Raw genomic sequence first — 137,677 nt, 5'->3', positions numbered from 1 at the left:
TCATATACTTATCTAAATACTAATTTTTTATTCTGAGCTATTTGCCTTTGGTCACATTCTGCAGCAAAGAGTCCCACAGGTTAGGTATATGCCACATAAAATGTATTTCCTTTAATCCCTTTGTGATGAGATGTATACCCCTATGCCGGTTCTGAATGCAATTGGTTGCTCCTGACAGGTGAGCCAGGGACAATTAAAATTGAAGCCCAGGTGTGGAGGAGCTGGGTAGAGCTATAAAGGCAGGAAATTGGAGTAGATAGGGTTGGGGTAGGAATTGTCTAGTTACTTGTTTAGCCCTAAGGCATGGAGAGACCCGTGGGAAATAGGAAGGCTCTTGCAGGCTAGGAGGGAGCGCGTGGAAGGGAATGTACTGTGAAGACACAGGATTTAAGCAAACTTCTGTTGCTGATCCTGACACAAGGGTAGAAACCAGACCTCTGGGCAGAAGCCCTGGGAGGTGTGGCTCATTACAAAGAGTCCCGGGGGGAAAGGCCTGAGGAAAGGCTAATAGTAAGGAGCCCAGAAAGGAGTGCCTATGTGTCTGACTGAGCAGACCTTGGCTGCTCACCATAAGGTCCCTGGATGGGAACCTGGTGTAGAGGGTGGACCTTGAGTTCCTTTACCAACCAACGGGGAAAGTGGTTTGAAGCCCCCCTGACATGAGGAGATAAGAGTGATTTTAAAGACCTGAGAAAAGGATGTAAGGATCCCTGGCCCCAGAGTCAGAGACTGGAAATCTGATACAAAGCCTTGAAATTATTTACTGGACTTTCTGGCACCCTGGAAAGGGTGGGATTAAAAAGTGACCTGGTTGGAGGGCTGAGTGATGAGAAGAGGGAGACTCCTAGAGCAACCGTTGGCAGGGAGCACTAGACAGGAAGGAGCTGCTACAGCAAGCCCAGCCACCTGCAGTGAGTCAACCCTTCTACACAGTTTTAAATGTTTCCTTGTTATTAACCAAGTGCCTTCTAGTTCCTGCATTATAGTTATAACAGATGGTGCAGGACTTGGCCCCATGGCAGCATTGATGAGCAGCAGTGCTAGCTGCCCCATAGCATGCTCAGGTTTTGCCCCATGTCCCTTCTGTCATGATAGGACCAAAACTGAGTGAGCAGGGTTGCAATCTGTTGCTTGGGGGTTGCAGTGCAGCTGAGGTTTGGCCCTGTGGGGCCTCCTAGTCATGACAAGGGCTGTGGGGCCAAATGTGACACCACCCATGTGCCACTCACTCAGTTTTGGCCCTGTGCCCCTCCGGTCATGATGGGAGGGCCACAGAGCCAAACTCAAATGGGCAGTGATCTGGCCAGCACTACTGCTCCTCGCTGCTGCCATTAGGAGGGCCCAGTGCTGATGACTTGGTACCTCCCTGCCAATGGTATGCACAGTGCATAACAGGCACACAACTGTGTGTACAACTGCTTTCAACATGCCTAAAATTGCATTGTTCCACATAGAATTTCATCTGCTATGATGTTCCCCGAACACCTAGCTCTGCGCTCTGTCCTGCTCCAGTTGCAGACCATGCTAAAATACCCATTGACTTCAGTAGGAGCAGGAGCAAAAGCCTTTATTAGGGCCTTTGGAAATTCTTCACGACCCTCCCTCATCTTGAGTAACTTAAATGTTCTGCCATAATCAAATCAGGCCCCCTCACTAATCACTCTTCTTCTGGATCATTCATAGAAAGCCAAATCTTGGTCCCACTGAAGTCCTAGAGAACTATGCCACTGAATTCAAAGGGGCTGTATTTGACTTATCTTGGCCATCATCAGTCTTGGTGGTGATTCATGGGGGTATCACACAATTAACCTCTTCCTACTGTTGGGAATGGATCATTTATTCCTACTCTTTCCCTCCTCTCTCTTCCCCCAGCAAGATGGCTGTTGCACTAGTGCAATATACCACATTCTTATATCTGGCCCATCACTGTAGTACCTGAAGGCAAGACCAGGAGTTTCCTTGAGTGAGGACTAAGTGGAAGGAGCTTTGGATCTGGCCCATGTTAACTTGTGGTTATTAATTATTATTATTTATTTTATTAGAGGTTTAACCACACAGACTGAGGATGCTGTGCAGGGAGGGTTCCTTTGCTCTGGTCATTGTTACTGAGCATGATGGGGGAAATTTCCTCCCATTTCTCTTTGGCTCTGTTAGCCTCATTCATGCTTGATTGCTGGTTGGGGGTCGCGGGGGGGCGGGGTTGGTGGTTTGGCCTGAATGCACTCTTGGGCTTGCCCCTTAGCCATATTAATTTATCCTGACTTCTGTTCTTTCCTCGGCCTCTTCTACTGCAACACCCTCAAGAAGTGAGTCTTCTGAGGCACTCTATTCCAAGAGACATTTATTTATTTATATCTATGTAATCTTGCAAATAAAAAACCACCTTCTTCCATGCTGTGCCCCGCCCTTCGGTCAACTGTGTCAACTTAGCGTTGGGATCCCCTCCCATCTCTACCCCACTATTGTGTTGCTTCTCCTGGGTCATGTGAAATTATATTGTAAGTGCTTTGGGGCAGGGACCATGTCAGGTCACAGTACACTTTAGGTGTGGCAAAACAATAAACACAGTAAGTGAGAAGGTTTCTGCAGCAGCCTCTTGTTGACTTTGAGTTTAATTCCCTGCAGGATATTCTAAAAAACATGGTTACCTACCTTTACATAACTGTTGTCCTTCAAGATGTGTTGTTTACATCCACTACAATTAGGTGTGCACGCACCGCGTGCATGGAGGTCAGAAACTTTTTCCCTTAGCAGCTCCCATCGGGACGAAAGGGGAGCCCCCTAGAGTGGCGCTCTCATAGCGGTATATATATTACCATGCTGGCCCAACCCCCCCTCGGTTCCTTCTTGACGTTGATTCAGACAGAGGGGAAGGGGGGTGGGTATTGTAATGGACGTGAACAACACATCTCGAAGAACAACAGTAACAAAAAGGTAGGTAACCGTCTTTTCTTTTTCAAGTGATTGTTCACGTCCATTCCAATTAGGTGACTTCCAAGCTTACCATAGGAGGCAGGTAGGCATCATGGAACGATTGATTGGAGAACAGCTCTGCCGACTGCCGCATCATCTCTGGCCTGTTGGTTAATAGCATAGTGGGCTGTAAACGTGTGTACTGAAGACCACGTGGCAGCTTTGCAAATCTCGTGGATAGGGACCTGAGCCAGAAAGGCTGTTGAAAATGCCTGTGCTCTGGTTGAATGGGCCGTGATTGCTGGGGCTGGAACCTTGGCCAACTCATAGCATGTGCGAATGCAGTCTGCAATCCAGGACAATATGCGTTGCACAGAAACCGGAAGACTCTTCATTCTGTCGGCTATGGCAACAAACAATTGGGTCAACTTGCAGAAAGGTTTTGTTCACGCTACGTAGAATGCCAGGGCTCTCCAGACATCCAGGGTGTGCAGGCTGCGGTGTCTCAGGCTCATGTGGGGTTTAGGAAAGAACATCGGTAAACAAATGTCCTGACCTATGTGGAATTGGGAGACCACCTTGGGGAGAAATTTAGGGTGCAGTCTAAGCTGCACCTTGTCCTTATGAAACACTGTGTAAGGTGGTTCAGAGGTGAGGGCCCTCACCTCGGACACCCTCCTTGCTGATGTAATGGCCACCAGGAACGCCACCTTCCAAGAAAGGTAGAGGAGGGAGCAAGGGGCCAGGGGCTCAAATGGTGGGCTTATGAGTTTGGAGAGGACCAAGTTCAATTCCAGGTTGGGACAGGTGGGCGAGAATATGGGAACACCCTTTCCAGACCTTTGAGGAATCGCCCCACTATGGGATTAGAAAACACCGAGCACCCAGAGTACCCTGGATGGAAAGCTGAAATGGCTGCCAGGTGTACTCTGATGGAGGAAAGGGCTAGACCTTGATCTTAAGGTATAGGAGGTATTCTAGAATAACTGGGATGGTAGCCTGGAGCAGTTGAAGACGCTTGGGTTCACACCAACAGGAAAACCTTTTCCATTTCGCCAGGTAGGCCGCCCTAGTGGAAGGTTTCCTACTGCCGAGGAGAATCTGCCTCACCGACTGAGAGCACTGTCTTTCCGTGGAACTTAGCCGTGGAGTTTCCACACCATGAGGTGCAGGGATTGCAGGTTCGGGTGAAGGAGGCGCCCGTGGTCCTGCATGATCAGGTCTCAGTGGAGGGACAGTGCAATAGGGGCATCCACAGACAACTCTATAAGGGTTGTAAACCAATGCTGATGGGGCCAAGACGAGGCGATCATGATTACCGTCACCCTGTCTCTGCGAATTTTGAGGAGGACCTGGTGGACAAGCAGAATAGGAGGGAAGGCATATTTCAGACCCCCGCCCCATGATATTAAGAACGCATTGGCGACTGAAATCGGACGGTGGTTTTGGAAAGAGCAGAACTGAGGGCACTGACAGTTGCTCTTGGTGGCGAAGAGGTCTAGTTGGGGATAACCCCACTTCTGAAAGACTGACTGTATGATGTCCAACCTGATTGACCACTCGTGCGTGTGATAAGACCTACTGAGGCGATCTGCAAGCTTGTTCCGCACTCCTTGGAAGTAGGATGCTTCAAGCTGAATGGAGCGGGCTACACAGAAATCCCAGAGAAGGAGAGACTCGCGGCAGAGAGTTGAGGAGTGGGATCCGCCTTGTTTCTTTATATAGAACATGGCGGTGGTATTGTCTGTCAGGACTGTCATGCTGTGACCTTGTAATATGGCATGAAAGGTTTGGCAGGCCAGACGAACCGCTCTGAGCCCCTTCAGGTTGATATGGAGAGGTATCTCGTCCCTCGACCACAAGCCTTGCGTCCTCAGGTCCCCTAAGTGTGTACCCCAGAACTGATGTGTCCGTTACTAGCATCAGAGAAGGTTGGGGCTTGGCGAAGGGGACCTCTGCACAGACCACCGGTCGGTCCAGCCACCAGCGCAGGGTTTCTAGCACCTGAACGGGGATTGTCACCACAAGGTCCCGGGGGTCTCTGTACTGATGGTAAGACAGTGCGAGCCACGCTTGTAAGGGTCTGAGTTAGGCATGCTTGACCACGTACGTGCATGATGCCATATGTCCTATTAGCTGTAGGCAACATCTGACTGTAGTAGTGGGATACCGCAGCATTGAATTTACGATCTGCTCTATGGCCTGGAATCTGGGCTCTGGAAGGCTCGCTCTTGCCTGTATTGGGTCCAGGGTCCCTATAAACTCTAACCTTTGGGTGGGTATGAGAGATGATTTGGGCACATTGAGGAGGAGCCCCAGCCTGTGAAACGTCTCTATGGCCATCGTCACGTGGGACTGAACTTCTTCCATGGAACGACCTGTGAGAAGCCAGTCATCGACGTACGGGTACACTTGAATGTGCCTTTTCCGCAGGAAGGCTGCCACCACCGACATGCATTTTGTGAACACTCGGGAGGCTGAGGAGAGGCTGAACGGGAGAACCATGAAGTGGTAGTGATGCTGGTTCATGACGAATTGGAGGAAGCGTCGGTGCGCCGGATGAATAGTGATATGAAAGTATGCGTCCTTCATGTCGAGGGCAGTGTACCAATCCCCCGGATCCAAAGACGGAATAATAGTGCTCAGGGAGACCATGCGGAACTGGAGCTTGGACCAAAAATGTGTTGAGTCCACGAAGGTCTAAAATGGGTCAAAGACCCCCCCTTTGCCTTGGGGATTAGAAAGTAACGGGAATAAAACTCCTTTCCCCTTAGCTCCTGTGGAACCTCCTCCACCACACCTATCGCGAGGAGCGAACGAACCTCCTGCATAAGGAGTTGCTCATGAGAGCGGTCCCTGAAGAGGGACAGGGAAGGTGGGTGGGAGGGTGGGGAAGAGGAAAACTGGAGAGCGTATCCCACCTGTACCATGCATAGGACCCATCAGTCCGATGTTATATGGGACCATGCACAGTGAAAGTGGGATAATTGGTTTGAAAACCTTGGGAATGGATCTGGGAACTGGGTTAGTAGGCTGTCCTCGGGTGCACCTTCAAAACCCTTACTTGTTACCGGGTTGAGGCTTATTCTGGCCCTGGTTAGGAGCGTTGTTCTGTCTGCGCCTGTTATTTCTGCCCCGCCTGTGATACGGTTCCTGCCTAGGTCAGGGATGGTACTGCCTCTGCTGCGGCAGCTGAGGCTTAAAGGGTTTTCTCTGGGTTGCCGCCGTATGCCTTCCTAGCGATTTCAGCGTCACCCTGGAGTCCTTGAGGCCATGTAGCCTGGTGTCTGTTTGCTCCAAGAAGAGGCCCGAACCTTCAAAGGGGAGGTTTTGGAGGGTATTCTGGACCTCTGGAGGAAGGCCCGACACCTGCAGCCACACTGAGCATCACATGACTACTCCTGAAGCGATGGTTCTGGCCGCAGCATCCGCCGAGTCAAGGGAGGCTTGCAAGGAAGTCTTAGCTACCATCTTCCCTTCCTCAACTAAAGCTGCAAACTCAGGGTGTGCGTCCTGGGGCAGGCAATCCTTAAACTTGGACACTGCTGTCCAAGAATTAAAGTTGTGTCTATTGAGGATCGCCTGTTGATTGGCTATGCATAGCTGGAGGCCCCCAGAGGAGTAGACCTTTCTACCAAGAAGGTCCAAGCGCTTAGCTTCCTTGGCCTTGTCGTTCCCTTTCGCTGACCACTGAAACGACTAGGGAACAAGGAGTCGGGTGGCAGAACAGGAATTCGTAGTCTTTGGAGGGGGCGAAGTATTTCCTCTCTATCCCCCTAGCTGTCAGGGTGATGGAGGCCGGGGTCTGCCAAATAGTGTTGTAATTTGACTGTATAGTCTTTATGAGGGGGAGTGTGATTCTGGAGGGACCCTCGGAGGTCAGAATGTCCACCATCGGATCCTCGTGCTCGACTGTTTCCTCTGCTTGAAGGCCCATGTTGAGGCCATATTATTCTTTTACGTAGAGACTGTCCAGTTTGACCAATGTACGTGGCAGAGGGGCATTGCGCTACGTAAAAGAATAAATGGACACAAATCAGATGTCAAGAATTATAACATTCATAAACCAGTCGGAGAACACTTCAATCTCTCTGGTCACGCGATTACAGACATGAAAGTTGCTATATTACAACAAAAAAACTTCAAAACCAGACTCCAGCGAGAAACTGTTGAATTGGAGTTCATTTGCAAATTGGATACAATTAACTTAGGCTTGAATAGAGACTGGCAGTGGCTAAGTCATTATGCAAGGTAACCTATTTCCCCTTGTTTTTTCCTACCCCCTCCCCCCGCCCCAGACGTTCTTGTTAAACCCTGGATTTGTGCTGGAAATGGCCCACCTTGATTATCAAACACATTGTAAGGAGAGTGGTCACTTTAGATAAGCTATTACCAGCAGGAGAGTGGGGTGGGAGGAGGTATTTTTTCATGCTTTGTGTGTATAAAAAGATCTTCTATACTTTCCACAGTATGCATCCGATGAAGTGAGCTGTAGCTCACGAAAGCTTATGCTCAAATAAATTGGTTAGTCTCTAGGTGCCACAAGTCCTCCTTTTCTTTTTGCAAATACAGACTAACACGGCTGTTACTCTGAGCCCAGATTTGTGTTGCCACCCCCAAGCACTGCAGGATCCATACCCTAAGGCACTAACACAGCCTCTTGAGCTCAACAGGATCCATACCCCGAGGGCAATAGTTCCAGGACTTTCACAACCAGACTCTGAGTATGATATCCCAACCATTACCACCCCTGGGTAGCAGTGACCTAAATAAACAGTCTTGGATCTGAATGTTGTTTTTGTTTTCTTTATGTTGCTGAGTCTCTGAAACCAGCACATGTAACAACAAATCATCTGGTTCTATGAGGCTGTTGTGTAACTCCTCCTCCCCCTTCCACAATCCCACTGTCTACCATTCATGTAATGGTCTCAGTTTCATTGCAAAGTGCCCTAAGGACCCTCTTAGCTTCCTAATTAGCAACAGAAGGGGCTAATCCTTGCTGGAGGTAGCAGTGAAACATTTGTGAGCTCTCCTGAGAATGAAAGAGGCAGAGAAGGGACCATCTCCAGCTGGGAAAACACAAATGTTTATTCCCATACTTACTATAGTAGACCATGGGAAGGAGATCTGTATGGGCAGTGATGGGGAGGGTGCTGTGCAGAAGGGGTCTGGAGATCTGAAGACGGGATGTTGGGACAGTAGGTATGGAGAGAGGAAGATCCTTTGTGACTCCTCCAGGCTGCTAGCAACTACCTGAACCTAAGTTTTATGTAAGATGTTTTGAGGCATCAGCCATCGTGGAGACCTCGTGGACAGACTTCCCATGGGAGGAGGGAGGGGATGCCTTGAGCCGCTCTCAGATGTAATAATTTATTTGCTGTTAATAAGATTCAGGAATTAATGGCTCAGAAGCGCTTAGGAGTTCAGCATTTCTTACTGAGATATAATAATCAAGGCTGAGTACAGAGGCCGCCATTCATGAATGGGGCAGATTTCGGCGCAAAACAAATCTCCTCTAGACCAGCTGAATCCCTTGAGGCCACTGTTTCCTTTGAGAAGGGGTCATCTTTTCCTGCCCATTGTTTGTGGGTATTGGTGGATAGAGCCACAACAGAGTGGATAGAGCTCTTCCTTGGGCCCCACAACCCAGCCAGAGGCCACAGGCTCTCTGCTCAGCCACATGTTCCGTGCAAGAGGGATGAGAGTTCTTGGTTTGATTTAAGCAATAACAAATGAGTTGTGGGGCATTTTCTTGGGATTTGTATCCCCCTGGAAAGAAATGATGACCCAAGACAGAGCCACCAGGTCCCTAGGAAATGCACTGTGCAGAGGCCCTTAGTACTATTAAAAGGTGAACATGTGATATGTGGATTTTTCCTGTGTGAAGCCGTTTCTGGGCAGTGGTTATACAGGGCATATCTAGAAGATGAACTTCCTGTCAGACCCTCATCCATTCCCTTTATAATTATCTCTAGGCTTGGACGGATTTGGTCCTTCAAATCAACTGGGAGATGACCAGCAGATTCAGCCCTAGAGGGTGAGGAAATGCTTCTCAGCCCTCTCTGGTAATCAGCTCTGGATAGTTCACAGGACTTTTGAAGTTAGTGGAGATTGGGGGTGGGGAGATGTTATGGTTCTTATGATAAAGTGCATATAGAAGCCCAGAAAAGGAAGCTCCCAGGAAGCTCCCAGAACATGCAGGACAGCGCCCAACGCAGCACAAGTATATTCTAGCCAGCAACTATGAGGTGGCCACATGAAGAGGTGACAGCCTGGTCGCCCAAGCATGTCAATGAGTAAGGAGGGCTCCTTGCAATATTGTTACACACTGAGATATTTGTTCCCTTAGTGAGATTCTCTGAGATGCTGAAGCTGACTTAGTTCCTCTGAAAAAGGGACTATTAACCAAGGCCGGTGTGACCAGGGATGCACTTCCTCTACAAACATAAGAACATCTAGCCCAGTATCCCGTCTTCCAACAGTGGCCAATGCCAGGTGCTTCAGAGAGAATGAATAGAACAGGTAATCATCAAGTGATCCATCCCATCGCCCATTCCCAGCTTCTGGCAAACAGAGGCTAGGGACACTATCCCTGCCCATCCTGGCTAATAGCCATTGATGGACCTATCCTCCATGAATTTTTCTGGTTCTTTTTTGAACCCTGTTATAGTCTTGGCCTAAGGAGAAGGGCCAAGCATTACAGTCACCTCCACAAACTCAAGTCAGAGGCTCACAGTGACTCTGAAGATCACAATGGTTGTTTTAGATTTTACAAGTTACCATCTTACCCCAAGATACAAAAGCACAAGACTGAGAGTCAGGACTCTTGGGCTCTAGCCTCAGCTCTGTCACTGACTCACTGGGTAACCATGAATAAGTCACCAGTTTCCCTCTCACTCTCTCAGTTTTCTTTCCTCTGTAAAACAGGGATAAGGCATAAAGATACTAACTTGTGAGGCTTAAGTCATTGACATGTGTAAAGGCCTTTGAGATCCTTTGATGAATGTGCTAGAACAGGGGAAAGCACTGTTATCAGTGACGCCATGAACTCCTTATGTCCACCAGAGGGAACCCAATCCACACAAAATTATTGCAGTTTCTCTAGCTACCTTTTGGCCCATAGCATAGGAGTTAGTTTTATAGAGAGATCCAGTGCTTAATTTGTGCCAGGGCTGAGCCCCGGCATCTCTGGGCTTGTCAGTTCATAGCCCTGGCACCTCTGGGTTTGCTGCATCAGTTATGAATGTAAAAAATTGCTTGAGCCCCGGCACCTCTTTCATTACAAATTGAGCACTAGAGAGATCCTTTCAAACTCAAGGTATGTCCAGGTGCCTTTTCAAGCAGCAGTGCTCAGACGCTGATTTGTGGAGCCCTTACTGATAGTGTGTAGTGAGCTGGCTGGTTACGCTGTGACGGCTTCTCCTGCTTGTTTTCAGGTGCTAAACTGGAGCTAAAATACACTCAAATGCTTACTATTACTTTGCCATGAGAGCATTTGCTATAGTCATTATAGGGGTGATATGCAAGGATCGGTAGGAGCAAAGTGCAATGGCAAAGGGGAGGGGAGATGTCTAAGAAACTCTTTCTCTATTAAAATGTGGTTCATGTCCTTAAAAGGTTTGTGATCCCTTATAATAGATGCTGGCTGTGCAGCGGCCTTGGAGTCATATCTGCTAGACTGAAGTGCATTAAGGCAAATTTCTTTGCCACCCTTTTTTTCTGAACGATATAAAAGCAGCTGGGCGAGGAGAAGCTCAGAAAAGTCACAGAGCCATAGGTCCTGCTCTTCACTTTGCTGCACGCCGGATAGGCACAATTAACAGACATCTTAAAAAAGAAAGCACTGTTAGTGGAAGCCTACTTGCTATGAAGATAATGAATCCCATAGCTAAAGTAGTCAGAGCTGCTTGGGGAATGTCAGCAGGGTGAGTGGGGAATTCTTATTCTTGTTAATGAGCACTGGGTGAGTTAATTCCCTGTCCACCGCCCTACATATTCCATCCGATCAGATATGGCTTTAATAACACTTTTGTGGTTTTGATCTCCTTAGAGACCAGACTGGGAAGGGATTAGGAGCTCCAGGGCTTCTCTTGAGTTCCTCTTGCAGCTCCTGGGTGGAATATTATCCTGAGAATGTACGTCCCTGTGTGTATGCCCGAGGTAGAATGGAGACTGAATTCCCTTCTCTTTGCTCCAGGACAAATACTGTGCCTTGGAATCAAACTTAAGGGCAACAGAATGGGACAAATTCTACACCTCTCATTAATGAAAAGCAGCGACATTAACGGGAAACTGCAAAGCCATGCTGTTAATAGCCACCCATCCTGTCCTTCCTTATGTCACTAATGACTGCTGAAAGGACTGAAGTAATCGTAAAGATAAACATGACTTTTCCCTATTGATCCTGCTTGTTTGCATTCTGCCTTTCACTCAGTTTGGGCAATGAAACTGGAGAGGCGTCAGTTTTGCTTTAGAGTCTTGTCAATTTCCTGTTCATTCCTGGTTCTCAGGCCCTGCTGCAACCATGGCCAGGGAAGGTTTCCCATTTGTAAGCAGGGGAAGAAAATAATCCTTTATCCCTTTTCTTGGCATGTTCTTAGGATGGATGAGTTAATGTTCGCAAAGTGTATTTAAGATGACAAGTGTGATGCTGCTTAATTTAATTCTGTTCTTAATTGAGGCAAATTGTCTTGTTAAATGTTCATCATTCAAACTCTGGGGTGCTTTCCCTCTTACAATTAGAGTATTCTACAGTAACCTAAGCAAGCACTACACCTGACAGTGTTTGAACCCACAACTGTTCAGAGCAGTAGCATTGTCAATTTTAGAAGGGCAGGTCAGCAGTAAAGCTCTAGGGTAAAAGTGCAGAGAGAGCTGCCAGCAGCTGAATTAATTTGCAGCATGTCAGGAGAAAGTCAGTATATTCCATGTGGTCAACCTCTGCTCATTTCAGATGTATCGAGAAAAAGGGGAATAAAGTAGATAGTAAAGAGTTTTGTAGTTCAAACCAGATATCTCCCTGAGAAAATGCGTGGACTTAGGATGCACATTAAAATTATATGAAAGTCTTGTTGAATTCAGCTATAGCTACTCCTGCCAAATGTTCTGCATTTTGGCCACTAGAGGTAGCAGTTTAACAGAAAATTATTCTTGTTTACTGGGTAGATACTGCTGCAGTCCAAGAGTAGACGATTTCCCAGGATTCGCTTGCACTCTTTTTCCCTCCAGGGCTTCCTCAGTTCCGCACAGACAAAACTTCAGTGCTTTAGAGCCCTATTGAAAATGCAGTTTTAGTCTCAACCATACCAGGATCCAGAGTGTTAGCCATGTTAGTCTGTATCAGCAAAAACAATGAGGAGTCCCCTATCTCCCCTTGCCTCCTTTTTATTAATAGCCCAAGACTGTCTCCCCTTATATCTTAGCTAAAATCCATCTGATTCCCCTTAGCCCTTTAACAGCAGTAACTCATTCAGCCCTTATCTTTCTCTTTGGAGCCTTAACTATCTACGTTGGTTCCTTTCCCGCAATCCTCATACTGAGGATTTTACCTTGAGATCTTTGAGCCACTTCTTCATCTAACTGCACAGGCCACTTCACTTGTATTTACTGCTAAGAAATAAATAATAAGGATTTCCCAGTATAAGGTGTCTCTTGGACTCTCCTTCATTGCAAAGAAATCACAGTCTGTTGCACTTTAATTAGCATTCTTACAGGATTTCCCAGCTGCCTTCCACACGGTTGGGTTCTAATTCTTCGTTCTGTGCTCCTCATTCACTTGATTTCTTAATACAGTCTCTGCTTATGAATCCAAATGCCAGGCTCCGAAAGACCCAGGGAACCCACTTTCCTCCCGCTGCCAGAGGTGCAGGCTGCCCTGAAAATGCAAAGAGACTCTCAGCAAATGGGTCTTCAGCACCAAGGATCTCAAAGATTGTTGTTTTTCTAAAAAAAAACATGCTCTAGTTCAAACAGGAATTATTTCAGGGAAGGTCTTTGGCCTGTTACACAGCAGGTCAGACTAGATGATCACAATGGTTTCTTCTGGCCTTGAAATCTATAAATTATTCCATTTCACCTGGAACACCGCATAGACAGAGGAAGTTTCTTCCCCCATCACTGGAATACCAGCATCTCATGGGTGAAATACAGCAGCCATTCTGCACTAATGGTACTACAAGGCAGTTTAGGACAGGAAGTGAAGGAGAATCCTTTATCCAAATGAGACTGCAATGGAATGTTAGGGAGGCAAAATATGATTCTCTAGGCTAGAATGCAGCTAGAACACCCTGATGCTTAGGACAGGGCCTCACTTTTTTGTCTCATCCAAAACTATAGGTGAATTGGAGAGGTGCCCAGGTGATTGGGCCATTTGCAATTCCACATGAAGGCAGCAGGTGGCACTAGCCAACTATATATAGGTAGTTTGCATCCTCACTGAGAAAGCAGAGAAGGCGGTAGCTGCGGTTGGGGCGTGAGACTTTCTAAGTCCAGCACTAGAGTTGGGCAGAGCTGAACTGCAAGTCACAGGCACTTGTACAGACATGTGGCAGCAAATCCTTCAGAGTGTCCGGTGAGTGCAGCAGGAGCAGGAGAGCCCTTTGGGGGCGAGTGCTATGGGGTTGTGCTGTTTGTCATCCAGAATCATGGCAGAGGGGTGAAGTCCAACAGGGCCCTTGGTCCAAGCTCCAGCACTAATCTAATGCTGGGAACAGAACACTACCTAGGTAGCCATTCCATTCGGAAGCGTCACCTAGGAGTGGCTGCCTATGCACCCCCTGGACTGAGAACGCTTTGCTAGTGAACACTGCCTTGGGGCAGTCAAGGGGCTGCTGATCTGAGCCACTTGATGCGGATTAGCAGGGTTAAAGCTGCTCAGCCCTAAATTGGTGCCATAACCTGCCATGATACTCTGTGTTTCAGGCCTCCAGGCAGTTAAACCTCTGGGATTTAAGTGCACGGGGATTCGATTACCTGTTGCGTAAACTGCTCAGCGCCCGGAAAGCACCATGAAGGGGGCAGCTTAGGCTTTTTGTTCTCAGGAGCCCTGCTCCCTCTTGGCAGGCAGAACTGGCAGGAGCCTCCTGCTCAGCAGCTTGACTGGGGCTGTTTCAGAGAATGCTGCCCCGTTTCAGTCGCGGGGTCTCCAGTAACTAAGGGTGCCATCCATCTTGGTTTTCCCAGGATCATCCCTTTTTTGAGGTAGCTGTCTGGGGAAATCTGTCAGGGTGCTCAGGACACACTGCCAGCTGGCCAGTTTTATTGGCTCAGGATCAGCAAGATCTCCCATTTTTTTTGCACCTCACAGGTGGCAACCCAAGCCCTGCAGGAGCTGCTTCTGTTCCAGATCATGTGGGTGGAGTGGGAGCAAATGCTGCTGTCTCCCCCTTTTTCACTGCCCTGGCTAGACACAGGGCAGCCCCTCACACTCTTTGTGTCCCCACAAATCTCCTTTCCTGAGCCTCCTAACTTCCTCCATGCCAGGTCTAGACAGAGTCACTATTTCCACAACTGGCAGAAGAGCTGGAGCAAGGCTTGGAGACTACATAGCTGAGGGATGATTGAATGGCTTTAAATGATACCTCATATTTGCTAGTGCCTGCCCTGATTACGTGACACTTTCCTAGATAGCCTGAGTTTACAGCACCATCTTGCAACATGATATAGGGCCAGTGTCATGGTGAGTATGGGCCCTAGAGAGTGACAGCCCTGGGAAGGAATGGGGGCACCAGACAGAGATGGCCCTTGTCACGCTGTCTGGAGTGGCCAACCTCAGGGCAGACTGTCAAAACCAGGTAGACACCCCAAACTGGTGGTATGTTCTGTAATTAGATTTCACCAACCGAGTAACCAATGTGAACTCCTAGATCACTATACCAGTCTTACTATGGAGTCATAGACAATGCCCTTGGGCTCGCCAGTCTATCTTGCCACCCAGGCAAGCTAGACTTAGTGATAAATGGTCGGTTACATCAAAAATCACAAAATATTAAGGTTGTTTCCAGAGCCCAAAGACCAGTCACTTACCCCAGATCGATCTGTACCTTAGAACTCTCACCAAAGACAACTCCTGTAGCAAATCCTGTAATAAACTAACTAAAGGTTTATTCACTGGGAAAAAGAAATGAGTTATTTACAGGCTAAAGCAAGCAAGCATATATACACCGATGAATTTCAATCTGTGATTCAAAAGGTGACAGATATAATCTATCAGCATTGAATCTCTTTTTAGGGGTTAACCCAGGTTGACCCTGGGAATCTCTGCTTTTTGTTTCTTAGCTCCAGCCCTGTGAGAATCCAAATAGCAAAGAGATGAAAATTCTTCATGTTAGCTAATTTTATTTCCCTCTTCCAGCATCTAAACCGATAGGACGAGGCCTTCTGTACATACTTGCCCATGGGTGGATGGGGTAATCAACAAAGCTTTTGTCTTACAATAGCTCACTTAATTTTGATAGTCCTCCTGGATGGGCAGTGGGAGCCACTTTACTGTCTAGTTCACAAGTTCAGAGCAGGCATTTTTGCAATTATAAAACAAACTTATATTTTACCTTATAGTATGGCATACAGACATTACAAGTGAGATTAATGCATGCAGCAACTTACAAGCATTTAATAGAGTCCAAATACTAAATGCCTTCTTATAAGACTAATACATATTCTGAACAAAACTAACATAAAGGTGAACTGGTTTGGTTTCCAGCTATGAGTTTGTCAGTTCTTAGCTAATGCCTACAACCTTGGCAAGAGCTGCCACTTGGTCTACCAGCGTCAACAGCCCTGCAGATCTTTGCTTCTATGGAGAAACCAAGGCCTCAGGTCCAGTGGTGACCTAGAGGATGTTCAAACCTGTGATGAAACCATGTGGAAGGCCCTGCAGAGTGGAGTTGGGGGAAATTATCTCAATGCTCCTGTGCTGACGGTTCCTTCCAGAGGTTGACGGCCATTGTCTTCCCTTGCCCCAGAGTCCACTCTTGCTGTGCATTGGGAAGCTCCACCCCCCTCCCCCATCACTATTCGGCGCTGGTGAGGCCACACCTGGAGTACTGTGTTCAGTTTTGGTCCCCACACTACGGAAGGGATGTGGACAAATTGGAGAGAGTCCAGCGGAGGGCAACGAAAATGATTAGGGGGCTGGGGCACCTGACTTATGAGGAGAGGCTGTGGGAACTGAGGTTATTTAGTCTGGAGAAGAGTGAGGGGGGATTTGATAGCAGCATTCAACTACCTGAAGGGGGGTTCCGAAGAGGATGGAGCTCGGCTGTTCTCAGTGGTGGCGGATGACAGAACAAGGAGCAATGGTCTCAAGTTGCAGTGGGGGAGGTCTAGTTTGGATATTAGGAAACACTATTTCACTAGGAGGGTGGTGAAGCTCTGGAATGGGTTACCTAGGGAGGTGGTGGAATCTCCATCCTTAGAGGTTTTTAAGACCTGGCTTGACAAAGCCTTGGCTGAGATGATTTAGTTGGTGTTGGTCCTGCTTTGAGCAGGAGATTGGACTAGATGACCTCCTGAGGTCTCTTCCAACCCTAATCTTCTATGATTCTATGATCACACTCCCATGCATGACAGTGACACAAATCTAGCACTTTATTGGATGAGCTGACTCGGCTACCTTGAGATATACATGTGTGTTCCCCTCCCCCACTGCAGTGCTAAAGTATATCTGAACATTAGGCCTCCCAGTGTCCCCCGTGGCCAGTTCCCCAATCTGTGCATATATTTTTTCTGCTGTTAAGAATATGGGATTGCTGTTCACCACAAGGAGAGGGCCTGGGTAGCTTTGTGACCAGTGTCCAGGCAGGTGGTGATCCAGGTTCCTCAACCCATGTTTCATTAGTTGCAGGTGTGGTATCTTGATGGCCTGTTGGAAAGCTGGTGGGGGAGCTCTGTGGAAGCCTAGAACCTTCTCTCCAGCTGGTGCAGTTCTGTTCAGCTCTTGTTGAAATTGTTGTTCTGTTTCTAACCTGCTTCCAGGCACTTAGGCCGACATCTTCAGAGCTGGTCACTCATTCTGGGTGTCCCCAACTTGGGAGGGCCTGATCTCCTGAGGTGAGGGAACTCATAGCTCCTGTTGACTTCATAGGAGTTGTGGGTGCTTATCCTCTCCCAAACTCACCATGTATGTATACGGGTCTTGGTGCAGTCTCAGTGTCTTGAAGCTTTTGTTCCTGAATGCGAGCATCTTGTGTCTTCCTAGGTCCTTTAAATATCCCTGGAGGAGTGTAATTCTGGCCCCTGCTGCTCTGGGAGCTGGAGGGCTCCTCGTTTATTGGCTCCTGTCTAGACGGAAGATCAAGACTCTAGAAATGGGAGATGGATGGTGGGGCTCAGGCAAGAGGCCACCAAGAGAGAAAGAAGATGAGAGAATACGATCCTTCCAAATTGAAACCTCTGACAGGGAAATTCAGGTATCACTGACTGAGAATAGGGAACTGGGAGAAGTATCCAGGGAGGGGAAGCTGGTGGGGAATAGAAAGCAGAGTGAGAGGTAGAGTTAGCCAGTCAGATCCATCTAACTGCTTCAAGGTGATGTCCTAGTGACCTTAGCGTTGTACTTGAATACACCAGCACAGCTGTCTGGCACTGTGGGACAATGTACTGGCTATCCATCCCTCCACACGTGAGTTCTAGTCCAAATTAGATCACAAAATAACCGAGTTTTCTGAGCCCCAGTCTAAGGGAAGTTTATCAAAATCTCCACAGAGGTCAAGACAGTTTCTGCTGAGAGGCCTACGTCTGGAACAGCAGAAGCTGCTGGTGGAGACTGAGATGCACTGAATGGTAGAGCTGTCTGTATTGGTTTAGGAATAGCAAGGGGCTGCAGGTCAGGATTGAGGGCATCAGTTGAGCTGTGTGTGGGGAATCCAGGGCTGGAATAGCAGGAGGGCTGCAGGTCAGGGGTGAAGGGCGCTGGCAGAGCAGTGTGTGGGGAGCCCAGGGCTGGAAATAGCAGGGAGGCTGCAGGTCAGAGTGCGGGGCACTGGCAGAACTATTATGGGAAAGTGCAGACTATGCCTACCACTAAGATTCTAATTTACTAGCAGTGGGCAGGGCAGGTAACTAGGATTGAGCAATAGAGACTTTCACCTTTAGGTCACCAGTTCCATTCCAGTCCCTGTCAGTAGTGACTGAAAGCTGCTGTTATTTGATTTGATTGAGGAGCTGCTCATGTTGGGTGGCCAGATCACAAAACCACCCTGCCTCTGGCACCAGTTATCTCTGTTGTTTGGTGTCTCTGCTCAGGCTTCAAGGCCTGAATAGCACTGTCTCTCCAGGGCAGGGGTGAGGCACACTTGCTGGGGCAGTATGGGGTTCCATGCCAGATCCATATTACGAATAAAAAGATGCCTTCAGCTCCCAGGGCTCATAATCCAGCACCATGGTAAAAAGATAGGGTTAAACCCAGGTGTTGGCAAAACAGCTCCTTTCACCAAGCAGGATGCTTTAGGCTCTCTAGGAGAATGCTGATAGACTAGAACCTGGCACTTCCATGCAGCAGGCCCTTCTACCCACCTTTCCTCCAAGGAGCTCAAAGCCCTTTGCAGTCATTAACAGCCTCCCAGTCCCTAATCTGCATTATGTCAGTAGGATTACCTCACTGTATAGACAGGGAAACTGAGACAGAGAAGGGAAGTGATTTCACCAAGGTCACATAGCAAGTCAGAGGCAGAGCCAGGAGTAGAACCAAGGAGTTCTGTCCCTAGTTCCTGGTTCTAACCAATAACATACAAAACATATTTTCACCATGTACCTGATCCAGGAGGCCCGGTGTGGCATGTGGCTGCCTGAACGGTGCCCTTTGGGTCCCAGATAATGATATAGAAAGCAGAGCTGCCTCCTTAAGGCCCTGGGCAGGTAGGAGACTTTATCCTTGGCTCCCCTGTTAGAACAATTCCTCCAGCGGGTAATGGGCACTGAGAGCAGCCCCTGTGAGCCTGGCCTGGGATGGAGCAGTGTGGGAACTCTCCCTCTGCAGGAACTGCACCAGCGCCTGGACCAGGCTCGCTACACACCGCCACTGGAGGGAGTTGCCTTCCAGTATGGTTTCAACTCCACCTACCTGCAGAGAGTTGTTGCTTATTGGAGGAACCAGTTCAACTGGCAGAAGCAGCTGGAAATTGTGAACCAATATCCACATTTTAAAACAACCATTGAAGGTGAGTCTCAGCTGCCCCTGAATGCTCCCTTTGCCTCCTCCAGAGGTCCTGGTGCCTCTTCCTCCATGGAGCACCCACCTATTGCTCCCCTAGCGGCCCTGGTGCTCCTAACAAGTTCCCTCTATTTTCTTTGTCTAGCTGCCCCATTGTCCTGTCCCCTCACTCATGAATCACCCCTCCATTTCTTTCCCATCCCTAGCACTCCATCCTTGGAGCTCCCACAATTCTCTGAGATCCCCCACTTCACTTAGAATCATAGAATATCAAGGTTGGAAGGGACCTCAGGAGGTCATCTAGTCCAACCCCTGCTCAAAGCAGGACCAATCCCCAATTTTTGCCCCAGATCCCTAAATGGCCCCCTCAAGGATTGAACTCACAACCCTGGGTTTAGCAGGCCAATGCTCAAACCACTGAGCTATCCCTCCCCCCATCTTCCTCTCATCTGCCCTCCTATGCAGGTTTCTCTGGAACTCGAGACTAGGCTGCTTGTTCCATGCAGAGCTCAGCATTGCAGTGAGATATAGTAAAGCAGGCAGAGGTATCCAAGGCATCCATTGTCTGCTAGGGTCACCACCTCACAGGAATCAGCTTCAGGAGGACAAATTTAGGACTCCTTTCCCAAGAGACGTAGTTGCTGGGGTCTGGGCCTCTCTCACTGTGGCGTTATTCCTCATCCACAAAGGAGCAAACATAGATCCAAAGGGGTAGAGGGCACCCAGCTCCAGCTGAGCACCTTCCTCTCTCTGCTGTGGTTTTCTGTGTGGCCCTGCCGTGAACACTGGCTAGGAATTTCCGTCTCTCCTTTAGGGTCTAGGCCAGGCGCTGAGAAGCAATTGGAGCCTTAACTTTTTTCTCTTGGGTTTGTGGCAGGGATTGAAGTCCATTTTGTCCATGTGAAGCCCCCTGGCATCCCCAAGGGTCAGGCAGCCAGGCCTTTGTTGATGGTGCATGGCTGGCCTGGCTCCTTCTATGAGTTCTATAAGATCATCCCACTGCTCACTGACCCAGCTGGGCACGGCCTGAATGAAGATGTGGTGTTTGAGGTCATCTGCCCATCCATCCCAGGCTATGGCTTCTCCGAGGCACCTCACCAACGAGGTGAGTGATGGGCAGGAGGGAGTTAATTAGAATCCCAGTGCTTTCTGGAATAGCATCTGGGAGACATCCCTGGAACCATGGATTAATTTCTGAACACTGGGAGTTGGGTTCTCCACCTGCTCTTTTAATAAAGCAAATCTGGTGGTGGATTGATGGCCCTAGAGCAGGGGTGGGCAAACTTTTTGGCCCAAGGGCCACATCGCCGTTATGAAACTCTATGGAGGGCTGGGTAGGGAAGGCTGTGCCTCTCCAAATGGCCTAGCCCCCGCCCCCTCCCACTTCCCACCTCCTGACTGCCCCCCTTGGAACCCCTGACCCATCCAACCCCCCCTGTTCCTTGTCCCCTGACTCCCCCCTCCCAAGACCCCCCGACCCTAACCGCCCCCCTGGGACCCCACCCCCTATCCAGCCCTCACTGCTGCCTGTCCCCTGACTGCCCCAACCCCTATCCACACCCCTGACAGGCCCCCGGGGATTCCCACACCTATCCAACCTCCCCTGTTCCCCATCCTCTGACTGGCCCCCGGAACCCCTTGCCCCTTATCCAAACCCCCCTCCTGCCCGCTCCCTCACCATGCTGCTCAGAGCGGAAGGAGTTCGCAGCCCCACCGCCTGGCCAGAACCAGCCACGCCGCCTGCACTGCCCGGCTGGAGCGGCAGGCCAGAGCGTTGGCAGCGCACTGAGGCTGCAGGGGAGGGGGAACAGCACGGGAGGGGCCGGGGGCTAGCCTCCCCAGCTGGGAGCTCAGGGGCCGGATGTGGCCTGTGGGCCGCAGTTTGCCCACCTCTGCCCTAGATACTGGTATCCACAGAACAGGTACAGCAGGGGCAAGGCCAGGGCAGACTTCTCTCAGCCTGCCTCACCTGACCTCTAGGGATCACACCTAAATAAGAAAGGGCAATTCATGCTCCAGAAACCGGTCAGTCCTTGGTGTCTCTGCTGGGCTGGAGGGGAGGGGCATTTACGATGATGTTTGTGTTGTTGACGTGTCCAATGGGAACTGGACTCAGACTTACGTCTCAAGTCACACAATCCACTAAATGTCCTGAAAGTTAAAGTCTTTGTGTCCTATTCCTGTGAGTCAGGTAATTATTGCCTTGGTAAAAGGCTCCATATCTCATTTTCTACACACATACCCCAAGACAGCCAGTCTCCCCAGTCTTGGGCTGAAGTGGAACCAGTGCCCCATAGACAATAGGATCCATAGTCCATTTACCACTTCCCTGAGACCCCCACACACACACCAATCCCCCCAGCCTGGAACCAGAGAGGAACCAGGGTCCTAGAGGTGAAAGACTCTGTATCCTAGTCTGTGACCCCCCCCGAGCCAGCAAGTCTTCTCCTGTGCCAGCTCTTTCTGATGTATGACGCACAATAGGTGAACACCATGCTGTACAATGGGGTGATGTATACCTAACAGATCCCTTTCCCAAAGGAATAGGGGTGCAATAGAACATGGGGCAATATGAGGTGGGTGGTCATTAGAGCCAGGTCACTTCATGGACTGGGGCGGGTGTTTTCCAGTGGTTGTTGGAGAAGATAAGGGAGGGCGCTGGGAACCTTAACTGGGAGGCTGTTACAGGCCCATAGTGTGTCCTGGGAGAAGATGCAGGATGAGTGAAGGAGGCAACGGGAGCAGAGATTAGGGAGTGGAAGAAGGGGAAATGAGGAGGGTGGGACTGGAGACTGCAAAGCTTTAAATGGGAAGAGCAAGGATGTGAACTTGATGCCGGAGATTAAGTGGGAGCCAGTGAAGGGATTTGAGCATGGAGGGTGCAGGTATGGGGAGAAAGATTAATTTGGATGAACTGCAAGGTGGAGAAGGCACAAGTGAAGAGGGAGGGAGAGTCTGTGCCCTATGTTGTATCTGGGAAAGCACCCTGCACTCTTACAGTGCTTCTTAAGGATGATCCAAGCTGTCTACAGTCTGGGACCCGACCTCTCCATACTAGGATACAGGCAGCTGGTATCTGCTTCATTCTAGGCTCCTGGTGCTTTCAGTGCTTGTCTTCTCCATGGGACACTGAAATGACTGCAATGCACTCATTTCTTGGCCTTTTAACCCCAGTGTGCTAACTGCTTTGTGATAATGGGTCAGCTCCATCTGCCAGAGAAGAGTTAGTCTTTTGCAGTGATATTGGGAAAGTCCATGGGGCTGAGGTCACAAAGCTTTAGGGGTGGGTGTGGAGATTTGGAATGTAGGGGATTGGAAGGTTTCCAATTACCTCAAGTCTCCTTTCACTGTGATCCAGAGGACCAGTACTAGGCAATACCCAACAGAACACTGACCTGCATCCCCTGTGGTATCAATGATTCCTCACTGGGTGGAGAACAGGTGTTTAATAATAGGTTTCTCCTTATGCACAGGTTTTGATACGCTGGCTGCTGCTCGGATATTTCACAAGCTGATGCAGAGACTGGGCTTCCAGGAGTTCTATGTACAGGGGGGAGATTGGGGCTCTCAGATCACCATAAACATGGCCCAGATGCTGCCAAAGTGAGTAGCAAAGGGGGTTAGGAGAGGGATAGTTGTCTGTTCTGGTTCCTATGACATACCCTGCCCTCCCCCTTGTACTCAGGACACACTGTTGCCAACTCTTGTAGTTTTATCCCCAGTCTTGTGATATGTGGAGTCTTGCTCCCCAGCTCCTGGAGTTATGTGGCTACATAAGAATCTCATCATTCATTTAAAAAATAAAATAATATTTCTCATCCTTGTAGTTGGAGAGAACTGAAAAATATGAACCCTAAATGCTTAAAAATCAAAAGGAAAATGGAAAGAACCAATAATGTACTGATTTTTTAAAAAACACATCCCAGCAAGCAGTCAGGCAACTCAGCTGGAGCCTCTGCAAGCTGCACCCTTGTATTAAGGATTCAGATGCTTGCCATCTTCTCCAATGGATAGGGATTAATATCAGTCCTCGGACTCCTGCCAAGTTATCTGTGAAGCCCTTGTTTGAACAGCCCTAGCCCAGAGAACCTTTACCAAAATATAGCTGACAAGCAGTCTCCAGGTGAGCAGGAGTCAGGAGGTTTCTGAAACTATTTCTCTTGACTTTTCTGCATCGCTGCTAGGCAGTAGTCTGGATTCTAGAGCAAGAAGCAAAGCTACGATCCCGTAAGGGGTTCTAAACTTTCCTTAGATAGAGTTACTCCAATTAGTAGAGAGATCCTAGGATATAAGCTGAGCCAGAAACAAGCCCCATAACTGGAGCCTGTGAAGCTGATTGAGAATTGGTCCCTGTCCCCTTTGCATTTGTAGAGTTGTTTAATCTTGGGTAAAGCACTCTTCTTTCCTCTGATTTGTCCATACTTTTTCCTATGTATGGTGACAGGTTTCAGAGTGGTAGCCGTATTAGTCTGTGTCAGCAAAAAGAATGAGGAGTACTTGTGGCACCTTAGAGACTAACACATTTATTTGGGTATAAGTTTTCGCGGGCTAAAACCCACTTCATCAGATGCATGCAGTGGAAAATACAGTAGGAAGATATATATATATATATATACACAGAGAACATGAAAAAATGGGGGTTGACATACCAACTATATCATTTTTTCAGGTTCTCTGTGTACACATCTCTTCCTACTGTATTTTCCACCGCATGCATCCGATGAAGTGGGTTTTAGCCCACGAAAGCTTATGCCCAAATAAATTTGTTAGTCTCTAAGGTGCCACAAGTACTCCTCATTCTTTTTCCTATGTATGTTGTTGTCACTTGGACTCTCTCCAGAGTTAATGTCCTTTTTAAAAAAAGAAATAGCATAGATCCAAAATTTTTTAATGGCCATTAATGTTGAGTGTCCCAGTTTTTGTAAACCTCAAGTTTGGCACCCAAAATTAGTGGCCATTTTAAAAAAATGTTTGCCACAGTGAGTGCCCAAGCTGAATGTAAGGCTACAGCTCTGGCTTCACAGCTGATCTACACAGCCACCCTGATAATATAAACCAGTACAGGCAACAATGCATAGCTGACTCCTGTTGAGTTTATCCTGCACTCTACCCCCAAAATCAGATAATTCTTGGGGCTGCCTTGCCGCTGCCTAGCTCTTCTTTTCCATTCTAGCTTTGTGCATTGGATTATCCCCTCTTATGTATCCCCCCACCTCGTTGCATTCATCTTTATTCATTCCCGTTTCATAGATCTCAGCCTATTTCTCAAGCTTGTTCTATTGCATTCATATTTCAGCGGTATCTAAAGTATTTGTGATCACTCCCAGCTTTGAGTCAGCTGTGAATGTGAACTGTGCCCTCTCCATCCCATCCTCCAAAGAAGCCTTAAGGCTTAGAATAGACCCACCCGGTGATCTCTCTTCCAAATCAGAAATGAGAAGTAATGAGGAGATTCAAATCTGGTTGGGGAACCTTTGAGAGGCTAAATGGTAGCATGAGATATAAATTCCTTCCTTGCCTAAAATGCAGGCTTAGAACATCTGGGTGGAGGAGAAACATGAGGCTGCTCTTAGATGATAAAGTTAAATGTTAGGTTATGACTACACTGCGTATCTTACAGCGACACAGCTGTGCTGCTATAAGGACTCCAATGGAGCTGCTCTTTGCCAGCAGGAGAGAGTTCTCCTGCTGGCAAAATAAAACCACACCCCTGACCAACAAAAGTTTTACTGACAAAAGTGCAGTGTAGACATAGCCTTAGACAGTGAGTTGTTGTAAAGCATGTGCTCCATGTTAGCTCCCTAGGTGTGTTATACCAATAAAATAAAAACCAGCAGGATCTTATTAAAAGGGGAAAAGGCAAAATGCCACATTTATTGTGAATACAGAAAGAATCATAGTAAGCAGTTAGTTATAGCTATAACATTTCATTCAATCTCATATTTATTCACACACAGGTTCTGCAAGGTTGTTATTATATTTACCAGCCTTAGAGTTGTTCATGCCAAGCCCCTGGCCAGGTGGCCTGGACATGAGGAGGGAGCAGGGCCTTGTCAGATGCTCATCTGATGCTCCTGGAAGTTGGTTTGCAGAATCAGACCCCAAAGTTCTCACTTTCTAGAGTCCATTTTTATAGGAATTTCTTCCTATGCCAGTCTATGGGAATTGCTTCATCATGCTGTTGCTGAATCAATCAGCAGATAGCACATTCCTGACGGCTCTATGCTGCCAGATGTTATCTTGTTCTTTGGTTCTCCCATCCTTGAGGCTGTTGGGTGGATTCCAGTCTGCCCTCCGGGGGTCCTCTGGTTATTTCCACTTGACACCTTCTTTAGCCGATGGACACTGGATTCTTAGGCTGGCACCTCCCTGATCATTCAGTTATTATCCACACCAAGCATCCATCCACGTACATCCTCTATCTCTATTTTAATCATAATTGTTAACAAAGCGAGATGAATACAACAAAAGGGCGGGGAGTCTCTGGGTGCTGTTTCTGTTGTTACAGAGTATTGCTTTGAGTCTCTCTCTCTGTGAATAGTTGTTGTTACAAAGAATTGCTTTGAGAACAGACTCTGTCTTAGAATGTACTAACACAATTAGCAGCTTGCAAGTTTCACACAGAGAGGGAGAGAAACAGTACCAAAAACCAAGAGACCTCTTAATTAGTAATGCCCTGGAATTTAAACTATGGGGAATCAAACTCATTTGTGATTTTAATACAGAACTTCTTTAATATGATCCAACAGGTGAAAGGAGACCAAATCAAGGGGGAAGGTGCTAAAGGAGTTAGTCATCATGGCCCAGGTCCTTAAAAGTATTGAGATGCCCATTGATTTCAATGGGAAGTCTCTGGGAGCTTTAGGGTCATGTGTGGTTCACCACAGGCTTCTCAGCAAATGCACAATGAAGCCTTCATTACCTAGGGTTCAAAATGAGGCTCTTAGGAGAACAACCCAAGCCACAGTGATGGCTCTGCCATGCCAAGTCAAATGGGAGTCTAAGACTGCTGTAGTTATTCTGTCCTCTCCAGTGCAGCTGTGTTGGTGCTCGCATCAGCTGCGCTATCTCTACGCTATTTGCTACATGTCTTCACATAAGGGAATTGTGAATACACATGCCTGAAGAGCTATGTATGGTTAGGAGAGACATTCTTCCGGAAGTACCGATGGGCCTAGTGCAGTGTTGCTGTCCTAGCACAGCTCTGTATCTCAGAGGGAACCTGGAGACAAGATCCCTTTGTTCTGTTATTGTTAATCCATATTGCTGATTCTTATTTTATTCCTCAATACCATTGGTTCCAGGTCTGTGAAAGGGCTTCATCTGAATTTTGTCATCACCACCTCAAGAGGTTTGGGGAGGCTGGTGTCTTTACTGCTGGGGGCCTACGTGCCATGGCTGGTGGGCTTCACCAGGGAAGACTCCCGCCGCTTATACCCATACTTGGAGAAGAACGTGTATGAACTTCTGCGGGAGACCGGGTATTTGCACATCCAGGCCACCAAGCCCGACACAGCAGGTAGAGTACAGTCTCCACATGGCTGGGGAGTTTGTATAATAGACACATGTGGTCCATGAGATACCTGTCACATCTGGACAAAGGCCTAGAATGTTTGAGGACCAATGTGGACTGAGCAAAGGACTAGGAACCAGAAACTCCAGAGTTCTAGTCAAGTTCTAACAAGGATTTATTACACATGGTTTTTGGCACGTCACTGTATCTCCCTCTGACTGTTTCCTTAACTGTAAAATACTTCCCTACCCCACCAGGTGAACAGATAATATGCTATATAAATTCTGCATTTATTATATTTTGGTTCACAAAGCATGAGTAAGAAAAGGATAGTGGGGGCACAGCATTCTCACCCTTCCACCTTCATAAACACTGACTAAGGGCACTCTAGAACCTCCTGACCTCTTCCAGTCACACCCATTGTTTGGGAATGCAATCCCCACTTCCTGCCTCCTTTAAAGTGTAGTTCCTTTGGACACTTTCCCATCGTGCCATTACTGCCACCACCATGACTGTCCTAGTTCTCGGCTTCTCTCTGCATTAAAAAACTGGGGGGACGGGTCTGAGAATGACAATCTGGGCTCTGCCAGTACTAAATGTCCCAAACGGAATTGCACAAAGGTGGGTAGTATCCGAAGTCTCTGCTTGATCCCTATAGGAGACTTCCTGGAAGGGCAACAAAAATTATTAGGGGTCTGGAACACATGACTTATGAGGAGAGGCTGAGGGAACTGGGATTATTTAGTCTGCAGAAGAGAAGAATGAGGGGGGATTTGATAGATGCTTTCAACTATCTGAGAGGTGGTTCCAGAGAGGATGGTTCTAGACTATTCTCAGTGGTAGAAGAGGACAGGACAAGGAGTAATGGTCTCAAGTTGCAGTGGGGGAGGTTTAGGTTGGATATTAGGAAAAACTTTTTCACTAGGAGGGTGGTGAAACATTGGAATGTGTTACCTAGGGAGGTGGTAGAATCTCCTTCCTTAGAAGTTTTTAAGGTCAGGCTTGACAAAGCCCTAGCTGGGATGATTTAATTGGGGATTGGTCCTGCTTTGAGCAGGGGGCTGGACTAGATGACCTCCTGAGGTCCCTTCCAACCCTGATATTCTATGATTCTAAGTCCAGTTTATCCTTAGTGGAGGTAATGCAGTGCCATGTGAACCTCAGAGCTGTTCTGTTGCTTTCCTGAATTAGGCTGTGGACTAAACGACTCCCCTGTGGGACTTGCTGCATACATTCTGGAGAAGTTCTCTACCTGGACCGATAGATCATTCCGGGACATGGACAATGGAGGTCTGGAGAGGTATGGAACAGTGGCATGTCAATGAATGGGTGTGAAGGAGAAATGCAACTAAAGGAAGGCTGCTCACAACAGTAGGGAGGTGAGACAATCCACCACTGAGATCAAATTTAAGTAGAGGGCAAGGGAACATACAATTCTAAACTATGCAGATTGCCTTGTGTAATGGATTGGCTGCAGCACTACTGCACCAACACTCAGTGCTCTACAGCTTAGTTTAGGGCCAAGTGATGAGAGGAGAACAGATAGGCTGCCCACTCTTCAAGGCATGTACCTGATAATGTGCAGAGACTAGCCCCTGTGACAGTGATGCTTCTCTGGTTTATCCCTCAATAGGAAATTCTCTCTGGATGACCTCTTGACCAATGTGATGATTTATTGGGTAACTTCGTCCATTGTGCCCTCAATGCGCTTCTACAAGGAGAATCTCTCCAAGAACCTCAACACCGCTCCCGCTGCCAGGTAAAGAAGGGGTGGGATGAGGTGCAGGCTAGACACCATTGCAGGCAATAAACAATCTAGGTACTTATATGGCTCCATCATTATAGTAGCTGAGCTCCTCCTACATATTTCAAAAACAAATCAATCCAGATTCTTAGAGTGGTACTATCACTGTAACAAAAAGGGTGTTTTTTCCCCAACCTGTTGGAGAAACAGCTTGATTATTTTTGGAATATAGAGGTGAGTGGTGACGTGTAGAATTTCTTTAAGGAACATGAAGTAACAGCAATGAGTTTTGTATGTGATGTGTTCAAAACAGAGGCCCATAGTCATTCTTAGCTCTTCTGGGAGTGAGTTTAGCTTGAAGCTAGCTCCTGTGAGAGTTCTGTCTCCTGCACTCATGAGCCTCTCCCTTTTGGTCAACAGTTTCACTGAATTAATAAGTAATCACTTTTAGACAGACTACAACTAGGAGCCACAGATATAAGTAAAAAACACATGGAAGGAGAATTTAGAAAAGATATTACAAAGGGAGTGGTCCTCTAGGAGAGGTAGTAGTGTGTTAATGTATTTAAGCAAGTGATGGATGACTATCTGGAATTTGGTATGGTGAACAAGTATTAGCTTTGGATTCGTAAAGAGCTGACTGCCACTGATAAGGCTAAGCAGGAGCACTTTGCTGACCATGATTCCTCCCCTCCCACCCTAAGACTGGCTATCATTAGTTTCATACACTATAAGGAAATCGAGAAAATTGTCCTTTAGAATGGAATTGATTCCTTTAGATTTGTATAGGGGAGTCTACATACAACAGCAACAGGGGCTTTAAAATGCAATCAGTTACTGAGAGGAGATGGGTCGATTGCATGGGAGGCTGTGGGCTCCTGCTATACAAATTTAAGTGTAGTAAGGTTAAACTGGTCTAGTCTACAGCATGCAAAGCTGTTCTAGAAGCTGTCTGTTTCTAGTACAACCCTACTATTTAATGGAAGCATTTCAGAGCCTGAACGGCACATATCACTTCTCCAGCCTACGTAGTAAGCCAGAAGAAGGGAGGCACTCCCAGGAGGCAGTAGTACCTACGGCCATGACTCAATTTGCTATGCTACTGCAGGCCCTACCACCAACTACAGCCAGCAGATTTGGAAAATATCAAAAGATATGTTAAAATATTTCAAGCACCAGCATCCTAACAGTTATTAAACTTATGGTGCCTGGTATTGATGGTCTGGCCCTTGAAGAAAGATATACTATATACAATGTGTGAAACTGTTCAAGGGTTTTAACCAAATACAAGAAAAATGTTGGAATTACAGAAAGTAAGGAGCATCACATGGGTAAAGAGATTCTGTGGTAGCTATGAGTTAACTAGCTAAACCAGTTCATTAAGGAATGCTGAACAAGGTAAACTGCCTGCTCTAATCAGTGACAGATAATTAGCTTAATGGTATTGTCCTTAGTGTATAACAAATGTAAGGTTCAATTTATACCATTGAATGATAAGACATTGAATAGTCAGCTCCATTTGGTTTATGTCAAGTTGCTTTAAAGATAGGACAGCATGCATATAGAAAGGCAGAACTCACCAAACCAGGGTCACCAGGCCTGTCTGCTCACACTGGGCCAATCGGATTTATGATCTACAGGGTTGTTTTGTTTTGTTTTTTAAACACATAACTTATTTTAATTTGGCACTAGTCCAATTGAAATTGACCACAAGGCAGACATATAATAGTTAGTTACATTTCTACTACCCTTCAAATTTCCAGCTACAGAGAATCTAAATAGCTTTAACCTACTGGAGAGCTTAGCTTGGGTTCAAACAAGATTCTAAGCCAATCATTCCATTTGTCTTTGTGGATGGGTACAACACGGGGGACTGTTGGACAAAATTGTTAGCCAACAGTATGTATTTCTAAAAAGGATTTCTAGTATGTTAAAGTGAAGCAAATACTGTGCAGTGGTATGGACCAGAAGTAGCCACACTTAACTTGTTGATATCCAGTGCGGTATATCACTGGAACCCGCAAGTTGAGCCCAACACCTTGGCTGCTGGTGCTGTTGCATATTGCTCCCCCATCCATTCATCATGACGCCACTACCCTTTGGGAATTCCAGTGGATCAAGGAAAACGAATGTCTTCCCATCCACCAGAACCTTAACAAACATTCCTCACCCCTGCTCGCAGTCATGTAAGTCCTTTTGGACCCACATGTTTAACCTTCGCCAATGCAACTTCAACTCTGAAGAAGCTTGAAAGGCTGAATGGAGTTCACAAGAAGTCACAAAAACACACCTCATGAAAGACCTGATGCAGAAGATCCCTGGCTTTGATCTCCTGCGAAGTTCATGAGCAACCCTAAACCACATCTGCACAAACCATGGCGGATGAGGATACTTGCTGCACAAATTGGAAAATTAAAGACTCTTCCGTGTGCAACTGTGGTCACCCAGAACAGACCATGGAACATACAACTCAGTGCCCAATTCACAGATATGAAGAAGCTATCACAGCAACACTCTTGGCTTAACCATCTGAATGTAAAATGATAGTTGGTACTCTAAATATATATCAGCCATACAAAGAAGTATTAGTGAGCCATTTTTCCCAGTATGCTCTGTCTTGAAATATATTAAACTGCAATGTATGAACTCTTCTTCCTGGCACGGGTAGAGATAGCCAAGAACAAGATAACTGTTCTGCTGAGGTTTGAGACTAATATGCAAACTGGTTGAATTGTTGCAACAAACTGTGTACAGAATTCCAGTAACCTTGAACCACCAGTGCAGACTGCATGGGAAAAGAAATATTAGGGTATTCCTGATAAAAAATGAATTTGGAGAGTTTTCTGTCAGAGTAACATATAATGTATACATGCTACTCAGTAGTGAATATATATTTCCAGAACAGATTGCACTGTGGACTGTTTCCCACATCGATGGAGTAGTAATGATTTAACCCCTATCTTTCTGTATTTGTGCTGATTAATCTTGAACTAATACCTTTTGTAATAGATCTGATTGAGCTTGATTATCTAATATTTTATTAAGAAAACCAAATGCTTTAAATAACATCTCCCTCCACAAATAATATGTACTGATTTAAAAAGCTCCTAACAGGATGGTTTTTTTTGTTTTTGTTTGTTTTTAAGGATTGGAGTGTATGTACCCACTGGCATTGCTGCTTTCCCCCAAGAGCTTGCACATAGTCCACGCTCCTGGGCACAGAAGTTGTTCAAGAACATAGTCGTCTACTCCTACATGCCACGTGGGGGGCATTTTGCTGCCTTTGAGGAACCAGAGCTCCTGGCACAGGATATCAGGCAGTTGGTCAGAAAGGTGGAGCATCTGTGAGTCATGACCAAGTGGGTGGCAGTATGCACAGATAAATGGTAGCACATTGGTAGACCACCAGCCTGAGGTAATTATTAACTGTATTTCTAATTACACTTTATAAAGCCAAATATCTATTTGCTTGGTAGCCACAGATACCAGCCTAAAACAAAATGCCAGATGGTTAAAAATCAATTTCTAGAGCTTTTAATTTAAAAATAACCATTAAATTCTCACTGAAAGTTAGGAGTATTTTGTCCTATTTCATTCTAGGAGCATGTTAGAGGGAAAACTCCTGCTGTATCTGGGGAATGGGTGGTTGCTGTTTAATGTGTGACAACATTGCACTGCACTTTAGCTTTTTAAGGATAAAATAGCCACCTATTTCTGAGCAAGGGCAGCAGGTTCCAGAGAAAAGCCCATCCAAGTTGTCTTCATCTCTAGAGTGACTTGACCTGGGTTCAGTAGCTGAGGTGGAAGTGACAAGTATGAAGGTCTTCCTCTTCCAGGCATGTGTATCCAAGACCCTCCTCCTGGATGGCTACAGAGCATCATATGGCAAACAGTGCCACAAAATCTAGAGAGCACAGTATGTTAGAATGCACCATTCAACCACAAGCTCTGGATAGCCCTGTGCAAGGCAGCTTTCCCTCTTTGTTTTCAGGAATTGTGCCTCACTATAGATCAGTGCATTTGTTGTATGTTACAGCACTGACCACTGAGTCTCTCTACAACAGTTGGGGCACTCATCCAGGATATGGGAGACCCAGCTTCAATTCCCTCCTCTGCCTGATGTGAAGACCAGATTTGAACAGGGGCCTCCCACCTCTCAGAAGAGTGCTCTATACACACACATTCTTACTCATTGGCCCACTGTATATTTAATTATTTACACCTAGTGAACAGCTTCAACAGGAGTGACAGAGAGCCCTACATTAGAACATCCCCTAGAGTCCTAGACCACTGGTTAGAGCACTCTTGAGGGAAGTGGGAGACCCAGTTCAAATCCTATTCCACATCAGGCAGAGGGGGATACTGAACCCAGGCTTCTCACATGGCAGTGGTCCCCAAATTTTTCAGGGTCATTCCCCCCTTTCCAGAGTTGGGGCCATAGCTCCTGGGGGAGGGGGTAAAGAGGCCAGGGCTGGGGGCAGGAGCAGAGCTGTAGCCTGGGGCCAAGAGTAGAGTCACAGCAGGGCTATGGCCAGGGGCTGAGGCCAGGTCCATGGCTAGACTGGAGCAGAGCTCGGAGCGGGTCTGCGTGAGACTCCCTCCCCGCCTCCCCTCTGAGGGGAGGGTGTAGCAGGGCCCAAGCCAGCCAATGTTCCTCTGTGTCCCCCTAGAGAGGTGCACCCCACAGTTGGGAACCTGTGTCAGATAGGATGTGGTAGACCTAACCACTGGGCTAAAGGGAGGCCACCTCTGCCTCCTATCTAGCCCCCGGCCATTTTTTGTGGAGTCAGGCCTGCTCCAAGAACACCTACTAAGTCAAGGTCCATAGCTGAGGTAGGTACCAATCACCAGGAATGAGGCAGAAGTGCACATACCCAAAAGTAGAAACTTAGCTGCCCTGGAGACTCACGGACATTTAGATGCCTCCAGAGTTAGTTAGCAGCTGAGCAGAGATTGAGGAGCTCAGTGCAGGGGTGCTCGAACAATTTGCTCAGCAAGCCCACTATACAAACTAAACCCTCTATAGGATGGAAATCACTTCAAGCCAGGGGGGTGCAACAGCAACCCAAGTTCCAGCACTTATGTCTCAGTGGTGACTAAAATGTTGGATTTAGGCACCACTCTGTTAGTGGATTTGGGCCTAAATGACTTTACCATTAAGAGTTAATCTATGTAAAGAGAACTTAATGAAGAGGCATTTGTACACCCCCAGGCCACACCCCAAAATTGGATAACAAGAGCCTAGCTGGTTGCATTGCAATAGGATCACGCAACCCAACGGCTTTAAAACTAGCTCAAGTGCTTTGGATCCAATAGAGCTCCCTTTCATAATGTACTAGATGAAGCCAGGTAGGTTTCTATTTCTCTCCCCTCTTATTCCAGGGTAGCTGTAACCCTTTCAAGTCTCTGCACAAGTCATCAAGGAACCAGGAGAGTTTTGCTGCTGAACAAGATCACAGAATTGTAGATCTGTAAGGGATCTTGAAGTCTAGTCCAGTCCCCTGCACTCAAGGCAGGACTAAGTATTATCTAGACCATCCCTGACAGGTGTTTGTCTAACCTTCTCTTAAGTCTCCAATGATGGAGATTCCACAACCTCCCTGGGCAATTTATTCCAGTGCTTAACTACCCTGACAGGAAGTTTTTCCTAATGTCCAACCTAAACTGCCCTTGCTGCAATTTAAGCCCATTCCTTCTTGTCCTATCCTCAGGTTAAGGAGCACAATTGTTCTCTCTCCTCCTTGTAACATCCTTTTTGTAATTGAAAACTTACATCCCCTTCCAGTCTTCTCCAGACTAAACAAACCCTTTCCCCCCCCCCCCAAATCTTCCCTCATAGGTCATGTTTTCTAGACCTTTAATAATTTTTGTTGCTTTTTTGTGGACTTTCTCCAATTTGTCCATATCTTTTCTGAAGTGTGGTAGCCAGAACTGGATACGCTACTCGAGTTGAGGCCTAAACAGTGTGGAATAGAGCAGAAGAATTATTTCTCATGTCTTGCTTACAACACTCCTGCTAATACATCACAGCATACAGGTTTTTGGGGTTTTTTTTGGGGGGTGGGGGGGACCACAAGTGTTATACTGTTAACTCATTTTTGTGATCCACCATGACCCCCAGATCCCTTTCTGTAGTACTCCAGCCAAGGCAGTTGTTCCCCCTTTTGTACACGTGCAACTGATTATTCCACTTTAGGAAGGAACACTGTTCTTCGTGAATTTCATCCTATTTACTTCAGACCATTTTAATCCTATCCTCCAGAGCACTTGCAACACCTCTCAGCTTGGTATCATCCATGAATTTTATAAATGTACTCTCTATGCCATCATCTAAATCATTGATGAAGACAGTGAACAGAACCAGACCCAGAACTGATCCTTGCAGCATGACTGTGAACCACTGGTAATTACTCTAAGAATGATTTTCCAACCAGTTATGCACCCACGTTATAGTAGCTCCATCTAGGTTGTATTTGCCTAGTTTGAGACACTCATGCAAGACAGTATCAAAAGGCTTACTAAAGTCAAGATATACCGCATCTACCGTCCCGTCCCCCCCCCCCAACAAGGCTTGTTGCTTTGTTAAAAAAGCTATTAGGTTGGTTTGACACTATTTGTTCTTGATAAATCCATGCTGTTACTTATCTTATAGGTGTTTGCAAACTGATTGTTGACTATCTGATTCCAGTCCTGACTATCCTTTTCCAGTCCTCTGGAATCTCACTCATCTTCCATGACCCCTCCTTATGCTCCTTGCTCAGAGGTCATATGCAAGGTATTACCCTATCCAGAGCACTTTACTGCCCCTACTTCCAGTTTCTCAGTAACTAGACTCAATTTTGTGCTGTTACCTTACAGAACTTGAATCTACGAAACCCATAGGTTAGGTATGGAAGTACTCCATCTCCTTTCAGCACAGATTAGGGAGAGATAGTGATAGAATGGGTAACAACTTATAGATTTGACAAACTGATTGTCTATAGGGGAAGAACAGCATAAATCAAGTAAAAAACTCCTGTACCTTTATAAACTCCGAGCCTTCTACTAATTAGGGGCAGGAAGGGCTATAAAGTGAAATCCACAAGCCTGAAGACATTTCTAGTTTAAACTAGGGCATCAGATACTGTGCAGTTTGAGAGATTAGTGAAGAGCCTCAGCCATTCATAGAAATGAAACATGAATCATTTATATGTTTTCACTGATAGTTGGAAAATTTAAGACATTCAGAGCCCTCTCACCATAGGTGCAAGTGGCATTGCTCACACATCCATTCTCCCACAAGTATAAGAAAGGTAATGCTGGGCAGATCTCTCTCATGGTTAGAGGTCTCCCTCTTTAGAACATCCCTCACACAACATTACATCCCTGAAGTGATTCTTGTTATAGCTATGCAACCCCCAACCCTCCCTCTGTTTTCATGGTATTACCAGACTGTAAAGGAGATGAGATCCTGAGTGGCTTAGTAAAACCTGCTAGATAGCCTTTGTCACCCCCATATTAAGCATAAGCACCAATCAATCAAGTCCCAGTGCATCCATTAACATTGCACACTACTTTATCAGCAAGTAGAGGAGAACAGCTATGTGAACACCATGATACTCCCAGAGAAGGTTGCTTCAAGTATTGGCTGGGTAAGCGAGCATGCTGCAAAAACATAAAATTACTCCCACTAACCCTCTAGGGAATTCCTTCTTCATGACTCAATTCCCCCAAGAGACCTATATCTGGGGCAAAACTGCTCTAGTGCTTACCCTTGCATGAGGATATTTAAAGCTCTGTTGTATGGACAGTGGAATGCACCCCAACTGCATGCAGGTAGCAGATTCCCTGGATATAGGATTCAGAGAGGTGTAGTTACAGATCATAAAAACATTCTTTTGTATCAACTAAAGTAGCACCAGATGATTATTAAAAATGCCCCATTAAAATGCTATAGAGCAAGAGTCATTCATGGAAGCCCTTAACTGTCACTGGTGCTTGGAACCATATGTAGTTGTCCCAGGCAGAGGTCACTCCCTGCTGAGTGGATGGATTTGTACTGCTGTTTCCACCACAGGACAAGTTGACCGTCAGCTTCCTCCCACGTGCTGGCACTTTATAGTTGAGCTTGGGTCGGAACCAGTCAATGCCACAGTCACGGTGCCCCTGGACCATGACAATGGTGCCCATGACAGGGACAGCCTGTAGCTCACTGAAGACATCTGCAAGGAAGAGTGAGTGAAAAAGCTTACGAACACAGGATGGTGTTTGCAGGCTCTCCTCAGCATTGCCCACAGAGATGCCCTCCAAGTTGATTTCATAGAGCTCCTTGGGGCTCATGGCATTTCCTCCAAGTAGAATAAGGACCCGAGGGACCAATGTCAGGTTGAACATTGCTTCCAAGTGCAAGAACACTCCCTCCAGCTCCATTAGCAACTGCTGGCACTTCCTGCTGCTCCCTAGGTCTGGGGGATGTGGCTTCTTCTTAATTGCATCTCCATCCTGCCAAGCAAAAAATTGGTACATTCTGAATTAGGCGAGCGGTGGTGCATTTGACTGCGTTTAGCACCTTGAACAACCAGACCTGACACAGGAAGCACAGAGATTTTTTCTAAAAAAAAAAAAAAAAGAAAAACAGTTTAAGACTGAAAAAAGGAATCATCCTGGTGTCTTAACAACCAACTTGGAACAATTTCAATACTAGTGTTTCCTGGATTTAAGGTCAGTAGAAATAAAGGTATTAGAATGGATGTAACAGAACTAGAAACGTGTGAGCTTTCAGAGCATGTCATGGCTCAATGTGTCACAGTTCAGTCAACATTCACCCCACTCTGTAGGGGTGTGTCTGGATTTTCTTAGGCAGATTTTCAAGTTGTCTTAACTACAGACCTTGGAGTACAGCAGAACAATACTCCTGTGGAAATTCTGTGCAAAAAAAGTTAATTCTGCACACAATATTTTCAAATTCTGCAAAATTCTGCATATTTTATTTGTCAAAACAATATAACCACACCAGTTTCAATTATTTTTGGTCATTTCAAAATACCTGTCAGCAGGTATGTCTAACAATACAAACAAAGATTCAGAAAATGTTTCTTGACAAATAGATTCTTTACTAGGCATATTAATACAGAACTGAATAATAATTCATTTAAACTACAATATAGACCCATATTTCCCACACCCCCCAGAAGCAGTGCAAAGGCTGGGGAGAGTCAGGGGTAAGGGAGAGGGAAGTAATTGCTGGAAAGAAGCCTGGCTGTGGGTGGGAAAACTATGCAACAGGTTTGGGGGGGGAGAGGGGACTGTTAGGGAGCTTCCCCCATGCAGACCCTGGTTGACACCTAGCCTCTCCCATTCAGTTAGGCACATCTGCCCATTCCCATGGGTCTCTGCACACCCACTCCTCCCATCCCCCTACAGCCCTGCACCCTGTCCCTACATACTCAGCCACCCCTTCCCCCTGTAGCTCTACACCTCCCTCTCCTATCCCCACGTGTCTGTGTCCTCACTCAGCCACCCCCATTTTCCCCTGTAGCTCTGCATCAGCACTCCCATTCAGCCCCTGCCCCAATCTGTCCTCCCCCACTGCCCTCATCTGATTTCCCCCCCCAGTAGCCCCACACTGTCTCCCGACCTGGCCCTACAGGTACTGCAAAGAAGGCTCTGCAGGCTCTCTTTTCTGGCTGGCTGGGAGCAGCAGCCACGTACTATCGCCACAGGGGCCTCAGGTGGGCAAAAGGCAGAACTGCAGCAACTTTTCGGCAGAAGCTTTTTTCTGTGCAAAAAATTAAAAATATGCATGACTCATTAATCCATAGAATCATAGAATATCAGGGTTGAAAGGGACCTCAGGAAGTCATCTAGTCCAACAAAATAGCACAGCATTCCCCCAGGAGTAGAACAGCCAGAGAGGTGAAGTAGTTTTGTCCTTACCAAATGTCAGGTTTCAGAGTAACAGCTGTGTTAGTCTGTACTCGCAAAAAGAAAAGGAGTACTTGTGGCACCTTAGAGACTAACCAATTTATTGGAGCATGAGCTTTCGTGAGCTACAGCTCACTTCATCGGATGCTCAAATAAATTGGTTAGTCTCTAAGGTGCCACAAGTACTCCTTTTCTTCTTACCAAATGCATTCTCTTTAGGATATTGTATCCCCAGGAATCACATTAAATATAATGCAGTGTTTAAGACAAAACCTACAGTGCATGTAACCTGAAATACAGAAGGATATCTTGACAGAAACTACAAATCAAGACAGTTAATAGATTAGACATGCAATTCTTGGAAAAGGCTGACTTGCCTTAGGAGACCGTGCCACTTCATTCAGTGAGAAAGAAGATGAGCCTCCTAGTCTTTATTCAAATTTTTCTTGCACACTAAACACACTCTCTATAGGTCTAAGAGAAAGATTAGCAATGCAGGATTTAGCCAATCTGATGAGTTGTTTTAAAATACATAATCTCTCTACCACATGCAAGTTTCTATCATTAATAACCTATTTCAAATACCTGGGGCATAACATCCCTGGCAGACCTCCCCTTCCCCCCTGTCCTGAGGAGTCTGGTCTATCTTAGTTGTGCAAAGTTGCGTGGTCAGGCACTCTCCCATATCCCAACTCCCTTTGGTTCCAAAAGATACCGTTCCAGCCAAGCCACTTTCTGCAACCAGTGACTGCTGCCCCTGAACCAACCAGAAAGCTTACTACTTTGATCTGTAGCTGCTCTCTCCCGAGTCAGGGCGGAGCATTCTACCTCTGCAGGGAGCAGCTAGAATTCCTGCCTGGCCTTGCAGAGGCGGCTGCTATTTGCGGAACCTGCCGGGAACTGCCTCCAGCCCGCCTTGGCCCCCGGTAAAGTCACTGTCGTGCAGGGGGATGGAAGCGCAGCTCTCAGCAGGCCCCCGCAGAGCGTGATTTGCTGCGCAGGCGGAGAAATGAAGCCGATTTCCTGGAGCGGGAGGAGACGGCCAGCCGCCAGCTCGGGATAACAGCGTCTCACGCCGCACAGTGCGGAGCGCACCTGGCAGCCGAGGGCAGCGCAGACTGGTCGCCAGGGGCGTGGATCTGGGGCTGCGCCAATTATCGCCCCAGCCGGCTCTCGCTAGCCGAGGCTGGTTGGCCCCGGGGAGGCCCAGACTTACCTGCGGCTGGCGGGGCAGCGCCCTCCTGCAGAAGTAGGCGAGCTGCTCGTAGGGCAGGGGCAGCTGGTGCCGCTGGTACAGCACGTGCTTGAGGAGCTCGCAGGCGAAGTGGCAGCAGCCCTGCTGGGTCACCGGGCCGGGGAACGCCACCGAGACGGAGCGGCAGCCCGGGGCGCGGCCGGCCGGGCCCTGCGGGCAGTGAAACGCCGCCGCGCTGCTGCCGCCCCGTCCCGCGGCGAGCTCCGGGGTCACCGTCGGGGCCTCCACGGGCTCGGTCGGGAGCAGGTCAGCTGCGGGGAGAGGGGAGAGGTCACCCGGCTGCGGCGCGTACGCACGGACTGGGGGTGGGAGCCCGGAACCCGCCCCTCACCTCACCTGCCCGCTCCTGACGGCCCGGCCCCGCCATTTTCTGCCTCGAGCTCGGCCGCGTCCCGGCCCCGATTTGAATGGCCGCCGCCGCGGGGCACCATGGGAGCCTCGCGTCCGCTCTGCTTCCGGTCCCGGCGGGCCTGACCCCCCCCCCCCCCCCCACCGGAGCCATCTTTGTTTAGGGCACAGTGGAGTCGCGCTCCGCCCCATCCCCTTCCCAAGGGAGAGAAGCTGCGCCTGCGCCGCTGAGAGGCGGGGCCCGGGAGGCCATGGCGTGTGTGCTGGGGAGGGGGATCTTGTCTCCGCCGCTTCCCCCCCAATCCTCGGCATAGTGGAGCTGGGCCTCAGGCAGCGATTGGGTGCGTGGCAGGGAGGGGGGAGAATCTAGTGCTCGGGACGGGGCCTGGGTATGACGCACTGGGCATGGTAGCCTAGGGTGACCAGATGTCCCGATTTTGGGGGCTTTTTCTTATATAGGCTCCTATTACCCCCCACCCCCTGTTCCTGTTTTTCACATTTGCTGTCTGGTCACCCTATAGCACCCAGACACCACAGGGCCAGGGCTCCCCTCCCTGCTGCACCACCCAGGCTCCTGGCCTGTCTGTTGCCCTGAAAGCCCCCCATAGTTGTGCTCTATCGCTCCTGACTAACTGGGCCATGCTCAGCCTCCCATCGCCCATCTGCCTGCCCTTTCCACAAGCCCTCCTCCCCTGGGCATGAACAGCCTCCCGCTCCGCTCCCTAAAGCCCTTGCGCCCTCTCCTCCGCCAATGCAGCGTTGCCAACTGCTGCAATTTTTCGCCAATTTTGAAAGGCCTCAAGGACAAAAATACTGAATCATTTATTTGAGTTATAAATTACTTTCTTGGAGTGAAATGGGGGCAGTTTTATGCAGAGTCCTACAGCTGCCCAATCCCTGGCTCTTTGCTGCTACCTGGTGGCCTTTAAATGAGGAGCCACTCAGGCACACAGGCAACTGGACCAAATTGACCTCTCCGGTTAGGAGAGGCCACGTGGCACTTGTGCCATTGGGAACAAAGAAAGAATTCTGCAGCAAAGCAGGTCTTCTTGTTGACACTGGGATGTATCCAGCTGGGTGAAGAGGCAGCCAATGGGGAAGCAGGGGCAGCATATGAACTTGGAAAGAGCTCACATGAGTGAGAGGTGGCCTCTGCACAATGTTGTCAACCTTTTTTGAAAAGGGAAAAATTGGGGCTTTTTGAAGCAAACTCGTGTTTGGTGATATTTAGGCTACTTTTTGCATGTGATCAGTGAAAACTCAAGCTTTGTGAAAAGGAGTACTTGTGGCACCTTAGAGACTAACCAATTTATTTGAGCATGAGCTTTCGTGAGCTACAGCTCACTTCATCGGATGCATACCGTGGAAACTGCAGCAGGCTTTATATACACACAGAGAATATGAAACAATACCTCCTCCCACCCCACTGTCCTGCTGGTAATAGCTTATATAAAGTGGGGTGGGAGGAGGTATTGTTTCATATTCTCTGTGTGTATATAAAGTCTGCTGCAGTTTCCACGGTATGCATCCGATGAAGTGAGCTGTAGCTCACGAAAGCTCATGCTCAAATAAATTGGTTAGTCTCTAAGGTGCCACAAGTACTCCTTTTCTTTTTGCGAATACAGACTAACACAGCTGTTACTCTGAAACCTGTCAAGCTTTGTGGTTGGCATTCAGCTACAGAGTGACATTCACCAGAGAACAGCACTGTTTCTGCACAGTTCAAGTGTATCATCTGTTGTGAGTGACACTGACACAAAAAAATGTGATATTTAACCACCATGATGATAATATTCCAGCCATAATTAATGTATTACCAGTACCATCATTACCATAATTAATTATAACAATGGGATTTATACAAAAGGCAATGAAAGGGAGATCAAAAGGTTCTCTCAGCACAGTGAGGAGAAGTGATTTTGCCAAGTGCTGGGACTAGAACTCAGGAATCCTGACTACTTAGCTTGTGGCTTAACCACATAATCAGCCTTGCATGTCTAGTCTGACTGTCTTTTTTATAGGAGTCTACAGGTGAGCTAAAAACACCCTGGGGAAAAGCAAGGGGTTGAATTAAATGTGCTCCATATAAACTGGGTCTTCCCTTGCATTTCTGTACACCACAGTATCTAGGCATATAGACTTATTCTGACACTTTTTAACTTGGCTATGATAACAAACTGAATTTGGTGGCTATGACAACAAACTGAATTTGGCCACCATCATGCCACAAGGTAAAGGCTGGGTTCTAGTGTCCTTCTAGTGACCTCTCACCAAGAACAGGAAGGGGTGTCAGTTGCAACATCTTTTTTTAAGACCTGTATCAGTGGAACAGGCCCACTGGGTGTGGGCCAAGGACAGTACTCTTTCCTCAGACTATTGATGATACCAAGTTGGGGGAAGTGGGGATATATCATAACATAACACACCATTTCCCCTTCTTTAATTTCCATGTCCAGCTGGTTTGCTATAGGCAACATTGTCTAGTGATTAGTGCAGGTGAGGGACTGAGACTCAGAGCTCCTGGATTCTACTCCCCACTCTACTACAAGTTCACTGCATGACTGTGGCCAAGACACTTATTATTTTTATCATTTATATTACAGTAGAACCTAAAGAACCTAATCAGGATCAGACTCCATTATTTTAAGCACTGTACAAACAGAGCTGGTTTACATTAGAAAAATTAGGACCCATAACCACCAGATGGGAGTAGTGCTCCTTGTTGTTTTTGTTTTTGCTGATACAGAGTAACAAGCTACCACTCTGAAACCTGCTCTGAAGCTGTTATCTTTTCTCAGCTTGCTGTAGTGGGTGATGCAATTTGTTACCGATAGGAGGTCAGTCCTGGAGGAGGCGGTGCCAGGAAGCACTGAGAGGGTGTGGCTACAGCTAGTTGTGTTTGAAAACAAAACATCCCTGATTCCTCATTGGCTGCAAATTTAAAAATCAAAATAGGGAAGAAAAAGGAGTCCCAATTCTATATTCTACATGCATGATGGGATCTGTAGTTCCATGGCTTCTGCATGTTCTTGTGTGTGTAATATGCTTAGTGTGGGGGTGTAATGTACTGTATTTAGATTACACTAGTACCATGTCCTTTCATAGCACCTTTCATCAAAGAATTTGAAAGTGCTTTACAAACATTAATTAATGAAACCTCACTAGAGGCAAAGTGATTTGGCAAAACTATACAGTCAATCATTTGGGGGGAGCTGGCAGTATGACCTAGGAGTTTCCCAGTCCAAAATTCTTGCTTTAATTGCTAGACCATAGTCTTAACATGTGTCACAGTATGTTTGATATGAATATATTATATCGTTTTGTCTTTATAGATATTTAGGCGCCAAATTTCTAATCTGCCGGGGGTGCTTCCCAGCTGGCTCAGCCCCCACTCCATCCCTTCCCCCAAGGCCGTACCCCCACCCTGCTTCTCCCCACCCCCACTCTGCTCCCACCCTGCCTCTTCTTGCCCCTCCTCTTCCTCGCCCAGTTCCACCACCTCCCCCGAGCGCACTGCACCCTCGCTTCTCCCCCCTGGAAAAAAGCGGCCTCTTGATAGTTTCTTGGATTGCTAATGTACTATACAGTTGAGGCTCCTACAGCTCTCTTCTATGCTATATAAGGCCACAGTAGCCAGAGGATGCTAGGGGTCTTATGTACATACCCAGCACCATACACACAAGCACTGTACACTAGATGTAAATCTGTAGATTTCAGAAATCGGATCTTACTATGTTGGTGCCCAAACTTTGCCCAACCATGAAGCTGCATGAGCAGCTTGCTGGGACTTGCTTGACATAGAATGATGTCAATCACAGCTATAATACAGAGGAGCAGCCCATGGAGGCAATGGGCCTCAGCATCAAATGTTCCATCTCATTCCCTTGAAAGTGTGTTAAGTCGTTTGGGAAAGGTGCAGAGCACAGGTGATGCCATTCTGCCTCCCTTCCAGTGCCCCAATTCCTTTCATGAAAGACAAAGAGGCTTGTTCTTAAAAAAGCAAACACAAGAAATGAGCCTGGTCTGAAACCATCACAAAATGGTAAGATAGCAGAGAACCAGCAAGCAAGCAGCCACTCAGTGAACTGGAAAACCACAACTCCCAGGAGCCTCTGCTCAGCAGATCCATAAGGAAAGGACGTTTTGGCCTTAGTGCATGCTGGGAGCTGTAGTCCTTTCGAAGTAGAGGCCACAGACGGTTTTTGTTTAGCGCAGTGGACCCTGGGAGCTGGGACTGCTGCGCCCGTGGTCCTTTGCGAGGAGGCCCCCAGAGGGAGAGAGGCGTGGCGAGCGCGATGTATGCTGGGATTGCTATGCGGCGCGGTGCATGCTGGGGGTTGTAGTCAAGGGCAGCTGCCCGCACTCGGTTTCCCGTGGCGCCCCGCGGCTGTTTCTGACGCCAGAGGCTGGAGGCAGCTGGAAGGGCTGGAGCCGGGGGGGCGGCGGCGGCTGCCGGGGCAGGGAGGCTGGGACGCGCCGGGCCGGGATGGACTCGCGGGTGTCGGAGCTGTTCGGGGGCTGCTGCCGGCCCGTGGGGGGCGGCGGGGCGCTGCGCGGCCGCGGGGGGGCGGGGGCCGGCGGGGGCTCCAGGGGGAAGAAGAAGAGCGGGAGGAACCGGGGCGGCAAGGCCAACAACCCGCCCTACCTGCCGCCGGAGGTGAGCGCGGGCCAGGGCAGGCGGGGGGCGGGGGAGGGGAATGGGGGGCTGGCGGGGGAGGGGAATGGGGGCCGTTGGGCTGGGGGTAACTTTCGTTGATTAGCATTTGCTCCGTGGCGATGGGCAGCGCCGAGTGCTGTCATTATTGTGACGCGATTCCCCTGGCTGGGGGCGTTAATGGGGCTAGAGGGTCCTTGTCGCTGTGCATTGGTGTGGGTTGTGTTAGCGGGGCCGGGGGGTTGTGGAATTGTGGGGGGGTTGATCTGTGTGTGCAGCTGTCTTGTGTCCTGGAGCCCAGAAAGGCCTCATCTCAATTCCAGTGCCCCTAGGCTGGCGATAAAAGTTTTGGAGGTGGGGACGCAGTCTCTGCTGTCCTATCAGGCTTCTCAAAGCCCCCTTGGCAGAGAATTCCGGTGCCTGCCTCTGCTCACGCTATAGCTTGCCAAGCCGCTCGAGAGTGAAACTCGTATGGTTCTCGTTTACTTCAGGCTTTCCAGGAGAAGTAGGGGAAAACCGAATAAAGCTCTAGTCATTTTTCACTTTTTTGAAGCTCTGAGTTGTGACCGAGTCACTGGAACTGGCTGTCTGCCTCGGTTATACCCAGTTCACATTTGGAAGTGCCTTTGCAACTGTAAAGGCTAGGAAAAACTTTAATTGATAGGTTAGTTTCTGTGTAAATTGGTGGCTTCGCTCCCTGCCAGGCAATGCTTCCAAAAGTCACAGGCAAGTGAAATTTTCAGGCCTTGATGATGTAAGGCAGTGACAACAAGATAATATATGTGCTGGCTGCAGGAGAGCTGAGGCTTGGAAAGGTTATGGAGGAGGGCTTTTCATCGGGTAAGAGAAAATGATGGTCAGCTGGGGATCCTAGCAGAGGAATTCCTGCCCCTCTTTGTGTGTGACTCTAGTTTCTTGCTGTCTCTTCCTGTCTCTTCACTAGCCCCCACCCTTGTAGGTGTGGAAAAGCATAATAGGTTTTCATGATTATTAACTAGATTGGAAGCAGTTCCTGAGGGTGGATCCTGTTCAGTCAACTGAGGAGAATGCGTTGATGTGTATCTGCTGTTAAGGCACTAGAATATTAGGCTATGTCTACACTATGCAGCTTTTAGTGACGGGGCTGTGTTGCCACGGCTGTGTTGCTAAAAGGCGCATAGTGTAGTCCCTGCCTGTAGACAAAAAACTTCCACACCCAATGAGCGCTGTTAGCTTTGTCCGTAGGAGAGCGCTCCTGCCGACAACGCGCTGTTCATACCAGCGCTTTTCGTCAGCAAAAATTTTGTCTTTCAGAGGGGGTGTCAACACCTCTGAAAGACACAACTTTTGTCATTCCATTGCCAGTGTAGACGTAGCCTTAGTGTAGCTTGGGTGGTTAATGAGGCCACATTAAATCCTTTTTCCCACCCTGGCCACATCCTGAGTGTGTTTAGCACATTTTGCCTTCTCTGCCTTTTACTCTGATTAATGAATACTGGCAGCTTGGCCTCTTGTGGAGGGAGACACTTGGGCAGTCCCTCTGTAGAGCTCTGATGTGGCAGTGCTACTCTCTTGTGCTGCCAGTCCCACAGAGGTACTTAAACGCCATTGGTGTTTAGTGAGCTGGCATTAGTGGGGCACAGTCTGCTTGTCTAGCATGCCATTTGAGTGCACTTTGCAGTCTGATAGCTACAGCCTTGGGAATAGGTTCTGCCGGACAGCTCAGCACGCAGTCCAAGATGCCCAGTTCCCTTCCATTGCTGAGATTTGATCTGCCATGTTCTATGGAAACACATTCTCAGCTGGCCCAGTGACACCCCAACTCCTCTTGGACTGCTAATTTGAGTTAGCAAATATTTGCTGAGTTTGGGATTCCACCCTGTAGAGGGTCCAGACCAAACCCTGGGTAAAGTAAGAGGTGGTTCCAAAGCAGATGGTGCCATGTCTGATGGGGTTTTCCTGCTGCATTGTGAAAATGAGTCTGGTAAGTGGCCATCTTAGTTGCTGGAGCTCAGACAATTCCCAATGGCCTGGGGCTGATGGATACCACTGCTTGAGGAGCATGAGGTTTGCCATGGACCATTGGTAGTCTGGCCCTGTGTTTCATCACAGGATATTTACACCATCCTCAAAAACATCAGGGTGCCAAGTCCCAAGTGAGAGGTGCGGGACAAGTACTTCTGTCCAAGGCAGGATGCTTTGCTTTGGGGGATGAGGAACAGAGATGCTAGAACAGGTTAATCCCTACTGAGTCCCAAATAGTCCATCCTTAGGGACAGGATTGTTCTCTGCAGTGACCTGGCTGTTATGCCTTTCAGCTGTAGGAGGGACAGTCCTCTCAGGCTTCAGTATCTCTTCCTTCCTGTCCCCAGACACCCTGCCTGCACCACTGTCCAGCAAGTCTAGACTTGTCACTGTCCTTGTACCTCTTGCACTAGACTAGAGTCTCAGTTGCTATGAGACAGGCACAAAACCCTTGTTCAGAGGACAATGCAGATACTGATGCAGTATCCAGAGCTGAAAGGCTAATGGATGGGAGAGGTTGGCAGATGGCACCCTCTTACCAGTGCCCCTATCTTGCTAAGAAGCTCCAACTTTAAGAGTAGAGTTACTTCTTTGGCCCTTGCCACCATAAGCCATTTATTTTGGTTAGGGGCTGAGTTAGAATGCAGGGCGGGGGCTTTACTTTCCCTTGCTGGGCAGATCCACGTGCTGGGAGAGGGAGCTGTATATTTCCAGAGAAGCCAGCTGGCAGGGCAGTTGTAGTTCAGGAAGAGCTGAAATCCAAGCAGGTCAGTTTTCACACTGCTGTCAATCTGGTTTACTGCTCTTTCCACTGGAGTTCCTGGCTCCCTGCAGGACCCAGTCCTGTCTCTGTAACCTGTAGACTGAGATCAGTGGGGGATCCAGTTTAGTATTGGACATGTCTTCTCTCTGGGGGCTGAATCCTGCCTTGGCTGGAACGGAATTGATGAGCTAATACATCTTTTCATTTCTGCCTACAATGATCTGGCCTCCTGAGGAAACCCTTCTGTGCCCAGGGAAGCTCCTGGCTCATATTTCTCGGGAGCTGTCAGACCAGTGAGTGGTTTGTTTTACCACAAGTTGATCAATAGCACTTGCTTGCTCATGGCTGTGAGGAGCATCTCTCACTGGGGGGCAGCCATGCATGCTTATGGGGAGAGGTCAGAGAGAGGAACAATTAGCAGTAGGTGCAGTCACTGTCAAGAAAGGTGGGAGTCTCTGATAGGCCAGCTCAATGCTGGATCAGTTGTCTGGTTCTCTTGTATTGAATGCAGATTTAAGAGCAGTATAATGCTGTTAGGGTTGGAGGTCCCTAGATGGCTTAGGCTTGGGTTTAGGAGTAAAGAGCTTTTTACTCCATGTCACCAGTTCCAGTATAGATCAGGGGAGGATGAGCTGGGTGGTTTGAGATTGGGGAGAGGGATATGGAACCTTTTGCCGCAGGTTACCAGACCCAAGACAGGCCCAGCTTGCTAGCAAGTAATAAAGCTGTTCCCATAAGACTTTTAATGGACTCTGTGTAACATAAAGTGGGGTGGCGTGTTCCAGACCAGTGGTTCTCAACGAGGAGTACATGTCTCTCTGGGGGTATGCGGAGGTCTTCCAGGGGGTACATCAACGCATCTAGATATTTGTCTAGTTTTACAACAGGCTACAGAAAAAGCACCAGTGAAGTCAGTACAAAGTAAAATTTCATACAGACATTTCAATGACTTGTTTATACTGTTCTGTATACTATACACTGAAATGTAAGTGCAATGGTTATATTCCAACTGATTTATTTTATAACAAAATGCTAACAATGAAAAAGTAAGACATTTTTCAGTAATAGTGTGCTGGGACACTTGTAATTTGATGTCTGATTTTGTAAGCAAGTAGTTTTTAAGTGAGGTGAAACTTGGGGTATGCAAGACAAATCAGCCTCCTGAAAGGAGTACGGTAGTTTGGAAAAGTTGAGAGCCACTGTCTCGGACCACTTCCTAGGAGGACACGCAATCACTGGTAACCTCAGCAGAGGCACAAGGAGTTGACTGGGCCATGGAGAATAAACTCTCCTCACACCCCTACATAGAGTGACTCCAGGGCAGGGTTGGGAGGTAAATGAAGAGGCTTGTGCGTTCCACTGCCCGGGCTGTGCCTATTGTGGACGTAGAGGTCTTTTAACTGGGCACTTCCTTTTGCTAGCACTAAAAAGATTGTCCATTCCCAGTACGACCCCTTAATTTTGGCCTCCCAGCATTCATACTAGAGTGTCCCAGCTGCTTTGTAGCGCAAACAGCAGCAACGTGCACGTGGTAGTTTCCAGTACGGCGTGGGACTGCAGCTCTGGCAGGGAGGCTATATCTTAGCATGTATGTTGAATTCTCTGCAGTTTCTTTCTCCTTACGAAGCTGGCAGCAGCAGCTGATTATCCATGTGTCATTCCAGACCACCCGGAATGGTGTGTGGGCTCCATGGTGTTAGGGAAGTCATGTGGGGTGGGCAAGGGCGTTTGGGAAAAGTGCCTGGGGTGGTGAGGTGGTTGCTAACCCATGTCTCATTTGGTTCTTTAACCAGGCAGAAGATGGGAACATAGAATACAAGGTGAGTCCTCAGGGGATTGCAAAGGGGGATCCTCTTCCCGACCAGTTACCCTGTAACCTCGGGTCCAAGGGGATGAATTGAGCAAAGCGGGTGTATGGGGGACATGCCCGGGGGATACTCAAAAGGGAACCATCCTAGCCTTGCCCTTGGGAGGGTGGGCCTGAGGTAGGGCACTATTCATCTCACTTTGGGTTCTCTGAACCTGGTGGGAGAAACTGGATGCTAGAGAATGTGCAGTGCAGAATCCCTTTGGACCGTACTCTGGAGGGGCGTTTTGTGTCCCATGTGCTGACCAGTGTAGAGGTCACTCTGCCCTGTAAAGTCCATCTTTTCATCCCCCTCTCTCTTTTCTTAAAGACCCAGAGCTACAGGTGCCATTTATGTCCTTTCCAGTTGTATTTTGGGGCAGTCCTGCCGTTCTCACTCAGACCAGAGCACAAATGGTTTGGGCCCTATGGCACAGGCTCCCTAATCCAGTGCTTCCCTCATACCAGCCAGTTTTCAGGTGCCATCTGCAAGATACAGGAATGTTCTGCTACAGAAGTTCTTGTCTCTCTTGTAACCTTCTCTCTCCTATCCCACTGGCTCCTCTGCAGGTGTTAACTCGGAGTGTGTTTCCCAGAGGTGGGTCTGCTGAGGGGGCCATTGCTCCATGGCAGAGGGTTAGGGAGTCACTGCCCCAGGGAGATGGGATTCTCTCTGCCCCCAGGCAGCAATTGTAACCGCTCCCTCCCTCGAGCAGCTGAAGCTGGTGAACCCCTCGCAGTATCGCTTTGAGCACCTGGTGACACAGATGAAGTGGCGCCTGCAGGAAGGCCGGGGTGAGGCTGTCTACCAGATTGGCGTGGAGGACAATGGGCTACTGGTGGGCCTGTCAGAGGAAGAAATGCGTGCCTCCCTCAAGACATTGCGCCGGATGGCTGAAAAGTACGTTTCTGAGGATCTCTAACCTCTGCTGGGCCAGAGAAACCCAGCTCTGCCCCATTCTCCCCGCAACCCCCAAAAGGGTCTTGGTGGCTCTTTCTTCTTCCTCCCCTCCTCTGAAAGGCCTGTAGATCAAGGAAACATGTCTCCTATCCAAGAGCCTAGGACCTTGTCCAGTTCACACTCAGAGAGGCCCCAGGCCAGGGAAACCAGCCTTGCCAAGGCTTTGGGGTTTTTGCTATTAGAAAAATAGCAAAACTGTCTGAAGGTCTGAGGCTTCTGTCCTGCTGCTCTCAGAGCCTCCAGCCTGCCCTGCAGTTTCAGTCCTGTTCCTAGGTCCCTTATGGTGCTCCGGCCAGGTGATGCCCTGGATAAGGGGCCAGTCATGTACTAGCTCACCCCAGGCTATTCCCTCTTGCCCCCTTTGCAGGGTCGGAGCTGACATCACCATCCTGCGGGAGCGCGAGGTAGATTATGACAGTGATGTTCCAAGAAAGATAACAGAGGTTCTTGTCCGGAAGGTCCCTGATAACCAGCAGGTAGGGAGCCCTTGGCTGGGTTGCTCTCCTTGACCTGGGAGCCCTGTGGTACTGGAGACTCCCAGACTCCATTCAAGAGGTTTCCCTTTGGGATGAGATGGGAACCCTTCCCCCTGGAACCACTTCACATTATAACAGTTCACAGGGCACACGCTAAAGAGCTACCAAAAGGGGGCTGAGCCTTTCATCCTCCGGGTACCAGCTGCAACTTACCCCAGACAAGGGAGGCTGGCTGGGCCAGGGAATGGGATATGAAACCTTTCACCTCCGCAGCACCAATTCTAATCCAGCCCAGTGTGGAGACTGGGGAATGATCTGGCATCTGTATTGCAGTAAGTGTGTAGATGACCTTTTTGTGATGTCATAGACTTGGCATGGTGGAGTCATAAACCCTAGTCTACAATATCGTGGGATGGTCAGAATCTAAAAAGAAGTGCTGCATAGCGATCCCTGCCTTTCTCAGCCCATTCTGGAGGGAACATGTGGGGCATGTCGGCTGACATGGGGTGAGCACGTGCCACCCATACCTGTGGGGTTCTTGTCCGTGCATCAGGTGCAGGTTGCCCCGTGGTTTCTCTGCTCTGACTCTTTTTTTCCTTTAGTTCCTAGACCTGCGAGTGGCTGTGCTGGGGAATGTGGATTCAGGGAAGTCAACGCTGCTGGGTGTCCTAACCCAGGGTGAGCTGGATAATGGGCGGGGCAGAGCCCGCCTCAATCTCTTCCGGCACCTCCATGAGATCCAGTCAGGGAGAACATCCAGCATCAGCTTTGAGATCCTTGGCTTCAATAGCAAAGGAGAGGTATGGAGCGTGAGTGCTGTCGCAGCAGTGCGGAGAGAGTGACGCCCAACTCCCTATGAGGAGTGGGAGGAACATGACTGCCCTCCTGTCTCTGTGCCGCCCCTCACTGCGGTGGGTGGAGCAGGACTGACTCAACAGCAACAAAGGAGTTCTGTGCCCCCTACTGCTGCAGCAGAGAGCCTAGGAGTGATCAAGTTGTAATTAGAGGTGGTAGGAGAAGGTGCTGCTTGTCCAGTTGGAACAGGCATCTGTTCTGGTGTCCTGCTTCTTGCCTCCAGATTAGTGGTGTACAGGGTTGACATTACAGTATAGCCACAGCAGCCTGCATAGTCAGGCCTAGTCCCTTTCCAGGTGCAGAGTCTCAAGCCCTCTGGCACTTGTTTCTGTTCAGATGGAGTTGGTATGGTTGGGGTTGTCTCTTCTTCCCTCTGCCTCCTCCTTTGCATACCCCATACCTCAGTCTCTGGTTCCTTGTCTTCTCTAGGTGGTGAACTATAGTGACTCACGGACGGCAGAAGAGATCTGTGAGAGCTCCTCCAAGATGATCACCTTCATTGATCTGGCTGGCCACCACAAGTACTTGAAAACCACCATATTCGGCCTCACCAGCTACTGCCCAGACTTTGCCATGCTGGTGGTGAGTGCCAACACCGGCATTGGTAAGTGCACTATGAGCCAGCCTTGGGAAAAGCACAGAGGGTCTGGCAGGATGCTTTAGGGGCACTTGAAGAGTGGTAGTTGCTGGCTAATGGGTGATTGTAGTTGGAAAAAATGATACTGATTCCAATTCCCTCCTGACTCTCTGTAGCCCAGTGAGTCCAGTGCACCTGTGGGTGCTGCAGATGAGCTGGGAACTTGGCTGCCTCATACACCATTGGTACCTGAGCTCTGATTTTATTGCTGAGGGTTGTGACCAGGGCAGGAAAGTTTTGGGTAGCATTTGAGGGCATTCTGAGCATGTCAGGGAAAAATCACCTTGATATATTAGTGGTGTATATTGGATCCCAAAGCATCTTAAAGGAAGTAAACTAGAACCTTCCCCTGTCCATTTGGACAGCCACTTTTCTGACTAATCCATTAGCTTCTGGAGAGAAACTCCTGGGTCCTAATGGAGCAGAAGCAGGTGCCTTGACCCAGAAAAACTTTGATCTGTCTTTCTGGAATGATGGTTAAAGAGCTGTGCCCCCTTGCCTTTGCCTGAGATGCTGAGCAGGTGAAGTGACACAGTTCCATCCTCATCTGTTTGATGGGCCCATGGGGCACTTCTTGGGCAGGGAGATGCTGGCATCCTGTGAGCAGGTGGCTTTGGTGCCCATGCTCCTTTTAGCTGAGCTCTCCCTTGTTTCTTGTAGCAGGTACCACGCGGGAGCACCTGGGCCTGGCCATGGCCCTCAAGGTTCCCTTCTTCATTGTCGTCAGCAAAGTGGACTTGTGTTCCAAAGCCACCGGGGAACGGACAGTGAAGCAGCTGGAGCGGATCCTGAAGCAGCCGGGCTGCAACAAGCTGCCCCTGCTAGTGAACTCGGACGATGACGCTGTCACGGCAGCACAGCAGTTTGCACAGTCTCCCAAGTAAGGGACCTTAATCTCTTCTGAAAGGAGCAGAGGGAGTCAGCTGAGTTTAGTCTGTTGGGATTTTACCAGCTCCGCTCACACAGGGGAGGAGACTACATCTCTAGGAGGCATTAGCTGTCTCCTCCCCAGATTTCACTCCTTCAGCTCCTCCACACATGGCCCCCTCTCCCAGGCCTTTTCAGTGGCTGAAAGTGTGGTGAATGTGTTCCTTGCTTACCCTAGAGACATAGCTCCAGTGAGGAAGCCTGGATTGGCTGGGTGCAGATGGCCCGGGCCAAGCTCTGGAGAGGCTTTCATAGTGCTGTCTCCGCTAGATCCCTTTTAGCTCATGTATTCTCCTCTTGGGGGGCCAATTCCTTGCAGTACTTTCCCCAAGATGGGCTCTGCAGCTGTGTTGTGGCCCCCAGCTCATTCCTTTCTCTGTGTGTTTGGCAGCATCACCCCGATCTTCACACTATCCAGTGTTTCTGGAGAGAACCTGGATCTCTTAAAAGTTTTCCTCAACATCCTTCCCCCTCTGACCAACAGCAAAGAGCAGGAGGAGCTGATGCAGCAACTTACAGAGTTCCAGGTACATACAGGCATTGGACTGATGTTCTTATACTGCACCCATTACCATGGCAGCTGAGCACCTACCTGAGAGCAAGCTGCACTGCAGTCCCCTGTATCTGGGGCAGTGGTTCTCAATTTATTTATCATTGTGGGCCAAATATGCGGCCCACAAAGTGTTACCTGGGCCACAGGTTGAGAAGCACCGTGCCCCCCACCTAAACCCCCACACAAACCCCTATGCTCAGGGCCCTCTGCCCAGAGATCCCTCCACAAAGTGGGGCCAGGAGCGGAGAGCTGGGTGGGGGGAAGGGACCCTGGACCCTGCTGTGTGGGGATCCCCAACCCCCGCCATGTGGGGCCAGGAGGCAGACGGCTGCCCGGAGCCCGCAGCCTTTAGCACACAGCTGACCTGGGGTGAGGGGAGGTAATGTGCTGAGCCACTGGAGTAATGAGGAGGATGGGAAATTAGAAGTGGTGCTGGTCCCCTCTATATTCCATGTGCTGCTTCTGAAAGGGCCTGCCAGGTATCTGAGTGTCCAGCTTAGTGCAAGCCAAGAGATGTGCTGGGCACATCTCTGAATAATGAGCTCTTGGGTGTCTACTTCACTCTGAGACTCTTTAAAATGGGAAACAGTTGGAGCAGGGAACAGGTCTGCTATAGGCCCCTGGGCGTCTGTGGTGGGTGGATGGTGGCTCATTCCAGTTCTGAAGTGCTGCTCTCCCAGTTGCATGGTGAGTCTAAAGAGCTTACTCTTGTTGCCCTGCTGCAGGTGGATGAAATCTATACTGTGCCTGAAGTGGGGACTGTTGTGGGAGGAACTCTGTCCAGGTGAGCGCTGCTCTGTGCACAGTGACTTGGATGGGCTCAGGGGGATTAGGGTTTGGAGGGGAGAACATGGGCTGAGCACTGACAGATCTCCCAGGGGATTTAATTCATCGTGTACGGGCTGGGCAGTAAAGTGGAAGCTGCCTGTAAGTGGGGATGGGGGTGAACATGGAGGCTGAATTTACGCTTCGCCTGGGTAGGACGGGGAGCAGGATAGGGGGAATCTCAGCCCAGAGGACAGGCTGTCTCCAGAGCAGGGCTCTAGTGTGTTGGTGGGAACCCTGAGCAGCTGCTTTGCCTCTGACAGGGCTGTGGTTGGAGCCTGGGTGGCCTCCTGAGGGTTGTGTCTTTCACTGGACTTTCAGAAGTCCTTCATCAAGAAGCAGGTGGGTAGTTTGGGAGGAGAGACAGCAAATCAGCAGTCTTAGGTCTGCTCAGGGCAATGCTTGCTCCATTGGCCCCAGTAGGAGTGTGGGACAGCTTTAGCAGTTGGTCAGTATTCCAGGGCTAGTCGAGTGCACCCAGTCTCTCGGGGATCCCAGGCAGCACCAGACCTGCAGCAGGTCACCTCTGTGCTGCCTCTATTGGAACAGACAGAATGGAAGAGCAGGTGGAGACTGGCTGAGTTGCCTGTGTCTAAGTCAAACCCCTTGGAATCTCAGAGGGCTGCATTAGCTGATAGTCCTGGGAATCCTGACTTCCTTCTGCTGGGCACCTGAGTTAGTTGGTCAGACACTGGGGAGGGAGAGTCCAGACAGACTCATTTCCAGTGGGATTCAAAGAGGCTATCCAGGTTAATCTCATTGGATGTCTTTCCCTGTGTCTCTGGTTAAACTCTGTCCTGCTCTTGTGCCCCCGGCAGTGGAATCTGCAGGGAGGGGGAGAGCCTTGTGGTCGGCCCCACTGATGATGGCAAGTTCCTCCAGCTGAAGGTGTGCAGCATCCAGCGGAACCGCTCTGCGTGCCGTGTGCTTCGGGCAGGACAGGCTGCCACGCTGGCCCTTGGGCCCTTCGACCGCTCCCTGCTGCGTAAGGTGAGTTGTGCTCCCATCTCCAGGGCGCTGCAGCTGGGCTCCTCACCTTGACAGCATCCTGAGCAGGCAAGGAGGAGGCTATTGTGCTTCCTCTGAGATTCCTATTCAAGGGGAGGGAGTTTAAAAACATGAAACAAGGCACATCCCCAATAGAAACCTCACCCCACTCCTGTCCTATTGCCAGATTCTGGTTCAAATGGTGGGGTAGTTGTCCTCCAGGCTAGAGATGGATGCATGGAGCTTTAAGTAGGGTTCAGAAGATGGGTTGGGGGAAATTGTAGGGGAAAGTTCATGGGGTTCAGCAGCAGCAAGGGGGCTGTTCCTGATGGTCTGGGTTTTGAGCTTGAAGTGTTGTGCAGGGCATGGTGATGGTGAGCCCAGAGATGAACCCCACCATCTGCTCAGTATTTGAAGCCGAGATCGTGCTGCTCTTCCATGCCACGACTTTCCGAAAGGGATTCCAGGTGACTGTGCACGTGGGGAATGTGCGGCAGACGGCCATCGTAGAGAAGATCCATGGAAAGGTGAGATTCTCACCAGCGGGGGTGTTCTGGCAGTGTCCCAGAGCCCTGCATGCTCTGGCTTGTTAGGTTTCCTTAGGACTTCTCCCCTCCCCTCTGTTAGGAAGTCTCACTTCGCTCCTTCCTGCTAATGCCATGGCACTTTCCTCTCCTCCCAGGAAGCTGCCTTTGTCCTCTGGCCTGCTAGTATCACTGGGGAACTTCAACAAGGCAGGGCAGAGGAGTAACCCCCTGGTCTCCAGACCTCTTTGCTGCAAGTCAGAGTTCCTTTGCCACAGTGCCCTGACTAGTGGGAGGGCCTCAAGCTGTGGCGCCTTAAATGGTGGGTTCTGGGAGAGACTCGGGATATCTTGTTAGCATTCTTCCTCCCCTCTCTGCCTTGGACTTCCCAGTGCCCCTGGATATGGAGGCAAAGGGCTGGGTGGGCATGCTCCTGTTTGTGATGGACAGCCCTCTCCTCTCCCTCAGGACAAGCTGAGGACAGGGGAGAAGGCTGTTGTTCGTTTCCGGTTCATCAAACATCCTGAGTACTTAAAGATTGGCGCCAAGCTGCTGTTCCGTGAAGGAGTCACCAAAGGTATCGGGCATGTCACCGACCTCCAAGCTATCACCACTGAAGAGAATGGCGTGGAGGAGACCCTGGGGAATGGGCGTTTGACCTTCTGACTCCCACTAGATCTGTGAGATCTCCAGACACCAGCAATGGAGGAGAGAGTTGTGGGGAGTTGTGAAGGGCAGGACGTGATTGGAACTTCTGCTGTCCGGTTCTAGCATGGGCTTCTCCTCTCCACACTGTGAGGGTGGAGCCCAGGAGAGCTCCCTGTGTTCAGTACCCCCCACGGGGAAAGTTAAGCGTGTTGTCTCCATCGTCTGCTGCTTTCATTATCCTGCCCTCCTCCACAATAGACCAGAGGCAGCCTTAGTCTGGGCAGGCGAGTCCTGGCTTTGTTTACAGTACTTTGGTGGGAAGTTGTTGGCTGGTACAAAGCAAAGCTCCTGAGGTGCTGAGCAGCGGTGAAGGGATGCTGCCACCGCTGTTACAGGGTCAGTTCCATTGCAGCTCTCTGAGCATTGGGCCTGACCTGTACTGTGTGCGCCCCTGTCTTCCAGTCTCAGGCTTTTCCCTCCAGGGCAGAGACCTTTGGGACAGCATAGGAAGCCCAGCCACCCAGAGTGCAGAGACTTGGTTAAACTCAGGTTCACAAACAATAGGAACCTGAGAAAAGTTCAGGACCCTTGTAGCCCTTTTAATCTTGGTTGATTTTAATCCCACGTGGGCCCCCCTTCTGTGTTCAGTGGCTCCTGCTTGGCTGTCCCAGCTGTACCCCAAACCAGTGCAAACAGGGATCTCTTCCATGGACTAGCCCTTGCAAGATTGTGATTTAAGCCCCATGCCCATCCTAGTGCTCATGTCTTGTGGTGGCTGGGGCTGCCCCCACACATCCCAGTGCAATCAGCCTCCTCGAGAACCTGCATGAAGCCAGGGTCTCTGCCTCTAGCCTTCTGCTCGCTGCAGCAGCTGAGCATCCTGCTGGCCCAAGCAGGAGGCCATTTTTGGGGAACAGAGCTGGGCCCACAGCTGGGCTTGTATCTGCTTGTCTGCTTCAACTAAGCGCCCCTGTGGGAAGTCTCCTTCACTGAGTTAGTGGCAGTGCTTTGTGATGGATTTCCCTGCTGCAGCCCAGCTTGCTCCTCGGGGACCTGCCTTAACTCTCGAGGAGAGGCAGAGGGGGCTGCCGTACTGGCCCAGGAGGACGTTTACTGTTGGATGCCATCTGACAAAGCTATTGTAAGGATTTTTTGTTTGTTTGTTTTTTGCTCTCATTCTACTTAAGGGAAACTTCCTTTCTTGTCTCTGCCACTGAGGTTTCAGTGCCTAGGAGAGCTGGTGGGAGCCAGCACAGCCAGAGGCTCGGTAGGTGTGTGAAGACATGGAACACTTGCTGCCATGTTTCCCCAGCTGTGCCTTCAGGTACCAAGTGCTGAGCATTGCCCTGTGCAGCTGCTGATGAGGGTCAGCCCGGTGCAGCTGGGAACAGGGGGGCTGGGGAGGGTTATGTAGTGGGGGCTGCATAGCTGTCAGAAGGCTTTTGATTTCACTGGTGACTGTTGAATAGAGCTGGACGTGCACGGCTGCCTGAGCCAAGGTGTGGTGTCTGGACAGGGAGGGGGCTCTGCTCCAAATGTTGCCAATAATCCCCAGGCTGTGCTGCCTCCTACTCAGGGTCTCATACCGGGGCTACTGGCATGGGCAGTGCACACAAGACTGAGCTTCTCACAGCAGCTCTCCCTGCCACAGGCCCTGCCCTTGCTGTCTGGAGGAGCCTTGCGGGGCGGGGGCAGGGGATTCCTGCCTGCAAGCTGTTCAAGTGCACCAAGCTGATCAGTGGGGAGAGGAGGAGAGTTGTTCCTCCCCTGTGAAGGGTTATGAGGAAGCTCCTGTGCTTTCTCCCACTGTGTTCTGTGCTGGAATCCTGGCTTAGACTGGGACCTGTAGGGCAAGCCTGTCATGCAATTGCTGTTAATAGCAGCATTGTCAAGGAAGGTACTGAAGAGTTGCCTCCTTAAATTCTTGGGGGATAGGATCCCTCCTCCACCTGACGGGGACTTGAACCCTGGACCCTCAGATTAAAAGTCTGATGCGCTACCAACTGAGCTAGCCATGAGGAGGCACTGCCTCTTCCCTGGGGGAGGTAATGTATTCACTCTGCTGGTAGTACCTTGCACACTTCGTGCTGGGGGAGGCTCGGTCTGTCTTTTCTCCCTTTCAGTCCCCTTGCACATGACTGCTTTGCTGGCTCAGCTAGTCTGAAAGGGGAACCCTTCCCATTCCAGCCCTGGCACTTAGCGCTGAGTTCCATTACAGTGTGTGCCCCTCATATGCTCCTGCAGGGAGAACAGAGTCCCAGTGAGCACTCCCCTCTCTTGTTATTGTGTAAATACAAATAATGGTGCCCTGGAAGGGTGAGTGTCTCCTGCTGTTTGCAGTGACCTTGGGGTAACCTTCAGCACTGCCACATACTCAAGCTGCTGCTCCCTTCCCTGGAAGAGCTGACAGGGGCTGAGCACCTTCCCTCTCTCCCCCCACCCTCCCTTTCTGTGGCGTGACTGTTCTCAGTGCCATGCTTGCCATGCTCCCTGTTCTTGTCTTGGATTCTCTAATGCAGAGGGATGGCTTCCATTTCCTTGGCATCTATATATAATGTACAGAATAAAGATGTTTTATTGAGACAGAACCTTGGCTGAATTGTGAAGGGGGATGGTTGAGCAGAGCCCTCTAGCCTCTCCCCTACCAGCCCTCCCCAGCCACTGCCTTTTCAGTTGTTTACCAGAGGGTAGTAATCTGTGCTGGGGCCTGTAAGGACTGCGTATATCACGGGTTACAAGCATCCACTGGCTGCTTAGCTGAGCCTGCCCGACTGTGAGGCTAAGGTAGCTGACAGCCACATTGCCCTGAGCACAGTTCTTATTGCAGTGGGTGGAGCTAGCTGTGTCTTATGTGTGGCAGAAGCCACAAATTCCTGCTACCCTGGAGTCTGTTTAAAGGGAGACACGATGTGACCTTCACTGGTGCTTGACACAGCTCATGTTAATTTAAAAGCAGTATGTAACTGCGGGGGGAGGGGAATTGAGTGCAGCCTGTCATCTTTAATTTGGATGGATAATATCAATGTTTGTTTAAGCATTTTTTATTTTTATTTATCTAAATTTTGCAGTGGGGGCTCAGACTAATTATTTTATGACAGTAGATGTTGAGATTCAAAAAGCTAAAGCTTTATAAACAAACTGTCAACTTGTCAAAATACACAGAGTAACTAGCCATAGTTTGAATTAAGTTCTCAAGCAGCATTTTCCTTTCTTTGCCTGTCTACACTTTGATTATCAATGGAATATTTTCTCAGCAGTCGGGATGCATACAGTGAAATGGATGGTTGACATTTACTGCTTCAAAAATCTAGTCCTTCCACACCCATACAGAGGAGACTAACAAAACTGGAAATGCTCCAGTGTTTCTCCTTGAAGGGATTGAAGTGCAGGAGCAATTCTTGCAGCGTGCATCACTGAAGGTGACCTGCTGGACCTGTCTCCTCCCTTCCTTATCCTGACCAACACCTCAGTGGATCCCAGCTGGATGCATCTTCTCTTACTCAGCCTGTTTTCTATTTTATGGCCTAGGCCACCACCTGAGTCAGTTTCATTTCTTGATTGCCCTGCAGGAACTAGCTGTTGTGACAGCAGAGTGATGCAATCCTACCAAACAGGTTGTAATGTCTATTCAGGGGAGGGTGAAAACCCATCATTTCTTTCTAAAGTGGAGGCCTAACATGAGTGGGAGGGTCATTTTAATTCTGTCCCTCCCAAATGACTAAGGGCAGCACTGGGAAGCAGAATTCCTTTCCTATGCTGCTGCATCCCTACCTCCACCCCCCTCAAAAAAGCTACAGGAGTGAGATGGACTGGAAGGTATTAGAACTGCACTAACACCAAGAAGCATCCCAGAACAGGATAAAGCAGGCTCTGGCTGAGGCAGAGCTAGCAACTGATGCAAGAACTTGCTGTTGCAGTTGAGCTAATGGGGGAAGGGAAGGGAAATAATCATGCAAATACAGCTGTAGCCTGCTCCCTGCTATCTACACTCAGCAGTAGGATCCTGAGGCTGTCCAGCTGCTGCTCACTTAAGGAGAATCCCACAGCTGATGAAACTGCCTGCAAGGCTAGAGTTTACGAACCACACCCAGAGCTGCTTTTCCCACACAGTACTAAGTTCAACTGCATGGCAGTGACTAAGCCTCAAGAAATCATCTACTGGAGGGTTATTTCCCTGTTCACTGAGCTCTGTGCTAGCAGTGCAGGGTGATAGCTCTTCTCAGTCACTGAATGCACTACAATCCAGCTCTCAGTTCAGGCTTGTTCCCTACACATTCTAGTGCTGTCTGCTCTGCTGCAAGGGTGGTGAGTGCCAAGCCAGCCCTTTCCATCCCCCCAAGGTGAGCTATCACTCCCCAGCCTGCCAGCAAAAGTCCCAAAGATCTTTGTAGCCTCCTTGGTGCAGCAGGGGAGAACTGGGCCAGTAACAAGGGGCCGTAGAGCACATTGTTTTCATGCTTGGGGTAAAGGACATGCTTTTAGAAGTAACATAAACTGAGTGACTCTTAGCCCATTCTCCTCTTCCCCTGCAAGCAGTGGGTTTGATTTTGGAAGAACATGATTTTCAAGTCTCTTTGCCCTCCCCCCAAAGGGCTCTAGTTCTGGACTTCAGCTACACCCCCATCATTACTGGGGTCATGGGACACTGGCATAGGGCCTCACAGATCCACTGAGCTCTGGGGCCTTGCTGCTCAGGCCATCTCACAGGAAGCACACGTCTCTTCTGAGTGAGGGGTGCCTTGTGTGTATCAGAGCCCAGCTCTGTGCTGATGCTACTGTAATGGCTTGTAGGCTGCAGGTGCTATTTGACCCTCCTCAGCTGTAGTGCTCTGCCATAATCTACAATGCAATGCACTGTACCATGCCTTGGCTTCCCTGCCTTGAGAGGAAGAAAGGCCTGCACAGTATGCTGACATGCCATGGCTTTGAAAAAACCTCCCTAAAAGGGGACTAGAGCTAACATACTTGTCCCAGAGGAGTGGATCACATCCCTCCATACATGAGGCTATGCTGACAGAACAAAGCTGTAGATGAGAGGTGGGAAAATTGCAGCCCACAGGCCACATCCAGCCTGGCCCTTGAGCCCCTGGCCATGCCCCTGCAGTCTCAGCTCACTGTGCCACCAGCGCTCTGGGCAGTGGGGCTGTGAGCTCCTGCCAGGCAGCACAGCTGCAAGAGCAACCAGCCTGCCCCAATGCTCTAGATTGCATGGTGGCATAGCTGGCTCCACCTAGGCAGCACATCTGTCAGTCCTGGTGCACTGAGCAGCATGGTAAGGGGGCAGTGAGCAGGGGCATTAGATAAGGGGCAAGGGGTCCCAAGGGCAGTCAGGGGACAGGGATTGGTTGGATAAGTGTGGGTGTGTGGATAAGAGTTGGGGGGTAGCCTTCCCTACCTAGCCCTCCATACAGTTTCAGAACCCCAGTGTGGCCCTCAGGCCAAAAAGCTTGCCCACTCCTGCTGTAGAGCATCACTGTGCCCCTGGAGACTCCTTAGCACTGATAGCAGCTTCTCAGACAGGACTGATTAGAGAAACTCCCCCTATGCTGTAGGATGTTGGTGAAGGAGTGTGGAACGTAGGGCTCAGCTACCACATTGCCCCACTCCCTGCCCCAGTAGCAAGGAGTGGAGGTACTATACTAAATAACTAGAATAGTCAGACAAGAAGGAAGATCCTGTGGTTAAGGCACTGCAGGGATTACAGCTCTCCCTGAGGCAATCACTATCCCTCTGGGCTGTAGCTCCCTAGCTGTAAAATGGGGATAATGACACTTCCCAACTCCCAGGAGCATTTCAAGTGTAAACATCCATTACTGTTTGCAGAGCAAAAAATGCCTAGTGATGGGACCATGGGAACACCTGATCACTATGCATGCTGTGCCATCCTGACACTGTTTCTGTCAGCATCAGCACCTAGAGGCAGGAGAACTGTTACCAGAATCTGCCAAGTGAAAAGGTGGGTGCATTTCCCTGCTGTGTTTCCCCAAGAGCCTCATTAGATTCCAGACATTTATTATGCAATCTTTGGATAAAAGTTCTTTACAGAAAGGATAAAAACTTCACAAATCACTCAACTTCAGGCTAAAATGGTCCTGGAGCTCCTAGGGGGGCAGCCGTTTAAAGAAGAACTCCAGAGTCCTGGTCACTCCTTGCCTGGGTCGCTTTGCACTGGAGCCACCAGGGCTCTTGGCTTTGCTTTTGCTCTTGGCAGGAGAACTGGAAGCAGCAGCAGGGGCCCTGAGGGGGCTGGGTTCGGAGAAGGAGCTCTGCAGCTCCACAGCAAAGTGATAGTCCATGTGCTCCAGGAGCTCCCACACTGGCACCTGCTGGCCACACTTTTCACAGTGCAGCTGGTCTGGTGAGCTGGCAGGGCCTTGTGAAAACCCAGCAGAGGATGGCAAACTCTGCTCCTTCCACTCAGGGAGCTGGGAAGCAGCTGTTCCAGCTGATTCTGTTTTCAGAGTGCTCCTAGAGGCTGGGTCAGCAGAGGGCATTTCTGCAGGATAAGGGAGCAACTCCTCAGGGGGAAGCCGTCTGTATGGGGAGGGGGAGCTGCCATCCTTGGGACTGTGCCTCGCAAGGGCTTCTGGAGTCTGACTCTTGCCGAGGATGAGACCGTCTCTCTCACTCTGGCCACAGGGATCAGGCACTGACAACTCTGCCTCTGCACTGGGGACACTAGGCAGGCAGGGCTCTGTGGCCACACGGGCTCGCTGCCTTTCTGCTGCCTTCCGGAAAAAGGACTCAATAGCATTGATGGGCTTCTTGATGGGCTCTTTTCTTGGGCTCCCAGTGCACTTGACATTTGGGCTGGTTGCATTGGTGCCAGCTGGCAGGGTACACTGGGCATCACTGGTCAGGAAGGCAGCAATGCCTCCAGGAGAGAGCGTGGGAGCCTCAGAAAATTTGCTTGCGTAGATATGCAGAAATGTAAGCGGAGGGGACCTATGGAGAAAAGCAGATTAGCAGCAGCTCAAACCCAGCCAAAGAAGTGTGAAGCCTTTCAAGGCAGGATTTAAGTCAGTGTGTCAGGTTTCACTGGGCATGGTGACAGTGCAGCAGCTGAGACAACAGGACATTGGTGGGCTGGTAGGGGAGGATGTTTTAGTCATGCCTGTTGGCCAAACACTCGTACCCCCTCCTCCTCCTCGTGACTTTGCAGTAAGAGGCCTGGGCGCTGCAGATTGCCTGTGTCCCTGCCAGGAGCAAAGCAGCGCTTCCTTGAGGAATGTGACTTGAGCAGAGGGACTTGCCAGGCCCCCTGGATTCTGGCAAGGAGCCTGAACCCTCAGTCCCATCTGCCAGGGGTGGGAGCTCCTGCAACTCTCAGGCTCCCAGTCAGGGACAAGCTGTCCTGAAGGAGTCACTGTGGTGTGCTGGGCACACCTCATCCTCCTGTCCAAGCTAGGACATGAAAGTGGAAAGGAAACAGGTTGTACTTAAAGTGCTTTTATTCCCCCCCCCATGCCCTCTCTGCCCAACAAGCATCTTGTCCCCCTGACCACCAGAGCACAGTCATTCTCTTCTGGCTATCCCAGGGATGATGGCACCCTGAGTACAAGCCAGCCAGGTACTCACGGTGCAGCAGTACAGCTCAGTTCATTCCAACTCCAGAGGAGCACAGCCTTGCCCCCCTTTCTATTGGCACCACCCAGATGCTGAAGGTGGAAGTTAGCGCTGCATGGTGGGGGTTTGGGGGAGGACGATGCTCAACAGCTGCCCTTCTGGATGGGTAGTGCTCACCTGCAGCTGAGCCTAGGACAACATGTGCCTTGTGTCTTCCAGCTCTGAGGGCCCCAGCTCTCTCTGCCAGAGCCAGCTCCTTCCAAATTCAGTCCCTGCTCCTGTCTGTATTCAGCACAGCCCCTTTGTCCTGCATGTGTCATCTCCCAGGGCACAGCCCAGCCCCCCTCCTCCAACACACCAACCCTGAGGCCAGGAAGGGGAACTGCTCACCATGCAGCCTGCTGGGCTCCAGCCACATTGCAGTTTCGGATGATCATGAAGGCATCACTGCTGATCTTGTGGGCGTCATAGCGGGGCAGGGCACAGCAGCGTGACAGGCCACTCGCTCGCTGATCACCTAGCATGCGGATGCTCACAGTCAGCTGTTTGGCCACCCGGCAGTTCTGCAGAGAGAGGACACAGCTGCAGTACAGGGCAAAGCAGTGAATGCCAGGAATGTGCTCAGAGAGGCGCTCAGCCTGGAGCACTGCACTGCCAGCCAGTAACTTTACAATCCAATGCCACCACCTGTCCTGGCAGGATCAGCTGCTGTCTGTCATCATCACAGTCTGAGGTGGATACCGAGTGTGTGAGGGGCTCATACACCTTGTGCATGTATCGGGGGAGGGGGTGTCATCCCTGCTTCCAGCCCTACACAGGTACGTTCCCCTTTATCCACATCACAATACAGCACGGCTGCCAGGTTAATCTCAGCCCTGGCCAGCAACATAGGATCCATGGGTTATAAAGCAGCTCGTTCACTTTTAGTGGTGTAGGGCAGGGCTCCCAGAAGTGAGCCAGCAGGAAGCGCATGCTAGGACTGAGGTGCACAGAGAGGAAGCTGCCTGCCCCAGCACACTCATCCCCTCGTGTACCTAATGCTCGCATTCATTAAGGGAGGGGAGAGGAGGACAGTGGTTAGCTCAGGGTATTTTTGGGTCAGGCCCTCCTACAGCACCTTTCCCTCTCTGGGTCCTTCCTCACTTCTTAACTCAGTCAGCCAGCAGCTGTGCGTTTGAATGCAGGGCAACTTCCTCTGCCACTCACCACAGTCACCACATCCCCCAGGCTGGTGTCAGACAGCTCAGGTAGCGAAGACCCTGCTGCCTCTGGCCCAGCCCCACAGCAAGAGAGGCAGAAAACCCTCAAGCCCCGCCTTACTTGGTCTCTGTCCTTGCTCAGTCTCTCCTCCAGCTCCAAGGCCATCTGCAGGAGCCAGTGCTGCACCTGCAAGCAGGACACAGCAGCATTTGATACAGCCCCAGGACATCCCCACACACATCCAAGCAGCTGCTGTTACAGGACCTGGAAGTCAGCCCTGAACATCACCACACTCGGCAAGCTGCTGACAGCCAGAGCCCCAGGCAGTGAGGAACATTCAAGGGGCACTTGGCTCAAACTAGGACCACAAGGTCAGTTTCTTACAAACCCCAAGATCACCACAAATGCTTCCAGCAAATCAATAAACCCAGGGGAGACGGGGTTTAGATTTAATCTGAGATGCATCCACCATGCCCCAGAATCTAGAGCAGTGGTCTCCAAAGTTTTTGGATCGTGCACCTCCACTATGCCACCGAAGAAAGAAGAGCGGAAGACCTGCTGTGGACATGCCGCCGGAGGGGAAGAGCTGCTGCCGAAGAAAAAAAACGGCGGAGTGCCATCCGGCGGCACTCCTCCTGCCACACACCGCCTGGGATCCTCTGGCGCACCCCACTTTGGAGACCACTGATCTAGAGCATCCCAGATATTGCAGCACATGTCAGTGCTGGGAATCTGAAAGGGACAGAACGTCTAGTGACATTGTCCCAGGCCAAGGGAAACGCAGCAAGTGCAGAAATCCTGTAGATTTTTAGAACCGTCTTCACTCCCACCTTCTCAGCTGTTAGTAACACAAGGAAGGACAGAGTTTCTAACATGACAATGTCCATTTAAATCTGGATCTGAAAGCAGGCTGGGAGATTCAGAGCTCAGCTTTGTGCTGCTCTATCATATGGATGCTTAGAGAACCCTCTCGCACCCTGCCCAAAGACAAGGTGCCCTCCAGTATGGGCCCAGCTGATGTGGGTGGCATTTGTGTTAGCAGCAGGTTTACCACCACTTGCACTGCTGCAGTCACACAAGGACTTTCATTCCATCCAGGCATTTAAAGGCTCCTTTCCAGCAGGAATCTGGATTCCCCTTGGAGAAGAGACTTAGTAACAGAAGGCCAGCAATCCTGACAGACGCAACTAGATGACAGGGAATTTCAGCAGCACAATCCGTTAGCGGTCTTCATCCAAGCTCCCACTAGCTGCAGTTAACCAAGACAGACGGAAAAGCAGCAGGAGCACATCTTGTAGCGAAGGCAAAGGCAGAATATAGTGTACAGGACATTCTCATCCTGGCACATCCACGTGCTCCCTCAGGCACAGCAGGACCAAGGGGATAGAAATCCATCAGTGCCAAGAAGGGATTGTGCGCACAGCTGTGGAGAGGACAGGATAAAGGAACACTCCCTCCCCTCACTCCACACTGACCAGTGTGCTGTAGAGTATGAAGGGCTGAGAGACTCCTGTTCCCTGCTGATAGAGGGAGATGTAAGGTGTTTCCCCAAAGGAATTACACAGCTGCTGGTGCACAGACTCTACGAAGCCTAAGAGCCCGATTTCAGGGCGCTGCATTCAGCATGGTGAAATGCAGCAGCTCTTGCAACACAGTCTGAGCCCAGAGGGAGGGGGCTGCAGCCTGTGGAATGGATCAATGACTATCCCTATCTCAGGTCCAAACCAGTTCTGCTCAGGAGATCTCACGCTCTCTTACCTGCTTCTGAGTGGTCAAGGCTGCTTTCCCAGGGAAATTCTTGCTGCATCCAATGGACTTAGGCAATTGCCTAGGTTTCACAGGTTCCTGTTCAATTCCTCTGCACAGATCATAGAGCCAGGACCTGAAAGTCCCACATGAGGTTTGAGATTAAGGCTGATAATGGTCCATCTCTCCTCCTGAGCTCACTGAGGATTCAGATCAGGAAGACCTCATGGCTCCTGCACACCTGCATGTGAAACTAGGCCCCAGGGACTCCTGGGGCAGTGCACACAGGCAGGGTTCAGGGATAACTTTCTGTTCTAAACCCAGCCAGCCACTTGAATTATCCTTGCCTAGACCTGCCTAGGCAGGCAGTTAGATAAACCACACAATGGGCCCCATGGGACTCACCCCTTAGCACAGAGTCCTTTACTCCTGCAGAGTACTGCACAGGTATTATCCAACAGCTATGACCCCAACTGCATCTCACACTGGCCGCATCTGGGGCTACAGAGCTAGGTGACTTCAGCTAGCTGAAGCAACGGGCTGCTTCTCTGCTTGGCCATTTTAAACTATATTCAGGTGATGGTTCCAGCTCCCCAGGCAGCTGCAATGGCAGCCAGCAGCAGATTTCATTCAGCTACTAATGGGGAAATACCTTACAGCAGTTATTGCTCAAGTGCCCCAACTCCCTCCCTACAACAGCAGCATTCCCTAGACTAGAGGTTCCCAGCCACTGCTCTGTGCATTGGACATTTCAGGCTTCAGACTGGTATCCTAAGCTCCCAATGCCCAAGCTTGGGACTGGTATTCCTAAGCTCCCAACACGTAAATGATGAGCCTCCATGCTGGGCCTGAGCACTGCTGCCTCCCATTCCATCTTCTCTAACCTGCTCCGGAGCTTGAGTTGTGTCCCTGGAGCAGCACATACTCCACAGCAGCATACAGGGGACAGCTGAATGAAAAACAAGCGCTTAGCCTTGGGAGGATGGACAGGTGCTTGGAAAGATCAAAAGCCAGTTCACATGCCTAGCAGACCATTACAGGACACTGTCTCAATGCCATCCTGAAAAGGCCCAGACAGAAACTCTCCTGCGCAACAACCTCAGCAGAATGGCCTACAGATCTACTCATGAAGAGGAGGGAGAACACAAGCCTACTATCCTATGGAGACCTGCAGCCTAGAAGCCAGCATGTCACCTACCCAGTCTTGTCTCCGAAGTGAGTTTGGAGCTGTGACTCGCTGAATAGGGTCAGCTGCCCCATGTACTCCACTCCCAGTACGTCTGCGATGGAGGCACCCAGCTTCCCTCCCAGGTGCCGGCTGCAGGAGAAGGAGGAAACATAGAAGAGAACTGTCACATGGAGACTGAAGCATGTTCAGCACACCCCAGCTCCCATTCACTGGCAGGAAGCAGGATAGGTGAGGGAGCAGCGCTGACTGGCCAGACTCCTTTACTGAGGAGCAACACATGATGATTCCAGTGAGGATGGGACAGCTCATCAATTCCTAGCCTGAGACGTGGTCGCATAGGAACAGGGAGAGAAAAGGCAGAAATGCACAAAGGCAGCACCCCAGCACGCACCCTTGCTTAAAATCTATTTGTTCACTCACTCTTCCCTGCCCTCTCCCCAGATCTAGCCATTCCTATGTGGGCAGGAAAGACCCCAGGAGTAGCTGCCTGAAGGCAGATGCTAACTTTGCAGCTCTGGAGCACGGCTTCCCACTGGAAAAGTTGGTGGTTACTTTTTCAGCTCCAACATTGTTCCCGAGACATTGTTCATAGTAGATTGTGCAGATGTTCAGAATATGACCGTGCATGTTCTCCAGGCTCCTGGTGCTCAGCTCCCCAACACTAAAGTCTGAATACACCAAGCATGAGGAGTCTGCATGTTTCCACTTGGTGAGCCTTGCATGTTGTCCAACTGCACTTCTTGAGCTTAGCTACACCTTAGGAACAGGTTCAAATGATGCCAATTGAACTCTGGTAGGCCTTTTGGGCTTGCCTCCTTCATTGGGGAAGGAGCGAATGACAGCATCTCCCAAACCAGTCACTCACGGAGTCAGAATGAGCAGTCATGCTCAGTAAATTGTGCAGATCTTCCCAATAGGATCCCCTTTCTCTTTTCTTGCATGCTTTAACAAGCAGTGAAGTAGTTAATATTTTAAGGGCTTGTCTACGAACAATTAGTTCTTAGCAAGCTACGGTGTGAACTGACCCTGCAATTAGCTTGCCATGCAAAAACCATCTGGTAATGCGCTTTGATCTAGTCCCGTTTTAAAGTGCACTAAGGAACTGTTTAGTGAGCGTAAACAGGGTCCAGACAGCGTGCAGTGAGGTAGATTCATACCCCAGCCTGCTGCAAACTAAATGTTCATGTAGACAAGCCCAAAATGTCTACATCATCATCACTGGGCATCTGAATTAGCCCTCACTGAGCTGAATAGGGCAGTTCACACCTCTCCACGATATTCAACTGAGTTTTGCACGCAGAGTGAGCATGAACTAAAATGTGCATCTTGGCAACCAGACCAGCTAGAGATTATTTTTTAAATGAAAGCTTAAATTCTGGTGAACAAAGCAGCAGCATGAAAGAGGGGCTGATACACTCTACTGCCAGGTGCCAGCTCAGTCCAAGTCCCGGGTTCAGCGAAAGCACGATTCCCCAATACTTACATGCTGCTGATGGGCATGTGGCTGAAGAGCTGTGAGACAGATCCCTGGGATACCAGCGTCTGGCGGTTGGGCTTGTTCAGCCCACAGGCCAGTTTTGCCAGTGCCTGAAATATGGAAGAGTGTGGAAACCCCATTACTGCAAACCCTACATGCTTCTAAAAGACTGCCTACTAGGTTCTGCAGTAGAGCCCCCAGCTAATAGCTGAAGGGCTCTCTCTAGGCTTTAGGATTCCACAGCATCTTCCATGGGCACAGCTCTGTTGAGGACAAGATTCAGGTTCTATCACTCTTCACTCCCCGTTATTAACTACCACAGGATCTGAACTGTGCTGGCTAAACTGTCTTTAAACACAATGTCAACTGCAACAGTCTAGCTCTGAGAAGAGAGTCAGAACCCTGCTTTAGACAGTTTAGAGGACTCAGTGTGTTCAGCATGGTTGTGCTGGCTCAGTTCTGGTCAGGAAACTGTGCTAAAATCCCAAGAGCAGCCCTCACACTCCTGCCCTACTACCCACCCCATGCCTGTTTTCTCTGTCTGGGCCTCTCCTCTTCCATCCTCTCTGCTCCTGTCTTGCTCTTTCTTGCTGTGTCTCCTTTAGTCTTCTCTCTGCAAGGTCAGCAGCAACAGAGTGCTACAGAAGGAAACCTACAAGATGCTAGTCAGTAAAAGGTGTCACAGTTAATGCAGCAGGAAACTCAGAGCTGCAGTATCGGAGTGAGTCAGTTCCCCTTTGCAGCTGGCTGTGTGTGTGTTCCTGTGGTTGCTGCTGGTGGCTGGTTGTACATTACCCAAAGCACATCCACCAGACAGGAAGACCAGAAAGCCAACCTGACCCACATCACATCAGCATTCGTGGGGTGGGATGTGGGGAGGAGGGGAGACACTGAACTAGGGTTCTTTCTGTTCAATTAAACAGGAGTTTACATCAGTAAAGCCCTCCTATGGGCACAGAATATGTCTCCTCATTCTCGGAAGGAAACACACACTTTAAGATCAGTCATTTCTAGCGAGGACTCTCTCCTGAGCACTTTAAAGTGCTTTTCCACAGTGAGTTGACTGCTCGGGATATGCCAGAAAAATCAGAGCCCTGGCCAGTAAGTGAATCCGGTTCTAGGTAGTTTACATCTAAACAGTACTGGGCACACATTACAGCCTATCCCCATGCTTTATTTTCAACTACATGCATTTAAATGTGGCCATGATGTTCCATTCTGCTCAGATTCCATCAGATGGTGACTCTGATGGTTTCATTTATTTTACTGCATAATCAAAGTACACCACTTGAAACAAAACCACCCGATTGTGTTACACACACCTTGTTGTGTGAAATCCCAGCTGAACACCTCAGTCCAGTAACTGCTTCCACAGCTGCCCTCATTTCCTCCACAATTACTGCTCCTACTGTCAGCTGCAGCTCTGGACAGCTGATGTCAGCAAAAGGCAGCGACTCAAGCCATTGGTGCAAGCCACACTGCCGCAGATCCTCTGAAAAAGAGCACAAAGGGGATTAAAGCCCAACACAGCAAGGAGCGTGGTGGTTTTAGCAAGCTAGAATGAACAGTGGCCACACACTTGTCATTGCACCTTTATTCCATGGTCAAGAGGTAAGCTCCCTGCACCAGTGCATTTAGAAGAGGAGAAATTCTATTTGCCAGACACGTCCTTTGGAAAAAGGAAAGCAAGTCACTTTCCTGCCAAACAATTGAAACAGACAACTACTTCCCAACTGCACCAATAGGAGCTGGAGAAGGAGATGGAGATGAGGTAAGACTTTCACACACAGCTCTCTGCTTCAAAAAAAAAAACAAAAAACCTGAAACAGACTAAATGAGTTTGCTCTAGATAAGACCCAAGTTTGTAGGTACATTTGTCCAGATCTGCAAAGTGCTCAATTATTTACATGAACAACAGTGCTCCCAAGTGGTTGTTTGGGTACATTTCAGCCCATAGATGTTTTCTTTTGAAAATGAAACTTTAGTCTGAATTTGAGCTTCAGCACCAGATCATGGATAACAGAGCCCTGGGACCAGACACTCTGCATGGCAAGTAAGGATTAAAGAGGTTGGGAAGGGCCAAACAGGGAAAAGGGACTCTAGAAATCTTTTCCCAGACTCTATTTGCAATGCTGGCCTTTCACAGTCACAAGTAAGTCGTCTTTCACCTGTTCCTTAGGACAGCCTTGTTTCCCTTGCATTAGGGCATTTCTACACTGTGAGGCCTGCATTTTACTTTCTCTTTGACACGAACTGCAGTGTAGGGCAATTTCATTTTACCCTCACTTTCTTTAGAGCTGAAGGGAAATAAACTAAGATGAAAAGCAAAAAGGAACTGCTTAACTCCAGGAAAAGAAGCAGCATGCGCCTGGTGGCTTGACATTACCTTTGCAATCCACACTCTTATTCTTTGCTGCTGTTGTAGAGACATTTGGCAGTCCCTGGATGTAAGTAGTTGGCAGCCGCTCTGCTAGGATAGGCTGCCCTTGCATCTTTTTGAGCCTCTCTTGCACAGCGCTAGTCAGGTCCATGTAGGCTTCATCAATGCTGGCACGCTCAATCACAGCAAAGCGCGACATCACTTTCATCACCTCTACACTGGCCTCTCGGTATCTGCAGCAGAAAGACATAAGGAGCTCAATCTTTGTCATGCACCTGGGACTCAGCGGCCTCTCAGCCCACGGTGTCTCTTTCCTTTTGTCTCTCCGTCCAACTTCCCTACTGGCTGAGACCTAGCCAACCACTTGGGCTACTGAGCAGCTGGTTTAATGGATGTGCTCCTCTCCCAAAGCTAAGTTTACGTTTTGCATGAATATCTTAGCCCCACTATTCAATGACACTAGTCTGACCCTCGTGTGGATGAGCTCAGAGGCTGAAAGTCTGGGCACATCTCAGTTGGGTTTTCTAAATATGAGGTTAGTGTTAGGGAAGGGTCTGCCCTGATAGATTCAGACACTGAAGGCTAATCTACAGTGAGAAGTTACACTAGCATAGTTCCATCTCTCAGGGGTGCCAAAAAACCCACAGTCCTAAGAGATGTTACTATGCCAACCTAACCCCTGGTGTAGACACAGCCAGCCGATGGAAGGAATCTCCCAGCAACCCAGCTATTGCCTCTTGGAGAGATGAATTAATGACACTGATGCAAAAGCCCCTTCCGTCGATGCAGGAAGCATCTACGCTCAGGCTACGATGACCTTTCCAGTGGGGCTACGGCTACACCACAGAGCTTACAGTGGCGCAGCTGCACCCTTGTAGCACCACTAGTGCAGACGCTCTAACCCAACGGGAGAGCGCTCCTGTCAGCTTCATTCCTCCAGCCCCCGTGAGCAGCGGTAGCCATGTCAAGTGCTGTCCACACCAGGGCTTAGGTCTGTGTCATTTATGTCGCTCCGGGGGGTGGCTTATTCACACCCCTGAGGGACATAAATTATCCCAAGCTAAGCTGTAGTGCACACATAGCCGCTCCCTGCCTGGGCCCTAGCACAGACCCGGGTCGTGGCTGGGACAGCCTTAGCGTAGGTTTCCCACTCTTCCCTCGCACCCTGAAACCCGGGCCCCCTCTGGTCAGCGTCTCCTAGCGCCCAGGAGGGACCCCGACCCTGCAGCAGGGCGCGCGGCGCTGCACACACGCCCAGCGGGCCCCGGGCTCGCCTCACCTGCTGAGGTCCGCCTTCCCGTAGGCCTCCGGGACCCGCGCCAGCACCAGCTGCGGGCAGCGCTTCTGGGCCTCGTCCGCCCGCATGCCCCGGCTGATCCCGAAGGCGCGCGCCTCGTAGCTGACGGCGATGATCCTGCGGGGAGACAGTGCAGAGAGTGGGGCGGGCCGGGCGGGGCGGGGGGCCGCGGGAGGGGTGGGGGAGGGGAGAGGCAGCACGTACCCGCCGCCCCGCCACGCGTCGTACTGTACCACGGCGCAGGGCTGGCCCCGCAGCCGCGGCTCCCGGCGCTGCTCCACCTGCGCGAAGAAGCAGTCCATGTCCGCCAGCGCCACCACGCGCTCCCGCCCGCGGGACATGGCCTCGCGAGCGCGCGCGCGCGCGCGCGCCGGGAAAAGTCAACGGCTACGGCTCAAGCGGACCGCGCCCGGCGGCAGTTTGTTTTGCTCCCCGCCCCCGCCGTGACGCCGCGCGCGGTCTGCTGGGAGCTGTAGTCCCCGCGCGCAGCAGGATGAGGGCAGGAGGCCCGCGGTGCATGCTGGGAACTGCACTTCCCGCGGTGGGTTGCTCTCGCGCCCCGGTGATATAAGCTCCCTCTTCCGGTTCGGAGAACTGGCGCGGTATGTGCGGCTGCTTGTGATTGGATCACCGGACATTAAGGAGTCAGGACAGGGGTTGGCGCAAGCGCATTACCATGTCCCCAATCGCCGCCGCCGACGTTATCCTCCCTTCGCGCATGCGGTTTCCCTCCTTCAAGCGTCGCGCGGTTCACTGGGCGCATGCGTAGAAGCCTCCCGGTTCCCGTTGCACATGCGTAGTATGTAGAGCCATCTTGGTCCCGGGCGCGCCTGCGCACCGCCTCCTTCCCTCTCCCGGTGTGGTAGCCCTTGGTCCTCGCCTGCTCGGTCGCCCCGCGCGGACCTTGCCCCGCCCGGTGCCGCCATGTCCGCGGAGCAGGTGAGCAGCCTGTGCGAGCAGCTGGTGAAGGCGGTGACGGTGATCATGGACCCGGCCTCCACCCAGCGCTACCGCCTGGAGGCGCTCAAGGTACCAGGGCAGCGGGGTCCGCGTGGGGCGGCCGGGCTCAGCGCTGCCCGCTCCCCACCGGGGTCCTGGCCCGGGGCAGTGCCGGACCCCCGGGCCCCAGATCCCGGGGAGCACGGTGATACACCCCCCGCCCTGAAACCTGTCCCCCCCACCCCCGCCCGATCCGTAGCCTGGCTCTGCCCCCTGTGCAGGGTTCAGCCCATGGGTCTGCTCCGGGACAGCACGTGCCCGATACCCCTGAATTCTGCCCCCGCCTGAGCTGGGTTCCCCAGTCTCCGTCTGTGAGCTCGCCCTGCCCCGTGGCATGGAGAGCTGGCAGCCTGCATTGCCTTTAATCCCTGTGCGGGTGTTTAGGGACCCCAGTCATACGCTCTAGTAAAGGTCTATAGAGACACCAGGCTGGGCTTTGCTGCAGCACCTTTCCCAGAGTGAATATGAATGACCCTGAAGTTTGTCTCTTTCAGGGCCGGTCAGGGGGGTCTGAGGAGCATCAGAGACTCTCTTTCTGCTGCTAGAGGCTCTGAAAGTAGCCTGTAGCCTCAGGAAGGCAGCTCACGGTATTGGGCCACAAAGGGAAAGTATTCCCAGATAATGAAGATTTGAGACACTCGATGTGAAGCTGAAATTGTACAGAAATTGTTTGCTTAGCCTCCTGTGCTTTCCAGGGAGAGTTCACCACTTGCAGTGGGCAGTTTTGAAGCTCTGTTTTTCCTCTTTTCTCCAAATTGTCCTAATGTTTCACTTTTCCCACGCTCATTTCCATGTTGCCACTTGATAGTTTTTGGCTCATTGTTATCCTTGTTCCTTTTCAGTTCTGCGAGGAGTTTAAGGAGAAGTGTCCCATCTGTGTCCCCTGTGGTCTGAAGCTGGCAGAGAAAACCCAGACAGCCATTGTCAGGCACTTTGGTCTTCAGATCTTGGAGCATGTGGTCAAGTAAGGGAGCTCACTTGGGCTGCATGGTTTTGGTGCTATCCTAAACTATGGAGAGAGAACAGGCCTGTCATGTCACAGTTGTCAGTGCAAATTATTGTTCCCAGATGTCCGTCCATTGGTTACAGGAGTGGACAGGGTGTCAGGAGATTTGGGGTCTGTACTGAGCCCTGTCATTAACTCACTGAGTGACCTGAGGGGGCAAGTCACTTCCCATCTCTGTCCTTGTCTCCCTATGTTTAAAATGAGGGTAACAGCAAACACTGCAAGAGGGGCATGCAGGTTAATTCATTGCATAGATTTTAGACAAAAGATGCTGGAGACAGACAGGGAAAGTATTATCAGTAGATCACTGTAAAGTTCTCTGCCACTAATTTCAGATTAATAAAAGTACTTCTCCACTATACAATTTGGAGATCCTTCTCTCTTGACTCCACAAACCCAATATTTTGTGCTCTTGGTCCTTTTCCTGTAGATGTTAACGAATCCTGCCCGTCCCCTGAGCTGTGCTGATCTCGGTGCAGATGCTCTAACTGGGCTGTAATTTTAGCTTCAGCCAATAACGTTGCTCAGTAAGGGATTGGGTATTGGCAGCGCAAATGAACGATGCAGCCTCAGCCTCCCTGGCTTGGGCAAAGGGCTGATGGATTTCTAAAACAAGTCAGTGATCTGTGCCAGCGTATTGACTTGGTGCCCTCTGTGTGTTTTGTTGGACAGGTTTCGCTGGAACAGCATGCCTCGCCTCGAGAAGGTCTATCTGAAGAACAATGTCATGGGGCTTATATCCAATGTAAGTGCTGGCTGCCTCCAGGGCCAAACCACCATATGGAGCAGACTCATAGACTTTAAGGCCAGAAGGGACCATCATGATCATCTAGTCTGACCTCCTGCACCCTACAGGCCACAAGAGCTCACCCCCCCGCTCCTGTAATAGACCCATAACCTATGGCTAAGGGACCATGACTAAGGCTATGTTTTAGTCACAGATATTTTTAGTAAAAGTCATGGACAGGTCACAGGCAGTAAACAAAAATTCACGGCCCGTGACCTGTCCATGACTGGTACTATATACTCCTAACTAAAACTTGGACGGGGGGCTGCAGGTGCTCTCAGGGGGCGGTCTGGGGGTGCCGCAAGTGCTGGGGGGATGGCCCGGGAACCCGCTGGTGCTGGGGGGCAGGGGAGGGTTGGCAGGGCTGGCAGGCTCCTTACCTGGCTTCACATGTCCCTGCAGCCCCTAGGGGTGGAGTAGGGAAGGCCAGGTGCACTACATGCTCTGCCCTCGTCATGAGCTCTGGCTCTGCAGCTCCCATTGGCAAGGAACTGCAGCCAATGGGAGCTGTGGGGGCGGTGCCTGCAAACAGTGACAGCGCACAGCGCCCCCTGCCCTTCTGCCTAGGTCAGGTAAGTGCCGCCCCACATCCCAACCCCCTGACCCAGCCCTAAGCCCCCTCCCACACCTAAACTGCTGCCATTGCTGGTGACCTTCCAGAGAGTTCAGGCAACCCCTGAGCCAGCCGCACCAAAAATCACCAAAGTCACAGAAAGAAAAGGAGTACTTGTGGCACCTTAGAGACTAACCAATTTATTTGAGCATAAGCTTTTGTGAGCTACAGCTCACTTCATCGGATGCATACTGTGGAAAGTTTAGAGGATCTTATTATATACACGCAAAGCATGAAAAAATACCTCCTCCCACCCCACTCTCCTGCTGGTAATAGCTTATCTAAAGTGATCACTCTCCTTACAATGTGTATGATAATCAAATTGGGCCATTTCCAGCACAAATCCAGGTTTTCTCCCCCCCCCCCCCCCCCCGACTCACTCTCCTGCTGGTAATAGCTTATCTAAAGTGACCACTCTCGTTACATTGTGTATGATAATCAAGGTGGGCCATTTTCAGCACAAATCCAGGGTTTAACAAGAACGTCTGGGGAGGAACAAGGGGAAATAGGCTACCTTGCGTAATGACTAAGCCACTCCCAGTCTCTATTCAAGCCTAAGTTAATTGTATCTAATTTGCAAATGAATTCCAATTCAGCAGTTTCTCGCTGGAGTCTGGATTTGAAGTTTTTTTGTTGTAAAATAGCGACTTTCATGTCTGTAATCGCATGACCAGAGAGATTGAAGTGTTCTCCGACTGGTTTATGAATGTTATAATTCTTGACATCTGATTTGTGTCCATTTACTCTTTTATGTAGAGACTGTCCAGTTTGACTAATGTACATGGCAGAGGGGCATTGCTGGCACATGATGGCATATATCACATTGGTGGATGTGCAGGTGAACGAGCCTCTGATAGTGTGGCTGATGTTATTAGGCCCTGTGATGGTGTCCCCTGAATAGATATGTGGGCACAGTTGGCAACAGGCTTTGTTGCAAGGATAGGTTCCTGGGTTAGTGGTTCTGTTGTGTGGTATGTGGTTGTTGGTGAGTATTTGCTTCAGGTTGAGGGGCTGTCTGTAGGCAAGGACTGGCCTGTCTCCCAAGATTTGTGAGAGTGTTGGGTCATCCTTCAGGATAGGTTGTAGTTGTAGGTTGTATCCGTGCCTTCCGTGACCGATACATGCAGCCTTAACCATAACCTCTGGCTGAGAGTCCCACGACCTCTTGCGGAGCTCTTTCACTTTGTTGAGGTGGTACATGAAAGTGAGGAGGAAGGATGACCTTGTGGTTAAAGTACAGGAGGCCTGAGTTCAATTCCAGTCTGTGCCCTTTACTTGCTATATGACGCTGGGGGAAATACCATTTCCCTTTCTGCCTCAGTATCCTCCTCTGTAAAATGGGGATAACTTACCCACCTCAGAAGAGCTGGGGGTTGTGAGGTTTGCTTCATATCTACACAGTGTTTTTGCAGTCCTTGGATGGAAGGTTCAGTAAATGTGGAGATTGTCACTCATTCAGTTGAAGTATAGTGATCACTGCTCCAAAATGAATCTCTGAGGTGAGAGGATTTCTGCTGCTCTTTGCATGAAGGCTAGATGTAGCATCAAAGCCATATCCTTGACTCCTGTGAAGCATGCAATTTGGTCTGGTGCTGTAGGTCAGCAGTGTCTGGGAAAGCAGAATTGTGGATTGAACCCAAAGGTGCTTTAGAGTGCTAGACCTTCCATTTGGCCACCACAGGAGGTTTCCTGGAAATTCCCACCCACAACTGTCAATCCATCCAATGGAGGCGATGGTCTTCAAAGACCTATTCCTCAGATGACAGTCATCTGGTGCACAGAGCCTGCCAGCTGTGAATGCCTGGGAAGGCGGGAGTTCCAATCAGGACAAGAACAGCTGGGATGAAGGTGTATTTGTGTTTTTCTTATTGTCCAGTGGGTCTGCAGCCAGACTCCCCCATGGTATGAATGATTGTTCTGGGGGCAGCTGGCTCCATTTTGTGTGATCATCTTCTTTCTCTCATAGGGAACACAGAATATTTTAGAGGAGGAAAGTCACATTAAGGATGTCCTGTCTCGCATTGTGGTGGAGATGATCAAGCGTGAATGGCCTCAGCACTGGCCTGATATGCTGAAGGAGCTGGATACGCTCTCCAAACAAGGGGTATGAAGCACACCTGTCTGTCATACTTGTCTGTACTCTTCCAGTGGCTCATAATTCTAGGTCTCCTTTCCTTATTTCATGGTCAAACAAGCTGGAGTTACAGTAGGTTCACAGGCTGTTGTCAGGTCCCATTATTCCAGGAGATCACGTTATCAGAGACTAAACCATTGTAGTCATCCTTCTCTGGCTATTCCCCAGACCCTGGTCTGGTGTTAATCTGTGTCTCTGAGCTGCTCTCTGCAGGGCTTCATGTTACGGCTAGATTCATGGGTGTGTTTGTTTGGGACATTAGGAGACACAGACAGAACTGGTGATGTTCATCCTCCTGCGTCTGGCAGAGGACGTGGTGACCTTCCAGACGCTGCCCACCCAGCGGCGACGGGACATCCAACAAACCCTTACCCAGAACATGGAGAAGATCTTCAGCTTCCTGCTCACTACCCTGCAGCAAAACGTCAACAAGTATAGGCGCATGGTAAGAAGCTTCTTCCTGGGAGCCTAGTCAGCACTGGGATCTTGGATATGGGTCGCACTTTTTGGGCAAGTGAGAGGAGACTCAGTCTGAAATCAATTGCTGTAGTTACACCATGGAGCTCTGTTGTGAGCATGAAAACAGTCAATGGCTGATGAGAAAGTCTCAGGGTTCAGGAGGCAGCATTGGTGTCAGCAGTCTGGATTTCTAGTGTTGATCATCTGAGATGGATGAGAACCTTGCGCTTGCCACTGGGAGGCTCAGTTTGTTGGCATTAAGGCATTGGTTTGGCCCCATTCTCCTAGAGATCAGGTCAGAAACTCCTACTGCAAAGAGATGGTATGGGGTGCTGCTACCTTCTAGTATCAGATGCCCCTTGTCCTCCCATAAACGGGGCGGTTTGGGCTCTACTTTACTACGATTATAATCCTATGATACTGGAGATGTGCAGGGTGCTCAAGACGTGATAAAGGCAGATCTTTGCCCTGAAGAGCTCGTAGTCTGATCCGGTGAGAGTGAGATGGGGTTGGGAAGGTGAGGGATACAGCACTGACCAATCCAGAGACAAGCTTCTTATGTGCACATCTTGTTCCCTTTTATAATGTGTTAAAATGTGGAGTCATGTTTAGCATAACAACAGTGTGGTGGAGATGAAGCAGTGACAGGCTGTATCCTATTCGCCGAGAGGGACATTTCAACCAGTTTCCTTGGCACATTCACTGGCCTCATAGACTAGCGGTTCTCACCCAGGGGCACATGTACCCCTGGGGGTACGCAGAGGTCTTCCAGGGGATATACCAACTCATCTAGATATTTGCCTAGTTTTACAACAGGCTACATAAAAAGTACCAGCGAAGTCCATACAAACTGAAATTTCATACAGACAATGACTTGTTTATACTGTTCTATATGCTAGACGCTGAAATGTAAGTACAATATTTATATTCCAATTGATTTATTTTATAATTATATGGTAAAAATGAGAAAGTAAGCAATTTTTCAGTAATAGTGTGCTGCGACACTTGTATTTTTATGTCTGATTTTTGTAAGCAAGTAGTTTTTAAGTGAGGTGAAACTTGGGGGTACGCAAGACAAATCAGACTCCTACAAGGAGTACTGTAGTCTGGAAAGGTTCAGAGCCACTGGCATAGACCATTCCGTAGAGCTGTGTATTTCTTTTTGCCGTTTATGGCTGACCTGGGGTGGGTGGGAAACCTTGTTGCGTTTTGTAGTTCGGTTGAGTACATTTCCAGCTGAGGTCTGAATTGCAATGCTGAGACTCTAAAGTATGGTTTCTTCTGCTAATGGTGGAATCCTTCTGCTTGGCCAGGTGGGAGCGCCCCAGGAGCGAGATATCCTCACCACTCCACAGGTTAGCAGATCTTTGAGCTGTTTTGTGCACAGGGTGAATACTGCGGGTTGGGTGTCCAGCTACCAGTCTGCTTACTGGATTGAGAGGGAGGGAATTGCCAGGCCTGGGAGCTGTACTCTGCAGTGCTGTTAGATATTCAGCTGTGATGTGGTGGGTCTGTACTTAGGTATTTGGGGTACATCTGGGGTGACTTGAGTCATTGCACTCTAAATGTTGACAGAATGGAGTTTCCAAAGCAAAACCTTGCAGAAGAAAGGGATGCTTGCAATTTTCCTTGCATGCAGAAAAACAGGGCATCTACTCAGATCAGACTCTGCTGTTGCATAATTTAGGCAATAAGATGGCACACACACACTGCATTGTTGCTGTTAAGCAGTTAGAGCTGGGGACTGGAAGTCAGGACTCCTGGGTTCCAGTCCTAGCTCTGCCACTGCCTTACTTTGTGGTCTTGGTCAAGTCACTTCTTTCTAAGCATTAGTTTCATTAGAATGAGGCCACAAACGCTTCCCAGAGGTTGTGATCGTTGAACGTAAGACGCTTTAAAAGGGAAGCAAAGGCATCTTCTTCCCTGGAAGTTTCAAGGAAGTATTGGAACCCCCACACACACATTCAGAGGAACCTGCCACCTGGAACATCTTCTTTCAGAGGAGAGAATCTGTGGCTTAACTTCCAGTGGAAAGTCCTGGGGCAGTATCCCAAGCTGGAAAATGTGTTGCAGTCTCTTTCACCAGGCATCTATTCACTGAGGCTTCTCCGGGCTGCACCCTCTTGAATGAGCCGGGGACTGCCCAGCAGTTGCTGGGAGGAGATGTGCACCACAGCAGCTCACTTACTGTCTCTTGTTCTTTTTTCAGAAGACTGAACTGGCCCAGGAACCAAAGGTGAGTACGGCCTGGGGAGGCAGTGCAGAGCGAGGCTGTTCGGAACCAGACTCAGGTTTCCATGCCGTAGCCTGTCACCAGACACCGAGTTGCAGTTTATACTTTGGTTAATTACCTTACTATCTGGAAAGGAGGGAACTGCTCATTTCAAGCGGCCCTGATACTGTTAGCCTGAGGACTTTGCCCCACTTCCCCTACCCACTGCCACCTCAGTTACTTTCCCGGAGAAGGCACTTCAGAAGGTAGTTGCTGTCATATAATGCATGTGCAGCTCCAACATGGAGAAGTCAGCTATGGCTGAGACATGGGTTGCCCCACATCTGGGCCAGAGGCAAAGCTCTGCACTGAGATTGTTTCCATATAAATCCTTTCTGGCTCTGAACCGTTGGTTATGGTCCGTTCACAGGCCCAGGCAAACTGCCGCGTTGGGATAGCAGCACTTAACACCCTGGCAGGCTACATTGACTGGGTGGCCATGAGCCACATCACAGCAGATAACTGCAAGCTCCTGGAGATGTTGTGCTTGCTCCTGAATGAACCCGAGCTCCAAGTGGGAGCAGCAGAGTGTCTTCTGATCGCTGTCAGCAGGAAAGTGAGTTCCTCCTCCCAAGCCTCCCTGACCCCTCCTGCCCTCCACATTCCCCTTCTCTTCCTGGGTTTAGTCTTAGTTTATCAAGTTGAGCAATGGTAATGTCACTCCTTTAGCTAAGGAATTAAGTCACCTGCCTCTTTGGCTGCCCAGGCACCCGAGTGACTTTAGGGTTGGTGCTTCCCCAGGACAATGGACAGAGCAGTTTCTGGAACCCACCCAGGCCCCGTTTCTCTGTCTGCCCTTCCATACAACTTTAAAGCTTGAAATCCCTGCTTGAACAAATAACGTTAACTCATTCCTAACCCCTGCTGTCCTCAGTGCTCTCTGCCACAGAGGAGTGTTGGGGTATTGCCATCTCGCTGTAAGAACCTAGTAGGATTTCTGATGCCCAGTAGATGTTTTCTGAAACAGCGCCATCGAGGTGTGCCCTGTATGTTCTGCTGCCACGCCCACCCAGTGTGTGCTTATCCCAGATCAGTAGCACAAGCACAGTGCTTACAAGCAACCTTACAATAACAAACCAGTCCAGCTGCCCTGCAGCAACAAGCCAATATGCAGTGGAAGAAGAAATAGGCCTATGAGGACCAGGTTTTGGTTTAAGGCTCCCAGTGGGGTTACTGGAGAAAACTACTTTATTCTCCAGTAGTTCTTTAATTTCTTGTTGCATTTTGTTCTGCTCAGTAGTGGAATTCAGGTCCCCAAATGGTAGCACAGCTAGTGATCTGCTAGCTCCCTCTCACTGGTGGGATGAGGTGCGGTCACGTGTTTTGACCAGTGTGTACTTTGCTTTTTGTCTAGGGGAAGCTGGAGGATCGGAAGCCCCTTATGGTCTTGTTTGGAGATGTTGCCATGCACTACATACTTTCTGCTGCGCAGTGAGTACTGTCCAGTTGCTGTGGGAGCGCATCATGGTCTTAAGTGGAAACTGGCTGCAGCTGGCCTGTATTAATAAGTACCTCTCTGCCCCAAGCTATGAAACTAAAACTGGTCTCTTGGAAATTACCTCAGCACCTGTTCCCATCATGGCCTTTTCTCAGGTGTGGATAGAGTTCTTAGCCTTAGTACTATCGAGTGCTGCATATCGAACCACTGCTGTGCATAGATCCTGAGTGTGGGCAGCATACAGATCCAGTCTGGCCTAATGGCAGCAAGCTGGCATTGGATTAGGAGAGGGTAGAAAGTGTTACTTTTCCCAAACTTGAAAAGCCAACCATTTTCCTAAGTCCCATAACTTCAAAAGAAGCTGCTCAGGGTAACTCCCAACTTCCCAAAATCTTCTCTTTTGGCCTGAGATTGATCAGGAGATATTGGGAGAAGGTCCAAAAGGTTTAGACTAGAAATACTTCTAATCTTAAAATTGGATCTCATATCAATAACTTCTGTAATGGGGAAGGGAACCCAACCATGCTGATGTCAAATTGTCTTCCCAACTTACTACTGTGTGTGTAATCCTGACCTTCCCTTTCCCTTCTCCCTCCCAGGACAGCAGATGGTGAAGGCCTGGTAGAGAAGCATTATGTTTTCTTGAAGAGACTTTGCCAGGTCTTGTGTGCTTTAGGCAGTCAGCTGTGTGCATTAGTGGTGAGTCTTCTACAAACATTGGAAGCAGTCCTGACAAGACTGTCTTTCAGGGGAATGATTGGGGATATGGATACCATGATTCTTGTTTATAGCATTGATATGGAGAGCAGCAGTTCTTTCCTCTAACAGAGGAGGGAACAGAAAGGGCCTTGCATGCAGTGAAACCTGGCAGGTTTGATGCCAACTCTTCTAGGGGTGTGCTGGGAACTTTGGATCTTCTACCGATGGCACCAAAGTGGGGATGTAACAAGAGCGATCATTTAATAACGGAGCTGTCTTGCTGAAAGATGTTGTTTGTGGAAAGACCAGGTCAGCTGGCTGCAGAGAATTGGTGTGACAGTAAACTCACAGGGAGCTGTGGGAGGAAGGAAAATCCTGAACCACTTGAGAAGATAGACTTAACAAGAAGCAGCTCTTGGAGGTTTGACTACCTCAAGCTAGGGTGACTTCACTCACTGTATGGTGGAGGGGAGCCTTGGCTATTAATCCTTAGCAAAGCCTGCTGTGAGTGGCAAGGGCTTGTGGCCCTTTATAATACAGGCTCAGTTCACTCCAGGGATGTCAGGGTGACAGGCAACCCCACAGAAGGATGTGCTGCTAAGGAAATCCTGGGAAGAACAGCCCCAGAGAAGGGAGCACTCAGGACAGTGCTAGGTCAAAGAGTACTGCCGGAGTGAGGAGTGAAGCAAATGCTGATGCTTTTTTAAGAACTGCTACATCTCTGGTCTCCTTTTTCCCTCCATTTCTGAGGTAGTCAGGTCATTCCGGCCCGCCAGTGAATACCTCATGATGGATTGGGTGTTGTGGAGTGTTCATAACTTTTTCCAAGCTACTCATAGTCCATCCTTTTCTCCTGAATGTGGCTGTTGTCTCCTTTGGCACTTGCAAGGCAGGTAGTGGGAACTTGGCACTCTGGAGCAGCAGCAGTTTCAGAACACAGCTCTTTTTCCGCCATTATGCGCTGGCTTTTTTGTCCCCCCAGCACATTGCGCTCCTGGTTTCCAAGTGGTGCTGCCACCCAGCTCCTCCTGCTCTACTGCTGAAGCGTTGTCTGAAATCACTCGTCGTTTTGTCTGAAATTACTCATCCTTCCGTTAACAGGGCTCAGATTCTGATGTGGACACCCCAGCCAACCTTGGGAAATACCTGGACTCGTTTCTAGCTTTCACAACCCATCCCAGCCAGGTAGGGGAAAGGGAGAGGGGGCTCTGAGTGCAGCGTGTGTAGTTAAACCACAGCGTAGGAGACTGTGTCACTCCTGCTGCAGAGGAAATCAGCTCATGTCTGTTACGTTTTTGAGAGCCATCTGCCATTTTCTAACCATTTCCTCCTCTGAGGATGTAGAAAGTGATGTGGTCAGTGCTGCACTGCCATCCAGTGTCCCATAAGGCCCACACAGCATGGAGAGCACAGATTTCAGAGACTGGAGCAAACCCTGGTATTTGCTTGGTGGGAGACTCTTTCCCATTTGCCAGAGTAGCTTGGCAGTTTTGTCTGGGTCTGGAAAGCGTGTGGCCTGGATTGGGGAGTCATTGTAGCTTGCCATTCCCCTTTTAGCACAAAGGTTCAAACTTCTGCACCAGAGAGTACAACCCTATTGAAACTTTTGTTCTTTCTTCTTTTCCCCTCAGTTCCTGCGATCTTCCACTCAGATCACCTGGGGAGCCCTCTTTCGACATGAAATCTTGTCCCGTGAACCTCTGCTGTTGGCTATGATCCCAAAGTACCTTCGTGCATCTATGACTAACCTAGTGAAGGTATGGAGGAGCTCTGCTCTGCTGGGTGTGAGCTGCTGGTGCCTCAGCGAATGTTTCATAGTGCTAACAGTGGAGAAGCTGGGTTTTTGACACAGCAGTGTAGAGTATCAGTCCTGGTCTGAAGATTACAGTTCTTCCGCTCTTCCCCTCGTGTGAGTCCCCTTGGAGCTGGTGCTCAGGCAGAGGTGGGTGATTGCTCCACTCGCTCCCTCACCACGTCCCTTCTGTTTCCAGGTGGGCTTCCCCTCTAAAACAGACAGCCCCAGTTGTGAATACTCTCGCTTTGACTTCGACAGTGATGAGGACTTCAATGCCTTCTTCAACTGTAAGTCATCCGGGGGCCTCCCAGCAGGGCCTGCTGCCTCTGTTTGAAGTTTGCGGTCTTCCCCTCGCTCTCACAGGGCTGGGGTTCCTGGCCTAGCTTAGTGCCCACCCTCTCAGCTCAGTAATGAGCTTCAGTTGCTCACATTGCTGCTCCAGGTCTTCCCACTTGCCTTGTGCCTGGTGAACTTCTTGGCATTCTCCTGTGACAGCCCAGGCATTCAATTCTGTTTCCTCTTGGCCAACAGGTGGCAACTAAGGTTTGCTGAGCCTGCATCACTCCGTGTCTGAGGCATGTGCTTCCTCAGTCAGTTATCCGGGGGGAATGAAACTCACTGTACCCCAGGACTTGAACAGGAGCCAGGCCTGGGGGCAAGGATCCTAAAAAGGGGGCTTAGCTAAAGAATTTAATCTTATTTCCCAAAGCAAAGCTGGAAGGCTCCCATGCTGTACTACAAGCTGGTCTACTACCAGGTATTTGAGCTCGCTGTGCAGAACTCTGCTGCCAAAGTAGCAGCCACAGATGTTCCCAGCTGTGGAAAAGTGAAGAGCGACACTGAAGGGAAGCCATTTCCAATATCTGAACCTGACTCCTCAAATCCAATTCCCTTGGCAGCTTTCCGTGCCCAGCAGGGAGAAGTCATGAGGATGGCGTGTCGCCTGGACCCAAGGACTGGCTTCCAGATGGCTGGGGAGTGGCTGAAGTACCAGCTGGCAGCTCCTGTGGATATTGGACCCATGAACTGTAAGTTGCCTGAAGAGCAGGAGAGACAAGAGGCTCAGCCTCCCCCTGGAGCCCCAAACAAGCTTCTGTGTGTGTCTTTTGAAGCCACACCTCTTAAAATCAACTAGGTTTCCAGGGTCTCTGCAGGAAAAATCCCTCACTGCCTACTTAAGCAGCCACTGGTCGAGAGTCTTTGACTGACAGGAAAGCTCCTTCCTTCCCCCAGTTCCTCTCACTTGTATCTTTCCCATGAAAACAATTTCAAAGTGAAAGGCCAGACTTGACTGGATATGTCCTTCCTGTAAAATGCAGCCAATCTCTGTCCTGAGAAATCCAAACATATCTGCCTCGCAAAGGCATCTGTCACTTACATCGCTCGTCCTCCACACAGGCCACTTGCTCCCTTTAAAATCCCATTTAAGTGAGACCCTTCCTTTGTTTTCCCTTCTGCTGTGGTTTGTTGGAATCACTTCCTCTTATATTTCAGGGATGTTTGTGATCCAGGAGCCTCCACCTCGATGACAAAGCAAACAGCCTTTGAGCACCATTTAGAACCTACCTCCCATGCTTGCCTGCTGAAACCTTCTCCCTAGTGGCAAAGGGAATAGAGGGAAAGGATAGGAGCACTCATGAGTGGGTGGTTCAGATGTCCAGCAAGATTTCCCTGAGTGTGGGACTTCGCAGAGGACTTTCCAAGCTGGCATTGTGCTTGGGAGGAAAGGGGAAGCTAGACATCTCCAGTGTCACAAGTGCTCCAATCTTCTCTTCTCTTCTCTCCACTCACAGCTAAGACTGGGGAAGGTCTCTGCTCCATCTTCTCGCCTTCCTTTGTACAGTGGGATGCTATGACCTTCTTCTCAGAGAGTGTCATCAGCCAGATGTTCCGGACCCTGGATAAGGAAGTACATACCCTCTAACTGCTGTTTGCGTGGTTTCTGTGTTTCGGGTTGACATGGGAGGTTGCTGACTGTGTTGCTTTTCAGATAATATTTCCCAAAAATGCTAGCTTCCAGCAGCAAAATACAATAGTGCTGAAACTCCAGCTGTCAGAGGAGGTCGTAGTTGCATTGGGGAGTGGTGATCTTTTTGGTAGGTAGGGCCAGTTCCACTGTGGGCTTTGAATGCCAGAAAAGTGCTTTGGATTTGGACACTATTCAGTGAGGAGCCAGTGCAGTGATTAGGGTCCCAGGTGATCTCTTCAGAGCAGCCTGTATAGTTGGGAGAAAGAGTCTGTTTTAAGTGGTAGCTCTCTGGTTTTGTTGTTCAAATCAGCTTGTGTTTTTTGAGGCAAACGTGCACACACGGTGGAAGAGAGAAGTGAACAGCAAAAGATGAGAAAAATGCAGCTTCTCTCTGCTATTTGCAGTGCATTAGCTGGAAAAACACAAGTGCAGTGCACTGTCTTTATTTGCCAGTTAGGGTCTGGCCAGTTTTTAATCAGGATTGGGCTGCTTGGGCATGCCATTCTGGTCACAGCAAAGAATTGCAAGGGTTGTTTTGTGCTGGCTGGTTAAGCCTGAGACTTGTTAGCCAGCAGGCAAAAGGAGAGCTGGGGAAGAGGTGGGAGGAAGTGGACACCCTAGACAGGCAGTAAGAGTTGGAACCTCCGGTTGTTTCCAGACATCTGTAGAGACGGTGATGCTGTCTGTTCCCTCTTTCTTGCAACAGTAATTGCGCATAAATTAAAATGAGCTTTGCCACTTTTAACCCACTTTGGGAAGACTTCACCCAAGGGTGCTATTCAGCACAGCAGCTCCCTGGCCAGGCCCTGGGAGGAGACATTGGAGAGTTGGTTATATTTCACATCGCTGACTGTTGCTTTCTTTCCTTTCCCCCTCCCCTTTTATTCTTGCAGGAGATCCCAGTGAATGATGGCATAGAGCTGCTGCAGCTTGTCCTGAACTTTGAAACAAAGGATCCTCTCATCTTGTCCTGTGTGCTCACCAATGTCTCTGCACTCTTCCCGTTTGTCACCTATAGGCCAGAGTATCTACCCCAAGTCCTCTCCAAGGTAGGTGTTCTGTAGGCCAGTGGTTCTCAACCAAGGGTATATGTATTCCTGGGAGCATGCAGAGATCTTCCAGGAGGTACATCAACTCATTTACATATTTGCCTAGTTTTCCAACAGGCTACATAAAAAGTACTCGCAAAGTCAGTACAAACTAAAATTTCATACAGACAAAATGAGAAAGTAAGCAATTTTTCAGTTATAGTGTGCTGAGACACTTTTGTGTTTTTATGTTTTGTAAGCAAGTAGTTTTTAAATTAGGTGAAACTTCGGGATACGCAAGACAAATCAGACGCCTGAAGTGGGTATGGTAGTCTGGAAAGGTTGAGAACCACTGTTGTAGACTACTCTTTGATCAGATAGCCTCTGAGTGGAGTATTAGTACCACATGGCCCTTACATATTTTAACTAATCCTCATGAGACCCTGAGGAGAGGAATTATCCCTCCTGTTAGAAGTGGGATTAAAACTGAGGCAGTGAAGTGACTTGTCCAAAGACAGAGAATCAGTGGAGGAGTCAGATAACCTGGATTTTGTGATTTCCAGTCCTGGATTTCAACCACTAAATGACACACTCTGTCTCAATAAAAGCTTTATTTTATATCATGGCCTTGGTGCACTGGGAACTCATACCCTTCCTGAATAAAGGGGTTTCTGCTGGCTTGGTGAAGTCACACCAATATCCTGTGCCTAGTGTTCCAGAATGAATGCCAGATATTGATGAGTGACTGACTTTTCCTTTGTCCCACAGCTATTCACTGCCGTCACTTTTGAAGTTATAGAAGAGAGTAAGGTAAGTCCATACTCCTTGGGCACAATATGCTATAGGACTTGCATCAGGTGTGCCCTATTTGAGAAGCATATTGATGCCTGAGACAAGGTCTGAAGTGCGCTGCAACTAACTTCTCAGTCGGATCTGTCCTTGACAAGGGGATACCTAGACACTTAAATCCCTTCTTCGCAGTCTTAGCCAATAAGCCTTGGCTGGTGGAAGCTTGGGAGTCATTTAGGGTGAAATTCACCCCCAAGAAACAGTCCAGGATATAGCCATTTGGGTATTTGTGCAGCCGGCCTCTACTTGGGAGTGACTTTCACTCACTAGCCACCACACGTACCCTTCAGTGGTTGGCCCGTGTGTGGCTGTGGTTGGTGTTGGTATGGCTGCTACCCCTGGGTGCATGCTGGGAACCGTAATGCAGTAGATGAAAATCAGTTGCATTCTCATCCCAGGAGTTGAATTGGAGCCCAGAGGCTGGGGCTTCCAGCGACTCCTCTGGGAACTGGCATTAACTGAACTCTTGGAATGCACGAATGGAAGTGTCAGTTTCCCCTGGTCTCCACAGCCCAGAAAATTACATTAATGGATTTGGCTAATGGGGAGGCCTTGGGTCTGTCTGGGTTTTGTAGCTTGACCCTGAATTTTGTTGTTGGTCCAGGCCCCAAGAACTCGGGCAGTGAAGAATGTAAGAAGACATGCATGCTCCTCGATCATAAAGATGTGTCGGGACTACCCTCAGCTTGTCCTGGTATGTATATGTACCTCTCTTCCAGGGCACCACTGCCCCATCTTCAGCTGTATTTCTGGGGATGGGGGATCTTCAGTTCCTCTGCCTCAATCCATTGTTTTTTTTCCAGGGAGACTCTCCCTATTTTGACTCGAATGGGACTGTAAAGCAGAGAGTGTTCTGCTGCACAGAAAGTCAGCCGACTTCTTCTCTTTCTCAACACTAGAGTGATACTGACTTGTTTTTTGTTTTTAAATATATTGCAGTAGCACCTAGAGGCCCTGATCAGGACCTGGACCCTGTTGTACTGGGCCCACTAAAGATATAGAGCAAGGCACAGACCCTGCCCCACAATTTACGATCCAAGATGCCGATCAACATCTGAAGTGGGGAAAGGGAGTATTCAAGTCTCTAACCATTTTATAGGCACATTTGTTATATTTTATTTATTGTAATATCAGTTGTGCCCTTAGTTGAAGCCATTAGCCCTGGCTGATCTCTTAGATTTTGCATCAGAAGTGGGTCAGGAGAAGGGACGTGAAGGAGCTGGGGAGGATATTGGCTTTCTGGATCAGTCCAGGGGGAGTAAAAGAGAATATAAATACTGGTTGCTCTTTCTGCTTGATCCCACCAGATCAGACTCTTCTACTAGCTTCACTGAACCAGGAAGCCTGCAAACTCTGTTTGGGCCCTTGGCTCCAGCAGCACTGGTATTTGATTGCTAGGGGACCAGGGGAGCTGTAGTTAGAGGAGCATTGAATTGTCAACCTGTTTTAAGGAAGGGAACTGTTGAGGCCTGAAGGATAATGGATGGCATTCTGCTCCTCTTGAGGATCCCTTCGGTTGCTGGAGGCGTAGCAGCTGCCACTCACTTTGTGGCTACAGATTAGTCTCTATGTTGTGGCAAAACACAAGCTGGTGCTTTGAAGGTGCTAATTGGGGTCGTTTAGGATTCCAGCTTGTATTTCAGTACAGCTGCCAAGAAAGAGTGGGTTTGTCATCATCCATCCCAAAGGTAGCGAACGCTCCTTGATGCTTGTACAAGCTTCTATGCTTGTTCCTTGACGCTTGACTTACGAGTAGAGTAGGCAAGCGAAAACTGAACCACTGCAGTGAGGATAGACCATTAGCTTGGACAATCAGGTTTTCTTGGTTAGACTCACAAGGGTGGGAGCGGAGAGATGTAAAGTCCTGAACTCTGAAATTTGAGTGCCTAGAGACCAGCTCACTTCCTTGCCATCCATGAAAGACTAGAGCAATTTGGGGTTTAGACCACGCTGTGATGGTGCAGCTGGCTGAGGCAGCAGCGTCTACCCTGATCTCAAACATTATTTGCCATGAACAGTGGAGATCATTGGAGTACCTAGGGGAGGAAGGAAGATAGAGGAGCAGGGTAGAAACAAGGCTTTGCCAGCCTTAAGGAAGAGGCTGGAAAGATCAGGGTAAGGGAAGATCAGAACAGGCCCTACTCATCCAGCTATTTCCTGCATCTTGTGTGTGGGAATACAGTACATACCAATCTGTCTCTTCCCCCGAAAAGTGAGTGCAGCATCCCCAGTCAGGTGGGTGAGTGACAATGTCCTGCTTGGGTCTTTGTTCCAGCCTAACTTTGAGATGCTGTATAACCACGTGAAGCAACTGTTGTCCAATGAGCTGCTCCTGACGCAGATGGAGAAGTGCGCTCTCATGGAGGCCCTGGTCCTCATCAGCAACCAATTCAAGGACTACCAGCGGCAGAAGGTTTTCCTGGAGGAGCTCATGTCTCCTGTTGCCAACCTGTGGCTCTCTGAAGAGATGCAGAGGTACTGGGTCCACATTAACCATTCCTGAGCTAGAGCTGAAGATGGTGCAGAGATTCCAGGGGCTAGTATGTGCCTCCCTCTAGAGAATGTGTGCAGCAGAGGAGCATCGCTTTGTGCCTCCTGTGTTTGCTAGCCACAAGCCCTCTGCACTCTTAAGAAATTTGGCCATGCTTTGAGTCCCTGCTAATAGCCTAGGAGATGGAAAAGCTTCTTGGTGTGGAGTATATCTAAACAGCATATGCTGGGAAGGGGTATGGGGCCACAGCACTCTCCAAACCTCTGACAAAAAGGGGAGTCAAAATATCCCCTTCGCTGACCTCCTGGAGAAGCCATGTGTGCAGAGCTGCTGTCCTCTGCCAACACCTGGGAAAGCTGCCACGCAGCAGCTAGAAGCAGAATTACTGAGCTTTGAAAGGTGCAAAAGGGCTTCTCTGGAATATTCCTTAACTGAACTGAAAGAGGTGCTGGGCTGTAGGTGGACTGTGCATGGGGATATTCGGAGAGCGGTTTGTTGGCTTGTTTCTGCAATTCTGGACCAAGTCAGCAGAGCTCAATGCGGAGAAGCAGACTACAGCTCAGCCTGTTTCACCAGCCTGGCCTGATCTTGGGTCACTTGGCATTGATGAGGCCTTGTGTACAGTGAGGGGGTCAGTTTCATTAAACTGAAAGGGGAAGCTAAGCACAATTGTTGAGGGCGGTCACCTTGAGTTCACCTTTAAGATGAATTGACTGACTGTGGTGAATAGGACTTTTGACTATCTGTGCTGGGACAGCATTTATCACAGATGCCAGACTCTGCTTAAAGGTCCTCAGTGCTTTTGATAATCCCAGGCTTGCTCGTTTCTGCCCCTCAGAGTCCTATCAGATCCTGAAGCTTTCATCTCTTACGTGGGTGCTGACAACAAAATCACTGATCCCGTTTTGGAAGATCCCAGTGGCCTGAACCGATCTAGAGTGAGTATCCATTACCTGGGGAGGCTCGGTCTTTGGAGAGTGGCAAGTAATTCCTCTGCCTTCTACACATGCTCACCTATTCTGCCTCTTGAATAGGGCCTTGTGCAAGACCTGTCCTAAGCATGCGCCTTTTGTTGAACCCAGATCACTACGTCGTTCATACTGCAGAATGGCGGATGGCTTCTGACTCTAGCTCAGTGGACATGGGTCACGTAAGAGAAGCAGGATCATGTCTCCCGTTCCCCCATCCCTGTGTGGTATATAGAATCCTGTAACCCTGCAAGGCAGGAGTCTTGCTGTATTCCTCATGCGGTAGTTCACAAGCCTTTGTGCCTGGTATAGCTCAGGCTCTTCTTGGAGCAGTCTGTTTTGTGGATGCAGTTGGGTTAAGGCCGGATGTTTTGGGTAATGTGGTGCAGTGAATTGCGATTCCCAAGTGAAGCATTCTGGAAAGCGTGAGACTAAGGCTGCGTTGCGTGGCGTGGCATGTAACTCAAATACTCACCAGGACCTGATGTTGTATGAGAGGCTAGCTGCAGGATGTCTTCGCTGCAAACTGGTAGTTGCTGTCTTCAGGGTTTGGTGGATGTGGAAATGCCGATGGTAGGACTCTGCTTGTGACAGACACTAATGCGGTTTTAGGCAGTTGCAGGAATGTGGAGTTTCTGGTCAGTCCATGATGTGTGCAGGGAAATGAGACAGTGATGACTTCAATGTTTCCTTTTAGAGGGTGCCCCACGTGGTCATTTGGACTCGGCGAGACCTTCTGCATTGACACTGTGTGTCCAGTAATAAGCTCCTGTGCCATTCCTGCATGTCAAGGGGTTCTTGCAAACTCTGGAAGGTATCAGGATAGTGTGAGGGATCTTCTCATGCACACGTTCCCCCGAGGCAGCCCCGCCCTCTGGGTTGGGCAAGTGGAGTGCCATCCCAGGAGAAGGGCTGGGGGAGAGGGTTCTCTCTGGCCTTCTGTTGCTTTTGCTTGCACCCTTGCTAAGAAGAGTTCTCTCCATGTCTTTTGTTTTGCTGTAGATAAGCTTTTGCGTGTACACCATTCTGGGAGTTGTGAAACGGGCTCGTTGGCCCACTACCCTGGAAGAGGCTAAGGCCGGAGGATTTGTGATCGGGTGCATGCCCAGCGGCAATCCGATCTACCGTAACCCCTGCACTGAGCAGGTCCTGAAACTTCTCGACAACTTGCTCGCTCTCATAAGGTGGGTCGAGTTGACGTGACACCAGTTATGCTGACTAAACAGTCTCTGGAAGTGAACCTGCAATGTATGTTGTGTTCTCTGAGCGTGTTCTCCCATTGAAGCCAACGGGAGCACAGGCTTGGGCACCTGCACCAGTGCTGTTCCCGACTGTTCTCAGTGGGGAATGGGACTGGGGAAGTGAGCCTTCTCCACACGCACAGCCCTGGCCCATGAGATTCCATTAAAGCCAATGGGAGCTCAAGCTGGGGTTGCCTCCCCCACCTCCACTTCCACCTGGGAATGTGTCCAACCTAAAGCTGCCTCCCTGACTAACCAAGTATTTCTCAACTAACATCTCTGCTCTGCCTTCAGTCCCCACCAGGCCACCTCTCCAGTCACCACCAGAGCAGGGCCTGCTCTCCTGGCGTCCAGTGGGAGTTTGCTTTAGTCTCGCTTCAGTACTAAGTTGAGCGTCTTTGATCTGGCTGCCTGAAGCGTGATCTGCCATTGAAACCAATGGGGGCTCATGCTAAGGCTCTTTCTGTGCCTTGCAGTGCCTCCTCTCGGTGTACCCGCTGGGAGTCTGCATCGTGTGTCTGCAGCTTAGCCAGGGTGGAGGTGAGACGAAGGTGGTTCAGGTTGGGTGGGAGGAGGAGTTCTGGATTGTGCCGTTCCCTCACCCGGTGATGCAGTGTTAGGAGAGTAACAGCTCTCTGAGCTACCCCTTGGTGGATTCTCTGTGACTGCCGATAGGGAAGCATTGCTAGGCTTGGAGCTGGCTCTCAACCTCGCGCTGGCCAGTGATGAGTGTAGTGTATGAGGCCGTTCCCCCCCTTCTGGAGCTGGGTGGCAGGTGGGAACAGTGTTTAATCGCTACATAGCTTTTCAGCACTCAGCTCTATGGGGATGAGGCCCATGTAGGGCACTGTCTAGCCAGGTTCTTAAAGTATGAGTCACTGACCAAATCAGGACAGTGCTGCTGCAGTTGTGAAGAGCAGGGAGGGGTAAGTGTATAGTCTTGGCCCACTCAAGCAAATTCCTCTTTACAAGGTGTAGGCTGAGCACTTTAGCCTATTGTGAGTGTTGAGCTATCCGGTTGCTATTGATGCAGCAGGGATGAGATTTGCCCTTTATTCGTGAAGGTGGATGATCCCATGCGTCAGTTCTCTTTGCAGGTTGTGAGCTCTCTGGGCAGACAGTCTCATGCAGAGTTTCCTGGGTGCTGAGCACTTCATCAGTGTATGTTTATATGGCATCATGTCTCTGAAATCCACCAAACCAGTGTCCAAGTGAGCATTCCCACTCCTTGAAGCAGGCTGATGGCTGAGGCTGAGTGAGCTGTTTGCCTTTACAGTCATTGCACTGCCAGTACCAGGCTAGTACTTAGTAAAGGCTTTAGGATACATAGAATCATAGAATATCAGGGTTGGAAGGGACCTCAGGAGGTCATCTAGTCCCACCCCCTGCTCAAAGCAGGACCAATCCCCAATTTTTGCCCTGATCCCTAAATGGCCCCCTCAAGGATTGAACTCACAACCCTGGGTTTAGCAGGCCAGTGCTCAAACCACTGAGCTATCCCTCCCCCCAAGGAGGACCTGTGTGACAAGCCTAGGAAACTAAATTCCACCCTTGTATGTCAGTAAACTCCCATTGTACTGGTTCTAAAGAAGCAGAAGCTCCAGTATTTGCTCTGTTGCTAGTGCTCCTTCTCCAGTGCTGTGGAAGTGGCTCCGCTGCTGTTTTCTGTGGGGATGCACCAGCGTTCCCATTAAGACTTTTCTGCCCCATACTGATGGAACCACTGGTTTTAGGCATGTCTGAGAAGTAGATTGTAGCATATTGCAGTGGCTTGCACTTGATCCTCAAAGGCACCCTCCCTTTCCCAATGGAGTTCTCGAGGCTGGTGCTGCACCTGGAAGAACTGAATGGTTGAGATTTTGAAAGTGACCAGCCTCCTGCCTTTTACCTTACTTTGCTGAGCACGGGAGGTGAGGTCCAACTCTGTATGGCTGCCCCAGTCTGCAGGATGCAGGGATTTCTCTGTGGTTGCTCTAGATTTGCAAAATTACACATAAGCAGCATTGGAGCTTCCAGGAAAGGGTAGAGCTTGTGTTGTGCTTCTCTCTGGAGTTGTTTCTGCTCTCCCAGTGTGTATGTCCCCTGCACTTGTCTCCTAGGGTACCTGTTAATGTGGATGTCACGAGGGGCTGTGAGGTCTGGAAAAGACTGTGTGGGGAGGTACAGTGTAAGGGCAAAGCGTGGCTGCCTGGAGTGGTAATTGCAGGATCAGGACAATAGCTGCCTTATTGTTGGGATCGATCATTGCTCATAGCACTGTGCCAATAGGCCAACTACCTGGGAGAATCAGCCAGCTTCTGCATGGTTAATGTGCCACTGAGGAGAAGGGGCTTATGGTAGGAGCTGGGAACTCTTGCAGGATGGATTGGCTGACTTGAGAGCGACTGGATCGGTAGGAGGCAGCCACATAAATTCTCCTGAGCAGTTGAGTTGAACTGTAAGTAAAGAAGCCTCTTCGAAGCAGGACTGTTCTCCAGTGTAAATGGTTGTGTTTACTCCTCTCTGGGTGTCTTGTCTCATCCTTTGTGCCATGTATGGGAGTAGATAGAGGCTGTGAAAACACACAGTAGTCACAAGGTCTGTGCTAAGGTAAGTAGTATGTGGAATAGGTCCTCAGTCTTGGCCATGCCTTTAGGGAGATGGCCAGTGAGCTGATACGGTAAATAGGTAACTTCTCTGAGGCAGTCCGCGTGCATGTTGAGGGGCATAGATAATGTAATGTAACCTCAGCTGGCCAGTTCTTTTATGCCTGACCTAACTTGCCTTTCGCTGTTTTGGTGGTTGTGTGAATATTTGTTGAATGGGCTTGAAATTGCTCCATTAATTACTTGTTGCTTGCAGCTTGTTGGCCAATCATTTCCCTTATCCTCTGGTATTTTAGTTTATCCAGCTGCTTTTGGCTTCTGGTTATCTTTATTTCCTGCCTGGATTTGAGCCTGAATAACGGTGCCCCCGGCCTTGGACATGATCTCTGCCTCTGGAGAAAGGGGAGTTTTCTGGAGTCAGCAGCTGCACAGACTGACTCACCCAGCATCTTCTATGCCTGGGATCTGTTCCTGTTGCATTAGAAACAGGCTTATCGTGTGCCCTGCACAGCCACAGGGCTCTTTCTGAATCCATCTTGACAAGATACTGCTTTTATACAGCATCCGTGTCCTTGGTGGATCAGGTGTACAGATATATATATAATATGCTCTGGGGAACTCCCTTTTTTTCCAATATGGGAGGCTCTGAAAGGCGAATCCTATGGCCCAGAAGATTTAGTCTCAGCACAGGAGACACTGCCTGCCTGTTGAGCGGAGCTCTAACTGTTTCTCTGAAAACACAGCCCCCGTGCCCTGCCATATCCTTTCCTTGGGTCTTTCCTATATTATAAATACATCTATTAGGAATGTCCTTTTTATGTTTTTTCTTTGGTGATGAATTCCCCAAAGGCCTCTTTGCCCTCTCGATTATGCTCATGGGTCACATTTTGATCTTGTCGTACGCAGTGGCTGAATTCTACCATACACGGTGGCTGTGCTTTCATGAGGAGCAGCAGATCAGCCCCTCATGTAACCTGTTACTGCTGTAGCTTTGCTGAGCCATTAGCCGGGGGAGATTGACCTTTATCTGACTGAGCATCTGCTCGTGCCTCTGCCTGTGATATAGCAGAGGTCACACAAGATAATTTTTGTGATCCCTTCTGACATTAAACTCTATGGCTCATGCAACTCTACTACCAATTTAAGAAAATGTTCTAAGATAGGACCCAAGACAGAGGCCTGTGAGATGTGATACTCTGATCCTCACCGGACTGTCCAGACAACCTCTTTGGTCAGCATAATCTTCCAAACCCACCCTGCTGCAGGACTAACCACCAGCTCCATAATCCTGAGTTTGGAATGCAATATGGCTTAGTCAGCATCCAACCACGTCCCTTTGCTCCAGCTGTTATTAGCATGAAACAGGCTGGAGAGACACACGAGGTGACTGTTTAAAGATGATGAAGCTCCTTTGGCTGGTTGTGCCACATAGCACTGCGTAAGTGGTTCTGTGTAAGCCTCCGATAGGGGTATGTAGCACTCTCTGAGCCTGTAAGGCAGCATTTTCCAAATTTGTTTTTGAAAGCTGAACCCTTGTCTATAATTTGCAGCAAGCGCTGGTGTAAATCTCCCCCACAGTAGTCTGCCACACGCCAAATGTCTGTGCGGCCTCTGCTTAGCAGTAAAAGTTCTGTGGTGCACTTTGGTCTGTTCCCATTTCAAACTGGGTTAGATCAAAGCACACCAGGGAACTTTTAGTGCATGGCAGGGGGGACCACATGGGTAATTAGTGTGCAGGGGGCTACTGCAGGGTAGATTTACACCTCAGCTTGTCATGGACTAGCTGTTCATGTAGACAAGCCCAGAGTCCCCTTTCAGGGAAGTAAAACCAGTCATGACCTCCTTTCTGCCCCACTGTGTGGTGTTAAAAGCCTACCCAAAATGAGTGGTCCGTCAGAGTAGATTGTTTAGACCTTCATGTACTTCCTCTGCTCCCTTATATGCCTTGAACAGTGAAATAGTTAATAATGGTTACAACTAAAATATCATCACTGGCATCTGTGTTAGCACTCATTGAACTGAATGGGATAGTTCACACCTCAGAGCTGTGTTTGTTTCAGGCTCTCTGCAAACTCAGGCAGAGATTGCTGCATCTTTTGTACTTGGGTCATCTCTTTGAAGGTTTTCTTCATGACGATAGCAGCTAGAGACTTATTTAAACAAAAAAAAGAAAGCTGAGACTCTGAAGAACAATTGAGGCTTGTCTGTGCCCCCTGCCCCCAGCTAGTCCTTCACACCCCCCAGGGGAGCGCGCACCCCACTTTGGGAAACGCTGCTCTAGGGGGAGATACTGAGTTGCCCTTGATCACCTCTAGCAGCAGGTACAATGGCATTGCAGTTTTGGAGGAGGCTGTTGGGCCGTTTGGCTGCAGGATTTATGCTGTGTGCAGCTGTCGACGCCCAGAGTGGAGGTCTGAGGTCTCAAAGGAGAGAGGTAGGTGAGAGAGACACCCCCTGCTGAGACAAGCTCTGAGAGTCACTACTCTGACTAGTGAAGGACCCTTTTTGGCCTGGATGGCAAAGAACCACCCACCCTTGGCTGAATTGGGATCCATCACAGAGAGGTGACAGTGAGTGGCTATCTCCTGGTTATGCAGAACTCTTCCCTGCCGGATGCATTGTCCAGGGGGCATATGTCTCTGCCACACTGCCACTTGTAACATGTGTATATTAGGCTGTTGTGCTCCCTAGAGTTCCTCCAGTGCCGCCTGCCACTCTGGGGACTGTGACCCATCCCTGAGGTGCAGCGTGTGTATTTCGGAGCTGGGACAGCCTCTCCCTCTGCTGGGCCATTGGGTGCAGAAGATCTTGCTGGAAACAGAATTCATGTCTGTGGGGTTTTTAAATATATTCTCTGGCCGCGCTGGCCAAGCTAATGAGCTGTTGCCAGTGTCGACTGGAGAATTGTTGGGAGTCTTTGCTGCTAGCGCTCGAAAAGGGTGGGGTGAACGGGTGGGGAATGTGAGGGGGCAGCTGGGAACTCCAGGACAGAAGGTGGAGTCTCTCCATGTCTCTGGAGTATGAGCTTCCCTGATGTTTTCCCAGGTGGAGAAGGGGGATCCCATGCACAAGTGCTTGGTCTCACCTTCCTCAGCCACAGAGGAGCTGTTGACAGGCTGAAGGTGGAGGATTCCATTGCAAAGCAGCAAAGGGGCTTGACTTGCATGAGTATAAACTACTTTTCCTTCTCTTTCAGGACCCACAACAATCTCTACATGCCAGAGATGGTGGCTAAGCTGGGGGAAACATTTGCAAAGGCTTTAGATATGCTGGAAGTGGAGAAGAATGCCATCCTAGGTAAAGACAGCCAGCTCATTTTCATCTGAATCAACCTTCCTACCCAGTTCACCAGCAGGAAGTGGTAGCACAAACCCTCATCTCCCTATCTCGGCTGGGGGGGCATTACAGCTTCTTGGCAGTTCATTCCCAAAAGAGGGACTGAGCTACTCATGTGTGTCTGTCTGTCAGCTGCATTAATGTTTCCATGTATACACATTTGGATCTGTGTGCTCCCATAACTAGATCATTGTTCCACAGTAACACTGCCTGCCATAGGAGCAGAAATCTGCCATCTCGGCATCCTCAGTAGAAATCTGGCCCCTGCCATTTGCCTTTAGTCATTATAAGCAAGGCCCTATCAAATTCACAGCCATGAAAAACGCGTCACAGACCGTGAAATCTGGCCTTTTATGTGCTTTTACTCTATACTATACAGATTTCATGGGGGAGACCAGCAATTCTCAAATTGCGGATCCTGACCCAAAGGGAGTTGCAGGGGGATCACAAGGTTATTTTAGGGGGCAATCGTGGTATTTCCACTCTTACTTCTGCACTGCCTTCAGAGCTGGGCGGCTGGAGAGAAGCAGCTGTTGGCTGGGTGCCCAGCTCTGAAGGCAGTGCCCCGCCAGCAGCAGCGCAGAAGTAAGGGTAACAGTAATGCAACCCTCCCCTACAATAGCCTTGCAACCCTCCCACCCCAACAAGTCCTTTTTGGGTCAGGACCCCTACAATTACAATACCGCTAAATTTCAGATTTAAATAGCTGAAATCATGAAATTTACTGTTTTAAAAAACCTGTCAGTGTGAAATTGACCAAAATGAACTGTGAATTTGGTAGGGCCCGAATTATAAGTAGGTTTTCAGAACCTCATCCAACAGATTTGGGATGCATCAGGCATGTTAATATATGAAGTGTTCTGTGTAACCAGGGAAGGATGGTCCTGGGGTTAAGGCACTGGCCTGGAACTCGGGAGATCAGGGTTCAATTTTCGACTCTCTCACAAACTCACTGTGACCTCATCAAGTCACTTCATCTCCCTGTGCCCCCCATCTGTAAAACAGGGATAAGCCTTCCTCTCTTTAGGCTGGAAGCTCTTCAGGCAGGGACTGTCTCTTCCGAGGTGTTACAGCACCTAGGCCACTGGGGCCCTGCTGGAACTCTAGAGGCTACCATGGTGCTAACGACTTGCACCCAGTGAGTCTGGCCAGCCCCCAGGACAGCAGGTGACTATTAAAGAGCCCACAGGGGCTGTTGGAAGAGGGGTTGCAGAACTGGCAGGTTCTCTTCTGGCCTACTTTGAAAGGCTGGCCCTGTCAGCCTATCCAGAGCAGTGAAGAGGGGCTAACGGAGCTGTTGGAAGTTGCACACGCTTTTGCTGCATTTCCCTAAGCTTAGAGAGCTGCCACATGTATATAGTGGGTATGTCCAGTCAGCAATTGTCCAGATGTGGGGGTTCTGTTGGGTGTGTGGTATTGGTGTTGTAAATGGGCTGGCTGCCTCCTAGCCTCGCTGCTTGGTTCCACGTGATCGTGCTGAGCACCTCGCTCTGTGCTCTCCCAGCCACCAGGCCTGGCTTAACTGGGGCTGCTGTGAAGGTGCTGTAGGATGGTTTGAGGTCTGTGGTTGATATATTCGATTTTCCTTTCCCTTCAGGCCTCCCTCAGCCTCTCCTGGAGCTTTATGACTCTCCTGTTTACAAAACCATCTTAGAAAGGATGCAGGGCTTCTTCTGTACCCTCTATGACAATTGGTAAGATCTCCCTCACACAGTCACTGATCAGCTGTAACCTGGAGTGGACCATCCTGGGGAGGGGGGATGGCATTCTGACCTCAGCTAGCAGACAGCTTTCCATGTGTGTGCACTATGGTTTTTTCTAATATCCAAGTGACCATGAGCAGTGATGTAACACAGAGCTCCTGTAACCCACCAGACATACCTGGTGTGCAGCTGCCAGATTAGCAACACAGGCTGGTGGGTCTCCTGATAACGCTTCCACTGTCTGCTTGTAATACCCTGACCTAGTTTGCTGCTTGTGTCCTGTTTCAGGGTTAGTAACATCAGCACTTGGGAATGCTTGGTGCTTAGATACTTCAGGGATGGTCCCTCTGCACATTCCTGAGAGAGGTATCCCATAGTGAAACTTCCTGTGGGCTTTATGTAGCCACAAGGCAAACACATCTCCAGAGTGGAGCCCTTCCAGCCTTTGCTACCATGGGAGGCATCGCATCTGTTGTGCAGCTTAGCTCACTTATACCTGGCTTTTCATTGTAGTTTTCACATCCTGGGTAATGCCGGCCCGTCAATGCAGCAAGACTTCTACACTGTTGACGGCCTCGCCAGCCAGTTCCTCAACTCAGCCTTTGTTAACCTCAACAATATTCCCGACTACAGGCTGCGCCCCATGCTTCGTATCCTTTGGCTGTGGCCTGAAACCAGCCCAGCAACCACTACAGAATGTGGCAGAAGGCTCCCTTTCCAAAACTGCTCTGGCTTCACCGTCCCTCCCCCTCCTCCCCAAGGCTGAGCCAGTGGAGGGAGTAGGGAAGTTAGATCAAATTAAATAAATCCTGCCTCTGCCCCCCTTATATTGTGGCTAGGACTGTTCCGCTCTGTTTAGTGGAGTGTGAGCAGGTGCACCTCGAAAGGCACTGCAAAAAGTGAAGTCAGCACAGATTACACGTGCAAAGAAGTTGCATTGCCCTGGGCAGCGGCAAGAAGGAGGGCCTCTCTGCCAACAAGTCCAACCTACAACAACCTTTGGGGGCTAGATTTCTCAGGAGGTTGGAAACCGGGTAATCTGGTGACTGGTTCCGACTGGCTGTGTGCAATGAGCTGTGGTGCTCAGTTCGGTTCCCAGGGCACAGCTGTCTACATTGCAAAACTGCAACACCACTTGGCACTAATTGTTCCCTTTCTGGGCAGTCTCAATTGAACGGCCTTCACACACTAAAAGTGGGGCCTCCAAGACCCAGGTCAGGGCTGCTGGGAAGGTGGGCTAGAGAAGCCTGCTGGGCCGCTCTGTGCAGTTCCTGCTCTGACTTCAGATGCTGGTACTGGTGTGAACGGTTCATTGGTGGTTGTCAGTCTGTTTCAGCTAAGAAGCAGAATGCATGGGGCTCTTCCAAGTATACGATGGAGCACTACACGCTGGGATCTGCAGTCTTCATGCTGTATGGTTGTCAGCTGTGTTGGTGCACTGCAGCCTGCCCTGGCATGAGACTTGAGCTGCATAACTTCCTTAACCAGCCCATGCAGGTGTGTTTGTGAAGCCCTTGGTTCTCTCCTGCCCCTCGGAGCACTACGAAACCCTTCTCTGTCCCATGCTCGGCCCACTCTTCACCTATCTACATGTGGTAAGAAACAGCTTTTTCAGCAGCCCTCCAGCCTCATCCTTAGCAGGGCTCCAAAGCCCAATTACACAGGGAGCAGAGCCTAGAAATTTGACTTTGGCCACTTCAGTGTGTGGAGTCTGGATTCCAGATATCGTCTTGCCCAGTTGCACCCGCTGTGCTGGTGTGTTAGAGTTCCTGGCTGTGAATTTCCAGGCTTGGGGATGTGAGCCCCCTGTGGTCTTCAGTCATTTGAATCTCTGTAGCCCTAGGCCCTTGGTAAAGCTGGGTCTGCACTCCCTCCTTCTCCCTTTCCTGGTAGGTAGCTCTGTAATTCCTAGAGCCAGCACAGCTACATCAGCTTTCCAGCCATCACTAGGCCTGTGGTTCCCAAACAATGGGTTGTGCCCCAAGTGGGGTTGCTCCATCAGCAGATGGAGTTGTGGTAATCCCAAGTGTGCTACAAAATGGCGTCCCCTGAGCAAAAATGGCATCCTCCACACAGCATGCCCTCACATGTACCCTCCATGCAAGATCTTGCTGTGTGGAAGCTGCCATTTTAAAATGGCATCCTTCATGCTGCCTGGAGTCGTGGGAAGCAATACATCTGCAAATGGGTTCATGCAGGGAAAAAGACTGGGAACCGCTTCAGTAGGAGTTTTTGCTGGGCTCCTGCCCTGTTCAGGGGGTGGGGGAGCTTTGAGAGAGGTATATTTAAACTTCTTTTGAGTCAGACCAGGTTCGTCACAGAGCCATGTCTGGTGGCCAGGGTCCTGCCCTGTTGGCTCTGCGGTCTGGTGAATGGTGTTCAGAACTCTGTACAGCGTTACTGGGATGGCTCCTTGAGGTTATTAAATCTTATCTGGTATTTTTGCAGAGACTGTCCCAGAAATGGCAGGTCATCAGCCAGCGGAGCATACTTTGGTAAGGGATGTGGACTGAAGGAGAGGCAAGGGGTGGGAACCACATCTTGGGATTCTCATCTGGTCTTTTGCCTCCAGCCGGCAGCACTGAGGAAGGGAGTAACCCTCCAATAGCAATATCTGTGAGCTCCGGCGGGTCGTGTCCAGCCCTCCTGATTGGGATGGGAGCACAAGAGACCACCCCCCGGCCCCAGAGAAAGGGAATCAAAATGGAGGTGGTGCTGCTGGGCCTGGGGGCTTGGACTCCTAGTCTGTGGGGAGTGTGAGCTGTTGAGCAGCTGCCTGAGGAGTGACTGTTCCCTCCAAGCCTGCAGCGCTGTAAGGGAAGATACCCTGAAAAGGGAGACACCACCCCTCTTGATGCTTCTCCGTGATGCTTCTCCGTGATGCTTGATGCTTCTCTCAGTTCCACAGTCTCTCTCTCGTCCTCACTGGGAAGTGAAGATCTTGGTTACTCTTTGGTCATGGGAGAACTTGCTGCCCTCCACTCTTCTGTTAATCTGGGCTGTGATCCAGGCCAGAAGCCTGGCCAGCTGAGTCGTTTGCGCCATGTATATAGGCAAAGCTAGCATACTAAGGTGCTGCCTCCCTGGTCTCAAAGTGCTCCCCTAAACTTCCCACCATCTTATTTTTCTTTTCAGCGAGGAGGACACGGCAGATGACAACCCTGAGTCCCAGGAGATGCTTGAGGAGCAGCTGGTCAGGTTGCTCACCCGTGAAGTCATGGATCTTATCAGTAAGTGAAACAAGCTGGTTGCAGGATGTCACAGGGAGAGTCCTGCCCTGGGCAGGAACACGGGGGTTGCCAGACTGCATCATACCTATGGTGTAATGGCCAGCAACGGAAGGCAGATGAGAGAGAAACTGCCCCCATGAAGATCTCATCTAATCCCTAATTGAAATCAGTTTACAGCCTAAAGCAGGAGGTTTATCTTCCTTCCAGTACGTTTTTCTGTTAGCATTAACTATTAGAATTCTGAATATTCTTTGTATCCATGTAGGAGTCCAGCCCCTCTTTGAGTCTTGCTGAATTATTGATTGGTGTCTGATGGGGTACATGTGCTATGTTTCCTTGTGTGTGGGATCAGGGTGGGGGTGTTAGCCCGAGTGCATTGGCACCACCAGGAGCAGAGTCGGGCATGGCCAGATCATCGTCTTTCTGCTGGTAATCACATCCCTTCTCCCTCTGTGATGAGAACATCTCTCTTTCTTTGGCAGTCCCCTTTAATTAGCTCCCAGGCTTTCACACACCCCAATCCAGAGTTTGAGGAAATTTATTTCCACATAAGAATTACACCGTGTGTGAGAGCCTGACCTTGTGAGTCATTTCCTAATTAGCCTCACTCCTTTAGGTTGCTGCACCCCAGCCAGGATCCTGGCACTGAATAAACTTGCTCCAGTGCCCTTTTCACTGCTCAGGATTTCTGAGACAGTCATGTACCCTGTGAAGCCCTGTGACAGGTTCCCCACAGGGTGCTACCTGGAACTGGGGTGCCACTGAGCCCCCCTGCTCCACCAGCCTGGGCTCTCTCTTACACTGTACTGCTGTGACAAGCTGCAACACCCTCCAGGCTTCAGCCTGCACTTTCCCCAGCATACACACAGGTAGGGACACACCCAGCTGCAGTTACATGCATACAGGCTCTTTGGCCAGCCCCTGCATGGGAAAACTACAGCTAGGGCATCTACCAGCTTCTCAGGCCCTCACCCCCTCTGGAGTATAAACCCAAAATTGTACTGTCTTGTGCTGCACAGGAAACTGTACAGCATAAGCTCATAAAATTCGCCCCCTCCCTCAATGTTGAGAGGAATATGCAACAGCCTTTTGCCCTTGAGTTATGATTCCCACACATTGGTTTAGATAAAGCAAAAATAAGTTTATTATCTACAAAAGATTGATCTGTTTGCTGTCACTTATAATCTAAGTAGATTACCTAGAAAATAAACAAAAACGCAAACTAAACTTAATATACAAAATGGATTGTATATGAATAGCAATTTCTCACCCTAAGAGATGATACAAGCAAGCTACAGATTCTTAAGGGGCAAGCTGCACTTGCGGGGATTCCAAGCTGTAAGCGTGTTCCATTCACAGGCTAAAAATCCCTTGAGCCTGGATCCAGCACTTCCCCCAGTTCAGTCTTTGTTCCTCAGGTGTTTCCAGGCATCTTGTGTGGGGAGTGAAGAACGCCAGACAATGATACTCCCTGCCTTATATAGCTTCTGCATATGGCGGGAACCCTTTGTTTCAAAGCTTGGTCCCCAGACCAGTCTGTGGAAAAATACTGACATCCCAAGATGGAGTCCAGCATCACGTGGTCTGATCACATGTCCTTGTAGAATCATAGCAGCCATTAGGAGATAAGATTCTCCAAAGGCCTATTGTTTTCCTAATGGTCCATTCCCCACCCACTGTCTAGAATGAAAGCATGTTGTCTAGTCGGCGTTCCCCAGATGAATAATTACATTTGAAATGCAGAGACCTAGTCAATATTTATAACTTCAGATACAAACTTGATACATGCATACAAATAAGATACTCATATTCAGCAAATCATAACCTTTCCAATGACCTCTCACATGACGTATCTTCTGTAAAATACATCATAACTCTATCTTAATCCTATCACAGTAATATCACTATGAAGCATATGGGGTGCAGTATCACAATCCCCCTCTCCAGTCTGGTACTGCAGCGGGTTTGAGGATGAAGATGCTGTGATGAAGACACTTGAACATTCTGCCCCTTAGCCCAGTCTTCGGCCTCACTTCCTGGCTCTAATGTTGCATTTGGCGTTCCTCAGCCGTTGTGCAGGGAACAAAGTTTGGGGCGTGTTGGGGGAGAACAAAGCAGCAGGGTCCCATGAGAGTGAGCAGGATGATCCGTGTAGGCTCTGTGCTGATATCTCCCCCGCCCTCCTGACCTGTTCTTGTGTTTGCAGCTGTTTGCTGTGTTTCAAAGAAAGGCACCGCTGAGCATAACAGCTCTACTGCTGCAGATGGAGACGGTGAGTATGTTGCCTTGCTGTATCCGCTCTCCACTGCCGTGCATACAGACAGACCCTTCCCATCTTTAGGCTGGCCTTTCAGAGAGACTGTGGCTTTCATTTGAGGTTCTGCACAGTGTCTGATCAGGGTCTCCAGCTCTGCCCCTGGTGGAGCTCCTCTCTAGGGCTCAGGAGTCCAGTCTGAGCCTCATGAGTCAGAGCTACCCATACTGACTTTGCAGGTAACTCTGCAGGAACCCAAGCGCTGGGGAAGTGTCTGTGATTCTTTGTCCTGTGATGGTGAGGCTTCCTCCTCCTAATCCCCTCTCAGCCGGATCTTACCTCTAGGATACAAGATGCCTTTTCCACCCCAGCATATGAAGCAAGCCAGCTGCTCCAACCGGTGCTCTGCAGGCCTTGTTGGCATGAATGGGACAGTGGAAGTTGACCCCAATGAACTGAGCTGGGGTGTCTGGTGAGAGAGGCTATCTGCATGGCCTCCATCCTAGCTGGGTGAGCCATAGCTAGGGGATGCTCTCATCCACACAGGCTTGCTTGGAGGTGTTTCTCTGGTGGGCTGAGGTGTCGACTCCAGAGTGTCAACAAACTCTAGAACCAGAGTGAGCCTTGCTGGTGTAGGAAGGGAAGATGGTGTTCACGCAGTTGCTTTTTCTCTGCTTGTAGATGATGAGATGATGTCCACAGACGTGACCCCACCTTCCAGTGCAGAGCTAACTGAGCTGGGCAAGTGTTTGATGAAGCAGGAGGTAAGAGAGTGGAGATGCTGGAGGCCTCTCCCACTTTCTGTACCCCTTGTACTTTACTGTAGTCTGTCCATGCTCCCAGTGCAGCTGTCTAGTCTGTGTATCCCCTGAAACAAGAGACCCCTGTAACAGAGGGAAAGTCTGTTTTAAGGGCCTCACCAATCATCCTGGAAAGTGCTAAAGGGGGAGGAGAGAATAAGGATTCAGGCTTCTAGTGCATTGCAATCTGAGTTGATGTATGGTCCATGCTAGGAGTAAGTCCTTTCCTGTAGTGTTGCCTGCCTGGCCCTGCCCCCTTTTCTGGGCCCTGCCTTTCAAGAAGAACTACTTGGAGCAGCTGATTCTTCTGTAACATCTGCCCAAATTAGCAGTTTTTGCTCAGGTCGGAGCAGAGGTGGGGGTGCTGGGAATTCTCTGTCCTGAGGCACTGGCCCAATCCACTTTACTCTCCTCCCCACACTCAAACTCCTCCTCAGATATGCCCCAGAGTTCTTTGCACCGACTCCAAAGTAGCAGCTAGTGTGAGTTCTTGGAGTGTTCTGGTGTTTGTTCCTGCCCACTTGCAACTGCCTGACACCTTGCTTCAGCAGAGACTGGCAAATAGGAGCAGACCCAGACTCTGTGGCACCTGCAGGCTGACCAGGTACATGCTGACCCTCTCTCATGCACAGAGTGGAATGCAGTGTTGCCTTTGGGGATAGTCAGGGACCTCAGCATGCTTCTTGCCTTTTGTTGGAGCATTAAGTAGGGTGCCTCTGTTAGGAAGATATCCCACCTGGGTTCGTGTGAAGGCACCCCCATCAGGAACAAACCCTTCAGCCAAGCTGAGAAGTGCTTCCACTGACTCGTTCTTTCCTCTGCCTTCCGCTTTCCAGGATGTCTGCACTGCTCTGCTGATCACAGCCTACAGATCCCTCTCTTGGAAGGACACCCTGTCCTGCCAAAGAACCACCACTCAGCTTTGCTGGCCACTGCTCAAACAGGTACTTTCCCTACAGGGGACCATTGGTGGAGGGGGCAGAAATGGAAGCTCTGAGTACTGGTGGTTCCTTCCCTTCTGACCCCCTAACCTTCATGGACAGACTCTGACTTTGGTCTGGATGGGAGCTAGATGTTTCCTTCAAATGGACTGTCTGGAGCAGGCCTGGCTTGTGTTAGTATCTTGGTTCCATGCTGCTGTTGTCTCTCCCCTAGGTGCTCACAGGGAACCTGCTCCCTGATGCAGTGACCTGGTTCTTCACCGGTGTGCTGAAAGGGTTGCAGACACACGGACAGCATGACGGCTGCATGGCAGCTCTTGTCCACCTGGCTTTCCAGATCTATGAGGCTTTGGTAAGGAGCTATCGGGAAAAAAGGGGGAATCTTTATAGTGCCAGGTTTGATAGATAGTAATGAATGAACTAGTCCCGGGCCTAAGTGAGGAAGGGGTGGAGGAGGTAGTAGCCCCCTTCCTCTGTGCCATCAGGGGAAGGTGGAGGCTTCTGTGGTAGAACTTCTTTGATTGGTCTCTTCCCTTCTCCCTGTAGCGCCCCCGCTATGCTGAGCTGAAGGCAGTGATGGAACAGATCCCAGAAATCCAGAAGGAATCGTTGGAGCAGTTTGACTCCAAGCTTCTCAACCCAACTCTGCTGAAAGTGGCAGACAAGCGCCGGAAGGACAATTTCAAACGCCTCATTGCAGGCTGCATCGGGGTAGGCAACCGCTGAGCCCAGAGCAAACCTGTTTCCTCCCTGTGGTCTGGGCTCCTGAATCCTGTAGAAACGGCCCTAGCCAGCCCGCATCTCCCCTCAGCCCCTTTCCCTTGTCCAGCTCTCGTGCTGCTGGAATGTGGCTGCAGCACATCCTTCATAGTGTTTGTGCTGCTCTGGCTCTCTCCAGCCCTGGCCTGGGTGAGATGGTAACTGAGCACTCAGGGCACCTTGCGGAAGCTCTCCTAGCTGAAGGGCTGCTGGCTCGCTGTGTACAGGGCTCCTGCAGAGAAGGTGTAAGCACCCCTGGGCAGGGCCCACGGGTGGGTACAGAGCTTTAACCAGGACAGCACCATTGGGTTAAAAAACACTGGGTTCCTGTCGACTATGTGGTCACAGTCAGGACCCCATTGTGGCAGTGTCCATTGGCATGTACTGCAGATGCCAGGCTACTCTCCTGGAGACAGAAAAGAAGGGGGACATGAACTGGAGCAAAGCATAGCACCCGAGCTGGGTAATGACTGCCGTAGAACCGGAGAATGCCTGAGACACACTTAGGTGACAGATTTTCCTTTGGCGGAGTGGGTCTGCAGGTGCAATGACTAACCTAGGCCTGTCCCTCTATCTCCTGCAGAAGCCTCTGGGAGAACAGTTCCGCAAAGAGGTTCACATCCGGAACCTCCCATCTCTCTTCAAAAAGGTGAAGCCATCGCTGGAGACAGACGTACTGGAGAATAACGAGGATGGAGAAGGCCTCACTGCACTCTTTGAGCCCTGAGTTGGGGTACCTCAGCCACCCCCATCCTCACTTCATATTTTCTGTCTCCTCTTGTAGTAACCACATTAGATTCCTCTTATCACTGCTCCATGTGCATTTGCCTAAACAGAGCCCCCACTGGTCTCATCCCCATACCTTTCCTGTGCGGGGATGTGCCCTGAGTTCGGACTTGATCCAGCCTGTCAAGCTTTCCCTAATTTTCCTGTCGGATTTGCAGCTTTAGGCCTCAGCTTGTGTGCAAGATGAGAGCTGAGCACAAAGACTCCACTAGGTAGAGCCTAGTTATTTTGCAGCCTTGGGTCACTCGAACCCCACCTGCTTCTGGGCTAGTCCCTCAGGAGTTAGGTTGAACAGGAGAGGCAGAATAGTATCCCAGCGAAGATGGCACTCCCCAGCCTCACTCTGAAGGGAGGGAGCCAGGCTTCACCTGGGACGCATCACACTGCTGTTGTGCCCACCACTGGCTGTCCCCATCTGGTATCATCTTCAGTGTGACGACAGCAGAGGGCTTGTTTTCTGGTGAATCTCTTTCCCTCTTGGACTACTTGAAAGCAGCCCTAGTTTTCTCAGCTGTGATTGCTTTCCTGGCTGGAGGCTGCATGCTTGGGAGTGATACAGTGCCCTAGAATCTCCCGGAGTCAGTGTTCTCAGTCTGATTTTTAAAACACTGCTCCTCTCTGGAAGGAGACAGACGTCGTCGTATGTGTGCTCAGTAGATCTTACTCCACAAGGAACCAAATGGAAAGCTGGCTTAGCCTTATGCTAGTTTCTATCAAAAGCCCCTCAGGGCTGGGGCAGGAATGTCATGCAGCATTTCCTGTGGACTGGAAAATGACAGGTGCAGAGTGTGGAAAATCTGGACCAGTATGCCAAGAGCCTGTAAACCCTGAAGGGGATCAGCCCTCAGTGTTGCGCGGGGATGACAGTGGGCCTGCATTCTGCTTTAGGGATATGCAGTCTCCAGTATCACCGTTCTTCCTGAAATCTTGACCTGCTGTAGCCAGGGGTTGAGGAAGATGGGGGTTGATCAGGAATTTTACCATTTTAGCAGAATAAGGAAATGGGGACTGAGCTTTGAACCCTTCTGTGCCCTGTTCTGGTGGCAGTGAGGGTGGTTTAGAGTTTGTTACTTGAGGATCAAGTGTTGTGGCAGGAGTTGGGCTTTGTAATGCAAATTGTATGGTGGGGGAAGGTCTTTATCCAAAACGAGCTTTTATGGTTTGCCATCCAGGGGACTGCAGAGAAGTGTATTGGCTAGGCTGGGGCCTGGACGAGGGCCAGAACAGAAATCTTAGAATAGAGCTGGAGAGAACAGCAGGCTTCGGGAACACAGCGTGACCATCCCTGTGGCCTGAGCCCACTCATCCTATTGCCCTTGTTACTCAGTCCCTTCCACTCTTTGCCTCATAATCTTTTTACTTACTCCTGAGCTGAAGTGACTCCTGGCTTCAGCAGAGGCTGGTTGTATTTATTGTGTTGTGGTATTTTTAACATTGTGACTTCATGCTACAAACAAAGATTTTTTTTAATGGTTTTTAGAGCCTTCTTTTGTAGGAATATTAAATGCAAAGCTGTCTCTGGATTGGTTGTTAAACCTCTGAATGTCAATAAAGGTATTTCGGTTTCATACACAAGGTATCATGTCTGTCTTTATTCTGTGGTGTTCTCTTGTCCAGCTGATGGTGAGGCTTCCACACTGTGTATTTCTCCTCCCAACACCCATTTTTCACTCCAGTGGCAAAAGTGTTTCAGACTCACAGCACTGAGGTTAATGTACTCTCCGGGCTGACTTGCATCATTAGCCATACATTTGGGTGAAGATCAACTCAGAAGCTTAAGAACTGTAGTCTACGTTAAAGGTATCTAATTAAGGGGAAGGTATACATGACCTTTCAAGACCAACAGCTGCAGTTAAAGCCGGGGAAAAAACAACTACAGTTGCACCTAAACAAAATACTATCTCTCATTCATGTAACCACTGCAACCTAACTCTGCCTCCGTTGGCATACAAGAATGTATCACCGTCCTGAAACAAAGCAGTGCCTGGGGTGGTTCATTTGTCCTTTGGAAGTGACTCCTGATACTGAGCTATGGAAGCTAATTTCCAAAGTTTGAGTCGCAGCATGTCAGGCACTGGATTGCTCTGGTCCACACCGCTTCCCAGGATGTTAGAAGTCCTGTCAGCGGTGCTCCCCCGCTAAGGCAGGCTAGTGCCTACCTTCTCCGACACTGCGCTGCGCCCCGCCGCAGGGCCATGGGGATCTGTGCCACTGGGAGCAGGGTGGTGCCTGCAAGCCAGAGTTGTGTGGAGCTCCTTGTACACCTCCACCTAGGAGCCAGACCTGCTGCTGGCCCCTTCAGGTGTCTCTTCACCCCGGCTGCACCGCCAACCGGGAGCCACCGGAGGTTTAAGTCCAGGCCCCAATCCCCAGCCCTGAGCACACCCCTCCCCCCCCACCACCTGGAACCTCTTCCTGCACCCCAAACCTCTCAGTCACACCCCAGCCTAAACCCCCCTCCTGCACCCTGAACCTTTCATTCCCAGCCTGCAGCTCTCACTCCCACACCCCAACCTACTGACCCAGCCCTGAGCCCCTCCCACACCACAAACCCCTCATCCCCAGCACTGTTGGGTCACGAGCATCAACAATTTTCCTCAACTGGGTCCCCAGAAAAAAAGTTTGAAAACCACTTGTCTAGGCTGTGACCTGCATGAGGTCAGATTATATGATCACAGTGGTTCCTTCTGGCCTTAAAAGTCTATTAAAATTGGAAGTGAAAATAAGACTGATTAGAGAGGGGACATATCATCTACCACTGCTGTTACTTAGTTACACAGTAGGAATTCCCTCTTTTTTAACTCCAAAATTAAAAGAAAAAACTCATAGCCTGTATCTGGATGTTAATCATTAAAGTGGCAAATATGAAGTGGGCTGTTCCCATAAGATGTTGGTTTAAGTGATATGAAAGTAGACCCAGGAATGAATGAATCTTGCAAACATTTGGCTTTTGTACTAGTTTTATTAAGTGCAGCTGTGGGATTAGACAGATGTCAATTCATTTACTCTGAGGGGCAGAATGAAGGGTGTGATGATTATTTAAGTCAGTATCTTATTTTGAGAGATGCTCCCTAACTTACCTTTCAAGATTTGGTAAAATGCTTAAATACATACATGGACCCAGTCTTTCTTCCAGCTTTTATACTTTGCCTCAGATTTTCCTCAGTTTAACACTCTTAATCTGGGATTGGAGAACAGAGGCATATGGGAGAGGGGAGCTCTCTCTCCCACCCTTGTTCCCTTCTAAGAGCTAAAGGGTCACTTTTTAGCATGCAAACTGCTGGCCTGGTTGACTTCACTATTGGTAAAAAAGTTCTTTCCACAGATAATTATTTTGCTAAACAACAGGGTTACATTTTGGAGTCTGTCTCTGTAAGGAAGAGGGCAAAAGCCTTTTTTTTTAAATGGAAATACAGGGCTCCAGCAGTCACCAGATGCCCTGTATTGAGCTCCTACTGTGATAGCATGTTACTGTTTCTAAAGTTAAGTGAAATCTCATTTTAATCCCCTAAAGTTTTTTTTCCCCCGAGGTGGGAAAAATTGGGCAGCCTTATTTTTAGGGCAGGATACAGATATTCCTTTATTTTTGGTCACCTACAGGAGCCCATAAATAAAGATCAATAATACTTAGTTGCAACCTAAGAAGCAAACTGCTTGTGTACAGTGAATAGGCTCAGAGCCAGGCCAGAACTCCCTCTCCACTGTGATCCTTAACTTGAATATTATACTTTCCCTCTTACTAGTTTCATTAGTTGTGATGAAATCTGCAGTCATACAGATCACATGCCTATATTTAGCAAGGTGGGGCTCCATATGAACAAGCTAGCATCCTCTTCTAAAACTTTCTGCGGCTAGGCTTATCTTAGGCCTAGAGCTGACTAAGAACATTGAAAATCCAATTTTATTCTCCATGATTTGCACTGCTTGACTAAGAGCACGTGCTCCTGTATGAGCAGTAATGCTTTAACTTTCACAGAGCAGACCCCCCTCTTAACAGAGATGGTCTTAGCATCTCTCTTCCCTTGGATGATCAAATACCCATTTTAGCACATACAGCAATTGCTAACCCTGAAGGGAAAAAAGGGAAAGTGGCATTTTAGCCTCTACACTAGAGCCCAGCTCTCGACGCACCAGCTCAAGTGCTGCAGCACTAGCATTGTTATTGTTAATGAATTAAGTGCAATAAGTGGTGACTCTTTCCACTGACCCCCCTCGGAAATCAAGCCACCCCCAAGCTCAATTTATTTAATGAAGTCTGACAGTTAAAACAGCCTCTACTTTATTAACAATTCCACACAATCTGCCTTTGGCTGAAGCTGGGTCTTCTCCTTAGCAAGGCTTCAGTTAGAAGATCTAGGGCCTTTAGTAAAGCCCAGTGGCCAGTCCAAGCCTCTGTTGTGCCTTACTGGCCATCCTCTGCAGGTGCTGCACACCATTAGAAAGAGTCGTAAGACTTTCCTAGGCTCCTGCTAGTGCATATACACAGCTGGAAGTTAACCTGAAACTGTTAACAGCACACCTTCATTTCTAGTGTGTCCACCTGCTTGCTTACATACAGTATGGGGGATAGGTGATGGATGGTTCCATTGCTTGGTAACACAGAAGGTACCCTTCCTGTTTACATAGGCTTGTGGGCTGGAAACAATCCCTGCAGATGAAGAGCCCAGGCCAACAGAATCAGTCTCTGCTTCTCAAACATGAGGCCCTAAACTGCTCAGTCCATGTGGTTGGAGTCCAGCTCATCCAGGAACCGTCGACATTTCCCTATCAGCACTTTGATGGCTTCGCTCACCAGCACATCTGGGGGCAGGACACCTGTAGACTCCACTGAGACTAGGGAAACAGACAAGGGTCAGCCCAGCTACTACCCAACATCAGATCCTCCATGTTAATTAACAACTTGGATAATGGAATGGAGAGTATGTTTAGAAAATTTGCAGATGACACCGGGGGAGGAGCTTTAAGCACTTTGGAGGACAGGATTGAAATTCAATCAAGATAAGTGCAAAATACTACACTTAAGAAGGAAAAGATCAACTGCACAACTACAAAATGGGGAATAACTGGCTAGGTGGTAGTACCACTGAAAAGGATGAGGGGTTAAAGTGGATCACAAATTCACAACTTGTGAACAGGGCTAATATTCTGGGGTGTATTAGCAGGAATAGCCCAAGAGAGGAGGTAACTGTGAGGCCTCGGTTGGAGTACGGTGTCTGATTTCAGGCTCCACACTTCACGAAAGATGTGGAGAAAATGGAGAGTCCAGAGGAGAGCTACAAAATTAAGAGGTTCAGAAAACATTGACCCATGAGAAAAGGTTAAAACTGGTCTTGTTTAGTCTTAAGAAAAGACGACTTGGGGGGGGAGGGGGGGGACAAAGGAGGACGGACCCTGACAACAGTCCTCAGAGATGTTAAGTGCTGTTATAAAAACAAGGATCAGTTCTCCACATCCACTGAAGGTAGGACAAGAAGTAATGGGCTTAATTTGCAGCAAGAGATTTAGGTTAGATATAGTTAGAAAGTTTCTCCTAATAAGTGTACTTAAGCTCTGGAATAAGCTTCCAAGGGAGGCTGTGGAATCCCCATCGTTGGAAATTAAGAACAGGATGAACAAACACTGCCAGGGATGGTCTAGCTTTCTTTAGTCCTGCCTCAGCGTAAAGGGCTGGACTTGATCACTTCTCAAGGTCCATTCCCCTTCTATGATTCTATGCTCCCTGCCACTCTGCCTACCTGTGGCTACAAGCAGAGAGTGACCTGCATACAGTGACAAGTTAAGCCAATGTGGGCAACAGTTCAGACACTGCAGGGTTTGCTTCGTACAGGGAGAAGGAAATGTGAATGTCTCCTGCCCCAAAGCCAAGCCCCCCAGGGGCACCCACTGTAACATGAATGTATGAAAGGGTGGATTTTCTGCAGACAATGAAGAGGCTTAAAATAGCGTGATGACAAGTTTCTGAAGGGTGAGAAGCCAAGAAATGGGCTGAAGCATCCAGCAGAAGAAGAGGATTACTTACAGATGTAGTGATCTCGCACTCGTGCCAGGCGCACAAGGTTTTTCAGATCATCATGCCGAAAGATCTCCCGGCTAAACGTGTCCATCCGAGCATTGGCCACTCTTGCCACCTTCTTCCCTGCAGGAGATAGGGACAAATACATACCCCCTCTCCATACTAGTGGACCAGCGATCTGTTTCCTGCCAGCACTGCACCCAAAATATGCAATTCTCCCCACCAGGAAAAGGCATTGAAGTCCTACACAAAAAACTGCCTTACTTCCAAAACAAACTTCAGCAAGGCATAAGCCCGAATAGGTAGCTCCAGCTCAAAAAGATAATGTGCATCCTGTCCAACATTAGGCACAGTTCCACCTGAGGCCTCAAGACTGCTGGGAATGGCAAACTCACAGCCCACAGTTAGAACAAAGCCTTACGGACAACTGAGCAGCACCTGCAGCTGTAAAGAGCAATAGAAGAGCTAAATGGACAGGCATATCCTAGCCTGACATCTCAAGGAGAGAACAGCCTCAACCTCATCACCTTTTTACACATGACAAACCCATTCATTTGTAGAGCCCAAACCCAGAATCGAGATTCCGGATTGAGGGCCACTGGGGAAGCAGGCTCTGTTTGTACAATGCCTGGCTCTAGACTGTACTCAGTCTCATCTCTGCAAATGCAGAGTCCCTGGGGTAGAGGTGGAAGGTACCTTTGATGTTCTGAATCTCAATAACTCCAGGGGAGAAGCACTTTTTCAGCGTCTCAGCTGCCTCCCCCTCAATGGGCTGCAGCAGAGTGATGTCAGGCAGCAGCCGGTAACTAGCTGTGGCCACTGGAGAAAACTTGGCATGGTCTTTACCTGAGGGAAAAGAGATAAGAAGGCAGGAGCACATTGCAGCAACTCAGAGAGAGCAAGATCCCCCAGGGCTGCCATTACCATGGCTCTTCCTAGCTCAATTTACCCCAAGCAGGCCCTTCAGAATGGTACTGTCAGAAGTAACAAGACATCACAACCCAGTCTGACATTGCTGCTTTGTGTGGCCAGGATGGACGCCCAGTTTAGTTTCTGGATGATGTGGTGCTCATCCTAGGTCCGCCTTGGGCTTCATTAAGGATACACAGAACCCACCTCCATTCAGAGTGCCCACTAATCCCTCATTAGAGAAGGTTAAGCTCTGAACTGCTCCTTAATGCCTGAAATTTAAGACAAAAAAGCTGAGAGCCAAGCCACACTCAAGGCCCCACAGATCAGGGAAAAATCCCTATGACCTCATGCCCACTACACACACCATACCCCACCTGAAGGACCCACGCTTTTCATCTCGCTGCCCCACTGAGCACCCTTGACTGACCTATGCCTTTGACACAGTGCATGAGCACATCAATTTCCTGGCCAGGCCGCAACTGGGCAATAAGGATGTCATCATGAACAGGCCGCAAATCTGCATCTGGGAACAGGTCTGCTTGATTTCCCAGGGGCACCCACGTGATGTGTTTGCTGTACACTGTGGAGAGACGTACGACAGGTATCAGGCCAAGCTGCCTCAGCACTTAGAGAGATGAGACAACACTTATACAAGAGGCTGCTGATCCCAGCAGGGCAGGGAAAATACAACCATGAGGATTGGACCTTGCAAAAAGCAAGTTTCATAGAGGGAAGGGATCAGTTTTCTTCATGCCAGCGGGAGGGGAAGAGAGGAGTTCTCTTTCTGGTTGAGGTAGAGCTCACTGGGGTCAACAAAGCCCCTATCCTCTTGGGAAAGGGGAGAGTTTACTTCCAGAGGAGCATAGTTTTACCTCTGTGATTAATGTAGAGCTCATTGGGGTCAGATGACTCCTTGACCGCACAAGGGTTCCGGCTGCATTTGATTTTCAGCTGGAACTGCAGCGTGTCAATTTCTGTGCCTTCCTCATCACCTAAAAAGGGATACGGAAAGCAGAATAAGTCCTGCCTGGGCCATCTCCCCATTGACGAGATTCCCACTCCCTCCTGGAACAGCAGATTTACTCAATCCATCTGGCACTGGTTTCACTTCAGAGCAGCCTCCAATATTTCCATTTATCATAGGATCCCCTGCACAGACTCTCACCTTGATTCTTATATTCAAAGAGGCGTGGGTCAGCTCGGATGGGAACGAGGCCCAAGCGATGGGCCAGGATCTCATCCTGCACAATGGACGTGTTGTTGTACACAAAGACCTTCTCTACAGCCATCGTCGGCACCTGAGGGAGAAGGAGACAGAGCAAATCAGGCAGGCAGTACCCCAGCCATGCACTATTTGCTAAGCACCATTCCCTAACACCCAGCCAGAAGTTCTCTTACTCCACCCCCACCCTCTTTGGGGTTTGATTAACTCTTGCTCTTCACCGACACCATTACCAAAGGAGGGATCTAGATGAGGATCCTGTATCTTCTCTCTGCTCCTCACTTGAGTGTTACCATTGATTTTAATAGGATTTGCATTACCCCATATGAGCAGTTGTAGAACTTGGCCCTATGCTGGGGGGACAGATCTGAGCATAGGATCGGGGTGGGGGGGTGACACTGTTTAACAGCTACTAGCAGCTGGACTACATTTATCCCAGAAATGCAACAGCTTTTGCTGATGGTCTCTTATATGCCCTCTAAGCTCTCCTAGCTTACAGAGGGACTATTTGCCTCTCTCAGGGGCAGAGACTATGCATTGTGAGCTCGGCAGCCCATGGAATATTCTCACTGCACTTCAAGCCTATTCTGCACCCCACTGAGTTTGGGGCTTCTGTCTTCTCTACACCCCTCAGTCATAATCTCGCCTTTCCCAAAAGTTGGGTCTCACTTCCCGACACTCCTAGGAGCTAGAGCCCCAGCCGGCCTCCCTGGAGACTTCTTTACCAGTCAACACAATGCAGGTTCTGGGCAAAGAACGAGAAGATTGGGATAAATTTTTGTCCATCCCAAAGCAGCTCAACTTTAGCCAGGACTAGCAGTGAGAAATAGCTATGACAGGATTTCATGGGACCAGCAGCTGGGTCAGACAGCCCTGGCGTGAAGGTCCAGAAGCCCCTGCTGGGTACCTCAGCGAGCAGGATACGCCGGAAGGCATTGGCGATGGCTGCGTCGATCCCCACCATGTCGAACTCCAGCGTGCTCTCGTCCATGCGGATCACGTCCACCCGGAAATTCTGCAGGGCAGAGGCAAGGGAGCAGAGTCACTGGGGGTCCCCAGTTCCCGGAAGGGGGGGGGGGTGAGGTGCGGCTGGGCTGTGCTAGCTGCCGCCAGGTGACCGGGCAGCCTAGGGCCTGTCCCTTAGCCAGGCCCGGGGCCACCTGCCACAGGGCTGCAGAGACCAGCCACGGGAGACCCCAATCCCCCTCCCCCGCTCTGCTCTCAGGGCCCCGCCCCGCCCCCCCCGCTCCCTTCACCACCACCCCTCCCCCACTCGGGGCCCCAGCGGCTTCTCACCTTCTCGAACTCGGCCTGGTCCCAAGCGTCGTCGTACCCGGGGTAGTTGCCGGGGAAGTCCGTGGTGTGCACCTGAAGCGAAGCAGAGAGCTCGGTGCTGGGCGGGGCCGCTACCGGACCCAGGACCCCTCGTGCCCGCCCCCCGCCTGCGCGCTAGGCCCCGCCCCTTGCCCCACGCCCGGGAGTGACGTCCCCCCCCGCAAGTCACTCACGTTGCGGACCCCGAACTCCCCAAGTACCACACGGCTCCGCATCTCCTCCACGCCGCCGCGCGCCGCCATGCCCCGCTCGCAGCCCCGGGCACGCGACGCAGCGACAAGGGTGCTCGCCACTGCGCAGGCGCTTGAGCACGTCCCCGCCTCTCCGTCACGTGATACGGCCCCTGCCTTTTCGACGGCGCTGGCGTAGGGCACCGGCTTGGTCTTCACCATATTGGGCGTGGCGCTGTCATAGGAAACAGCCGCTGCTACTCCCGTGTAGTTGTCGGCGTTAGCAGCTGGGCTGGGTGCGCGCTGTCCGGATAGTAGGGCACAGCGCCGACCCTTCTCCCAGAGGTGCCCTTCTTCACGCTCGCTTTTTCTGCCACAACCAAAATGGCGTCGCGGCCAGGCCGCTATTACGAAAAGTCGCGAGAGTAAAGGCGCTTCCACGTCCTCGGCCCGAGCGGCTGACGTCCGTGTCCGTCACCTCCGGGTCCTCCGTGGTTGAGACGCGGCTTCCCCGAGCCCCTGCGGCGCGGCCGGGGGCTCCTGTCCCCCTAGCCAAGGGGGATGATGTCGGGGCCAGCGGGGGCAGGCGGCGGCGGCGGCGGGAGGAGCGGGGCCGGCGCGGAGTGGGGCGGCTTCGAGGACACGCTGCAGGTACGGGCCGCGGGGGCCGGCGTGGGGGAGCCGCTGCGGGGCGCCCAGGGCTAGTGGCGGGGGGAGGCGGCCTGGCCGGCCTGTGCAGCCCCGAAGCGGTCAGCCCTGCGGGGGCCCCCCCTTGCGCTGCCCCTCGGGCGGCGGCGGCGGCGGCACCTGCTCTGGCTGCGGGACCGTAGCGCTGGGGCGCGGTCTCCCCTGGCCCGAGCCTCGGCTCTGCTGAGCCTGGCTCACTGTCCGTCTGCCCTGGGCGCAGGGGGGAGGCTCCGCCGTGATCGACATGGAGAACATGGACGACACGTCTGGCTCCAGCTTCGAGGACATGGGCGAGATGCACCAACGCATGAAGGAGGAGGAGGAGGAGGACGTGGATGCCGAAGCTGCTGCGGCAGACGAGGAGGATGGAGAGTTTCTGGGTATGAAAGGTTTTAAGGGACAGCTGGGCCGACAAGTAGCTGACCAGGTGAGCAGAGTGCTGCAAGGATGGGGCCCTGGCTATGTTACCTTCATGCACTGGCTCTGACTGTGGTGGGCGCCAGATCCCATCTCAGGGCCAGGTAGCCCTTTCCCAATTGACCCTGTTCTCTCCTGGCCTCTATTCCCCATCTCCTTGAGGGTTTCCCAGTGCTCCAACCTGAGTCCCATTGTGGCCCTGATGTCCTTTGTCCTGCTTCCTCCCAGGCTTTGGGTGGGATGCTGATCTCTCTGAAGATGTTTCTGTTTCCTCCTGGTTATTTAGCCACCTGGTGCTTTGGTTCTAGGGGAATCTGCTCAGAGCAGCATTGCAGAAGGAGTGTTCAGTCTGCTACAGTTGCCCATTTCTCTCCGCAGATGTGGCAGGCAGGTAAGAGACAAGCCTCGAAGGCCTTCAGTCTCTATGCCAACATAGATATTCTCAGACCCTACTTTGATGTGGAGCCTATCCAAGTTCGGAACAGGTGAGCAAACTGGGCAGAGGGGCAAATGATTCAGGTCATGCAGGCTTCTCACCTGCTTTTGAGCAGCTGTATGCACTGCTGTGGCCCATACACCAGGTGCTTTAGAAGGGCTGCCCCATGATAATGGACCAGGGACACATAGTAGAGGTGCCACCTGAATAGGGCAGAAGAGCCATGCCATAAAATGAGGAGCATCTTCCACGCTATTTCTTGTATAATGAAGGCCTGGATTGCTCCTAATTAGTCCACTTCTGCTTATGGGCTTTTTATGGAGAAAGCTTTTGGGGGGGAAAGTGCTCCAGGATACTCAAAGTACTTATCCCTCTTTATCCCTAAAGAGTTACATCAATACATCCCCTAACTGAGTTGGATGTTGTTTCATTTGAAGCCTGTTGGTGCATTCTGTGTTCAAGACATAGAGTTTGTGGAGCTGAGCCCAGCAGCTCCTTTAGCTTTTCATTGTTGCTAATCTCTCATCCTGTGTGGGGAAAGCACAGAGGTCTACTAAACCTCCATCTGTCCCACACAACGTTTGTTTCCACAGGTGCAAAGCTTTGGCTGTCTCCTCTATGATAGCCTCTCTACACTTTCCCATGGTGCCACCCTGCCCTCAGGACACCAGGGAAGAGTTTTTTCAGAAATCTGCTTGTGCACAGAGGGCTAGGATTGCAATACAGATCCTTTCCTTCTAGGGCACTGTTTCCAGTCTGGTCCCTGGTTGCTATTGGGATTGACTGGCTCTGTTGGGGGTCAGAGGGAAAGAGAGATGGAGCCTTACATCACTAGAGCACTGGTTCCAATATGGCCCCAGGTCACAGGGTTACACTGGCTCAGGAGATCAGGGAATAGAATACAGCATCTCTCACTTCTCAGGTTTCTTGTTAATTTTTTAATTGTCTTCCTTGCTCTTGACATCCTCCCGCGCTTTTGTGCGGTGCAGATTGCTGGAGTCCATGATCCCCATGAAGATGATTAATTTTCCCCAGGTGAGTTCCCTTGTGATGAACCAGGCTCTGTATCCTGAGTGAATGGGCTTCAGAGGCATTGGAGCGCTTAATCAGATGTTTGGGAGATGAGTGTGTTAGAAATGCCTATCAGTACTCTGCACACCTTTGCCTGAGGGGGTTTCAGCAGTTGTGACCGACAGCAAGGAGACCATAAGTCCGGCCCTCTTAAGGCAGTGCTGCCCTTTATGTCTCTCTCAGAGCTGGCACAATCGTACAGCACCTACTCACTTCCACCCCCAAGTCCAGTGCTCTCCAAAGCTGTCAGTTTGCTAAGTAATAAGCCTGTCAGCAAAGTGCTGCTGACACAGTGCTACAGACAGCTTTTGTTCGCTCTCTCACTAATTGTACTGGAGTTGACTATGGCCTGAGAGCAGGGAACTCTGGGCTCTGACACAGACGCCTTTTGTGGCCTTGTGTTTTGCCTCCCTTCTCCCCCCACCCCCTCCAAAATAGGGCTCTATGGATGAATTTGTTAAAGCACTTTGCCATGCATGTGTAAGGGTGATTGCGTATGGATTGTGTGGGACAGAAGTTCTTGTATGGTCCCTCAACCAGATTTCCTGGTTAATTCCCATTAAACCACATCCCCCTACTCCCATGCAGTAGGACCCTAGCTCCTGATCTGACTCCTCAGTCAGTATCTCAGTTAAGCTTCCTCCTTAACCCTTACTTGTATGATTGGTTCTTTTTGGTTCCTATCACCAGCCTTTGCTGTAATTGCTCAGGTCAGTAAGTGACCAGAGTATGAGCTAGGACTAGGACACTTCCCATATAGCCTGGAGGTGGTCTGGCTTCCTGCAGCACTAACTAAACCCCTCCCTTCTCTGTCTCCCCTTGTAGAAGATTGCAGGTGAGCTCTACGGCCCCCTCATGCTGGTCTTCACGTTGGTGGCCATCCTGTTGCATGGGATGAAGACCTCAGACACCATCATTGTAAGGGAACATTTCAGTTTCAAGCCAGGGTTTGCACCAGGCTTTGAGCTGCTGTTGGTTACACAGGGTGCTTCTGTTTTGAGAGTGACTTAGAAATGCGTTGGTGAAGGGGACCTTGGTGTGTGGTAGGGCCTATTGTTCTGGGGCTGGCAGGGTCAGAAGAATCCAATGCTCTGCTGTCTGGGAAGCTCGGAAAGAGCCTACTGCAGTGGATGGACCAGTGCAGGGGTGTAGTGCTGCTTAAGCAGTCCAGAGAGGTGCTCCGGCACCTGAAATCCAGGACAGGATGGTCAGGAGCGAGAGGAGCCACCCTAGCCTGGGAGAGGAGCGGAGTGCTGTGCCCAGTGAGTGCCCAGAAAGGTCCCGGGGTGAGTTGTGAGTGGGGATTTCGTGGGATTGGGACTGGTGGAGTTGGGGGGCCAGGATATTGAGATGAGTGGGGGCTGTGACCAGTGGGGCTGAGGTGTTGGGCACTGCTAGGAGTGGGATGTATGGTCAGGGCTGCTGGGATGCGTGTGGGGGCTGTCAGGATAAGTTGGGGCTGGTGGAAAACCATTGCCATTAACTGATCAGCCAGTTAAATTGGGTTTATGGAGCAGCCCAATAAACATAGCTGGAGAATACCAGTGAGCGTTGCCCTAATTTGACATTTGTAGAGATTATTAATGTTGTAAAAACAGTATCTTACTTGTGCTGCCAGTGGGATTTTTGACTAAGCATATGTGTGCTTTGGATGTGCCTTGCTACTTAGCTTTTATACACCAAACTGTAAACTGAGTTATGTATGTTTTATGTTGATACGATACATGTATTTGGGGGGAGGGATAGCTCAGTGGTTTGAGCATTGGCCTGCTAAACCCAGGGTTGTGAGTTCAATCCTTGAGGGGGCCATTTAGGGATCTGGGCCAAAAATTGGGGATTGGTCCTGCTTTGAGCAGGGGGTTGGACTAGATGACCTCCTGAGGTCTCTTCCAACCCTGATATTCTATGATTCTATGATTTATTAGTAAGGTCTGAAGTCTCAATTGCTGTTATGCAGCTTTTCAGTTAAATGTACTGGTAAAACGTTAGATGTTGGATATGGGGGCTTTTTTATGGTGATGTCAGACACACTCATGTGTGACAGAATTACCAACTTGAGATCACTTCTGCAAGACTCCTGCACTATACAATTAGCACTGATTCACTGGTCCATCCCCCCTGGATGCTGCTAGCCAGGCATTAGGTAAACATCTACCAAAGGCAAGGGGAAATCTGCTGATGGTGGGTAGTGGTTGGTTGGTAACTGTTCTGTGTGTGGTGTCTTATCTGCCATCCTCTTCACCTTCTTGCTCTCTCTGCAGAGGGAAGGCACACTGATGGGCACAGCAATTGGCACATGCTTCGGTTACTGGCTGGGCGTCTCCTCCTTCATCTATTTCCTGGCATACCTGTGCAATGCCCAGATCACCATGGTGCAGATGCTGTCACTGCTGGTATGTTCAGAGCGGGGTTCCCAGAGTGCAGGGTAGCTGCACAGAGCTCCACCAGGGGATGGAGGATGGGAATGTAGCCCTTGCATCATGGTAAACTGATGGTTTCTATTTGTGGCTGTACTGTATACATATGAACAATCCCTTGGGGCAAGGCAGGAATTTACTTTAAGTCCCAAGCTGTTATCCCTGCTGGGGACCCCTCTCCTGGGACAAGGGGAGGGGGCAGTTGCTCCAGACTAACAGCTTGTTTCTTTCCCTGATTTCAATGCCCAGCTGTGAAACTGGGAGATTCCCATTTGCCTCTAGACATAAGTTAGTTTCCTTCATCTGCCACAGCCAGGCCCTGTGGTATCTAAGTCCACAGTAGGGCCTACTGCCAGACCCACCTCCAGCAGGCCCTGGCATTCTGGGGCAGGAAGCCATACCTCCAGCCATCACAGTAGCCACAGCTGGTTGTGTGATAGTTGGCTGCTGCACCTCTCTGGCGTACATGCACCTAGTGAAGCTTTGGTGTGCTCAGAGTAAGCTGCTACTTTTCATGTCCAGTGCACATTATGTGCCTCCATGTGGGGCTGCCACTCTTACCATACATTTTCTGTTCCTTTCAGGGCTATGGTCTCTTTGGACACTGCATCACCCTCTTTGTTACCTATAACATCCACTTCCACTCCCTCTTCTATATCTTCTGGCTGGTGATTGGCGGCCTCTCCACACTACGAATGGTAAGGGATGGGCAGCCCAGCAGGGGCTCTCTGCTAAGCAGGCTTGTCAGCTGTAATTTTGCAGAGATACACCTTTGATGTCACTCCTCCCTCACCTGAGGTTAGTGGCTAAAGTCTGGATCTTGCTAGGCTAGGGGGAGCCCCACTGCAGGTGAACTAGAGGAGACAGCAGTGTGATGTGCTTTCTGCTCTGCAGGACTGGCAGTAATTCCCATCACAACTGAGTGGGATGTCATGGGAAGCAGCCTGACTCCCCTTGTAGTGGGCAGCATGATGGGGAGTCCTGGAGGTCCATACCCATTCCCACAAAGAGTTCCCAGTATCCATTAGCACTGACAAGAGGTGACTGCTCACTGAACATGGTACCTTCTAACCCTTACCAACTTCCTCTGGCTAGACCCAAGAGCTCTGTCTAGGGATATTGGAGACCTGATTGCAGCAGGAATCTGCCTGAAGAGGGGGTGAGGGATCAGCAAGCTCTTGCAGCTTGGCCCATCTCCCATGTGCATCTCCTGCTCAAGATTCTGAAGTCAGAGGCGGGGCCTTGTCTGTCTAACCCGGGTCTCTTTCCTAGGTTGCTGTGCTGGTGTCACGCACAGTAGGACATACCCAGCGGCTCATCCTGTGTGGAATCCTGGCTGCTCTGCACATGCTTTTCCTCCTCTATCTGCACTTTGCCTATCACAAGGTGGTGGAAGGTAAGAGAAGGCAACACCTGTTTAGGCTTGGGGTTATTGACTGGGCATCCTGGGGCCCTGGTTTCTGTTCTTCCCAAGCTGTAGCACAGTTCTGGGTCAGGTAACACAGGAATTGCCATATGTGATCAGATGTGAGATCCATCTACTCTAGTATCCTGTCTGTCAGTGGCCAGTACTAGATGCTTCAGAGGCAGGTCTAATGTGGTATAATCTGCTGCCTGCGTTCAGTCTCATTCGAATAGCTACAGCCTGGCATAAGCCTTGAAGCACAAGAATTGATAGCCCTTCCAAAGTGTTAGCATAAGTGTTAACTGTGGATATTCTTGTAATCCATATAAATGTCCAGTTCCTCTTTGAATCTTGCTAAATTCTTAGTCTTACTTGCTGCCCTTGGCAGGGAGTTCCAAGGTCTAATTATGCATTTGTATGAAAAAAGTATGTTTATCTACTTTGAATGTAACATCCCTTGTTCTTGTGTTATGAGGCAGGGAGAATTCCCTTGTTTAGACCATCCATTATATATAATCTCCTCTGACTGTAAACAATGCCAGTCTTTTCAAATGAGTTTTTCCAGGTCCCTCATCATTCTTGCCACCCTTCTCTAAATCCCTTGAGATAGGGTGACCAGAACTACATGCAGTATTCCAGATGCGGCCCCACCCTTGATATTTATAGAATGGCTTAACGTTTTTTGGAAGTCAGCACTGCCCTGTCATGGATCCATTCTCTCTGCTGGAGCAAGGGCTCCAAGTCCACAGTGTGAGACTCTTCTGCTGGGAAGAACATTTTCCAAAGGCTTGCCCTAGAAATCACTTGCTTTAAAGGGGTTACAGGCAGGGCCTGGGGCACAGGTCTTCAGTCTGTACTTGTATTCCCTGCCACACCAGGTCCATATTTGTACTGCAGAGAGAGACAAATGTCTCACAGCCCTTGCCAGCTGCAGCTCCCGCTGTAAATATTTTATGCATAATTAAGGATGAAAAACAGGAGATCTGTGGGACTGCCCTGAGGGACAACTGGACAGGTGCTGAAGTCAAATGGAGAGAGGGCTCCCTCAAGCTGAGGGTACCTAGGAGTATCTCAGGGGAGCATGTGACACTGCAGTGGTCCCCCAGAGAGGATGATGGCTGACAGTCTCAGGGTGAGGGGCTCTGTATTCCACTCTTCAGATACACAGCCACCCTGCCCTACTGCAGAGGTGACAGGCTCTTCTCAGTGCAGCTGTTTGGCCACGTGCACACAGGGCTCGTTCTGGAAGTATTACTGCTTGTATGAACCTAAAGCTACCTGTCCTGAGACCCCAGCCTCCAGCATACATGTGCAATACCTCTGAGCATGTGCCCTGTCTGCCTGGCCAGAGTGGAATAGAAACACTCTTCCCTTAGTGTCTAACTCTCACTTCTTACCCTCCTCCACAGGTATCCTGGACACGTTAGAAGGACCCAACGTCCCCCCCTTTCAGAGAGTCGCCAGAGACATCCCCGTTGTTTCCTCTGTTGTCCTGAACACAACAGCCAAAGCCATCGCATTGACCCTGTAGCCTCATGGACTCTGACTTGCTGCCCTCACCTCTTCTGGGGCCATTAGGTCATAACCTCCTGCTGTTACCTGGGGAAAGGACAAAAGAGCAGGACTTGGTTTCTCTGCACCTCTTTCGGGGAGCTGAGTGCAGGGCTCCCCCTTGTGTCTCAAAGGAACTCAGCTCTTCCCAGCCTGCATCTGTGCTGGTCAGAGCTGTCCTCTCAGCCTCCTGCACACTTAGCTGGGATTTTATAGCTGCTGTTCCCACCCTAACCCTTTTGCTTGTCTTGTAACTAGCAGCCTATGTGCTCTGCTCCCCTTCTGAAGAGGGAGGAATTAAATGGATGTTGGTGCTGAGTGATGCCTTATGTTAGAACCTGCTCATATAGGGGAGAGAAGGAAAAGTTTTGTTGGGTCCCATCTAATCTTTCCCTCTCCCCTCCCAGAGCTGAACAGGATTATGCATTGCAGCCTGTTCCCTGGGCCTTTATCTGGTGCATTTTTAAAAGTCCTGTGAGGGGGCTTCCCTTGAGCAACTATTCAGTAACTCAAAAGGCCCTTCAACATTAGCAAAGGTGCCCTGAGAATCTGCTGGAACATTGCACTGCTTAACTGAGCCCCCTTCCTCTTTAGCATTCCCCACAAACAATTCCTCTCCATTTCCAATAGGTGCAGGCTTATCTCACCCTGCTTCCCCTCTTGTTGCTATATGTCATAGCCAGACTGACCAAGTCTTGGTCATGGAACTCAGTCCCTCCACCTCCATGATCGCGCTGTTGCTCTTCTGATACCTCCCCTGCTTTATTGTTCCATGGGACAGGGGTTCCCCCACCCATCCCACTGGCAACTGCATTACTTGAGCCTGCTCATAGCAGTTGGCAGAGGTGCTTATTTACCTTCTTCTAGATAAACCTACTGTAGGATGGTGCACAATTGCCTAGAAAACCACACTCCGTTATCAGTGGCTCACAATCAAGCTGGTGGGGCATCTCAAGTGGGGTCCTGCAAGGATCAGTCCTGCACCTCGTTCTATTAAATATCTTCATAAATGATTTGGATAATGGCATGGAGAGTACACTTGAAGTTTTCTGATGATACCAAACTGGGAGGGGTTGCAAGCAGTTTAGAGGACAAGATCAGCATTCAAAGTGATCTTGACAGGAGAAATAATCTGAATTAGGGACAAATGCAGAGTACTACAATTAGGAAGGACTAATCAGTTGCACAAATACAAAATGGGAAAGGACAGCCTAGGAAGGAGTACTGCAGAAAAGGGTCTGGGCATTATAGGAAATCAAACTAAATGAATCCGTTTAACACGGTTGCAAAAAAAAAAAATCTGGGATGTATTAACAGGAGTGTTTAAGCTTCCACTCAGTACTGATAATACTCCAGTTGAGGCCTTGTATCCAGTTCTGGGCATTACACTTTGGGAATGTGGACAAACTGGAGAAAGTCCAGAGGAGATCAACAAAAGTGATTGATGGTCTAGACAATGATTTATGAGGAAAGATTGAAAAAAAAGTTGGGTTTGTTTAGTCTGTAGTAGACTGAGGAGGGACATAAGCCTTCAGGTATGGAAAAGGTTGTTATAAAGGAAAGTGATCTCCTTAACCACTGAGGACAGGATAAGAAGCAAGGGGCTTAAATTGCAGCAAGGGAGATTTAGGTTAGACTTTAGGAAAAACTTTCTACTGTAAGGGTAGTTAAGTAGTGGAACAAATTACCTATGGAGGTTGTGGAATCCCAGTCACTGGAAGTGTTAAAGAACAGGTTAGACAAACCACTGTCAGGGATGGTTGAGAGAATAATTACTGCCTCTGTGCAGGGGACTGGACTAAATGACATATCAAGGTCCCTTCCAGTCCTGCGTTTCTATGATTCTTGGCAGTAAATGCAAATCACTTACTCTGCCTGTCTCCTAGCTGTGGACATTGGTTTTCATGTCTGGTGTAGCGGAGGGGCTTCCTGCTCCCTAGCACACTCCATGAATTGTTTGCCCTCAGCTGTCCAACCTCTTAGTCTGAGGCTCAAATACTGTTTCCCAAAAGTGTTTTTAAGCAGATTCTCTGGCCTTCTCCACTCCATTTGGACCACTCAGGTAACACCAGGGGAGCAGAAAACATCTATTAGTCCCCTGCAGGGGATTCCCCTATGCGGTGGGAGGTGTGGGGAGAGAAAGAGAGGGAAGAAGAGTCTCTACAGTGCATTATAGCAGATGTATTCAGCTCATAGGCCTTCTGCTGCAGGGGCTATGGCAGAGTGCAGATGAGCAGCTCAAACTAGCCCTAGCTACTGGCTTGTCTTCTGGCAGCCATAGCCAGCTAGTGCAAATGAGAGCAGCCTCCAAGCTATTCCAACCTGTACCAAGGCAGCGAGTAGATGGCTCTCAGCTTTCCCCCTCCCCCGAAGGCTGGGCTAGGTTGCTTTCTGTAGCAGAGGACCCATATTTCATAGAATCTCCCCTTAGCTGTGGGTAGAGCTATTCAAGCACCTAACTATATATTGCTACCATGAAAGACAGTGATTAGACAACAGGCCAGGGAAAGTATGGGAATTACTCTAGTGTGGTGGTTACCGCTCTCACCTAGGACTGGGGAGACCCTGTCCCAGTGTTTCTGGAAAAAAAATGAAATAACTTCAGCAGGAATGTCAGAGGCAGTCATCTTGTAGCACCCCCTTGCAGCTGGGTGTGCCTGTGCCCCAGATCTGCCTCATTTCTACCCCCTCTCCCTGAGCAGGAACTGCACAAGTTTCACTGTTACTCCCGGGCTTGGTTTGTTTATTGGCACACATGTAACTTTCTTATTCCCACATTAATGGAAAGTCCAAACGCCCAACTGTCCAGCCAAAGTAACATTCCCTTTGGGACTTCTGCCAGGCCTGGGTGCCTCTTTCATAGACTGTTTTAAGTACACTCCCAAGCCAAATCAATAAATCACCGATCCTCTTTAAATGTGCCCTTCCTCAAACTCCTCTCCAAGACATCCATATGTACAGTCATAAGAAAAATCAATAAAACATACATCCAGTCTCCCTTTATCAAGTGATACTTCCTAGGGCTCTCCTTGGCCACAGGTTCCTTTCCAGAGCTCATAATTACCTGTCTTCCTCACCCCCGGGTACCATCCTGCCATCTTCCTCAAGGCCCATCTTGTTGGTACTTCCTTTCCTTCTTCCTAAGAACTATCTGACTTTATATAGGGTAGAGGTGCCCACTACTAACCTTATTAGGAGGTACTTAACTGGCCACAGCGGGACTGAGTCCACTCCCTGTTAAGGGGCTAGCCCCAACTATGACAAGGAGAAACGGAGAAAGTGCTGCATCAGACTGTCCCGTAGCCTGATGGCTAGGGACTACTGTGATGTGGAAGAACTCAGTTCAAACCGCTTCGCCACAGCAGGCAGAGAGCAAAACTCAACCAGGATTTTCCCCAACTCAGGAGAGGGCCCTAATGACTGGACTACAGGTTATAAGGGAGACTTTTTCCTTCCTCCCACCAGGCCATTTTGTGACTCTAGCCTCCCTTGCCTTTGTTGAAATGCAGAACTTTGAGTTGGGTCAAAATTAAAGGTTTTGATATTTCTGAAACATTTTGATTTTTTTGGTTTTGGTTGAAATTATTTGCTGAACTCACATTTCACGATGAACAAACTCGCACTTTTTGACAAATAAACTATTTGACAAACAATTTTTGCTCAGCTCTGCTGCTTAGTCACCTGTCTCTTTGTGCCACTTGGTAACTTTCCACTCTCCAAACCCTCTCCCTACAGACCAATGTGCTCAAACTAACTTCCCAACCCTCAGACACCCTCCTTAGCAAAACTATTGTGTGATCCGAGTACAGTCATTAAGGTCAGCTTTCTTTTGTGCCCAGTCTTAGGAAGACAAGAGACAGCCTTTACCAACAGAGATGGAATCCATGCATGCACAGACAGAGGGGCATTCATGATCCAGCAGTTTTCATAGTAACAACTTCATAATATCAACCAGAATTCCTAAATTGTACATAGGTTCCCCAATTCATCACAGGCTCCTACCCAGGGATACAGGTACATTCCCACAACGCACATACCCTGCAATGTAAGTTCCTGCCTGGAATTGCCTGTCTGGCTTCCCTTCTCAGGGCAGCTTATTTGGGCTTATGATCGGCCAGATTGACCCAATCAGGATCACTTTGGGGGCAGTGTCTAGAGTCAGGTACTCTGAGTGGCTTACTTTGGTCCACTGTCCTCTTTTCTAATGTCTTGGGTGTAGGGCCTAGGTTCCAACTAGTCCCTTCTGCTCTCATAATCTAGAATGAGTCTATTCCTGTTCTTCCCTGAATGCTGTTTCTTCCAACACCAAATGGAGTACATGCAACAGGACTGATTTGGAGATGGGGAAGGATAGAGACTCATCTCTAGGCCATTGGGCTCTATGCCACTGGGATGATTCCAGGCCAGCTCAGCAGGGCCCAAAACTCATTGCCCTCTCAGCTGGCCCACGGACACTGCATTTTTTGCTAGGCCAGGCTCCATCAAAACTGGGTCTTCAGGGCTCCCAACACAGAGATAAAGAACTGTGTCTCCGCTTCCACATCTAGTGATGGTTCCTCCAGCTTAGGCCCAATGCCTGGGTCCCAGTCCATTCCCTCATGCTCACTGAAAGCCCAGCAAATGTCAGTGTGCAGGGCTCTCTGGGGAGTGCCACACCCTAGTCTGGGACTACAGCCTGGCATAAGGTCTGACACCCCTTGACTCCATGCTGCTAAAAGCGGCAGTGTGGTTTGTTTCATTCCTTTTCCCAGTCCCAGTTTGTATTTTATGAGCACGAGTGTGAGTGTACAGTGGTGTTTTCTGCCCTGTAGGGTTTTATATTCCGCTGAACCATCTGGAGGTCAGCCAGTGCTTTTGCATAAGAAAGAACAATACATACAGTCTGCAGCATAAGTTTTACTGCATAAGCCCCTTCCCTATATCTCACTAAATCTGGTCTGGGGCCAGGATTAGGAACTGATTAGCCACCAGGCCTTCTTGCCCAATGCACCGGCTGTTTTCACAGCCCATGCCCCAGACACCCAGAGTAATCATGTTTGGAACTCACAGCCTCTGTCCTCTCAAAGTGTTCCTCACTATCCCAGCTCCAGAATCTTAGAAGTGGCTTAGCACTCATGCCAAGTGATGCTGCAGGGCTGCTACAGTTAATGGAAGTTGGACATGTCCCAGGGGCTCTCTTCCCAGAGCCACTCTCTAATAATAGGCCTTTTAGTGGAACATGGGTAATTGGTGCCTGGAGGTAATCATGAGGGAGAATGCAACATCTTCTCCTTTTCAACCTGCATTGGCCAGAGGCACTGAAAAGAGACCTAGCTGCGCTATCCAACAATCCTTCCCACTGGAGCTACTGTGTGTCTGTCTAGGCTGCTCTGACACACAGCCATTTTACTCACAAACCCCACAGCAAAGGGCCTTATTCCCACTCAGACACCTAATCTGAGCACATAAGAGATTCTGCAACTCCCTGTCTGCAAAACATCACCTGTACCAGCACTGACACTTGGATGCAGGGAGCCAGGGTTGGCACCACAATGGCCCCTCTCCTACTCCAGGGCCCATGCAGTTATTTCTCCACACCCACTTGACTTCAGAGTCTTCTTGCTTCGGTTTTTGAGCCTTTTGAAAACCTAGCCCCCCATCAACCCCCTCCATCTCCATCCCACCTGCTGTGAAATGGAGAGACCGGTATTCACTCGCCTCTAGAACCTGGTGGCTGGAAACTGCTAGAAGGGAGCTAAGGGTTATTCAGACAGGGTGTTGACATCTTCAGAGAAAATCAGGTGTTGCAACCCAGGCCTTGGACTTGTCACCTGAGCCCAGACCCTTACCTGCCTTGTTCTGCCGCTCCCCTTTGGTTTCTATATGCTGCCTCGTGCGGCCTCGTGACATGCAAACCCTGGCTCAAGTGACCCCTTCTCCCTTCCAAAGAGAGAAGTTGAAAGGCTACTTAAAATGCTCGCCTGGATCCAGTTTCTCCCCCACTTGGCATCGCCTCTCTCCTGTGCCTGATGCTCAGGAGCCTGGTTTTGCTTCCTTAATTACTCACGAGATGGGATTTTGCTTGGGGGTTTCTATATACAGCACCCAATCCTTTTCCTTAGCAGATTAGCTCTTTGCAGAAAGCTGCCTACATATGCAGTTTAACCTAATCTTCACATCACTCCACTAGCTTCTTTATACTGCAGTTTATACTGAGCTGAAATCTAGCCAGAGTCTCTCTGCTTCCTATTTCCCATCAGCTACAGAATTCTTTTAGGGACCTCAGCATGGTGCTTTCCCAGCTCCCTCTCATCTGCACCCTGGGGAGCACTGTGAATGGAAGGGGGCCAGGCCCCCTTCACCTGCGTTGCTCACACTTAAGTTCATTCATTTAATGGGAGTGGGCCAGAAAAGTCCTGCACAGTGAGTGTTGCTGAGGTAAGCAAAGCTGGGATGTTTCCCAACCCCCTTCTCTCCCCCTCTGCCTCCATGCACTGAGCAAGGGATGTGAGCAGAGCCTGGCCCGTCTAACTCAGGGCTTGGCTACACTTGAGAGTTACAGCGCAATAAAGGAGCCCCGGGCGCCCTAGCTCACTACCCATCCACGCTGGCAAGGCACGTAGAGCGCTCTGACTCCGCGGCTCTAGCGCTGCTGGGACTCCACCTTGGCGAGTGGAATAATGTTTGCTGCGCCCCCGCTGGAGCACCGCAGCGCCAGTGTGAACAAGGTGTTGCATTACTGTGCTCTGATCAGCCTCCAGAAACGTCCCATAATCCCCTTAAGTCAAGTGGCCACTCTGGTCATTGTTTTGAATTCGCAGTAGGAATGTGGATATGCCGTTCGAAAGCTCCATTTCTGACAGCTGGCTGCTTATCTGCTCCCAGACAAAGCAACCATTACTGTGGAATGGGGTGTGTGAGAGAGGCGGGGGGAGGGAGGGTCTGCTGCTGTCTGAACTTACAAGACAGCATGCTGACATGCTCTCAGCCCCCCAAAACCCACTCTCTCTCCCCCACATACACACAACACACTCCCTGTCACACTCCACCCTACCCCACCCCCATTTGAAAAGCATGTTTCAGTCATTTGCATGCTGGGATAGCTTCCCATAATATACTGCTCCCAATGCTGCTGCAAGTGCTGCAAATGTGGCCACGCCAGTGAGCTGGAAGCTGTCAGTGTAGACAGACTGCAGCGCTTTCCCTACTGCGCTCTCCAAAGGCTGGTTTAACTCAAAGTGCTCTACATCTGCAAGTGTAGCCATGCCCTCAGATGATGAGCCCTGGGGGCAGGAACCACGTCACTGAGCACACACCACCAGTGTTTATCAAAGAAATCCCCAGGTCTCTGGCCTTTCTGCTCTGACAGATCATTCCCTGATCAGCTTTAATTCACTCTCTCCACTGAATGAAGAAAGGCACAGGGTTGGGGGGGGAGGGGAGGCAAACTGCCTGACTCTCTTCATTCCTACCATGTTTCCAGCTGTTATCCAGGATCCTTCCTCACCCCCTGCCTCTCCTCCTCTTCTTTCAGAGTAACTCTCCTGGGATCTACAATCCCCCGTCATTTCCCTGCCTCAGCCAAGGCTCTGTTAGTCCCATGATACCCTAGATTATCCCGTTAGCCTTTGAGATTGTCGATCTCAATGGGTAGTGATCAACGGCTCAATGTCTAGTTGGCAGCCGGTATCAAACGGAGTCCCCCAGGGGTCGGGTGCTGGGGCCCGTTTTGTTCAACATCTTCATTAATGATCTGGATGATGGGATGGATTGCACCCTCAGCAAATTCGCAGATGACACTAAACTGGGGGAAGAGGTAGATACAATGGAGGGTAGGGATAGGGTCCAGAGTAACCTAGACAAATTGGAGGATTGGGCCAAAAGAAATCTGATGAGGTTCAACAAGGACAAGTGCAGAGTCCTGCACTTAGGACAGAAGAATCCCATGCACTGCCACAGGCTGGGGACCGACTGGCTAAGCAGCAGTTCTGCAGAAAAGGACCTGGGGATTACAGTGGACAAGAAGCTGGATATGAGTCAACAGTGTGCCCTTGTTGCCAAGAAAGCTAACGGCCTATTGCTGCATTAGTATGAGCATTGGCAGCAGATCGAGGGAAATGATTATTCCCCTCTATTCGACACTGGTGAGGCCACATCTAGAGTATTGCAACCAGTTTTGGGGCCCCCACTACAGAAAGGATGTGGACAAATTGGAGAGAGTCCAACGAAGGGTAACGAAAATGATTAGGGGGCTGGGGAACATGACTTACAAGAAGAGGCTGAGGGAACTGGACTTATTTAGTCTGCAGAAGAGAAGAGTGAGGGGGGATTTGATAGCAGCCTTCAACTATCTGAAAGGGGGCTCCAAAGAGGATGGAGTTAGGCTGTTCTCAGTGGTGGCAGATGACAGAACAAGGAGCAATAGTCTCAAATTGCAGCGGGGAAGGTCTAGGTTGGATATTAGGAAAAACTATTTCACTAGGAGGGTGGTGAAGCACTGGAATGCGCTACCTAGGGAGGTGGTGGAACTTCCATCCTTAAAGGTTTTTAAGGCACAGCTGGACAAAGCCCTGGCTGGGATGATTTAGTTGGGGTTGGTCCTGCTTTGAGCAGGGGGTTGGACTAGAGGACCTTGTGAGGTCTCTTCCAACCCTAATCTTCTATGATTCTATGAAACCATGTGACTCCCTTATATGTGTTGCCGTGCAGAAGAGAATGTGCTTTCCACTCTTCCTTTTCAAGCCATGCTTTAGTTCCACCAGTGCAGAGAGATTTGACTAAAGCCAATGGCCTCTGCAACCAGCTCTGCTGCAACTCCCCAAGCAAAGAAGAGGAAGTGCCTAGTCGACAGGACCCCCAAACCACCATTTGGAAGCTGTTGCTGCAGCCAGCCCTCATGGCGTCCCTTGGGGAGGCCCTCTGTTTTAACCCTTGCTGTGGAGAGTTTTATATCAAGCACTCTCACTGATGTCATACCAGGCATTTTACTTATACCCGTGCCATGCCACAACAATATTACTAATGGTGAATAATACAGCATCTTTGTTCCCAACATCACCTTGCTCGCCCCCAGCCTACCACCAACTCCACTCACATACCAGCCCTACTTCAGAAGATGTCTCTGATAGCAGCAGCCCTGAAAGCACCATTTAAAATCCTTTTCTCCCCATTTTTAGACCAACAGCTTGACCCTCCCGGGGTTGGCATGTGGAGTTGTCTCACTTGATGGGTAACACCACAGTATGTTCCCCACCCATCTCTGGCCTGGAAGTAGGGTCCTTTTTACACATGCCTGGCCCTCTCAGATGTCCATGGAACTTATTCATTTCCTGACCCTTTGCCTGGGTGCTTCAGACAAGACTCTGTTAGTCCCATGATACCATAAAATATCTCCTCAGCCTTTGAAACTGTGCGACTCCCTCTTCTGTGGCTCTATTACCTGGACCACTGCCCTCCTCTTTGCCTTCCCAAGATCTGCTTACATGCCACTAGGGCTGCTCCAGGCCTTGGCCTCTAGGCAAGTCCCCTCCCTCTCTTGCCTGTCTCTCCTTCTCCATTTGTAGTTCAATCACACACCCC

The 137,677-nt window shown here is 49.8% G+C and overlaps 7 protein-coding genes across 13 annotated transcripts; 4 read left to right on the top strand and 3 right to left on the bottom strand.

Moving 5' to 3' along the window:
- The first annotated feature begins 13,349 nt into the window (after nucleotides 1-13,349).
- On the top strand, nucleotides 13,350-31,884 carry LOC140909361 (epoxide hydrolase 1-like). The gene is made up of 9 exons (XM_073338475.1): nucleotides 13,350-13,483; nucleotides 17,111-17,321; nucleotides 18,890-19,070; nucleotides 19,941-20,168; nucleotides 22,537-22,666; nucleotides 26,368-26,582; nucleotides 27,768-27,876; nucleotides 28,210-28,335; nucleotides 31,467-31,884. Exons 1-9 carry the CDS (start codon nucleotides 13,455-13,457, stop codon nucleotides 31,666-31,668), a joined length of 1,431 nt encoding a protein of 476 aa, XP_073194576.1. The 5' UTR covers nucleotides 13,350-13,454; the 3' UTR covers nucleotides 31,669-31,884.
- A 3,973-nt stretch (nucleotides 31,885-35,857) lies between these two features.
- MAD2L1BP (MAD2L1 binding protein) lies at nucleotides 35,858-39,904 on the bottom strand. Its single transcript, XM_073338476.1, has 3 exons — nucleotides 39,815-39,904; nucleotides 39,440-39,729; nucleotides 35,858-36,801 (listed from the first exon to the last, which is right to left on the bottom strand). The coding sequence occupies exons 1-3, from the start codon at nucleotides 39,843-39,845 to the stop codon at nucleotides 36,265-36,267; spliced, it is 858 nt and encodes a 285-aa protein (XP_073194577.1). The 5' UTR covers nucleotides 39,846-39,904; the 3' UTR covers nucleotides 35,858-36,264.
- Nucleotides 39,905-44,246: 4,342 nt separating this feature from the next.
- Nucleotides 44,247-65,781, top strand: GTPBP2 (GTP binding protein 2). Of its 2 annotated transcripts, none has more exons than XM_073338474.1 (12): nucleotides 44,247-44,483; nucleotides 49,041-49,067; nucleotides 49,810-49,994; nucleotides 50,422-50,530; nucleotides 51,133-51,330; nucleotides 51,815-51,989; nucleotides 52,686-52,902; nucleotides 53,341-53,476; nucleotides 54,228-54,286; nucleotides 55,146-55,317; nucleotides 55,677-55,841; nucleotides 56,307-65,781. In XM_073338474.1, the coding sequence occupies exons 1-12, from the start codon at nucleotides 44,313-44,315 to the stop codon at nucleotides 56,502-56,504; spliced, it is 1,812 nt and encodes a 603-aa protein (XP_073194575.1). In that variant the 5' UTR covers nucleotides 44,247-44,312; the 3' UTR covers nucleotides 56,505-65,781. The 2 variants fall into 2 exon arrangements, with proteins under 2 accessions (XP_073194575.1, XP_073194574.1); XM_073338473.1 differs by having other exon boundaries at nucleotides 44,249-44,483; nucleotides 52,683-52,902.
- POLH (DNA polymerase eta) lies at nucleotides 62,482-73,848 on the bottom strand. 3 transcript variants are annotated; one of them, XM_073338470.1, is made up of 10 exons: nucleotides 73,546-73,846; nucleotides 73,324-73,458; nucleotides 72,051-72,277; nucleotides 70,987-71,156; nucleotides 69,671-69,774; nucleotides 68,197-68,316; nucleotides 67,011-67,134; nucleotides 65,373-65,438; nucleotides 64,443-64,615; nucleotides 62,482-63,431 (listed from the first exon to the last, which is right to left on the bottom strand). In XM_073338470.1, the coding sequence occupies exons 1-10, from the start codon at nucleotides 73,680-73,682 to the stop codon at nucleotides 62,588-62,590; spliced, it is 2,100 nt and encodes a 699-aa protein (XP_073194571.1). In that variant the 5' UTR covers nucleotides 73,683-73,846; the 3' UTR covers nucleotides 62,482-62,587. The 3 variants fall into 3 exon arrangements, with proteins under 3 accessions (XP_073194571.1, XP_073194572.1, XP_073194573.1); XM_073338471.1 differs by lacking the exons at nucleotides 67,011-67,134; nucleotides 68,197-68,316; nucleotides 69,671-69,774 and having other exon boundaries at nucleotides 73,546-73,848; XM_073338472.1 differs by lacking the exons at nucleotides 65,373-65,438; nucleotides 67,011-67,134; nucleotides 68,197-68,316; nucleotides 69,671-69,774 and having other exon boundaries at nucleotides 73,546-73,848.
- Nucleotides 73,849-73,993: 145 nt separating this feature from the next.
- XPO5 (exportin 5) lies at nucleotides 73,994-112,058 on the top strand. 3 transcript variants are annotated; one of them, XM_073338467.1, is made up of 33 exons: nucleotides 73,994-74,370; nucleotides 75,183-75,304; nucleotides 76,019-76,091; nucleotides 78,713-78,850; nucleotides 79,143-79,325; nucleotides 80,653-80,694; nucleotides 81,552-81,575; nucleotides 81,982-82,167; nucleotides 82,966-83,042; nucleotides 83,649-83,748; nucleotides 84,850-84,933; nucleotides 85,380-85,505; nucleotides 85,740-85,830; nucleotides 86,443-86,571; nucleotides 87,337-87,452; nucleotides 88,406-88,561; nucleotides 89,309-89,350; nucleotides 89,994-90,083; nucleotides 91,665-91,864; nucleotides 92,719-92,818; nucleotides 93,851-94,032; nucleotides 99,871-99,971; nucleotides 101,608-101,704; nucleotides 102,227-102,363; nucleotides 103,211-103,308; nucleotides 104,162-104,208; nucleotides 104,849-104,943; nucleotides 107,150-107,215; nucleotides 107,879-107,961; nucleotides 108,834-108,941; nucleotides 109,153-109,290; nucleotides 109,485-109,649; nucleotides 110,281-112,058. In XM_073338467.1, exons 1-33 carry the CDS (start codon nucleotides 74,266-74,268, stop codon nucleotides 110,422-110,424), a joined length of 3,645 nt encoding a protein of 1,214 aa, XP_073194568.1. In that variant the 5' UTR covers nucleotides 73,994-74,265; the 3' UTR covers nucleotides 110,425-112,058. The 3 variants fall into 3 exon arrangements, with proteins under 3 accessions (XP_073194568.1, XP_073194569.1, XP_073194567.1); XM_073338468.1 differs by having other exon boundaries at nucleotides 73,995-74,280; nucleotides 81,549-81,575; XM_073338466.1 differs by having other exon boundaries at nucleotides 73,995-74,370; nucleotides 81,549-81,575.
- Nucleotides 112,059-113,425: 1,367 nt separating this feature from the next.
- On the bottom strand, nucleotides 113,426-120,405 carry POLR1C (RNA polymerase I and III subunit C). 2 transcript variants are annotated; one of them, XM_073338463.1, is made up of 9 exons: nucleotides 120,139-120,401; nucleotides 119,927-119,998; nucleotides 119,538-119,645; nucleotides 118,574-118,706; nucleotides 118,281-118,400; nucleotides 117,836-117,988; nucleotides 117,193-117,342; nucleotides 116,503-116,619; nucleotides 113,426-115,316 (listed from the first exon to the last, which is right to left on the bottom strand). In XM_073338463.1, the coding sequence occupies exons 1-9, from the start codon at nucleotides 120,355-120,357 to the stop codon at nucleotides 115,198-115,200; spliced, it is 1,191 nt and encodes a 396-aa protein (XP_073194564.1). In that variant the 5' UTR covers nucleotides 120,358-120,401; the 3' UTR covers nucleotides 113,426-115,197. The 2 variants fall into 2 exon arrangements, with proteins under 2 accessions (XP_073194564.1, XP_073194565.1); XM_073338464.1 differs by lacking the exon at nucleotides 119,927-119,998 and having other exon boundaries at nucleotides 120,139-120,405.
- On the top strand, nucleotides 120,349-131,672 carry YIPF3 (Yip1 domain family member 3). Its single transcript, XM_073338465.1, has 9 exons — nucleotides 120,349-120,786; nucleotides 121,043-121,249; nucleotides 121,618-121,724; nucleotides 122,665-122,710; nucleotides 123,572-123,664; nucleotides 125,008-125,139; nucleotides 125,748-125,861; nucleotides 126,436-126,559; nucleotides 127,978-131,672. The coding sequence occupies exons 1-9, from the start codon at nucleotides 120,697-120,699 to the stop codon at nucleotides 128,097-128,099; spliced, it is 1,035 nt and encodes a 344-aa protein (XP_073194566.1). The 5' UTR covers nucleotides 120,349-120,696; the 3' UTR covers nucleotides 128,100-131,672.
- Nucleotides 131,673-137,677: the final 6,005 nt, after the last annotated feature.

This window comes from Lepidochelys kempii, chromosome 3 (assembly GCF_965140265.1).
Source record: "Lepidochelys kempii isolate rLepKem1 chromosome 3, rLepKem1.hap2, whole genome shotgun sequence".
NCBI classification, from domain to species: domain Eukaryota; kingdom Metazoa; phylum Chordata; order Testudines; family Cheloniidae; genus Lepidochelys; species Lepidochelys kempii.
This window is presented reverse-complemented; position numbering and strand designations above follow the sequence as displayed.

What these genes read in the sequence shown, in the direction of transcription:
- YIPF3 (XM_073338465.1), top strand. Translation starts at nt 120,697, where the DNA reads ATGATGTCGGGGCCAGCGGGGGCAGGCGGCGGCGGCGGCGGGAGGAGC. An exon ending in AGACCTCAGACACCATCATT is followed by an intron (nt 123,665 to 125,007) that starts GTAAGGGAACAT and finishes CTCTCTCTGCAG; the next exon opens with AGGGAAGGCACACTGATGGG. An exon ending in TGCAGATGCTGTCACTGCTG is followed by an intron (nt 125,140 to 125,747) that starts GTATGTTCAGAG and finishes TGTTCCTTTCAG; the next exon opens with GGCTATGGTCTCTTTGGACA.
- POLR1C (XM_073338463.1), bottom strand. Translation starts at nt 120,357, where the DNA reads ATGGTGAAGACCAAGCCGGTGCCCTACGCCAGCGCCGTCGAAAAGGCA. An exon ending in GGCGTATCCTGCTCGCTGAG is followed by an intron (nt 118,707 to 119,537) that starts GTACCCAGCAGG and finishes CTTCTCCCTCAG; the next exon opens with GTGCCGACGATGGCTGTAGA. An exon ending in AGTGCGAGATCACTACATCT is followed by an intron (nt 115,317 to 116,502) that starts GTAAGTAATCCT and finishes CTGTTTCCCTAG; the next exon opens with TCTCAGTGGAGTCTACAGGT.
- POLH (XM_073338470.1), bottom strand. Translation starts at nt 73,682, where the DNA reads ATGTCCCGCGGGCGGGAGCGCGTGGTGGCGCTGGCGGACATGGACTGC. An exon ending in GGGAAGGCGGACCTCAGCAG is followed by an intron (nt 72,278 to 73,323) that starts GTGAGGCGAGCC and finishes TTTCTGCTGCAG; the next exon opens with ATACCGAGAGGCCAGTGTAG. An exon ending in CTGGGATTTCACACAACAAG is followed by an intron (nt 69,775 to 70,986) that starts GTGTGTGTAACA and finishes TCCATATTTCAG; the next exon opens with GCACTGGCAAAACTGGCCTG.
- GTPBP2 (XM_073338473.1), top strand. Translation starts at nt 44,313, where the DNA reads ATGGACTCGCGGGTGTCGGAGCTGTTCGGGGGCTGCTGCCGGCCCGTG. An exon ending in CGCCCTACCTGCCGCCGGAG is followed by an intron (nt 44,484 to 49,040) that starts GTGAGCGCGGGC and finishes TTCTTTAACCAG; the next exon opens with GCAGAAGATGGGAACATAGA. An exon ending in TTGCGCCGGATGGCTGAAAA is followed by an intron (nt 49,995 to 50,421) that starts GTACGTTTCTGA and finishes CCCCCTTTGCAG; the next exon opens with GGTCGGAGCTGACATCACCA.
- MAD2L1BP (XM_073338476.1), bottom strand. Translation starts at nt 39,845, where the DNA reads ATGGCGGGGCCGGGCCGTCAGGAGCGGGCAG. An exon ending in GGGCCGTCAGGAGCGGGCAG is followed by an intron (nt 39,730 to 39,814) that starts GTGAGGTGAGGG and finishes CTCTCCCCGCAG; the next exon opens with CTGACCTGCTCCCGACCGAG. An exon ending in CGCTGCCCCGCCAGCCGCAG is followed by an intron (nt 36,802 to 39,439) that starts GTAAGTCTGGGC and finishes TTTGCTTGGCAG; the next exon opens with GATGGAGATGCAATTAAGAA.
- XPO5 (XM_073338466.1), top strand. Translation starts at nt 74,266, where the DNA reads ATGTCCGCGGAGCAGGTGAGCAGCCTGTGCGAGCAGCTGGTGAAGGCG. An exon ending in GGAGAAGAATGCCATCCTAG is followed by an intron (nt 99,972 to 101,607) that starts GTAAAGACAGCC and finishes CTTTCCCTTCAG; the next exon opens with GCCTCCCTCAGCCTCTCCTG. An exon ending in TACTGCTGCAGATGGAGACG is followed by an intron (nt 107,216 to 107,878) that starts GTGAGTATGTTG and finishes CTCTGCTTGTAG; the next exon opens with ATGATGAGATGATGTCCACA.
- LOC140909361 (XM_073338475.1), top strand. Translation starts at nt 13,455, where the DNA reads ATGTGGCAGCAAATCCTTCAGAGTGTCCG. An exon ending in TTTTAAAACAACCATTGAAG is followed by an intron (nt 19,071 to 19,940) that starts GTGAGTCTCAGC and finishes GGTTTGTGGCAG; the next exon opens with GGATTGAAGTCCATTTTGTC. An exon ending in ATGGCCCAGATGCTGCCAAA is followed by an intron (nt 22,667 to 26,367) that starts GTGAGTAGCAAA and finishes CATTGGTTCCAG; the next exon opens with GTCTGTGAAAGGGCTTCATC.